Genomic DNA, 125,227 nt, shown 5'->3' with positions numbered 1-125,227 from the left:
GCCCAGCCTCCCCACCTCCCCTCACTGCTGGCCGCTGTGCCCGGACCCCAGCCCGCAGAGAGCCGCCCGCCGGGGGGGTGGGGGACCCAGAGGCCCTCACGCTTCAGCCAGAAGACCCCGCCCCCCGTGGAGGTATGGACCAGGCTGGGGCGCAAACACGCAGCCGGCAGGGAGGATGGACGCCGACCACAGACCGCGGGTCCGAACCCCACCGGCCCGCGGGCAGGCGCACACCAGTTAGGCAAGGGCAACGCACGAGCCGTTGACTTGCATGACCACGGCTAGCCTTGCTCGGCCGTGGCTGTGCGACCCTTAGACTTTCGCTCTGGGCATTGGATCCACTCTCCTGTATCAGGGGTAACAGGGCCAGTCCCCGCTGAGCCGCCTGCCCAGGCCGCCGCGTGCGGGCACACGCTCCACCCGCACGCGCCCCTTTGGGAAGGGGGGCACGACCACGGGATCCTGGAGCCTCGGGGGCCTTGGGGGCCCCTGGGGCCGGTCCGGACTGAGCGCCCACCCCGGGCCTGAGGGATCTCCGTGCAGTGGCAGCAGCAACGGGCTCTTCAGCCTCTGCTCCTGGTGACAGTGACGGCCCGAGGCAGCCAGGCACCCGGTTCCTCTCCCGGAGATCAGCCTTCGATACCTTCCTACCCTCCCCTGCCGGGCTCATGCGGCCGGGCCTGCGCTGGCTGCGTGAACACTGCCGAGGTTTGGATGGACGCGCTTCTCAGGGCCGGGGGCACGCACCTCGCCCAGACCCATGGCCCCCTCTCCTGTGAAGAGACCCTGGTGCGGCCCAGGCAGGTGGCACGTGCCCTTTCCTCTGAGGGGCCCCCAGGCAGGGGAGGGATGAGGGATCGTTATCTGCAGCGCAGACCTTCCCGCAGACCCTTATCTCCCAAGGGTGGGACCGGTCGCTGCCTCGCCCAAAACCTGCACCCTCGCTTATCTCAACGGAAAATTCCAGCAGGGATTCCTGAGCTTAAGTGAGATTCCTCCGCTCCGCCGTCAGCTTGGGGCTTGGCTGCCGGCCCGGCTGGGCGGAGGGGGGCAGAGCCAGGTCCGGCCCCGGGGCACCCAGGCTGGCTGCAACAGGACAGAGCCCGCACGGAGGTGGCCGCCCCGGGTCACACAGGGTGACGCTAAGGAGCAGAGGGCACCCGCGGAAGGGGAAGGGTCAGGGCTCCTCCTCCCAGGGAGAAATGCGGACAGACAGGCAGGTGGAGGAGAAGCTTTCTGAGCCCAGCGTCAGCGTGAGGGCCGTGTGCGGGCCTGGCGCGTGGCACCGGGGGGCCCTGTGGGGCTCTGTCACCGAGTGTGGCGTCCGGGGCAGGTGGCCGGAGGGGTGAGGGTGGGAGGCTAGGGGTGAGGGTGAAGACTAGGAGCCACCTTGTACTGAGCACCTACTGTGTGCCGGGCACTGTGTAAGTCCTGGACTAGGAGCATCTAACTTCGCCCCTGCCCTCCCAGCCAGGCCCCCCGCCGCTGGCCCTCTCCCAGCCGCACCCCTTCCTGTGGGCCTGGCCTCCAGGCCCCACCCCCGTTTCCCCACCGGCTCCTGGGACCCCCAGGGCACGTGCGTTCCCCACAGGCCGGGCCTCCGCCCGTCTGCGTCTTCCTGCCGGGTGTGCGTCCCTGCAAATGGCGCACGGAGCTGAGCCTGGCTTTCATCCCGGCTGACCGTCCCGCCCCCAGGTCGGGGCGTCCGGTCCGCTTGCCTTCAGGGCAGGTACCGACGGGTTCTGCCCGGGTCTCCCATCCCCCGCACTGGGTCCGCCTGCTCCCTCTGCCCCTCCTTCCCGTCCCCCTCCCTTCTCCTCTGCGTTCCCTTCCCCCACCTTCCCTGCGGAACTGCCACCGTGTGGGCGCCGGTGCCTCACGCCCCTCGTCTGCAGACCCCACGGTCCGTGCGGGGCTCCGAGTCCTCTGACGGGCCGTGTCGTGGTTTCCCTGACCACGGGCCACGTGGCCCTGCCCCCCCTTCTGTCTGGGGACAGTCCTCGAAGAGTGAATTCTGTGCTTGACGTCGTGGCAAAGGCGCACGGCACCCACAGTTGGGCGAGAGAGGGGGCTCGCCGGCCGAAACCGCTGCTAAGCGAGCAGACCACACGTCTCTGGGGGGCAAGCTGGGACCGAGTGTCCGTGGGCTCGGGGACACGGCCACCTTCGACTCCGCTGTGGCCCCACAAGCAGGACACCTGGGGCCGGAGGGCGGAGCCAGGGAAGGGGCTCCCGTGTGTGGCTTGTCGGCCGCGGTTAGGCACTCTCGGCGCTGACGGTGAAGTCACTCGCCCTCGCGCCCGGCTGGCCGCACCAGGAGCTCTGGCGGGAGGTCAAGGCGGACAGTGGCGGGGGCGGGGGCGGGGAGTGCTGCGGGGTTCAGCTCTGGGCATACAAATACCCGAGGTCTGACCGACAGGCTGTGTCTCGGGGTCATCCGGCCTCCTGGCTGCGGGGTTCCCTCTCTTTTCCCTGTTCCGGCCCAGCCCTCCCTGGATTTCCGGACCCACCAGCCTCCCCGGGAAAGGGGCTCCGGAGCAGAACCCACCCCCCTCCCACCCCCAGCAGCACCCAGCACCCAGCTGCCACCCAACCCTCCCAAGCCCCCAGGCCCCCAGTGGGACCCCCTACACTCGCTGCACGGGAGCAGCGAGGGACCGACTCACCCCCCACGCCCCGTCCCCCCACCCCACGGCGGGATGAAGGCCGGCTGGGAGGTCGGGCACCTGCAGACACGCGCCGGGTCTGCCTCCTGTCTCCCCCCACCCTTCCTCTCCGGCCCCTCCCTCCCGCGGCCCGAGGAGCTGGCTCCCCCGCCCCCGGAACGAGCAGGGAGCAGAGACCCTCCCCCGCAGCAGAGCGGCGGGGGGGGGGCGGCGGGAAGCCGAGGCTCCTCCCTGCGGGAACGGGCACCCTCCGTGGGAGAGCCCGGGGCCCAGCAGGTGCGCCAGGAGAGGCTCCTGGTCTCCGCGGAGGGAGGGCCCCATCGCCTGGTTCTCAGAGGGCGCCCGGTGACTCTGTCCCGCCAACTGGCACGTGGGCCAGGGAATGGTGGCCACTGAGAGGGACAGAGACAGAACGTCGCCCCCTCGCCCCCCCGCCAAAGCACAGCCAAGCACAGCATGACACGGCCACCCGGGGAATGAATGGGTCCAGGCCCGGAAATAACTGGAATACCCTGCACTTTGGGGGGGGTCTCCCCCGACAATCCAGCATCGAACCCCCAGAGAGGCGAAAGCAAGTTCCCGCCCAGACCGGGGAGCGGGAGGTTCACGGCGGATCCCACACACGCGTGCGCGCCAGACACACGGACACGATCGCTCACAGCCGTCCCCTGCGACCGGCCGCTGGCCTCGTCGCGTCCCCGCGCTCCTCTCTCTCAGCCAGGCGCCCACGCGTCCTTGTCCCCTTACCTGGGCCTGTCAGGCAGGGCCGTCCCTCCTTCCTGGCACCAACCCCGGCCCGGCCCTCAGCCCCGGCCCTTCCGCCCCACCCCCACCCCGCTCCCCAAGGCCACAGGCCCTCCTCCGTCTTTGGAGGGGCGTCTCGCCTCGTCCCCAGCAGGGCCGCCAGGGGCTTCGGCCAGCAGCTCACCTCTGGTGCCGCACAAGGACCCGGTCCTTCTCTAAGAGATGGGGCCGGAGCCCGTGGTGGTCGCAGGGAGAGAACAGGATTGCCCCCCTCCCCTCCCTAGCCCCCTTATAAAGGACAGAGTGATGAGGGAGAGAGACCCCGAAGTTTATTAACGCGTATACCTCGTGCGCACCTGGGAGACGCTGAGGGGACCTGAGCCCCTCCCCCGGCGGCCCGAACCCCCCGCTAAAATCCCACCCTCAGCTAAAGACGCCGGACGGCAAGAGCCCAGGCGAAGAGGGGGTGGCAGGGAGAGCCCAGGCGGCGGGCAGCGCCGTCTGAGGACTTGTGTGCCTTCTCTGCGGAGGGTGGCTGGGCAGCTCAGCCGTCTCCCTCCTCCCCACCCCACCCCGGGCTCAGAGTGGGGACGCCTTCCCGCGCGGAGACACCCTGTGTTCCCGGGCACTGCCCGCAGGAAAGGGCGCCCTCTGCTGTCCCCTGAGCTCCTCCCGCGCTTGCTGTTTCCCAGAACCGTCAGCTCAGACTCGTTTCCCAGGGGCCCGCCCGGGTCTGACGCTCGCCCCGCAGGCCGCAGGCCGTGAGGTCCAGGCCCCAGGCCACGTGTGGCGGGCGGACAGCGCCGCTTCCTCCGCTGCGTTTGTAAAGCGCGCGTTTCCTCCTGACCGTCCCGGCGAGATGCGCGGTCACTGTGCACCCGACGCACCGCTCCGCCTGCCGCCTGGAGACCCCCCCGAAGGCAGGGGCCGCGCCTCGCTCCGCCCCTCCTCCCCGGACTGTCCCCCCGCCGGCCGGCTGCCGGGGGCTGCGGTCTCCTGCGGTCCCTCCAACGCTCCCGTCCAGCCTCGGGATTGCATTCTACTGTGGGAAAAATGCTTCATGGGGAGAAAACCATATAATTTTTGTTCCGCTTGAGGCGAAGCTGAGTTTTATGAACTGCCTGTAGCAAACTTTTATAAGCTGCTCTGTGTCTGGGGGTGTGGAGCACAGGAAGCGAGCGAGGAAGCAGCCAACGATTTTGCTGTTATGCTCCTAAAATAGGTCGCAGGCTGGCAGGGACCCCCGAGCCCGGGGCGGCTGGGGGCAAGGCCAGGCCAAGCTGAGACGCCACTTCCAACGGTTTTAGGTTCTGTCTTCACGTGGAGGAAGAAACTCCCAGATCTTCTTCTTCTCCCGAGAAGTCTTCACAGCATCGTTCAGCGTAACAAAAACCTGGTGAAATGTTTCTCCTGCTTAAAAATTGCCAAGTCGAGGACACGGAGCACCCTTAAAAGTCACCGCCCCAGACGGGGCAAGCGCCTTGCCGTGAAATACGGAGAAGACCTGAACCGCCCGGGCCACGTCTGCGCTGGGGCGGGCTGCGGCTGAGCCACCCCTGAGGGCAGCAGTGGGCCCGTCGGGGAGGTGGTCCCTCGGGGGGAGAAGCCACCTCCGCTCACAGGTGCCCGCGGGTAGCAGGGAGCGCGGCGACTGTCCCCTCCTGCACCTCCCCAGCTGCGTGCCCCACGTCTGCAAACGTCTGGCCGCAAGGGGACCTGCTCGCGACCACGACCACCTGTGCGCCACCCATGCGGACAGGCAAATCCCAGCACAGCCCAGGGGACCCGGGCGGCGTGCTCGGGGCTGCAGACACCCAAGGGCCAGGGGCACGGAGAGGCGGGCAGGGAGAGAGGGCCGCAGGGGGTGAGGGGAAGTGGCGGGGGGGTGGGGGGGAGTGTCAGGAGACGTGAGCCTCACCGCCCCTGTCACAGCCGGCACCGGGAGCCCACCCAGACTGGGGGCCGGGCACCTCTCCAGCTTCGGGTCCTCACGTCCCCCGGGGTCCTCTTGCAGGCAGCAAGCACGCAGTGGTGACCCAGCAGACATGTGCCCGACTTGCTGGCCCCCGAATGCCCCTCCGGCATCTGTTTGCCTGGAGCCCCCACGTCCAGGAAGCAGTGGTGTGTGTGTGTGTGTGGTCGGTGTGTGTGAGGAGGTCCCGGGGGTCGTGGTCCTCCCAAAGCCATCCAGGTGAAACCCGGAGTTTGCTGGGGCGCCAGAAGGGGAGTGCCCACTTGTTCTCACTGGTTTGCCTGTTTTCCATTATTTTAAATTTTTTATTTATTGATTTTTTTAGAGAAACCTCAATTTGTTGTTCCACTCATTTATGTGTTCATGAGTGGGTTCTTGCATGTGCCCTGACCGGAGATCGAACCCACAACCTTGGTGTAACAGCACAGCACTCTAACTCACTGAGCTGCTTGGCCAGGGCCGTTCTTTTTAAAAACACTCTTTTTTATTGACATGTGATTTACACATTACCAGACGCACAGATTTAAGTGTGTGTGGACATGTGCGTGCAGGCAGACACACACGCCAGACTTCCACGAGTGCTGGCGGACGGGCGCATGCACGTACCACAGGGCGACCAGTGGGCCCAGCTTTCCTGGACCTGTCCCTGGTCTGAAACCGAAAGCCCCCCCGTCTCAGGAAGCCCCTCGTCCCCCGGTCGGCCTGGACAGCTGGCCACCCGACACGGCAACCCCCTCACGGAGGACAAAGAAGGTCCCCGTCCCCCTCCCTTCGGAGTCCATCCGCCCGCCCTCCCAGGCAGCCCGGCTCTGACTCTGACACCATCGCCGGGTGCGGCCTGCTCTCGGGTGTCACGTTAGTGGGACCGTTCCACGCTGGGTCCCGCGTCTGGCTTCCCACACAGATTCATGCTTTGGCGACCCACCCACATGGTCGCCTGTCTCCGGGAGATGATGGTCTTCACTGCTGAGTGGGGTTACGTCTACAAGCAGAGGGCATGAGTTCTTCACCCCAGCACACCCTGGGGACGGGACACTGTCCCCTGGGCAAGGACACACCCTCGTGCAGAGGCCGAGTCTGCTCCAGGCTGATCCGCCTTTGATGACTCGCCTGAGCCCGTGGGCACACGGTTACTTTTGTACCTTATTTGATGTTTATGATTGTACTGGCCGGAAGGTTACTTTGACATGAGTTTCACTTCCGTTGCTAGGAGCTACAAGTCCTCTGTCCCCTCTTTTTAAAAACAATGTGATTGCTGGTGGGTGACACCCAGGCTAGGGGAAACATCAGTCCCAGACCCCGTGCTGGTCTGCAAGCACCGTGGAGTTTCCCTTCCGTAGGTAAAAGGAGCCTGGACTTCACGCCCTGTCCCATCGGGCGCTGCCTGGAAGGGCTCCGTTCCGGTGGGCCACGCACAGTTCCCAGGCACCCGTGGGCCCGTCGCCCTGAACGGGACTCTCTGAGGGAAGAGAAGACCACCTTGGTCCTGACCTCAGGAACGCTACTCTGGGGGCCTGGCTGAGGAGCTGGTGCGCAGGAGGACAGCCCCCCCCCCCGAAGCCTTCGTTCCCAGGGACACGTGTGGCATGGGGTCACCCTGAGGGCACCGGGGCACCGCATCGGTGCGAGCCTCCTGCTATGGGGCGGCACTCGGGAAGGATGGGATCATCCGGGCAACCACAGACAGCAGGTGATCTCGCACGCCTCAGCATTTTAACCGTCCCCTGTCACACATGACTAGGGGCACGTCCCCCGCCTGCCGGGGCTCCCGGGACTGCGGCGGTGGCACCGTGGAGCCGCTCTGTCGTCCGGAGTGGGCACGTGACCGCGTGTGTTTGGAAGGCCATCCCGGCCTCGGGAGGTAAAGGGTCGAACGGGGACAGTTCGGATGGACTCAGCGGCCCCGGCTGGACTCCAAGCCTGTAAAACCGCACTCCAATGTCCTGCCCGCGGGCCCTGTGTTTTCCTGGGGCGGGGGGAGCCCCGCTTTCCCCAGACCCTCAAAGACATTCATTCAGAGATCCCTGCAAACGGAAGCGTCGCTGGTCTAGAACCCAGGCTCTCTCTTTACACCACGGGCCCTCACCACGTGTCCTCCAGCAGCCCTAGGGTTTACAAGTCAGGAACGAGTGGGCTGCGGCGGCGGCGGCGGCGGCTACTGCACCCCGATGCAGCGCACCCGCGGAGACGGGGTTAACAGTTAATGACAGGCGCACGGCTCCGGTGCTTCCCAGGAAGGCTCACCACTCCCCTACCTAACGCCCGGGTCCCTGGAGGCCAACCCAGGGCTCCTCCGCGAGGAAGAGGCCCCGCCCACCGTCCGGTCTGTGACCCGGGGGAAGAGCTGCTGGAGAATCTTTTCAGTCCTTTGCAGCCACGTCTCCACTCTTTTGAGTTTTCGCTGAAAGTGGGTTATGTTTTCCGCAAGCCCTTTAACCCGGCTCACATACATCGGAATGTTCTGGGGGCGCTGCCGTGGGAGCGCGGCCTCTGCCGCCCGCAGGGGGCCGCTGCGCATCGCCGCGCATCCCCGCGCATCACCGCGCGGTGGCGGGCAGCCCCCTGATAAAGAGAGGCTCTACCTGAACCCTTGGTATTTGCTGTATAACGTTCTTATTTTTAACTTAAAATACCTATTCATGGAAGTTCTAGTGTGTTCTTCCTCTACCCCCGGCGGACAGGAAGGCGATGGCTTTGTAAACCGCGCCGGCCTCTCGGCTTATCTTCAAATCCACCTTCGGAGGTAAACCGGGCAAATTCATTCGCTTTCCGACAACTGTTTGTTGAGCGCAGCTGCTGTGTCGGGCCTTTTCCCAGAAGCTGGGGGCGCGGGCGCGGAGTGACGAGTCGCGCAGGGCAGGGGCCGCCAGCAGTAGCTGTATGCATCAACGCGCTGGTCATGACCCCGCCTGAGGCCCCGGGGCTGGCCAAGGTCACGGGGCGTGGAAGCTGCAGACCCGGCCGCCGCCGTCCGGCTCGACCCGCTGTCACCGGGTCTGAGCCACTCGGTCCGCACTCAGCACTCAGACTCGGACTCCGAGTGCCCCGCTCTGAGCCGCGCGCCCGCGCCCCGCGCCCCCCGCCCCCGCCCCAGCCGCGCAAACCCCCCTCGGCCATCCGGTCCCGGAGAGTCCTCCACGCTCCGCGGAGGTCCCCTCTCCGCCCACATCCACGGCCCTGGGGTGGCGGCTCCCGTGGGGGTCCACCGGCCCCGGCGCCCTGGGCATCCAGCGGCCCCGCGCCCTCGCGCCTCCCACCGCCAGCCTCCCAAACCTCCCTGCGTCTCCGAGCTCACGGTCCCCGACCCGCGGGTCCCGGCGCCCAGCGCCGTCCCCCGCGTCCCCCGCGTCCCCGGCGTCCCCAGCCTGCGCCCGCTGACGCCATGACGCCGCGGCGGAGGGAGGGGCGGGGCGGACCCGGGCGGAGGGGCCGCGAGCGGCGGGAGCAGCGGGCCCCGCGGCAGCAGCGGCGGCGTGGCCGATGGACATGGGCACCCAGGGCGCGGGGCGCAAGCGGCTCCCCAACCGGGAGCGGCTGTCGGCGGAGGACGATGCGCTGAACCAGATCGCCCGCGAGGTGAGCGCCGGCGGCCGGTTCTGCGGGGGCGGGGGCGCGCGCAGCTGTCAGGCGGCTGTCCGTGGGTCCGTCAGTCTGCGGGGGCTGCGGCGCCGGCCCGGCAAGGGTCTCGGCGGGCGGGGCGCCGGCCCAGCGGCCTGGGGGCCGGGCGGCCGACACTGACCCCTCCCCCGCCCCCCTTCAGCTGCTGCCCGCTGGGCGCGCGGAGCTGGGGCGCCGCCCCTGGCGCAAGGTGGCCCCGGCCCGCGGGTCGGGGACAAGCACCCCGCTTTGTTGTGCCGCATCACGGGGGTGCTGCAGGCCAGACCCTGGAGGCCTGTGGACGTCCGCGGAGGCCACGTGGCCCTGAGGAAATGGCCCGGCCGCTGCCGCTGACCATTTGTCGCGGTTTGTCACACAGGGCGCAGCATGGGCAGGGACGTGCGGTCACTGTGGCTCCTGAGTCCGCACCGAGCCTGACGCCGGGTCCAGGCTCCCCGAGGTTCCCTCGAAGTTTCCTGGGCAGCCTTTGCCCTGACGGGGTGGGCGATGCCCTTCCCAGCGCGAAGGCGCCCGGGTGTGTAGATCCGCCGCACACCTGCCTCCTCTCCCGCCAGGGCTCCACCGGCAAGCCAGACCATCCCGGGACCCGGGGAGGATGCCCCGCCCCCCAGCAGACGGGGCTGGGGTGGGCCGCGGGGCTCCCGTTTTCGGAGTACCCCCTTCTGTGCCTTCTCAGCGCGCGCCAAGTGTCTGTGCGCACAGACACGCTCCGATCAAGAAAGCGCACACCGACGCATGCGACCCTGCGACCCTCTTCCAAGCGCTGGGGCGCGAGGGGCCGCCAGTCCCCAGAGCATTGTCCTCGGGTGGAGAAACTCCCCGGGATGAGGCTGCGGTGTCGGGTGGCACCGGTCAGCTGCTGAGTCCACTCAGTGACCAGTTCTTGGGTGTTTTCAGCTTAAACCTGGCTGTTGTGGATACACGGCGGCCCTGGGCTGTTTGTTGAACACTGAGCGAATGTGGGCTTTTGTTTCTCTCTGCACGGAGAAGGGCAAGGGCTCCCCAGGCAAACTCCTCTTCACCCCTCAAAGCCCCGGGTGGGCTTGGTCCTTGTTCACCAGTCCGTCCCCCTGCAGAAGGCGACAGCCAGCCAGGCAGGCAGCGTGGCGCGGCTGCACCCGCAGAGCTCCACACACAGGCAGGCAGGGCCTGAGGCTCCTCAGCGCCTGGTGCACTCGCAAAGTAGGAAAAAGAGCTGCAAGGCGCTTCCAGTGCACTTGGCTAAATATAGCCCTTTGCTAAGCGCCGCGGCCTGAATACAACCCCCCCCCCACCCCGCCCCGGTCACAGACAGGCATTCGCATAGGAGTCTGACCGTGAGACCAAACAGGTTTGGCCAGGTGGCCGGTGGGGGCCCTTGGTCACGGCCGAGTCCGTCGGTCGGTGGTTTGGGGACGGGGACGGGAAGAATGAGTGTTCCCAGAGTCTGCCTCGTAGCTGCCAGTTTGTGACAAAGCAGCTGGAGGGGAAAAGCCCCGGGCTGGTGTCCCGAGGTTCTGGGTGACAGGGCGCCCGGAGTCCTGTCCCCCAGCCGGGGGCCCCAGGGGGCGGCAGCCCGGTCGCTTCAAAGAGGCACACGGCTCCGCATGGACTGGGCCTCTCCGGGCAAGTGAGGCCCCCCACCCTTGTTTCTGAGTGGGGAGAGCGAACCCCTCGGCCGTGGGGAGCAAAGCTGGCGAGCACCGCCGTGAGGCCGGTGAGCCTGGGGGGCGGGGGCCGGCTCGCCGGTGGGGTCACGGGGAGCCGCGCCCCCCCCCGCGCCCACCCTCGAGGCGGAACCAGCCGGAGAGCCGGGGGCACGAGCGCCCGCTGGGGGGGTGGGCGCGCCAGGGTGTGTTGCACTGCAAGCTGGGTACTGTCTCTCCGCGGCGGAAGTTAGAATCCCTGGTCGAGGGGGGGGTCTTCCCCGTCGAGTCCTCGAGAGTTCTTGTAAAAGGTATCAGGGTGGTCTTAAGTTCAGCACTGTATTTGCCCAGGGATGGAGGATGCCCGTGGGCCCCCCACACCCAGTCTGCGTCCCCGGGAGAGGGGCGGTCCTGAGGAGCCCTGGGTCCGAGGGGGGAGCTGGGCCGGGGCGGGGGAGGTCGGGCCTGGAGACGAACAGCAGGAAGACATGTGACGTGGAGACAGCGGGCTCTTCTGTCCCAGGGGTTTGCAAATGGGAGTCAGCACCTGCTGACGGGACGAGGAGCGGCAATCAGGGGTGACATCCTGGAGGAAGTGGCATTTTGAGTTCTTCTCTCTTTTTAAGATACTATGTATTTATTTTAGACAGAGGAGAAGGGGGGGAGAAAGAAAAGGAAAGAAAGTGTGTGGTTGCACCCCCCACCGGGGACCTGGCCTGGTCTACAACCCAGCAGACACGTGCCCTGACTGGGAATCGAACCAGCGACCCTTTGGTTTGCAGGCCGGCACTCAGTCCACTGAGCCGCACCAGCCAGGGTCATTTTGAGTTCCTCTCGAAGGGACAGAAGTCCTAACGCAGACGGGCTGCCCCACGGCTGCAGATTCCCCACCAGCCTCACCAAAGACGCTGGCGTCTCTGTCCTCACCACCCCTGCAGCCGGCTGCACTGGGCTGTCCCCTGGGGCTGGCCTTGTCCTCGGGGCCACTTGCTTCCAGGAGGCTGGCCGCTGTGTTCCCAGGCTGCCCCCGTGAGCCCACCCCCGTCTCTCCTGAGAGTGCGCAGCAGGTCTCAAGCCCTCTTTCCCCGGCTGCTGCTGACCAGCAGCTCCCCCCACCCCCAGCAGTGCCTGTGGCCGGGGGGTGGGCCGGTGTCCTGCCCTGTAACCAGCGGCAGGGGCCACTGGGGCCTGGCGTCCAGAAGCATGCCCTGGGCGCTCAGCGCAGAACCCCAGGCGGAGGCGGTCGCCGGGCAGGGAGGCAGGTCCCGGGTCCGCCGGAGCCCGGCTCCGAGACTCCCCGGCGCGAGAGACGTGACGTCTCTGCAGCTACATGCGGCTCACGCAGGACGCTGGGAGGAAGTGGAGTTGCGACTTTCGGTCACTGCAGGCGTGTTTGCAGGAGAGGCTCGCGTCTCACTGCCCGTCTGAGGCGGCGTTTGGGCGCGACGCCATAGGGACGGAGGCCCGGGAGGCACGGTGAGAGGCGTCCCCGCCGGAGGCCAGGGCGGTGGGGCTGTGTGGGGAGCGGGCGCACCTTTCTCCGGTTCACGGCATCCCCCACCTGGAGAGTGGAGAGCGCCTTTCCCCACGCCCACGGTGAGCGCCGTCCCGGCCAGCTTCTCCTCCCCTCTGCGGCCACACGAGCCCCGGTCCCCTCAGCCTCCTCACCCACAGTGTCGTTCCCTCCTGCAGGACCGGTCCCGCCGCCTCCTCTCCGAGGCTGTCCCACCGCCACTGTGTCCTCTGAACACAGGACGCTGCAGGGAGGCAGCTGGTGGCCGCCCGGAGCCCCGATTGGCAGGGGCTCCTTTCCCGGCCTGTGAGTGCTGGCTGTCGGGGTTCACAGCCGCCCCCTTCACTGGAGATGCTCCATGGCCCCCAGGAGTCACTTTGGGGGGAGGACCGTGATGCCCCAGCCCTGGGGCCTCCTGTACCTACTGCCTGGGGAGGTGAGGGCTCAAACAGGCTCCCCCCCCCGCCCGGGGGAAAACTGCTCCGGTGCGCATCCGGGCTCCGGAGCCCCGTGGGACAGTGGGCCTGGGCGAGGGATGGGTCCAGCTGAGACCACCTCCGCCCCCAGCCCCCACTGCTCCCCTCCCCCCTCTGCTGGCTCCACCCGTCCCAAGTCCCTGCCTCTGCTTCTGGGGACCCCCCAACTCAGGGCAACCCCCATGCCTCGTTCTGGGGAGCCCCATAAATACAGGACACTCTCACCCTAAGCCCCTGTGTCCTTCCCAGACAGCCCGCACGGGTCAGCCTGTCGGAGGGACCCAGGGCCCTCCTTTCCTCCAGGCCATCTGAGGGCCCGGCTGGGAGGCTGGCCCAGTGCAGGACCCCGCACCCCCCGTGCCGCCACCACACCCCTGCACCTCCAGGCTCCTGAGGGAGCCCTGGCCACAGGGTGCCTCCTGGTGCCCTGTCTGGGGAGGGGACGCAGGCTGGCATCTGCCTGGAGGCAGTCGGGTGGCGGTCCCCCGCTCGGGCCCTTCTTCTGAATAAACCTGCTTTTCTGAGGTGGCCAGCAGACAGAGCTGCTGAAAAGTGATTGGATGGTGTGTCCCTCAGTGTCGCCCCCAGTCTGTGACCGGGGGAGGGGAGGCGGTCTGCCCCCGGCCCTCAGACTCCCCTCACAGGCCCCGCTGGCCTGCCCGCCCCCCAGCACAGCCCCCAGGGAGCCTGGGCCCCGGCTGGTCTTCCTCGGACAGACATGTGGCCTGGGGCATCACCCGCAGGCACCAGGAATGTGACAGCACAGGCATTCCAGGCGGACTTTTGTCACCCTCTGGGCTGTCAGGGGAATTGCAGACACAGCGCCCTTGACCTTGGGCTGCCTCGGCGAGCCCCAGAAAGATGGCCTGGCTGGAGGTGGAGGCAGAGCCGAAGCTGTGGGCAGGCCCACCCACGGCTGTGTCTGTCGGACAGCCAGCTGTCCGCTGCCCCTGTCCTGGTGAACCTTCAGTGACTGGCCAGTGTCGAGGTCGGGGCTGTGACTTGCACACAGGTGACCCCGTGAAGAGGGTCCCCGGGGGCGTGGAAGGCAGGGGCCCTGGACCCCAGTCCAGCCTGCCCCCGTGAGCCTGGCCAGGGTGCGGGACGGGAAAGTGGGGAGCGGGCCACTGGGGTTGCTTCGGGGGTTGCTTCGGAGGTCGCGGGTGCCCCAGGTGCCCCCGGAAGCTGCGCGCCCAGAGGTACAGTGAGTCCAGGTTGGAGCTGGGAAGGGACTCGCCCGAGGTCACCGTACAACTAACTAAGAGGTTCGGTCCCTCATCCCGGCCACGTCCTGGGTCAGCGCTTGGCTCCGTCCCCCGCCCTGTCCCCGGCTGTGCCCGGCAGGCCAGCTGGCCCGCGTCCCGTCTCCGGGACTGTTGTCCCCAGGTCCCCTCTGAGCCGTCAGGCAGGACAGCCCACGGGGAGCCCCAGCGCCCTCTCCGCCTGCCCCATGTCCCTCGTCGTCTTTTCGTCCCCGCAGCTCGGCAAAGCTCGTTTTTCCTTCCTTCAAGTGAGGCGTGCTCGGCCCCTCGCCCCGCACTCCCGGCCTTCCCCCACCCACCGGCGGCGGGGCAGGCTTCCACCGCGTGTCACTCCCGTCCCTTCCCTGCCCGGAACTCGCCGGCAGCTCCTCCGCCGCTCCGCGGAAGCCGGGTCCGCAGCGGCCTCACCGGACCCTCACTGCCACCCCCCCGCCGGGTGCTGAGGGTTTGCTGCGGCTGTCGGCCCCCCCCCCCTGCCCCGTCCTGGGAGTTCCCTTTGCCCCTTTCCTGCCGTTGTCGTCGTAACTTTAGTTGCTGGATTCTGGATACATTGTCTTCTTCCTTGGATTCCTGTCTCCTTTCGCGGGAACACCTCCTTCGGTATCTTTCGGAGACAGGACGCCGTTCTACATGTTTGCGTATCTGAAAACGCCTTATGCTACCCTCGTACGTGATGGGCAGTTTGGCTGAGCGCTACCGTTCTGGGTTAAAAATAGCTTTCCGAGAGACGGCAAAAAGATTCCTGTGTGTTCCTTGAAATGATGTCCAGCGTGTCTGGTTCACAGAAAAAGCCAGAAAGTGAGACCAGCCCTCAGTCCGTCTGGGAGAAAGCTGTGGTTTGCGTGAACCCCGGCTGAGCCCCGAGAAAGACATGGGGGTGCGGGTGAGTGTCACCAATGTGACTGTTCACACTGTTGACGTCTGAGCCAAGTGACTGACAGGTTGGACACAATAAACTAATAAACATCAGAAGCGTAAAATTAAAACTATTTTCTACCATAATTTTAGGGCATCTCTCCATTTCATTCCAGCTCTCAGGGGGGCTTGGAGAATTCTGATGTCTCTCGTGCATTTTCAGCGTCTTTTGTAATACGTGGTTTTCACTCTCCAGAGTTCTCTTGGTCCTCGGTGTCGTGGATTTTTTCTTTCTTTCTTTTCGTCTCTGCCCCTTTCTGAAGGTTCACTGGGTTCGTTCAGCCTGGAAACGTGTGCTCTAAAATTTGGGGAACTTCCTGCATCCTCCCCTACCCACCAGTGTCTCGTTTTCAGGGGCGCCTGCTGTGGAGGGTGACCCCCCTGCTCCCCGTCGGTGGGTCTCTGTCTCTCTCGGGTGCTCCATGGGTGGCCGCCCCGCCGTCCGCCGCCGCCCCTGCCGGCCGGACGCCTCTGCTCTGCGTCTCCTTCCTCGGCCGCTTGTGTTCTCGTTCTTGGCTCCCTTCCCAGCGTTCTTCCCGGACTCGCTCATAACTCAGCGCTTCATCCTGAGGGTGTCCTTTCCCCCTGGACTTCTCTTCTGCCCTGTGGTCCGTTTTGGCCCCTGGCACCGCGGAGGCTCCCCCAGACGTCTGGTGGCCCGTGGCTGTCTGTTCGGATACCGGGTGCAGTGCTTAAACCCCTGAGCGCGATCTGAGCAGAGGGATGAGGGTGGAGAGGGGGCCGAGGGGCCCCAAGGCTGCAGCCAGCCGCCCCCAGGGGGTACGAAGTTGCGTCTGCGGCGTCGGCTCAGGCGGGGAGCAGTGCCGGGGGGCACGGGCGCCAGCCGGGATCCGAGCCGCGTCCCCGTCACCAAGGCCGCCGCCTGTACCCGTGGCGTCGCGTTCAAGAAAGTGCTGCTGGACGCCGACGAGCCGCCTGCTCCGATTTGGTGCCTGTGGGCGGGGGGTGGGGGGGTCTGTTTTCTGATTGGGGGGGGAAGGGGCTGGGAAGAAAGTGGGAGACGGACCTGACCCGTACGCCAGGGACGCAGAGCTGGTTTCCAGCGCCCAAACAGCACGCACACGGGGGCGGGCGGGCCGGCCTGCGGCTCCTGCCCTGCGAGGGGAGTGAAACGTCAAACCAGGTGAGCCAGCGAAAGGGAGCGATGAAAACACGATTTCCGTAGCTTCGGGCATCCAGGATGACCTGCTTGTTTGCTTGTTTGTTTGTTTGTTTGTTCGGAAAGTCCTCGGGGAGCTGAGGCACACTTTCCGGGAACCAGGCGCGGGACGGCTGGGGCGTCTGGCTCGGCGGAATGCGATACGGCCCTGGCAGCGGGCGAGTGCGGTCAGCAGGCCGCGGGGCGGGTCGGCCTGCCGGGTCCCTACCGCTGCTGGGCCTGGGAGCGAGGGAAACGTCACACGCACGGGAACCCGCAGCGGTCACGTGGCCTGTTGTGCGTCGGACCTCCGCCCCGTAACTGCGTCCCCCTCTGCACCCTCACCCCTGCCTCCTTTTATCTTGTTGTTTGTTCACCTTCTCGTCTGGGGTCCCCGGGCACGCGGCCTTTTCCAGGGGGACACTCAGAGATGGGGCTTCCCTGCTGACCGAACAGCTGGCGTGACTCCGGCCTGGATACCCGGAGATGTCGCTTTCCGTGACCCCGGCCCCTGCAAAGCCACCAGAGGCGGTGCTGGCTGGTCGGGCTTCCTGGGGGGACAGAAATGCTGTCCCTGAGCCCTGCCTTAGGGCGGCACTAGCCCTGGGCGTCCGGGACGTGGCTGGTGCCGCTGGGAACGGACCGCATTTCGGGTTTCTCTCCACATTCGTGCGTTTGCCTTGCAAGGGCCGCCTGTGGGGAGGGCGCCAGCGCCCGGCACTGGGTGGGCGGGCTCAGCCGCAGCCCCGGGGCCGCCGCTCTGTCTCACACAGGTGCGCACTCAGTGTGAGAACCTGTGGACAGGCTTCCCACCTGTCACTGAGCACCGGGACGGAAAGGACCCTCTGTCCTCAGAGCAATTTCTGCCGCTTGGCCCTGAGTGGAGGACTCGGCCGTGAGATGCCGTCGGGGCTTTCCAGCTGCTTCGTGGTCAGAAGCACCCCCTGCCCCCCTCCACCCCCGGGGCACCAAGCCTGCAGCCAGCTTCCTGGAGGTCCCCACGGGCCGCCCCCAGGCCCTGCCCGGTTTGTCTCTGGGCCCAGCTGCCCTCCCAGGAGCAACTCCATGCCCTGCCTGGGTTTAGCCCGGCCTGCAGCCCGCTGCGGAGGAGGCGGCCACGAGGGCTGCTCTGGCCCCCTCTGCCCGTGGGTCGAGCAGCCGCAGGGTCGGCGTCTGAGCCAGTGGGTGGCCACGTCCCCACGCCGCTCGTGGGCTCTGCCTGGCCCCTGCAGCCTTCCCGGCAGGGCATTGGCAGGAGACTGGGGAGGGGACCGTGTGGTCAGGCGCTGCCCGGACACGGAGCTGGGTGTTTCTGCCTGCACCCCCCCTCTCCCTGTGACCCTGGGGCGGCGTTGCCACAGGGCCCACAGGCCGGGAAAGGGCGGGCATGAGGCTTCTGTCCGTCTGAAAACCCCTGGAGGGCAGGGCACCGCCACCGTCCAGTAGGGGCTCACCTGCCCGCATCACCCGCCACTGGGAAGGACAGGGAAGACCCCCCACCTTCAGCCTCTCTGCCGGGGGGCAGGGCTGGTGGCCATTAATTTTTTTAGTCCTCACCCAGGGATATGTTTATTGATTTGAGAGAGAGGGAGAGAGACGTTGATTAGTCACCTCCCACCCGCGCCCTGACCAGGGCTCGAACCCGCAGCTTCGTGGCACCCAGGACGGTGCTCCCACCAACTGGACCCCCGGCCAGGGCAGCGGCTGCCTGCCCGTCCACGCTCCAGACTCCCCGCCCCACCCCGGGAGGCCCACCCCCCGGATCCGAGGGCCCAGCTGAGGGACGACAAGAAGACCAGCGACAGCACATTTGCACGGGATTAGCAGTGTCCCCGTGGCTCCCGCGAGGCACGCCGCCGCCGCGCCTGCCACTTGCAGCTGAGCTTCCTAAAATAGCCCCGCGGAGCCCGAGGCCACCGCGCTGCAGAGGGTGGCCTCTCTCCAGTCCTCCCGTCCCGGCGACGGAGCCCGAAGACCACGTGTCCCAGGGCTCACTGTGCGCCCCCCGGCCCCTGTCCCCGGGCTGCAGGGACGAGACAGGAAGCCACTCTCCCCCAGTTGGTGCCCCGCGCTGGGTCCCGCCCCCCGGGGGTGCAGACAGCTGGCTTCCCTCCGTGGGTACAACCTGTGACTCGAAAAGCAGGGTGTCCCTCTCGTCAGCCGAAAATGCAGCCTCAGGATCCTCTTGGTGGGACCCCCCCTTTTCCTCGGGCGTTTGGCTTTGGTGACTGTCACAGTTTCCACGTGTTTTCCCTTCGAGAGGCCTCTGCCATCTCTGAGCACAGCAGGGCCACGTGGAGCCCGGGCCGCAGTGGGGGGCTCTTGTTTGGGGGGAGTCCACGTGGGAAGTGGAGCAGGTGGGAAGCACGAGAAGCAGTCTGCACCAGACAGCATGGATCCCGCTCACACGGTTTTGTGTGCGGCGGCGTTTAAACACTTTGGATGATCGGAGGATCGCCCGGCCCCTGAAGGCCCTCCCAGGCTCCCTCCCCCAGGCCCTCGGCGGGCGCTCTCGAGGGTGACTCATTTCTCCAGGAGACACTCGGGGTGGGCGCAGGTGGGCCCACGGTGCCGCCGGGCCGGCCCGGAACCAGAACCTGCAAGTCCTGCCCCACGGGAGCAGCTGTGAGCCTCCTGCACCTCCACCCGCCCCGCCCCCGGCCAGCAGGCCCGCTCCGCCACCAACTGGGTCAGGGCCAGGGTCCTCCGCTGTCTCAAAGCTTGGGGTCTAGCCCTGGCTGGCGTAGCTCAGTGGATTGAGCTCGGGCTGCGAACCAAAGCATCGCAGGTTCGATTCCCAGCCAGGGCACATGCCTGGGTTGCAGGCCACGGCCCCAGCAACCGCACATGGATGTTTCTCTCTCTCTTTCTCCCTCCCTTCCCTCTCTAAAAATAAATAAATAAAATCTTTTTTAAAAATTATTTACAATTTAAAAAAAAAGTTCGGGGTCTGCTCGGGGCTGTGCCCGTCGCTGGCCGGAGACTGTGTCTTCGCCGAGACCAAGTAACGTTCTCCTCTGCGCCCGCGTGGGCGTGTCCCCGGGATGTCGGCTGTTCCCGAGGTGGCAGCCGCCTCTGCTGTCGTGGGTGATCTCGGGGCCTGGGGGTCACTGCGCTTCCTCTTTTCCCTGACGTTCCGAGGGGGCCCAGACAGACTCTGTGGGCCCTTGTCCCCGAGTCCCCGGCCTCGCTGTGCCGTCCGTGTCTGGGGTCTAACGCCACATTCGTCGGTCCCCCCATCCGTCACCGTTCTGTGGGGCTGACTCACTGCTGCTCCGTGCACCGTGGGCGGAGGCGGCCGGGGCCCGACCCAGCCTCGCACCCTCCCTCCCTGGGGCCCCGGCTGCAGGAACCGGGAGGCCAGAAATAGCCGCGACTGCCCGCCGCGTCTTCCCGGCATCGGCCGCCCTCTCCTGCCCCCGGTCCCCTCTGTGTCCCTATTTGGAGATCGTCCTCTTCTGAGACCCTGGGCCCGCACGGCCGAGGCCTGTCCTGTTCCCAGCGTCCCGCGGGTCCGTCTCAGTCCCGTGCCATCGACGCCCGGCGTCAACAGGACCCACGGTTCCGTCGGGCCTCTGGGACGTTTGTTTTGTGAACCTGGGCTGACTCCCCTTGGCGTCTCTTGCCTTTGGGCGGTGAGCAGCTGGCACCCTTTCTCCTAGAACCCCCGCACCCCCGTGTCCCCGGCCCGAGCGGCCTAGACGGGGTGAGGGGCCGGAGTCTCAGGGGCCAGAGAAGGTCCCTCAGAGCAGGGTGCGGTCGGGGCTGCGCAGGAAAAAGGAACAGTTCTGAAGTCAAGCAGTTTATTGCCTCTTACCCCCGTTTCTCACATTCCCAAAAGACTCACATCTTTTCAGGATTTTCTCCCTTTCTCCCTTCCGGGGTGTATAATGCAGTGAGATGTGCCGGTTCCAGCTGCCCACCGGTGACTCTCGGAGCAGACATGGTGACAACCGAGAGGTGGCCTTTGCCACCACCCCCCCCCCCACACACACTCACCTGCACGGTCAGCGTGGCGGCCGCAGGCTCGCCGGCCTCTGCAGGGGCAGGGGACAGAGCCAGGGTCGGGGCGAGCTGGGGGTGCCCTGACCCCAGCTATGGACATAGGGACAGCCGGGCCGGTCACTCCCTCCCCACCCCGGGAACAAGTGCTGTTTAATTAGCTATTAAACAGCTAATGACGGGTCATTAGACGCCATTACGGGTCAGGCCGAGGGCATTCTCGGTGTATTTTTAGACTTCGCTTTCCAACACGGAGACGGTGTTCTGCAGGCTGCTGACCACAGCAGACCGTGAGGGACGGACCCAGGCGTGTTTTCAGTTTCTAGTTTTTATTCTATCCCCCGAGTCCTGGCTTTCCCTCCTGCCCCACCGTTGCAAACAGCCGTGGGGGCTCCTCCCCCCAGCACACTGTCCACGCCGGGGCCTGTGACACGGTTTCCTTCTTCTCTGAGGCCGCAGGCCACCCCCACCCTGTGCGTGGATGGGCCACCTCTCGCTCACCCACTCCTTGGCCCGAGGGCACCCGCATCCTCCGCCTCCTGGCCCCTGTCCTCGCGCTGTGACAGCCGCTGCGCAAGCACGGCGCGAGCACGGCGCACCGACCTCTGCTCCAGACTCGGGTCTCGGGTCTCCTGGGGACGTGCCCACAGGTGGGACACCGTGCCGCCCCGCCCGGTGGTCTCCCCTCACCTGTGGGGGTGCACGTCCCAGGACCCCCAGGGGGGCCTGAGACTGCGGGGGGGGGGCAGACCCCCCGTCTCATGTCCTTGTACGTGCGTGCGTGCCCATAATAACGCTGGATTGATAAGGCGAGTGTAGAAAGAGGGCGACCCCAAGTCGCGAGGTGGCCCAGTGCCTCGCGGTGAAGCTGTGTGGACCCGGTCTCTCGTCCGGTCTCAGACGATGAAAAGGCTCCGGAGTGGACCGTGACGGTGGCCGTACAACAGCATGAAGGTGCTTAATGGCTGAAAGGTTCACTTTTACGTGACGTGTATCTTACCACGAAAAGTGGGGCGCGGGGTGGGAGGGGAATCAGGAAGTGGAGGCGGGGCTGCCGCGGGCCAGGCGCGGGGGCGGGGCGAGCGCTGTGTGGGAGGCGGGGTCAGAGCTGCGCAGGGGGCGGGGTGGGGGGCAGGGGGCGGGGCCTGGCCGTGTGGGGACCCAGGGCAGAGCATAAACAATGTTGCAAAGTGAAGGCAGGAAGCCTTCCCGGTTGCTTCTCCGTGGCCACCTGGACGCAACAAAAAAAATCCCCTGACCTCTTGCTACAGGGTAACTTTTAGGCGGGTCGGAGTGCCGGCCCAGGGCACTGACCCCCGACCGCACCAAACCGGACCGAAGGCGGACGGACACCCCTGGGGCGAGCGCCCCGCTCTGCAGCCGCGGTGAGCGCCGCGCCTCTCTGTCCGTTCCCTGACCACCCTTGAGTTGTGCGCGTGAGGAGGAGGGAGGTTGGGTGTGTAAAGGGCACAATCGTGCTTCTCGGGACCCCGAGTGTGTCCCTCACAGAGAGGCCCTGCCCGCTGCCCCCATTTCCCCAGGCACGGAACGTGGTCGCGGGCCGTGGGCTGCGCCTCCCGCGGCTGCCCTGTGTCCGGGCCCCTCACTGGAAAGCGCTCCGGTCTGCACGTGGTGACCTCATCGGAGGCGAATGCCTAAGTGGGCCAGCGAGACTCAGCCCGGCTCCTGGGCACCCACCAGTCCCCCTCCCTGCCACCAGGGGCCATCGAAACGGCTCCAGCAGGTGGCGGCTGTCCCGGCTGCCAGCCCCGTTTGCTGGCCGTGGGCCTGGGCAGCGCTTGAGGAGACCTGGAGGGTGGGCCCCCGGCGTCCCCACACCCTCCTGTCCCTCAGGGACAGGCTCACCCCGTCCCCCCTCGGCGTCCGTCCAAGAAGCAACAGCCAGGCCAGCAGACAGCAGCCCGGAGGCTGCGGTCCTGCAAACGGCTCTGAGCCCCGCCTTTGTTTCAGAGCCATGCGTCACCTCGTGCCTGTCCTCTGTCACCGGGTCCCGGTGCCATGAGGACATGCGGCCGGGGGTGCTCACTGCGGGGGCGGGGCGGGGAGCGCGCCAGCTGGCCGCCGGGTCGGGGGAGAGCAGCTGCCGCGCCCGGCGCAGGGCCCATAAAAGGGGTGCGCTGAGCGGCCTCGCGCAGCCCGGACGGGGACAGCTGCTGAGCGTCTCCGCTGCGAGTGGCAGGACACCAAGCGGCCGGCGCGAGGCAGGACTGGGAGGAGCGTGAGCGACCAGCTGCACCCCGTTTCCTTCGCCTGGAGGTGCAGGTCGGGGTGCCCAGAGACACCCACCCGCGGAGCGTGCGGGCAGACGCGGGCTCCAGGCCACGCCTCCCAGCAGCGCCCCCGGCAGCGCCCCCTCCGTCCTCGTCGCCGTATCGGCCCGGCGCCCCGGGCACTGTTTTCAAGAGCTTTGGGGAGCGCGCTCTGGCCTTCCCGGGGTTCTTCTGAGTCGGGGGCCTGCCCGTCCCACCCAGCCAAGAGGCCGCCTTCCGCGCTCGGGGTCAGAGCGGCCCGCGTTGCCGGGAGACCCGCAGTGGCTGCGGCCGGAAGGGCAGCCGCGTCCCGTGGGAAGGACATCGACTGCGGGGGGACTGCGGGGGGCCAGCAGGCGCGCGGGGCGTCGGCCACTTCGTGTCAGAGTCTCTCAGGTGTCCAGTGGGTTCCCGTGTTCCCTCCCAAGTGTCTGTTGTAAGTGTCGGGGCAGGCACACGCAGAACACTCTTAAACGTTAGCTTTTATTTCACGATGGGAGTCGCTCCTCCGAAAAGCGGCCCCAGGGGGCCGCCCTCTTGGGGGGGTCACTCAGTCTGGGCGGCTCGGGGCCCTGGGTGCAGCTCAGGGACTGAAAACGTGTGTTTATGCGCAAACCCGCCCGGGGCCTGCGGCTGGGGGGAGCATGCATGGCTGTGGCCCTCCGGCCGGCCCTGCCCTCCCCGCCGGCCCCTCCGGCAGAGGCAGGGGAGCGAAGGTCCCCGTGGCCCGTCACCACCGGTGGAACTTAGAGGGAAGCCAACACCTTGTCGTGGAGACGTCCGAGTTCACGGGCAGGTTCCCTCCAGCAGGAAGGCTGGGTCCCAGGGGCAACTGACTCCACAGTGGCGAGCACAGGCCCGTGCGCCGTGCCCGGGGACAGCTCCAGAAAGACAGGTGGCGGCGTTTCTCCGTGTCCTCGGTCCGACACCCACACCTGCGGGGCCGGGCCGTCCCAGCCCAGCCCCCTGTACTGTACGTCCCCAGGAGAGGAGTCACCGGGGTCCCTTGCACACAGTGGAAACTCTGGCTGAAGACAGTGTACCGAGGGCCGACCTGGGACGGCAGGTTTGCGCTGGGCTCCGGGGCTGCCGGAGTGAGTCTCCAGCGGCCAGGTGGCCTCAGAGCAGACCTGTGTTCTCTCCCCGCTCTGGGGGCTGGACGCCCGAAGTGCAGGGGCCCCCAGGGGCCCCCAGGGCCGGCTCCTTCGGGAGGAGCCGGGGAGGCCGTTCCCGGCCTCTCTCCGCGCCCAGGGGGTCGCCCAAGACCTCTGGCGTCTTCACGTGGCATCCCCCGTGTCTCTGCCACGTTCCTGTCCTCCCACCAGGACACCGGCCCTCAGAGGGCAGCCCCTCCCGGTCCCGGGTGGCCTCGCCTCGGCCGGGTCGCAGCTGCAGGGCCCCCTTCCCAGTTGGGTCCCTCGGCCGGTGGGGGTGGAGGGGACTCCTTGCCGGGGACGTTCCAGGCCTCGGGGGGCGTGGACTCACCCTTCAGGTGCGACGGGCGGCCCGCGGCAGGCGCCCCGAGCCCTTCTCCTGGGTGCGACTCCTGCTCGCGTGTGCTCCCCGGGGCGCCTGGCCCTGGAAGGCGCCCGGCGGCTCGTCCCGAGCTGACCTGAAATACCTGCTTGTTCCGCAGCAAAGCCCATTAGTAGCACCTCACCACTGGGGCAGCTTACGCTTCCGTTCGCAGTCTGGCTATTTATAGGGAAACCTATTTCTCTCTGGGTTAACGTGCACTGGTTAACATCAACGCAGAAACGGGTTTAACAGAAATGACGAGAATTGGTGGCTTTAAGAAACGATAAAGATCGCGGCCCTTCTGCGGGACAAGGAACGGGCCCGCCTGCCAGTCTCCCTGTGACGACGGGACTCGGGGAGACCCTGCAATGTCCTGGTGCCCCCTGTGGGGCCTGGGGCGCGGGTGGGTGAGGGAAGGGGTGGGGGGTGGTGGAACGAGGGACGAGTTCATGCTCACTCTGGCAGTGCTGCCGAGGGCGGGGGAGTCCCAGGCCGGGCAGGGAGGTCAGCAGGGTCGCAGCAGCGGAAGACCCAAAAGGATGTAAGCAGAGAATGTCGCTGGGACCGTGGGGACGGGGGTCCCCGGTGGCCTCAGCCCCAGTGGCTGCAGTGACGTCGTGGAGGTTGGAGGGATGGCGTGGACCACCGCTAGAGTGGGCTGGGAGCGGGGCCCAGGTCGGTGCCAAGCTCGCGGCGGAGGCCCGTGGCTTCCCCCCCCCCCTCCCCGCCACGTGGGTCCGTCCACACCGGTACCTGCGGGCCAGCTGCCCCCGGCTCCCGCCCCATGGCTGCCGTTTGTTCCGGTCTTGACTTCCAGGGGCGGGTGCACTTGTTCCTCACCTTGGTCTCCAGCCTGCTTGCTGCTTCGGGCGGCACCTCGGGGACCCCCTGCTGGACACCTTGGCCTCCGTCACGACAAGGTGGCTTCGAGACGTGAGGGCTGCTCTGGGAGCCAAGCCCTCGGGGAAACCCTGCCTGGCCCCCTCTGAGTGCCGGCCTCGCACCAGGCAACAGTGTCTGGGGCGCAGGTGGTCGGGGAGGAGCCAGCGGACGCGGAGGCCACTGGCTGGGAAGCGGCGGAGACGGCCGTGGATGCCCGAACCCGGGCGCCAGGGTTGGACACGCTCCCAGGCGGCCCTCCGGCAGGGGCCGCCGTCCAGGGCGCAGGGGCCGCCGTCCAGGGTGCAGGGGCGGGGCAGGGGCCCAGTGTCCTGAGGCTCGGACGCCACCTCCGGAAGAAGCAAGCGGTGTTCCGCATCAAGGCCACAGCTCCAGGGAGGGAGGGCTTTACGCCGCATGAAAAGGAACTTTCCAGAAAAGCAGCGCTGCTCAGAAATGGACTTCCTCTTGCAGGTGTGAGCGTCTGGGCTCAGGAAGTGTGGTTTTGCTGCCTCCTTTGACATTTTGTGTTTGAATTTTAAAATTTGGAGCAAATGTCCTTCCCCAGTGGCAGCCCAGTCAGTACTCCGTCCGTGGGGACCATGCGAGCACCGTGGCTGCCGTGGGGGTGGGATCTCGGGGCCCGGGGGGCCGTGAGCCTCTGCGCAGACGACCTCGGGGCCCGCTGGACACCCTGGCTCCGTGACTCGGCCTCCTGCCAAGTTGCAGGGTTTCCCGACAGCCCCGGTTGGCACTGGCAGAGTCGCGTGTGGGGTTTGCTCTGGAAGCCAGGGAGTGACTTCAGGCCCGTCGTCCGCCCAGGGCGCCGCGCCGACTCTGGCGTTCAAGGTGCCCACGCGTGATAAGGAGTAGTTACTGTTTCAGGGATTCGAGAAGCATTTACATCAGCTCCTTCCTCGCTGGTAAACGGAGCGGCATCTCTTACTGAGAAATAAGCTGCTGGCTTCTGCTTCTTGAAGCGGGCAACACTAACGTCGGAGAGTTTCGTGTTAGTGTTGAGGTGAAACATAATAGGAATTTCTCTCTTAAAAAGAAAAATCCAAGCCCTGGCCGGTATAGCTCAGTGGATAGAGTGCGGGCTGCAAACCAAAGCATCGCAGGTTCGGTTCCCAGTCAAGGCACATGCCTGGGTTGCAGGCCATGACCCCCAGCAACCGCACATTGATGTTTCTCTCTCTCTCTCTCCACCTCCCTCCCTTCCCTCTCTAAAAATAAATAAATAAAATCTTTAAAAAAAAAATGTTCAGTCTTTAAAAAAAAAAGAAAAAGAAAAATCCACTGATTTTCTTACTTACTGGAGTAAAATTGTTTTCCTGATGTTTCAATATCTTAAAACAACTTTTTTCATAGCCTGGGATTTTGAACAAAACGTACAATGAAGGAACATGTGAGCTTCCACAGAGAGGGGCCCAGGCTCTTCTCGCAGGCCAGGGCTGGGACCCACGCTTCTCAGAAGGGTGAGGGGCTCCCAGATGTCGCCGGAATATCTTTCTCTGTGACCAGCACAACATTTAAAGTCGGGGTGTTGTTCTGAGTAACGCATCGCAGGCCCCGGAGCTCCCCAAAGCTCCCGCAACAGCAGACCAAGGGCACGCTCTCTGCGAATGTGACCCACCTGAAGGTTGGAGGCTGTGTCAGGGCGTCTCGGTGTGTTTGCGGAGCGGGTGTCAGAGCGGGTGTCGGATGCTCTCCAGCTGCACGGGCCTGGCTCTCGGAGCCCCGCAGCCCGGGCAGGTGGCGGGGCCCTGTGCGGAGCCTGGGGCCTCTCCCCGCTGTGCGGAAGGCGCTCAGACTGCGGTCAGCACCAGCCCCTTGGGGCAGGGCCTCCCTTGCAGGGTCCATCTGCAGGGCCGGCTCTGACAGTCTGGGTGGAAATGCCAGCAGTTTCCACGGTAACGCAGTCCGGCCCCAGGGACCCCTCACCCCCACTGCCTTCGGTTCAAAATGCCCAGGACCCCGCAGTGTCCCGCGGAGGGTCCCCAGGTCCCAGCCTCACCGCCGAGGTCGCCACACCTCGGGGCAGGTTGTTTTGCCATCTGGTGCCTCAGTGTCCTTACTTGAAAAATGAGAGAGCCCAGGCCGGGCGCTGGGGGCGGAGCCTGGCGCAGGATTGCCTGCCCCTCCGTCCCCAAGCGTGCACTGCGGGTCCCGCGGGGGCGGGGCAATCCCGGGAGCGGCGGGTCACGCATCGGCAGTCCCGGCTGCTTGGTGCCTTGTTCTTCCCGGCCCGCTTCTCAGCACCCGGACTTTTACCTCCTCCTGCAGACGGGGTGGGGGGGGGGTCCCCGAGAGGGGGCACGGGCAGGGGAGGGGCGGGGCAGGCGGGGGCCAGCCCTGGGTCACGCTGTGGCAGGGGCCACAGGAGGCAGAGCTGTTCAGACGGCCTCGTTGTCACTCCGCCTTCCATTGTGTGGCATCCACTTAGAGGTGACCTAACCAGGTGACCCAAGACTGGTGACCAGCGCCCCCACCTGGCTTCCCAGCACCATCCCTGCGTTCCTGGTCCCCGGCTGCCGGTCCCTGCCGGTCCCTGCCGGTCCCTGCCGACCGCTCCCTTCCACGGTGTCCCCTGCTCTCTGGCTCCCTCCACCTTGGCTCCCTTCACTAAGGGAGACGAATGGCGCTGTGGAAGTCCTCCCGGGTCTCGGGATCCCACGGAGGCGCCCAGCAAGCCACCTCGGTCTCGGGGCCCGAGGTCCCTGGGGGACCCCTGCATGGAGGACGGGCCAGCGCACTCCGCTCCTGGTTCTGTTCGTTACTTTCAGAGCCAGCAGACGGCCCCCCAGAGCTTCTGGAAACAGGGCTGGGAAGTGTGATTCGTGTGCAAGGGAGTCAGACTTCTGTGTTCACGGAGACCTTAATACTTGAAAATAAAACTGAGTGTGTATAAAAGACTCAGACGTTCTTGGCTAACCCTTATGCCCATACTGCTTGTTCAAAGTAGAGCGCAGAGAGTTCTCTGCACCCCCTGAGCACAAAATTTATCTTGCCCTTAGAAAACGCTGACCTGAGTTTAGTTTGTTTCACCGTTGGTTTATTAAGAGAATAACCACTTTGTCATATGTTGAAATAACATCGCACCAATATCCAAAAATGGATGGTATGTGTTTGTAAGCGTCTCCTGCAGCGTGATGCTCAAAGCAGAACCGCTCCCTGGGATTCGCCTCGTGTCGCCAGTACAGCTGCGGAGAAGCCACGAGAAGCCACAGGGCTGACTGCCGGTGTCTCCAGTGAACAGTTGCCGCTTTCCTCCCTTGATGGAACGCTGAGAATTCGAATTCGCCTGGTTAAGGAGTAACTGTTGCGTGCGTGTTCACCCCGGGAGACGAGCGGTCTTGTTTCCGCATTAAGTGAAACTGGGACAGAGACCAGGTGTTCACCAAGTTCTTCCGCTGATTAAGTGTTTCACCGATAGTCGTTTCTAAGTTTGAGTGAAACAGACGGGGAATTCACTCTGAAAGTCCCAAAGTCACCACCAGGCGGCGCAATGGGCTCTGCAGCCCCCCCCGCGGGAATCAGCTGCGGGAGGGGGGGTGGGGGGGTGGCTGGTGGCGGGAAGCGGGGGCCTGGTGTGGAAGAGCAGGTCGGCACTCCGGGGGACCCTCTGCCCCCCAACCCGGAGGGACGTCTTGAGGGGTTCGCACGGAGGCCTCCCTTCTCCCCCCCTGCCACTCCTCCCGTCCGCAGGAGGCACAGAGCTGTGTTTCCTGTCTGCGCTCCCCTCGCCGGGCGCCCCGCGGGGACAGTTACAATCAATTACTCGCTGTGCAGGCACGTCACACCGGCCTCGCTCGGGAAGGTCTGCGCGCCCCTCGTGCGTGGTGCCCTCGGCTGGGGGCAGGGGGCAGCCCCAACCCGTGTCTGTGGACAGAAAGAGTGTGTGAGTGCGTGAGTGAGTCAGAGAGACCACACCAGCAGCAACAGGGGGGGCGGCCCCGTGGGGAGCATCCCGTCCTCCCGAGCAGCCGTGAGGCCTGACAGGAGGCGGCGGCTGGGGGCGCGCCGGGCGGGCACGAAGAGAGGACGGCGAGTGGATGCTGCGCCGAAGGTGAGGGGCGGAGGGACACCGGCTGAGACGAGGGCCGGGCACTGGCCGCTGGCCGCAGTCAGGGCAGGGTCATCTCACTGAGTCCTTGGAAAGCCCCCCCCCAGGTCCTCACCAGGACGGTCCCCGACAGGCGGCAGAGCAGAGGCGCAGACGTGGAATAAGCCTCAGGGGCCGTGCAGGAGGAAGACTCCGGGGGGGCAGGGGTCTGTCTGGACACGTGAGGTCGGAGACGCCTTTGGGGGTTCCGGGCAGAGAAGCCCGGCCGGCCAGTGGGCTGAGGCTCGGAGAGGTCAGGACTGGGAATGCAGCCCTGGTGCCCGGGGACACGCAGGTCACAGTCACGGTGGTGGGGCTGTCAGGCTGCAGGGAGCTCTCACCGCCACCCTGGGGTCCGAGTATGGCCCCCAGGCCCCCCCCACACACACACCACGAGTGTGGGGCGGGTGTGAGGGCAGCGGTGCGTGCTCCCTGTTTTCCGAGGTGTCACAGTGGGTCCGACACGGCCCGTGAAACGCAGCAGGGCCTCCCGTGTCGGTTAGATGGGAGGTGTGGGCAGAGGCAGGGCTTTGGGTACATCTCAAGAGCTCCCTGAACTTGGACAGAAAAAAAAAAAAAAACCAGCATTATCACCAGTCAGGAATGTGGGCCAAACACTGCCATGGTGTCAGTGTGTGTCACTCTGTCACCGACGGGAATCCCGGGAACTCTCACGGCACTTTGCAGTGGTTGCTGACCGCTGGGGATGCCACTGTCGGTGTTGCTAATGCGGGCAAAGAGACCCATGCGTGCGCTGGCTGTGAGCCGGTGCCTCTCGGGACCCTCCCTTCTGAGCGGCCCCGAGGTGCCGGCTGGGCCGGGCACACCGCCCCTCGCCTGGGCTCCGCCAAGGAAGGAGCCTGCCCCTCCCTGCCTGCTTCCTGTTTCTGGGCGCTGTGACCCAGCCAGGCTCTGCACCCCGGGCAGCTGCTGCCGCTTCTGTTTCTAGCGCTTTCCACTTGCTCAGAAACCACCGGCATCGCGGAGCCTGTCAGAGCTTCTGAACGCCCAGCCCCGCCCAGCCCCGCCCTGCCAGGGGCACGACAGCCCAGCCCTAGCTGTTCCTGAACTTGCCCCCCCCAGTCTCTGAGTCCCCGAGTCCCCATCACCTTCTCAGTCGTCCAGCCCCTGTTTAGTGGGCCCCCGTAGTCAGCTACTTCCGTTAACTGTAACCGGTGCAGCGTCTTTTTTTCCTGCTCTGACTGATACGCGTATCACGGTGTAAAATGTATTTTGATCCTGTATTTCAGAATGACCCATTTCCTTTGTAACCTTCTATACTTTGTCCTTCGCGCTTAACCACACTGTTCTGAGACTGGCCACGGGCTCCCCCAGGCTGCCGAGGACACCCCCCGGCCTGCAGAAGTCGGGCATGGCTCGCAGGGGTCGCCCGCCCAGCTGCACCCCCTCGGCCAGCTTTCCAAGCCTCCGGGGGTGCACCGCACAGAGGGCACAGTCCTCTGCTCCGTCTCCCTTTCTGGTCAAATACATGGGGGGAGGGGGACCGGGCTATGCGTTATTTCCCTCTGTGAAAGTCGTGCACGCTTGTCGAGAAAATGCTGGAGAACAGAAAGAAAAATGGCTTTTTCTGTCACCTCGCTGTGACGGGAAGCCAAGCACGGCTCTGTTCTGGTGGGTCCCCTTAGAACCCTGGCTGTCAGTACTGTTGGGGCGGGCGGGAGGCGGGGCGGGGGGACGAATACTCACATACACTCAGCATCGTCCTCAGCGCCTGCGTTCTCTCGTGCCCTCGTTTAAGTGCCACCTTCACAGCGGGGCGGGGTGCCGGGAAGTCGGCATCCCAGGGTTAACCTGGCCACTTCCTTCTGATGCAAGACTTTAAAATCACTCATTTCCAGATCGTGGTAAAACAGACACAAGGTGAAGGCTGCCATGTGGCTGTTTCCGGGCGCACATTGGTGCGTCCCCACTGTTGTGCGGCCGCCATTGTCCACCCCGAGAACGGCTCCATCTTCGCCCATCGGAACTCCGTCCCCAGCGAACAGCAGGTCTCCAGTCCCGGCCCTGAGCCCCCGCCCTGCCCCCGCCCTGCCCCCGCCATTCTACTTCGCGGCTCCGTGAATCTGGCTACCGCACATTTTCCCGATGGGTGCTGCTTTTCTGATGGGAGTTCACCGTGGAGTGACTCAGATGTCCGTCCTGTGTGCGCGCCGTGTGCGCCCGATGCCCGCCCGCCTGTCCTTCCCTCTTTTCTAAAACGTGACCTCGGCCACTGCCCGCGGGGGCCACCCTCTCGCCAGCCTCCCGGTGCCGGTTTTCCCGAGGGTCTCCGAGAAGTCCCGGAGGAGGCCGAGCCGGCTCCAGGGGGCTGCTCCTGGGAGTCTCCGGCACAGCAGGGAGCCGGGTCTGAGCGGAGCTGCGCTCTGGGCCGGCCGGATTCTCTGGAGATTTCTCCCCGCCTCGATCCTCCCACCCCGTCGTGGGGCCGGTTTCACGCGGGGACTGTGGGAGCTCCCGCCGCCTCACTTCTGTTTTCTGGGGAAAACGGCGTGGCTTGCCTCTTCCTCCTTCTGTGGTCTTGCATAACGAAAGAGTCAAGTTTTTTTTTTTTAATTGTGGTAAAATGCACATAACAAAGTTGGCCATCTTGCCCTCTTTTGAATAAACGCGCACTTCGTGGCATTAAGGACGTTCACGGGGTTGCACAACCGTCCCCACCGGCCACGTCCGTAGTTCTGTCCGTCTTTCCAACCCGGGACCCTGCTAACACTCACTGCCCTCACCCCGCCCCTGGCCCCGCCCTCTGCCTCTCCGATCGCCAGGGTCCTGGGTGCCCATGTGCGTGGGACCGTGCCGCCTGGGTCCTCCTGCGTCTGGCTGCTTTCGCTTCCTCTTTCCCACTGCCCGTGTGTCGAGGCCTCTCCCACGTTGTGTCCGAGCTCCCTGCCTTGGTCAGGGCCCCGAACGGCCCCCCACCCCGGGGTGGAGGGTCCACAGTGGGCTCACGCGTCCCTCTGCCCATGGACAACGCCTGGGCCGCTTCCTCTTAGAAAAGACGAAACTGGTTCTTGTATTTAATAGTAGTTATTAGCGACGTCCGTGGGGATTAACGTGCCAAAACCGGCGCTAACGCCCCTGTTCATCCTCGTGTGCTGGGAAGCCAGCAGGAGGCCCCTGGCTCTGGGCCCCTGGGAAACTCCGGCGGTGGCCAGCAGGGGGCAGCCGCTGGCGTGGGGGCCCCCCCCCACCACATAAACGTTCCCTCTGAGTCCTCCTGTCTGTCTCTCTCTGTCTGCACCCCTTTGCTCTCTCCAGAGATAAAGACGCTAAAAGGCAGAGTTGCTTCTACTATACTTTATTCTAAGTGTAGGGCATTTTAAATAATCATGGAATATTGGCGCTCAAAGCGTTGAATATTTTGGTCTTTTCGATAGTGTCTTAGTTGCTTCACTGTGGGCAGAAAATTTCTTCTTTTGCAAAAACCCATGCCCTAGGAGAGTCCCTTCACCCCAGAGGGGAAGTTCACGCGCCCCCCTTGCCCAACGCCTGCCGGCCTGGCTGGAGAAGTTCAAGTGCAGCCAATCTAGATGGTAGCTCGGCCAGGAAGTGGCCGGGGGCCTGGGAGAGGGCCGGTGTCACAGAGTTCGGGCCTCTCGTGCCAGAGGAGCCCGAGGTCCCTCCTAGCGGAGCCCCGTGACTTGGAACTCGGACCATGGTGGGGGCGTCGGTCGTGTGTCCGCACCAGGGTGCACAGGGCTGGCGGCGGGTTCTGGGCTGTGGGTTCTGGGCTGCGGAGGGAGATGGCCGGCCACAAGCGGGGCCGGAAGGCAGAGAGGGAGGGGCCCGCTGCTCTGGGACGACAGCTAACGCCCACGTGGCTTCGTAAACGACGTCTGGACACATTAGACTTAACACTGAGTGCTCCTCGACCTGTTTCGTAGGAACGTGCGGCACGCGGACCCAGCACCTCAGTCAGGGTTTTACTCGCGGAAACACGACCACCAATAACCGCTCACTTAACCCTTATGACCCCTGTGAGCGAAGTGCCCTCATCACTCCTGCTTTCAGAGCAGGGAACCGAGGCAGAGGAGAGCGTGTGTAGCTTGTTCAAGTTTCCAACAGCCAGTTTCAGGCGGGCAGGGCGGGCCCGGACCCGAGCTGGGGTGCCGTCTGCAGAGCCCCTCCCTGCAGGAAGCGGTCGGCTGTAGCGGCCCAACTCCCCACGTGGGTGCTCTCCCTCCCGGGGCCTCCCTGCCTGTGTGCCTGCTGCCGGCCAAAGAGCCTCTTGTTCTGGGACCCATCACTGGCTTCCTCCCAGGTGCGAGCCAGGTGACCAACAATGGATCCCCCTGCAGGCGGTTTGACTAAGGGCGAGCCCCATCCTGCCCAGTGTGACCGTGCAAACACCCACTCACAGGGCTGCTGTGTCTCTGTGGGTTCCCTAGGGGCAGGGCGTCCCGCTGAGGAAGAGACTGCCGGCCGGGCCCCCGGTGACGTTGCAACAATGGGGGTCCTGGAGCTCAGCCGGGACTGGGAACCGGCGCTGGCTGCCACGGAGGGGCAGGTAAACCGTGTCACTGCTCAGATCCTGTCTCTACTCTAACCCGACACGCAGACCGAGGTCACCGAAAGGGTTTGCAGTGACATCAGCAAACCCTGGAGTATCCCCATGTCCACAGTGATGGTTTTTTAAAAAAAAATAACGGCAAAATGGTAAGATCCCATCCAAAGCAGAATTTAGGAATAAAGAAATGGGCAGCACCCTCCTGAAAGTAATACAATATTGTGTGTCAACTGTAACTGAAAAATAAAACATTTAAAAATATGAAATATTTTCTTACATTAAAATAAAAAGAAGAAATAAGCAGGATCTACATAAAGAAAAGTACAACAGCCCTGGCTGGTGTGGCCCCGTGGATGGAGCAGTGGCCTGTGATCCAAAGTCACCTGTTCAGTTCCCAGGCGGGGCACATGCCTGGGCCCCCAGTAGGGGGCGCGCGGGGGGCAACCACACACTGACGTTTCTCTCCCCCTCTTCCTCCCTCCCTCCCCCTCTCTCTAAAAATAAATAAACACATCCTTTAAAAAAGTATAGAAAACGTGTAACAATGTTACGGAAGGACACATCAGATTTAACAGTGGAGACAGAGCTACCTTGTGTCTGAACGAGAAGCCTCCCCGCCGAAAAGACGTTAACTAATCCCCAAATTATGTATAAATACAACGTCGTCCCTCAAATAAAACCCCAGCTCAGGGGAGAAGGTCGGTTTGCAGCTCACCGAGTAAACCCTGAAGTTCACCCGGGAGAACAAACGGTGCGACCTCCCGGGGAGGTTTCGGGAGGGGATCGTGAGGACGATTCTCAGCCTTCCCTGCCTGGAGCCTCCCCTCCCTGTTCAGATGCTTCCGGGGGGCCCCTTGCCGCTTCCCGAGTCAAGTTCAAGCTCCTTCCCCTGAGCATCCTGTGTTGGTTGGTTGGTCTTTAAACGTCTGACGAGACCCACGGGAGTCCTGGAAGGCGGCGAGGCTCCCCGGGGCCCCCTCGCACACAGGGCAGCCCCTGTCTGGCCTGGAAGCAGGGGTTCCCGCGATCGCAGGCGGGACGCCGCTGCCGCTGCCGAGCACACGCACACCGCAAGCTTGGCTTGGGGAGCAGCAAGGCGACAAAGCCGCAATTATGGGCTTGGCGGTAGGCAGCCGCCCGGGCGAGGGCGCAGCTCGTGAGGCTCCGAAATGCTGATGGAAGCTGGAAACCTCGCCCAGGCCAATTACATGACGCCAGGCTGCCCCCGGCCGCCCCAGACCTGCGTGCGGGCGAACCCCAGGGCCCTCTGCCTCGCAGGGAAAGTCCCCCACGGCGTCTTCGTGCTGGACGGGGCTCCCCCCACCGTCCCCTGCCGTCCTGCCTGGTGGCTGTGTCTGCCCCATCTCGCACAGGCAGCTGCAAGAGGGCCCCTGAGGGCCCGGAACCGCTGGAAGGACTTCTGTCCGGTCCCCACCTTCTCCGTGGGGGCCACGCAGATGGCCTCCCGCCATCAGGTCTCCGACGTCACGGCTTATGGCGTTCTTCCTTCCAGCCCACCTGCGCCATCCCCCCACCCTTGGCCTTGGCGTGGTTGTGCGGGCCCTGAGCCTCAGCTCCCTTCCCACCCTGGGGCCCCCTCCTGTCCCTGAGGGTGGGACGCCCTGCCTGACAACAGGTGTTCTTACGGGACGAAAAAGGGGGCCGCTGAGGTCAGGTCTCGAGTGGGAGTGCGGGTCCCACCTTGGCCACGAGCCCCGTGCAGGTCCAGCTGCGGTTCGCGTGCCTTACCTGCACCAGCTGGTCAGCCAACCTCCCTCCCTGGGTGCAAGGTGGGCGCCCAGGACGAAGGCCAGTGCCATCCGAGCAGCTGAGGTGGGACCCCGGCTCCGGAGAAGCCTTGGGAAAGCCGGCCCGGCTCGGGGCCACGCCCCACACCCATCAAAGGCGGGAAAGCTGCCCCGAGAGGCGAGGGCGGCGACACCGCGCCTTTAATTGACCTTCTGCTGGTCCTCCGAGATGACGTGGTCAGGAGCGGCTATTTGATCTCCAGTTATTCCAGAATTTCTGCTCGCGGGCCAGACACGTCCCTCCACACGGCTGTTCCTCGCCCGCCCTCACACGTCCCTGGACGGCCGTCCAGAACCGCCGTCTCCCGAAGGTGAGGGCTCTGCGTCCTGGGTCGGCGTCGTCTGCAAAGGCATCGGTTTGTTCAGGCAAACCGGTGGTGGGGAAGGGGCTGGGGACCTGGACTGTGGTGGCGGGCGGCTGTTCTGTGAACCCTGTTTTGGGGCCGAGCGCAGAGGGGGACCCTGAGACACAGGTGTGGAAGCGTGTTTCCGGCGCCGTGCCGAAGGGGCCGCAGTCTCTCTTCCCGCAGAGGATGCCTTCTCTCGGAAAGGCCACTGACAGCGACACTGCTCTAGGGCATCTGCGCCCTCGGAGGGGGGTGGCCCCCTCCCGCTGTCTTTGTCCCGAAGGCGGCTGAGCTCGCGCTGCCCAGTGAGACCCCCGGATTCACCCTGAGTGCCTTTCCCTTTCCCTGCTGGCTGTGGGTGCTGTTGAAGTTCAGATAATAAAGTCCTGTGCCCCCCCCACTTCCTTCCTTTTTCTTTGAAGTCCTCACGCAAGGATATAGATTGATTGATTGATTCCAGAGAGTGAGGAAGAGAATGGGACAGACAGACAGATGGACTCTGATTGGTTGCCTCCTGTGTACACACCCTCACCAGGGACCAAACCTGGAACCTGGGCTTGGGCTCTGACTGGGAATCGAACCCACGGCCTTTGGGTTTATGGGACGATGCTCCAACCCACCGAGCCCCCCCCCACCCCGCAGCCAGGTCCCCCACTTCCTTGCTGGGAGTGACCTTTGTCAGTCACGTCAGCAGCCCGGCGTGCGTCTGGGCCTGCCCGGCAGTCAGGGAAGTGGGATTCGTGGGTCCGACTGTCAGGGGCCTGGGTGCTTCCTGCAGCGTCACCCCCATCGGGGGCAGGACCACCGAGGCCACAGCGCAGTGAGAGGGCGAAGGTCGGGGGGAGACGGCGCTTTCACTTCTCACCCGCTGTGTTCCACGCCCGTCCGTCTCCTGTCGGGTGGGGGGGGCCCTCGGCTGGCCGGTGCCGGTGCCGTTGCCGAGAGCAGGGCTCCTTTCCCGGGTCACCGTTTGCATCGAGGTGTTTTGAACGGGCTGTTCCGGCAGCACGGCGAGTTCTTCTCTGAACTCGGGCTGACTCGGGGCACTCTCTGAGTGTCCCCTAGGCCGGGAAGTGCTAGATGGGTTGTGCGTCGCAGCCGTTTTGTTCTCCGAAGTTCCGGAAAGTGACCGGTGCACACTCACAGTGTGTTGCGTTCGTGAAAAGTGGAACAGGTTTTCCCGGGGACGCCATTCCTGGGTGACCCGAGGCAGGGGGCGTCCCTGTGCTCGCCCTGATCCGGCCTCAAGGCCCCGCCGGTGCTGGGGGGCGGGGGGACGGCCGGGGGAGGGTGCCTCTGATCTCCAGGACTGTTGTGGGCTCGCTCCTGGACACCTTGGAGGTGAACCTGATTCCGGAGGAGAACGCATGAGAATCCGCTCTGGGCGTGGGTCCGATCTCACCCCGTGGCGGCGGGACCGGGCTTCTCCTGCAACTCCGCAGCCGGGCTCTGCTCCGAACCGGAGCGCAGGGGCACCCACGCCGGCCGGGTCCGGCGGCCCTGTGGCCGGTCCTTCCCTTTCCGTCCCGAGGTCCCTGCTGCAGTCTGTGCTTCTCCTCACCTGTCCTCTCCCGGCCACTGGGCTTTCTCTCGCCGGTTAGCTCAGCACCCCGAAAGTCCACTCACGCCGCGCCTGCCCCTGCCCTGCCCTGGTCAGGGGTCTCTCTCAGGCCCCTCCCCACCTCACTTCCTTCTCTTCTTTGACCCCTGTCTCTCAGCTTCCACACTGCTGGGCTCAGCAGGGTCTCCCCACCCTCACAAACAGACGGACCGATGAGCTCATGCCCATGCACCGCATGCCCTCCCCGGGCCCTGCCTCCCTCCAGGCTGCCATTGGCAATGCTCACAGGTGCCCGCACCACCGAGCACATTTGTTTCACTGTGGCATTTGAACACGGAGTGCAGTGCTCACACCAGCCTGCAGGGGGCGCCAGGGAGCCCTGGCTGCCAGGAGATGCCTCTGGTTTCTGTGGCGTCACCACCCATCTGCCTCGGCTGGTCCCCAGCACCCTTCCAACCCCCTCGCTGTGCGCATCCGGGGCTGCCCCTCCTCCAGGCTGGCTGCCCGCCGTCCCCATCGCCACCACACGGCAGGTCGTGCTCCCGGGGCTGAAGTGCCCAGGGCCCCTCACCCAGTTCCCGCCCCCACCCCAGACTCAGTGTGGACCAGACTCCCCCTCCACCCCTGCCTTGGAAAATCCAAGGGGACTTTTTTTAAACTCCAGGAGACGAAAAAGGAGTTGGTGAATTGCTGGGTGCTGGGTAGTTATGCAAAACTAATAACACTAATTCCTAAAGATGTGCCCCTTTTAAAGATGTTATTTAGTTATTTTTTTTAGAGAAGGGAAGAGAAGGAGAGACACATCAGTGTGTAGTTCCCTCTCGTGTGCCCCCAACTGGGGACCTGGCCCGCAACCCAGACACATGCCCTGACTGGGAATTGAACCCATGACCCTTTGGTTCACAGGCCAGCACTCAGTCCACTGAGCCACACCCACCAGGGTGATGTACTGCTTTTAAAAGAGAGTTTCCATTCTAAGTTGCTACAGAATATGAAACATCCGAGATCAATGAGGATCTGTGATGACCTGTCAAAGTCCTCATTTTATCAGGAGAATCATCCCTCCATCAGCATTTCTGGGGAGGTAAGAACCCGCCCCCACCCCGGAAGAGCCCCCTCGCCGTCTGGGAGGAGGGCCGAGGGCGCATGGGCGTCGCCGCCCCCGGCACCGGGCGTGCCCAGGGAGCAGGTGCTGTTTCATGCCGGGCGTGAGCTCACTGTTGCTTCGCAGCATCTCGCTCCGGGATACTCTGTCCACTGGAGGCGGCCAGGATCCTGACCCAAGGGTCAAGTTCACTGTGGCCCTGAGCCGGGCCGGCTGGCCGTGGGGTACAGCCTTCTCTGCCGACGGCAGGCAGGGGCTGGTTCCCCCAGCTGGTGCCCCCGTCAGTGGCCCAAGACGACCTGGGCGTGTGCACTGCTTCGCCAGCAGCCCCGGTCCAGGCTGAGCCCAGGCAGACGGCTAAGGACGCCCCAGAGCCCGCCTGTCGGCTGTCAGTTCCCAGTGAGGACCCCTGGCTGGCTGGGCCGGGGGAGGGACAACTCGGTCAGGCCGTGCCCCGGATGCTGAGCACTTAGGACTTTTCGTGGGGGTTTCGGTTGAAACCTGGCTTTGCTCTCCGACACCCAGCCTGTCTGCGCAGACAAGGTACACAACCCCTGCGGGCACCGCCGTGTGTGTGAGATACTTCGTGGGCCGAAAGGCGCTGCGCCGTGCTGGGCGATTGTGCCACAGACACCTTTACAATGGGAAGGGTTTGTGCTGTCAGCCGAAAGGACCCACAGAAAGTCATTATAGCCCTTCTGTTTGCAGAAGGAGCACAGAGAAGTTTATTCTGCTCTCATCGACACGGCCAGTGACTCATGGAAAACACTTCACGGCTGTGACCGAGAGGAGTGGTTTCGTGTCACTTGTCTGAGTGATGGGGTGGCCGGCCGGGAGCCTCGCGGCCCGCCCCGGCTGCCTGCTGCTCTGAGCGAGGGCTTCCGGAAGGGCTTGTCTCTGCGGCGGCGGCGGCGGCAGCGCGGGGAGCCAGACCGCAGCAGGACGCGAAGCGGGTGAACCTAGCAACCCGGCAACCCGACGGGGACCGGCAGCCGGGCTTGGGTGTGGCCCTGCAGTGGTGACTCGCTCTGGCGTTGGCTGGTTGGCTGTGACTCTCATGTTCCTAAAACAAAATTAGGCCATTCTACTTACCTCTTGCTCTTTTCCTGAGAAAGAAATTGGGTTTCTGCACATAGCCATATTGTACGTCAGGGAGGTGATTTTTATTTTAAATTGGGATATTGCACTTTTGTTGAGAGGCACAGCATGAAGGCGTTTAGGGGTGCCCAGGAGAGTTGGCTCTCCCCAAAACTCAGGCCCCGCTTGGCGCCGAGTTCTGGGTTTCAGCAGCGACTGCACATTCACGGCTCACTCACCGCCCGGCAGCCTGGAAGGGGCTGGGAATTCAGAGTCAGCCCATCAGAAGTGGCTTCCCGCCCAAAAGGACCTGTGTCATGGACCTCCGGGGTTCTTGCCTATGCCCTATACACGTTTATATGAGGACCCTGGGCCCTGGCTGGCGCAGTCCAGGCAGATGGTCACCTGCTCCCTGGGCCCCTGTCCCCCCCACCCATGCTGCTCTGACCAGGCGACAGAGCCCCAGGCCCTTTCTGCTGACCTTCCTGAGGATGGAAATGGGGGGCTCTCTCATCCGTTTGCTTCTCACCAGACACTCTCAGGTCGCTCTCGTTGTGTCTCCTTCAAGGTGGAGGGTGCACGTTATTCCGCCCAGCCGCCTGGGAGCTGGGCGCGCTGAGATGGACATCTTGTGCCCCCCCCCCGCCCCCGTGTCCCAGTCTGTTCACACAGCCACACCCCGAACTTTGGCTTCTTAGCGGACCTCCCGCAGACCGGGCGTGTGGGTTCCACCAGCCACCCAGTAGTCATCACCACGGTGGCCTTGCCCTCGCTGAGAAAAGTAGCAGGTGTCCTCAGCAGGAGGCTTCCACGCGGGACCCTTTTCCTGAGAGAGCTGGACATAACTAAGTGGGCGGGAGGCAGCCCACGGGCCTCCACGCTCTGCCCTCGGGCCCGGGGGCTGCAGCACAGCACCAAGCAGCGCCGACTCGGTGCTCCCCACACCCAGCAGCCGGCCCTCCGCCCTCGGGCTGACTCGGCCACGGCCCTGGGGCGGCTGGGCTGACACGCGTCGGAACATAGCGGCCTCCCGTCCACGAGAGTGATTTCCCACTGGCGTTCCGCAGGAATTTCTAACGCATGCCACCCCCGACTATTCAGTCAGGGGCGCTGACCTTTTCCCCTTGGTTCGTCAAATGAGAAAATGGCAACAGCCAACACAACAGTAGCAGCCCGGTGTGAATGAATCAAAACGATAGCTATTTTTTTGGTCAGATCGGCAAAACATATATATTTTTGATGGGCCACAGAATTTCGGTAACTCGTTTGTGTGCACCTCGAGATGAGAAGGCTGGACACCGCTGGCCGGGGAGCGGGTTGGACGGAGCAGCAGTGTCCGCGGACAGGCCACCGCTCAGCGGCGGGACGCGGACTCTCCGGTGCCCCCGCGGGTATCGCGCTGCGGGGACCTCTCCCTCGCTCCCGGCACAGAACTCACGCGGCGGCTTCTCCCTCTGCACCCTTGGCTTCTGCAGCTGTGTGCCCCCCCCCCCCAGCTTTCATGGGGGCTCTGGGTTTGCTCTCCTTCCTGGGCTGCCCCCTCGGTCCAGGCCCGCCCATTGTAACCATTGTTGCCAGCGTCCTGCCTGCCCCCAGCAGGAAGGCCCGGGTGCGTGGGGTGGGGCCCCTCTGCGAGCAGAGGGAAGGGTACGAGCTCAGGGCGGCGAGGCAGGTGTCGGTTTGAGGACCCACGGGGCGAGCGGGACTGCCTGCCCATGGCGTGTCTTCGTGTTTCCGCCCTCCGTGCCCGGGGACACTCCCGCCGCTGGCAGGTCCCGGGGAGACCCCATACGCGGACAGGGCCGTTCGTCCCCCTGGATGGGAATATTTGAACCGAAGTCTCTGAGACTTCGGCGGCTGCTCTGCCCATTGGCCGTCACTCCCACCTGGGAAGCTGGTGCCGCTGCGAAAGTTACAGCCGCTTTCCGTGGTAAACTCCCTGAGTCCTGCGTTTGGTCCCGTAGAACGGTTTCCAATTATTTTCTGCAGTTCACTTAGTTTCGTAAAACCAAGAACTGTAATTCACAAACAGGTTCAAGAAGTGCCGCAGCAAGAAGACGAGGCGTCGGAAGGAAGGCATTACGATCCCCGACACCGATTTCCCTGGGCCCCGGGTGCCGCCACAGCTTGGCGCTCGGCTCGCCTGAAGCGTGGGGGAAACCTGGCCAGTTTCTCACTCTTCTCACAGCGCCCACGCAGACCCTTTACCCTGCCTCTTTTCTGTCGCCCCCACCCCTTTTCTCGCCTTCTGTCTCCTGGGTCCAACCCTGGGTCCCCCAGAGCCTCCTCTGCTCTGGGCCCTGCCTTCCCCAGCCCACACCCCACAGCCCCTGCGGAAGGGCGTGCTGTCGCAGTGGGCAGGCCAAGGCTCACAGGTTACTGAGAATTAGGTTAGGGGGGCAGGGAGGGGGAAATTGGGGGGCGGCGACATTTAAAACATTCACGTGTGAATTTGTGGTCTCCCTTGGGAGCAGCCTTTGCAAAGAAGTAGGCCCGGTGGCTCCACTGCGAGTGCCCCTTTGGAGGCAGGGAGGTGGTCGCTCGGAAACGAGCCTCCAAAAACGTGTCCCCCGCGGGCAGGGGTTGAAAGGGGTCGACTTGACCGCCCGGCCCGGCCGGAACAGGCTGATATTCTGATGAGGGCCACGGTGTCATCTGTGGCTTCTGCCCGGCCCTGGCGAGGTCAGCCCGCAGGACTTTTAAAGCCCGAAGCGGCGCGCGTCCTGTGGCTGGAAGAGGCGCGCGCGGGGAGGTTGGGTCCCTTTCCCCGCGCTGGAACGGAACGACTCCATCCCGCGCCGGGCCTGCCCGGCCCGTGCCCCGCACGCCCTCCCGGCCGGAGCCTGGATGGTGCGGCCCGGCTGTGAGCCACCGGATCCGCGCCGCACGGGTGGCAGCCGCCGGGGCTGATGCGTGGGAACACTGATGGGGAGGCGGCCGGGGCGCACCCCGGCCTCGGACGCCGGTTCTCGCCGCCTGGGCCACGCGCTCGTGCCCTCCTGGAGGCCGGCCCCTTCTCGGGGTGACGCGTCCACGGGCCGGGAGGTGCTGCCGGGCTCGGCTGAGACTGCCAGGTCGGCCCGAGCCCAATTTGGCCCCAGTTTCGAGGAGGCTGCTGGACCGTGGCGGCCGGAGCCGGCGGTGCGGCGGCCGCGGCGGGAGCCGGGGCGGGAGCCGGGGCGGTGGGGGAGGGGAATGGAGAAGGCGCTCGCCCCGCCCCCACGCAGGCCCCGCCCCGACAAGCCACACCCCCCAGCCTCCGGTTCCCGCCCGCGCCTCTGGGCGGGGTCGGCTGGGGTCTGCTTTCCCACCGCTCTCCAGGGGGACCCGAGGGAGGTGGGCGGTGACTGATAACCGGGGAGATGGGGCACGCACCTCTGGGCGCGGGGCGCGGAGCGCAGGCTGGGGGCGGGCCCCTGGGGAGGGGCGGGGCGGGGCCCGGGTGGGCGGGGCGGGCCCTAGGGGAGGGGCGGGGCGGGGCCCGGGGGCGGGGCCGGTGGGCGGGGCGGGCCCTAGGGGAGGGGCGGGGAGGGGCCCGGGTGGGCGGGGCGGGGGCCCGGGTGGGCGGGGCGGGGCGGGGCCCGGGTGGGCGGGGCGGGGGCCCGGGTGGGCGGGGCGGGGCGGGGCGAGAGGGGTGGAGGCGCTCCTCTGCAGGCCGGGGGCCCCCTCCTTGCTGGGAGGCCCGGGGCCACCTGCGCCACGCCCCTGGGCCGCGCCCGAGCCGGGAAGGGGGGAGCGCGCCTCGCTTGGGGAAGGGCGAGTCCTGTGCCGCCGCGGGCCTGTCCCTGAGCCGGAATCCGCCGCGTTGGGCATGTGGCTGTGCTGAGAGCCTGAGCCCGCCGACCGAGAGCCCGGCGCCCCCCGAGTTTCTGGCCTGGCCGTGCGAGGAGGTGGACGGGCAGCCGGGCACCATGACCAACCCCGCGACCGCGCAGAACAAGGAAATAGACTGCCTGAGTCCAGAAGCCCAGAGAGTGGTAAGAGGAGAACGCAGGAACTTGGGTGCTGGCGCGAACGTTTGGTCCTTGTTGGTGTTCCAAGGTCCAGGGCAGTGGTCACCTTCGGCCGCAGGCGTCCGTGCCTGGCGCGGCGTGGGGCGGGCTCCACCTGGCCAGGCGCCCCTCCTGAGTGAACTTCCCCACGCGAGGATGTGCGGGTGGGAGGGGACCTGCCCTCCGTTCAGTTCGCCGCTGCGTGCGCGCTGACCCCCTGGGCAGAGGGTAGGTTTCTCCGGACGCAGTTCCTGCCAGGACGAAAAGGACGGGGGCCGCTCCCTGGTGCCTGTGAGCGGCTCTGCCCCAGCCCGGCGACGGGGCCTCTGAGGCCTGAGACCTGCGCGTGGTCTAGAGTCTTGGAGGGGGCTGTTCGCCGGGTGTTTTACAAAGCACAGTGCCCCGGAGGAGCCGCGCCGGCAGCCAGGCCCTCTGCCCGAGACCGGCGGCATGTGGTGGGGGAGGGGGTTGTGTTTCAGGGCACGGCCCCTGTACTGCACCTTCTGACCTCTGGGGACTGAGCCGGCTGCTCCACCTCCCCCAGCACCCCAGCCTCCAGAGAGACTGGCTAGTCTCCTGGGGCCCTCTGGGCCTGGACAGGGTCCCGCAGGGTGTCACAGTTATCCGGCTTAAGGCCCTTGGGCGTGGGGTAGTCTGGTTAAAACTGGGCTGGCGGGGGAGTGCTCTGTCATTCCCCGTTGTCATGGGGCTTGTGATTGGTCGATGGGAATGTTTTAGGCAAAACGGTGCGCCTGGGAAAGGAAACGTTTTGTGAAGTGACTCCTGCAGAGACCCCAACTTCCCCTTCCCCGGGCCCCTGTGGGAAGTCGATGAACGAGGGGTCCCCAAACTCTCCCTCCTGCACCAGGTGGGCATCAGTGATCACCAGCGGGGCGTCTGGGGGGGTCCAGATGAGGAGACCGCCTGACCTCGGAGGCCCTGAGCAGTGGGCAAGCGCTGGAGAGGGAGAGAAGTGGGCTGGGATGCACGCCCCCTGGAGAGCCGCCTCCTGGGGTCGTGGGGCGGGATTTCCACGTACACGCTGGTGGGCCGCCTGGGAGACCGGCCTCCCGCCGACCCCGTGGCCTCCGTGGTTCCCAGGGGCCCGGGAGCCTGCAGAGAGGGAGAGACCCCGGTTCACCACCAGGGGCGGGCGGGCCCTGGGAGGGGTGCGGTCTGCACTCCCAGGCGGAGCCGTGGAAGGCCAGAGCTGGGCACGCTAACCCCGGGCTGGACGGAGCTCCGCGGAAGGAACTCTGGGCGGGGACTTTCTGAAGAAGGAAAACCTTCGCCAGGAGGACAGGGACGTGAGGAAGGGGGGGAACTGTCCGTCCCAGGGAAGGGTAGAAATAACGGTGGCTCCCGGGGCAAGGGTCTCCTTAACCCTTCGCTTAGCCCTTGGGTTGTTGGGTCTGGCGGACGGGCGTGCTTCACAGAATTAGGGGAGGGGCCGTCTGGACCGGGTTCTGGCTGAGGGGTGTGCCGTCAGCCCCGGTCCCCCCCCCCCCCGCCCCCAGTCCAGAATTTCCACCCGAGCGCTGCAAGAATTCCCACAGCGTGTGACGCCTGACCGCTGGGTCGGGGCGCTGGCCCCCTGTTCCCTTAGATCATCAACTAAAAAAGTGACATCAGCCAACACAGCAGTAGCTGCCTGGTGCGAGTGCATCAAAACTATACTTACTTCTTTGTCAGCCCAAAGTGCAATGTCTGTTTCAGGTGTGCCGCAGGGTTTCAGTGGTTCGTCTGTGTGTGCCCCGAGGTGAAAAAGGTTCAAAATTGCTGCCCTGCTGTTTCCAGGGCCCAGGAAGCTCTCAACACCAAAAGTTGTTGCCGTATGTGGTGTGTGTGTGTGGTGTGTGTGTGTGTGTGTGTGTGGAAGAATTCATGGGACAGTGGGACCTGCCCCGACAGGCGAGGCTGCTTCCCCCGGTGTACTCCCTCATGCCCTCCCCCGCCCCCCGCAGCCATGCTCGGGCTCCAAGGGGGGGGTGCATGGTGGGTTGGTGGTGGGTGCACCTGAGCACCTTTCTGAAATAGGAAGCTGTTGAATTCCGAAATGTACCAGCTCCCAGATTCGTGAACTTGTAGGAAGCTTTTTTTTTTTTTACTAAATAATAGCAAAACCTCTTTTGGAGTGAGAGCAGGGCGGGCAGACGCTAAGCCGGCCCCCGTTTCCTGAGGGGAGTGGTGTCCTTGGAGGGGAGCACGCGCAGTGGCCAGCTGGGGGCACAGACGGCGGTGGGGTGCCTTGGAAGGGCGTCACCCCGTGGCCACCCTGGGCATTTCACGCTGGTCTGTGCCACTTGGGTTCTGCATGAGGCGACCCCGTTGCCCTGGACGCAGGTGTCTCCCATGGGGACGGCAGGTGGGGGCGGGGGGGGGGGCACAGCAGTGCGGGAGGAGAGCCGGGACTAGCCCTGCCTGGACAGGAGGGGCGCGGGGTCAGAGCAGGAGCCCAGGCTCCTCCCAGGACCCTCAGCAGCAGCCCCGGAGCTGTCCCGGAGGACAGTGTAGAAACCACACACTTATCTCACTGTTGTAACTTCCCGTGTGAGACACGGGTTGTGTCACCTGTGGTTGCTTTCCACACGCTGACTGGCACAAACGGACAGACACCCGTCCTGTCCGTCCGAGAGGCGGTCCCCGCAGCGCTGGGTCCGGCCTCCGGCTCCCCCCACGGGTGTGTCCCCGGGCCAAGGTCCCGGGTCTCTGCCGCCGCTGCCGCCGGCAAAGGTGTGGACGTAGGTGGGGCTCAGGCGGCCGGCCCTGCCCGCGGGACGCTCAGCCGGAGGTTCTGAGCCCTGGTCACATGGTCTGTTTCGGATCAGGCGTTTCCTCCAGCGGTGGAGACACAGAAACACCGAGTGAGGTGTTTTCTCACCGCGCGGAGAGCGTCCCGCCAGGGCAGAGAAGGCTGCGTTTCCCTTTTTCTTGACGCGTTAGTTTCTGTTCGGCCTGAGCTAATGCCACGGGGCGGAAGCCTCCTTGGCAGAAAGTTTTTCAAGCCCCCGCAGTCTAAACCGCCACTGACGCCCAGCACAGGAAATCGAGCTATTTATAAGTGCAGAGCTCTCTTCTCTCGAAGTTGATTGGAGTTTTTATTACCTACGCGAGCGAGGCCTTATCTCGTTTCTGCAGAGCCGCGAGGCGTGGCGTGGGTGCCCCGCGTCTGCGCCTCAAAAGGCAGTGTTCGGGAGGCATGCCCTATCCCGGAGAAATCGGGCCGGGTGACTCAGCGGAGGGAGCGGATGACTCGTCGGTTACTCATGTGCCAGTGCTTCCGAAATCTCCATCCGTGTCTCAGAGTCGGCGGCCCCGAGCCCAGAAGGTGGGGGGTCCCTGACCCGTTAAGGAGAGGAGCCTGGTGCAGCCAGGGACACGAGGGGTGGGCGGGAGAGCCCACCCTTTTATCACCCCACTGTTCTAACCCCGAGCCTCCCAAAGTGCAGTTGGCTCTTTTGAATAAACAAGCTTATTTTCATGGACTGAATTTACCCAGACTTTCATTATTCAAACTATCCGGATAAACCTAAGTGCAGTGAAATTTTCTCCTAAGTGAAAGCTTTGTTTTGGCTACCCCCGCCCCCAGCCGAACTGCAGCACGAAGGAACCAGAAGCCAACAAACAGGAGCTGCACGGCCCGGCTGTGTGCTGAGCTGTTCCTGCACTGGGGGGTGCGGGGGGGGGGCGGAGCTTCACCTGGTTTCCTCCTTAACCCAGTAACTCGGTAACTTGAAAGCAGTTTCGCTTTGAGTACAAAGAACAAGTACTTTGTAGCAAAGGCGTGAGTTATCTTCAGTTACTGTGATGAGCATTTCCTTTTAATTTTAGCCAGAATGTTTCATTCACAGGCTTGTGTGATAGGACCAGTGAACGCAGCTTCGGCCTAAAAAAGGCACTTGGGCCTGTGGGGTGGGGGGGGGAGGGATGAGGAGTGGGCCGTCCCCCTCCCCCGCCCCACCCTCCCCTCCCCCGCCCCGCCCTCCCCCTGCAGGTCCGGAGCTGAGCCCACATTGCTGCAGCACTGGTGACAACGGGCAGCATTTCCCGTCACCCCGCGCCCCACCCCGTGTCAGCCTGTTCCGAGTTTCCTGTGGGCGTCGTCCCCAGCACTGGCGGTAGCCCCATCTCGTGAGAGGGCTCGGTCACCTCCGCTGACAGATAAAGAGGAAACTGAGGCTCGGAAGGGCCGGGGACTTCCCCCAGTGCACACAGCTAGCAGGCCCGTGAGCTGGGGCGGACAGCTGTCCCCACAGTGGCAGCGCCCCGGGGCAGGAAGCTGCTGTCGGAAGCTCCTCTCCTTGCAGCCCCGGGGCCTCACCGCCCGGGGCCTCACCGCCCGGGGCGGTGGCCAGGGTTTCGTTCCACTGGGGCAGCCCCTTCAGACGCGAGGCCTCGCCCTTGAGCGCCTCTCCAGAAGTGTTCATTGTGTAAATGTTTCACGTCTATTTCTGGTAGTTTTCAAAACTTTTCAGAAGGAAAGAACACGCAGTGGACTCAAGTTTTCTAAATAAGGAAGAGAGCACCAGAAAGGGGGCGGGGGGGGGGTGGCGCGGGAACGCTGTAGACGTTTCTCTCTCTCTCCCATTCCGAGTACCTGCTTAATGAGTCCTGCCAGTCAGTGCCAGGTGACATGGGGACCCGGGGCAGCCGAGCCTTGTCCCCTGTGCTGTGGAGCCCCTGCCCTACGCCACCCGGACAGACCGGCCCCTGGAGGGGAGAGCAGGTGGCGTTCGAGTCTCCCCCAGCCAGTTGCAGGGCTGTCCCGTGGACACAGGACACGGGGAAGGTCGTCAGCGGCCGGGTCCTTCCCGACACGGGTCGCGTGGTGCTGCTGCAGGGCCTGCCTGACTCCGAGAAGGAGCCACAGCGATGCCGTGGCACCTGGAAGGGGCGGGGCCCACGGGGGAGACCCTGAGTGGAGACGGGAGGCGGCGGAAGGGGGCGGAGCGCAGGTGCATTGGCTGCCGGGGACACGTCCCCCGGAGAGCCGCCCAGGTGAGCCGGGCTGCCGTCACCTGCCGGCCACACGCACGGTGACAGGTGGCCGTCACGCTTTCCTCGGTCGTTCCAGCGTGTTGAGACTGCTGGAGGAATGTGGGCATTCGCTCCTCTCAGAAGGAAACTTAAGGTGTAGGGGCAGCCAGAGGAGGAGTTTATTTGCGCGGAGACTCGCTTCCTCAGCGGCGGGACTGCGCTGTGACGTTGGAGCCGGTGAACGTTCCAGGTCACTGCGCTCGGTGAGGTGACGTGCGTCCTCTTGTCCCTGGGTAACGTCGGTGGGTCGTGTGGGTGTGCCGGGCACTTTGAAGGTGTGTATTGTTCTGAAAACGGCGTCAGGAGAAAGGCTCAGCACGCGGGTCCCCGCCGCCCAGTGTGGACACAGCGTGTCGGGCCCTGGCGGTCCCGGGCCTGGCGCCTGCCCCCTGTGATCAGGGCTGACACTCAGGGGGGATGCGGTTTGCCCACGCTCACGTCACGGTCAGTGGGAGGGCCAAGGCTGGGGGCCAGGCCTGGAGACCCGCTGTGGGCAGTTCCCTCTGCGGAAACTGAGGGCCAGGCCGGGAGGACGTGGCCCAGACAGAGGTGGTACCCTCGGCTTCTTGGGCTGCTCCGTGAGGCCCCCCAGGAGCGGAGGGCCGGGCGCCGAAGGCTCAGTCACGGCCAGCCTGGCGAGCGGAAGGCTTTTCTGAAGGCTGCTGTCTTATCGCAGGATTCCACGGTAATTTCAATCATCTGAGTTGATTTCGGGGGAAACGTAGCATTTTTTTAAAAATAACTAACATTTCTTTAAAGGTTTTATTTATTTATTTTTTTAGAGAGAGAAGGGAGGGAGATAAAGAGAGAGAAACATCAATGTGGGGTTGCTGGGCGTTATGGCCTGCAACCCAGGCATGTACCCTGGCTGGGAATCGAACCTGCAACACTTTGGTTCCCAGCCCACACTCAATCCACTGAGCTACGCCAGCCAGGGCAAAACATAGCATTTTAAATAACCAGCTAAACTCCAGTCTTTGACACTGCGTCCTCCAGGCCTCCCAGTAACATTGATGAGCGGTGGCTTGTTTGTTTTTTGGCAACACAAGTTTAACGTCTTCGCTATGAACCTGACATGAAATCCATAGGCCCCCACATCTACCTGCGAACATAGTATCAGGTCGATAGAACGTTTAGCTGTACATAGTATCGGTTCCATAGAACGTTTAACTGTAACGCTGAGAATAAACAAAAGGAAGGTGCATTGCAACACCGGAGCGTGAATTTCGCTACCTGCATGGTGCTCCTGAGGACAGTCGTCAGTGGTCAGACATCTGTGCGAACCCGGGCCCGGCACCGTCGCCGCAGGACGCAGCCTGAGGCACAGACGCACCGTGCTGTCCTCACACCCAGACAGCACGCGTGTGCAGCCACCGGTGACGTGACACCCGCGATCGGGAGGGGCTCTCAGGGAAGCTCTGAGCCAGCCGGGCGCACTGTCCCCTCGCTTGCCCACTGGTGCTCGTGGAGACCGTGCGGGACGTGTCCTGAGTTCCTGCGGGAGCCGGAAGCGGCTCGCCCGCCTGGAAACGACCGGGTGGTTTTCTGTCTCCTCGAGGGGCCGTGGGAAAGCGCCTTCTTGTGCGGGCCCGTCTCCATGCAGGATGGTCGGCAGGCCGCCCCTCGCCCCTGAGTGCCATCAGTGCCCCCTCCAGTCCCTGCCACCTCCCAACACGCCCCCACCCCCACAGCACTTCCAAAATGCTCTCCTAGAGCTGCCACTCCCCCCGCTGACACTGACAGCTGTCGTCCCCATGGCGACCGTATGACAGTCTCGGTCCCAAGGAGAGGCCTCCTCGTCGGGGTGGGACTTACTGTGTGCTCAAGCGAGGGTTGTGGGCAGGTGAGACTTAGGGACGGTGGTCAAATGCACGGTGGCAGCCGAGGGACCCGGGGGTGGCAGGCGCACCGCACAGAGGCCAGCACGGGCCACCGCCGGGCGCCGCCAGCCCGCCAGCACCCGCTCATGGGGTCATCGCAGGCTGCTGCCCGGCCGGGCCAGCCCGCCGGGCCTCTTGGAATGGCGGGCTATTTTTAGACTCATCTGCATGTGAGGGGCTGGGGTTTGCACAGAAAACAAAAGCTGGTGGCTGTTTCCACCTCCCGTAGCAAAGGCGGCTCCGGAAAGGGACTCTGGCCCAGCCACACGGTCGCCTGCTCCGGGCAGGGCGCATGCCTGCATCACCAGCCACGGCACAGGGATCGCGTGTGTGTTCTTGGGGTGTCAGGCCGCCCCCTCGGGCGCTGTGCTCCTTCGTCACCGCGGCAGAGACCCACGTGTGGACAGAGATCCCTGCGTGTTTCTCCGTGGCCACACCAGGCTTCAGCTGGGTAACCGCCCTCGGACGGGAGTGGGCTCTGAGGCCCCCCCAGCTGCTCCCAGGAGGCGGTGCCCTACACTTGTGTCACGTGGCCTGACAAAAACTCCGCTCGGTCTTTCCACCTGGAGGCCGCGCGCACAGTCAGCACCGGGACTTCCTCCCGTCCCGCCCTGTCCCGTCCCGTGCAGCCGCCAGATGCTCGTGTCCCCGGACAGCGCCACGGGGCGCCCCGTCCACTGGGCCTCTGAGGCAGCACCCCAGGGGGGCGGCCGTCCCCAGGGTCCCTCCTGGGCATCCAAGGCCTCCTCGCCTCTCCGTGGCCCCAGCTGGTGTTTGTTTGTGCCGTGCGCCGACAGTCCCCTCCCTAACGACACCAAGAGTGCCAGCGCCCAGCGCTGCAGGCGGTCATTCGCACGCTGGCCACGGGCTGTGGGTGTCCCCGGGGCCCTGCAGGGCGGGGAGCTGGCTTCCTGAGCTGTCATCCTGGTGCCTTCCCAGACCCCAGGGCTTTCTCTGGGCTGGAGCCGGGGAGTGGACGTGACCAAAGCCTGTCTCAGTCCATTTCTGAAGAGCAGCGGGGGCGGGGGCGGGGGGGAGGGCTGTGTGCCGCCCCCCGCCCCCGCCCCGTGCCCCCGGTAGAACTCAGAAGCCCCTGGGTGCAGCTGCGGTGTCAGCACAGCAGAGAAAGAACCTGTTCTCAGACTTCAGGGTAGGGGGCCGCGGGGTGCGGAATTCCACACTGTGCCCGATCCCAGGGAAGCCCCGAATCTCAGGACGAGTACGAGCAGAGCGGGGAACCCCTGGAGCGTGCGGGGTGCTCAGAGACGCAGGTGCGTCTGCTGCCCGCCACACCCCTGTCCTCTGCAAGCAGCTGGGACCCGGGCCCCCGGCTCCCCTCACGGTTCTGTTCTCTGAGGCGGCGCACCACGTGGGCCCCCCGGGTGAATGCGTAGGAACTGCAAGGAGGACCCAGACCTCAGTGGAATTGGGGTGCAGGGTGCTGGGGACGGCGTGTGGCCACCCCACCCTGGGGGGCATCTCCTGCTGCGCAGCCGCCCACCGCAGGAGGGAAGGCGGGTCTGGGGACAGCCATGCGCAGCCCGGCCGGCGGGCTGGGTTTCTCCCGGCGCCCCGGTCTCTTTCTAGTTCTGCTCGGCCTGAGTCCTCAGCCGGAGCGGCTGTCCCAGTTCCGGACCCCGAGGAAAGCCGCGGCCCTTATCTTTGGCGGAAGCTGTTATCTTCGGAATTCCTGGCGCGCAGGGCGGGCCGGTCGGGTGCCTGGTGGGACCGGCCCGCATCTGACCCCTTAGCCCGAAGCCCTTGCGTCCTGCCCCTGAGAGAGCCACGTCCCCTCTGTGGTGGGTCCAGAACTGCCGGTCACCGGCCCTCTGCACTGCCCAGGGACCCGTCACCGCAGTGACCGCTGCTGTGGCCGAGGCTTCTCCGCACAGCCCCGTGGTCTGTGTCCAGACTGGCCCGGGGCTGTGCTGCCCCAAGAGGCCCAGTCGAGGGGGGAGCAGGGCCCCAGCAGTGGTCTGTCTCCCTGGCTGGCCCGTGCGCCCCGTGGCCGGCCTCTGTGCCTGTAGCCTGGACTCGGCCGGCCACTGTGGGGTCAGGAGACCCTGGGGCTGGGACCGGGGCTTCCGTGTGTGTTCGGCCTCCGTCCCGTCCCCCCTCGCGTGTGGGAGCGCTGCCCTCTCAGTCTGCCATCAAACACGAGGCAGCAGTGCAGCTGTGGAGGCGGGGGCAGCTGTTTAGAATTATAATGAGACAACTTCGTGCCCAGTGTGGTCCCCGCCTCCCCACCGTGCTGCCCAGGACCCTAAGGCCCTGTGTGCCGGATTCGGGCCAGGACCGGAGGGCCCTGAGGGGAGGGCCAGGCCCTGTCCCGGGAGGGTGGGGCGCCTCCCCTGTAAGGGGCGTTCCCCTCCGACGTGGGGGGCGGTCCTGAGAAAACCGAGGAGCCTGGATCTCATCCGTGTCCGAGGGGCCCTCAGCGGTCAGCACCTCCCTGGACTCCAGCTGACCCTGCAGGCGGCATCAGAAGGGGGTGTTGGCAGGGGAGGGGACCACACTGCAGCCGTCTGAGCTGCAGAGCCCTGGCCGCCTTGAGCATGGTCACCCTCATTTCCTCCCTCCCCTCCCCTGTCTCCCTCCGCCCTCTGTCACCCTTCCCCCTCTGTCACCCTCCCCCCTTCCTTCCTTCAGAAAAGTTTGCAGTTTATTTGAAAACTGTCAAACAACCCAGACGCAGATGGGATGACAGAAAGCAGAGGCCCCCACACTCGAGAGGTGCCAGCCCCCCTCCCCCCAGGGGCGTGGGCCTGCTGAAGCCCCGAGGGCTGCCCCTCCCCCAGGCGCTGACTGGGGGTGTCTGCTGGAGGCTGCAGCTTCTGCGCCTCCGACAGGCCCCGGGTGAGGGATGCGCCTCTGCCGGGAAGGACCCTGTGACACCTTCAGCGCAGCGAGCCCCGCGTCCCACCCGCAGCTCCAACAGCCCTCGGCCCACAGCCCGGCGCCCCCATCCCCTCCCCACTCAGGTCCTGTCTCAGCCAATCTGGGCGCCCGGCGGAGCTGTGCCCTGGGACCTGTGCCCTGGGACCGGAGGCCGAGACCCGAGAGCGGGCTGGGGGCGCCGTTAGCCCCAGGGCTGCCTGCGCGCTGGCGGCGGGGGTGGGGGGGGCGGGGGCCAGGGCACTCCAGCCGATTCGCAGAGGCCGGCCGGGGCGTGTCCGTGGTCTTGTTTCTCAAGTTTTTTCCGAAGCCCTGAGCCGTGTGTACAATACTTGGTCCCCCGAACTCCCTGAATCCGTCTACGTCCCTCTGTCTGTCCTCATCTCCCGGGAGGCCCGGGGAGGGGAACGCGGAGGCGGTGCTCCAGGGTCTAGGTGGCGGCCGGGGGGCGGGGCTTCTGCTCCGAGGTCGGCTCCTGGGACCCGGGTGCCTGACCCCCTGCAGCGGCCTAGCCTCAGCCGTGCGTCATCCTCGGCGGCGGCCCCGCCGGCCCCGCCCACTCAGGTTCCCGGCTCTCCCACTGGGATGCAGCCGCCTGGCCCTGGCTGGACTTCCCGCCGCCTCCCCACCTGTCCCAGCGCCGCTGGCATGCGGGCCAGAGGTCAGAAGGCAGAGGGCAGGCCCCGCTGTGTCCCTGCTGAAAACCCTCCCGCGGTTCCGCGTGCCTTTAAGATAAGGGTCCAGATACCGGAGCTGAGTGCTGCGCCTGGACCTCAGCCCTCGGGACTTCCTGTCGGGCCGTGCGCCTCGCCCCTGCCCCCTGGCCTGGCTGTCCTCGCAGCTGCTGGGGCTTTGGCCTTGGGCTCCTCTCCCCCTGGAAGCCCTCCTGACACCAGAACTGGGTTAAGTTCCCCTCTACCCCCCACCCCGATGTCACTTGCCACTTGTACGCGGTCACCAACTGCTTTGCCTGCACCCCAAGACTGGGGACCCAGGCTGCACTGTGGAAGTCCTTCCCAGCTGCCTGGGGCAATTGTGCGCGTTTGTGTGGCCGGGCTGGTGGCCGGGCCGGTGGCAGCCGGTGAGGGGTGGTCCCCCGCAAACTCAGTCCAGAAAGTGAAAGTAAGCATTTGGGAACCCTTAGCCCCGCTGACACAGCTGTGACCCCAAGCATGCAGGTTCCAGTTTCACACCCGTGTCGGCGGCGGTGGGCCTGCCCCAGCCCACAGAGGCGCTGGCCGGAGGGCCCCTGGCGCGGAGGGTAGGGCAGGGCCTCCCATGGCGTGTTGGCGGAGATGAGCTCGTGTTTGCGTGTTGCCGTCCGGGGCCGTTGCTATTTTGTATCTTCTGTTCATTCGACCACTTGATTGTATCAGATACAGTCTGGGCCCCTGCCGAGCTCACGCCCGCCCGGAGTAAGCTGTCCCGTGATTCGCTCAGGGTCTGCCAATGAGGGGCCGTCTCCATCTGCCACAGACCGCAGCCCAGTCACGGGAGGGGCACCCGTCATGCTGTGGGGCCCACACTCGAGGGGAGCAGATCGTGGGGAGCGAGGGGCCACCCTGGAGCCCCCTGCCGTCCCCTACATCCCCCTCCGGCAGCGCCTGCCTCTCTCTCACATTCCCGCTCCCCTTCCTCTTCCCCCGTGCCCCCTTCCCTCGCCCCAGCCCCCGCCCCGTCGGCCCCGCCCCAGCCCACGGGCTGCGGCCACAGGCCTGTGCCGGCAGGGACACAGGGCCAGCACCTGCCGGGAGGCCGCTGCCCTCGGTGTGACCATCGTCCTCTCGCTGGCCCACCCGTGGGGCTAGAGGAGGTCCCTGTGGCCGCTGTGGGTCTGAGGAACCTTCCCCTGCCCTCCCCTCCAGCTTGACCCCTCACACAGTGTCCAGAACTTTGGAAATGGCCACGGAGAGTCCAAGTTCTCACGTAGGCATGACTTTGACGCCTTGCATTGAAGGGCCTGGGCTTAGTTGTTGAAGGAACCACAGGAACAAACCATAAAGTGAATTCCTTCTGAGCACACAGCCGGCCAACCGCGGACAGGTCAGCTGGGGTCAGTTTCCACTTCGACGAGAATGTAGAAAGCAGACGAATATGTCATTCAGTGCAAGTGTGGGGCAGGGGTGACGGATGTCCCCGACACCAGGGTCTGCTGTCCTGACCTCGGCCTGCAGTGCAGGAGGCCCGGCTGCTGGTGGGGGGACACCTCCAAGCACCTCACTGCGCGCTGGCCCGCTGGCCACGCCGAAGCCTGCCAGCTGTCTCCCATGGCCCCGTTTCAGGATCATCTAGGGAACCCGGAGACATCTGAACAATGTCTGCAGAACTGGTGGAAGAATTACGGGTGTATCCCTGAGAAAATTAAGTGGAAAGAAGGTGGCATTTGACCCCAGAAAACCTGAACGCCGACGCACTTGCACGCTCCCCTCCCTGAAATAGCGACTGAGGGGGTGGTGGGCGCAGCGAGATGCAGCGTCCAGGAGCCAGGTTCAAGGACAGGGTAGGCATTTTAAATGCTCTCAAGCGGAATGTGGGAAACAGCCAAGCTGGCAGATAGTAAACAGAGGCAGATGTATATTTATATTTATGTTTGCTGTAAGGCTTCTAACAGCTCTGGTCTTGGTTTGGAGAAGAGAAAGGCTTCCCGGCGCTGCGGGTGTGGGGAGGAAGCCGAGGGCAGCAGGGGGCAGCAGGGGGGACTGGACAGGGGCTCTGGAAACCGGGGTCAGAGTCTCAGGCCTGTGCCCTCGGACGTATCTGGCAGCCTACCCCCGTCCACCTCCCTTCCTGCTCTGTAACGGGAGGGGCGGGGCCTGTGGCCCTGCCCTGCCTGAATGCCTTGCTTCGTGCACTAGTCTGTGGTAGCGCCAGAGGAAGGCAGACTGCCCAGCCTGGCCACTCACGGGCTGTGTGACCTTGGGCAAGTTACTTACCCTCTCTGTGCCTTAGTTCCATGTGTATAACCCGGGGATGGTAACAGTATCTACTTAATAGCACCATTTGGTAACAGTAGCCACCTAATAGAGCTGTGTGGTAACTGTATCCACTTACTAGCATGGCTGTGGCATACGGTACCTGAAGCCCGTGGAACAGTGCCCACGGCCTTCCGTGGCTCCGTGGACGGCAGCAACCGTCAGGACTTGTAGCTGCCGCTACCGTTGGCCCCTTGACCCCTCCGAGCCTGCGCCGCGCCCCCGTGTGTGTGTGTGTGTGTGTGTGTGTGTGTGTGTGAGCCTCCGAACAGGGTTTTCCTTAAACAGCGTCCTTGTTAGCAACCACATGCCCGAGAGGGGCCGCTGGCCCGTCCTCTAACGCTGTCTCCGTGTGTGTTTCAGGCGGAGGCCAGGCTGGCGGCGAAGCGCGCGGCCCGCGCCGAGGCCCGCGAGATCAGGATGAAGGAGCTGGAGCGGCAGCAGAAGGAGGTAATGCGGGCTTCTCCCCCGGCCCCCTCCGGCCATTTCCGTCTCAGGGCGCGCGTGCGGGGGTGGGGACGGGGGCACCGTCCGTCCGTCCGTGTGACGTCCGTGCCTCAGGATCAGAATGCACTGGCCTGGGACTGCTGTTCCAGGTCAGGCCGGGAGGGTGCATAGCTCGGATGCCAGGCGTGCCTGCCCCAGGCAGACCGCGTGGGTCTCCCCGGCCCGGCCCTCCTCCGGCTCTGACCCTCAGGGCCTCCCTGCCGAGTGAGAATCCAGACGCCCTGGATTAAAAGCGTGGAAGGAGAACAGACGATTATGTTTTTAAACTAACTGAATGGTTCTGTTTAAAAACACGTCTCCTGAGGTTCTGCGCTTTGTAACAGGTCTCGTGGGGCCTGAAGCCCAGAGCTCACACCGTGGGTGAGCTAGCCAGGGGAGAGTGTGCGCAGCGAGGTGTTTACACACCTGTTGAAGGTGTTCGCTGCTTATTTGCATGACCTTGAACTGGAGCCAGAGTCCTGTAGACAGCGAGAGCCTTTTAACTGGCAGTTACAGCTGTGAGCTTCCCCGTGACCTTGGCGTCCCTGGGGAACAAAGGAGTCCCCGCCCAGGGGACCCTGTTCTCCTGCGAGCCACACCCTTGGAGACACCCGCCCAGGCCCCGCCCAGGGCCCTGCTGGTTCGGAGGTTTTGAGTTGAGTGTGTCGGAGAGCGCCCGACAGCTCCTAAAACTGCTGCAGATTCCGCCACTTCCCTCCGGGGTGGGGCCCTGGGGCCAGCCGCTTGGGGTCACCCTCGGCCTGAAGGGTGTGTCACCACCCCCCCCACCCCCGCACTGCAGAGGCGTGCCCGTGGGGCCGGGAAACACTTCCTCGAGCTCTGAAGAAGAATAGGTTGGCGGTCATTAGCAGTGACTCAAGCCCAGAGCGATAGCCAGAGGAGTCCCACCACGGCCCCAATGACAGGAGGGCAGGGGCCGCTAGGCGGCCCCATGGCGCTGGGGGCTGGGGACCCAGGGGGTCCTGCCGCTGAGGGAGAGCCACACCGCCCTCCAGCCATGGTCGGGAAGTGGCCACATGGGAGGTGTTGCTCGTCCCGTGTCCCCGGGAGCACAGGCCCCACGGGCGTTTGAGGGCAGGTCCGCGAGTCCCCCGCCTGGCTGGAAACGCGAATGGGTCGTGAGCACATCCTGGGGCTGGTGGAATCGGCCCCTGGAGTGCGTCCAGTGCTCTCCCTGTTGGCTCTTTTTCCTCTCAACCTACCCCAAGAAGCACGGGTTTGGCATTTCCTCGAGGCGCCCTGCCCCCAGCACCGCATTTCCCACTCTGAAATTGGAGGCAGATGCTGCCGAATTTTCACGTGAACGGTTTGGACGTTGGCCCTCCTCCCGCGGCCCGGCGACCGGCCGGCAGCTCCTCGCCTGCCCGGGGTCTCGGTCCAGGGCGAGGAGGGGAACCTGGCCGACACCCGGCCGCACACTCGGGGCAGGACCGGGAGTGACCGTCGAGGGTCACCCCGAGAAGCGTTTTCAGGCACGAAGACGGGTGTTGGAGCCCGGACGTGGGGACAGGAGCAGGTCTTGTTTGGGAGACCTCTGTCCCCTACCTGGGTCACCTGGGCTGTGGGCGCCGCCCGGGCACCAGGCCGCTTCTGCACCCTCGGCCTCCGCTGGAAATCAGAGTCGTTGGGGGCCAATAGTTCCTTTGGCCTGAACTTGTTCTCAGTAATCGGCACTTTAAGTGACAGAGTGCTTGTTCAAGCTGCCTGGTGCTGGTGGCTTTTCAAATGTTTCTGTTCATTGGGTAGATGCCCACGAGCCCACTGGGAGCCCCTCCCCCCTGCTCTGGAGCTCAGAACCTCCGTGGGGAGGGCACCAGGACGCGGACTCAGTGGGCAGCAGGGTCGGGGGCCAGTGGGCAGCGGCCCGTCTCCCAGGGCACATCACCGTTCGAGGAAGCAGCAGCTTCCGTCTCCAGCACTGGGCCCCCCCACCCTGCCTGAGGCTCAGGGTTTTCATGGGCTCCCCCCCCCAACTGTTCCCAGGTCTTGAAAGAGCTGTGGGAAGAATTTTATGTTAAGTTCTGGAAAGAGCTGTGGGAAGAATTCCCCCTTGTTTCTGTCGCCATGCCAGCTTTGCCACGCCCGGTTGAATTTCAGCACTGGCCCTCCCCCTCCCCCCCCCCCGTAAGCATGTCCGGTGGCCTGGGACTGTCCCCAAGCTCGGTCCTCGGCCGAGCCACAGACTCAGGAAAGCGGGCAGTGAGTCTGGGAGGGGAGCCTTGCCTTTAGTGTCCTCGGTGGCCTTAGCCATCGCTTTAGCCTCCGGCTCACATTTAGGAGAAAGTGGCTTTCACCAGCCGCATTCATTCACACAAGCGGAGCATTCCTGCAGAGCCCCGGTGAGCGCGAACTACAGTGTGTGTGTGCGTGCACGGCTGTCTTCCTATTGTACCTTTGGGGGAAACACACCCGGCCCTTAACCACGGACGGCCTGGGCCAAAGTGTGCACTTGGTCACGCGGACAGGCTCCCGCGGAGCTCGGTGTGCAGAGTCCTTGATTCCGAGAGTCGAGGGGAGAGAGAGGACTTGAGGCAAGCAACCACCTGTTTGAACGGCCTCCTTTAGACAGAGGAACACAACCCGTTTCTCCGTCTGAGTCAGAGGAAGTCGTCCTGCTTCATTTCAGTTCTGCGGCCTGCCAGTGACCCCGCCTGTTAAGTCACGGCCCTGTAATTTCGGTAGTGCGAGGGGGCGTGGGGGGTGGGCTGGGGCCCCCAGGTGTGACCCTCCCGGCTGCCGGCTGGCGGCACCAGACTCCACCCCGGCCAGGGCCCGGGTGCTGAGCCGCGCGGCCGCCCTCGGGGCTTGGTGCCTGCCCGGGCTCTGGGGCTCTGCAGAGAAAACCTGATTAAAACCTGGGAGATCCGGCTAGAAAGGCCAGCACTGCCTTCCTCAGTCGCACACACAAGCGTCACTGGGCTAGTCGGTGGCCTAGGAATGTTGAAATTCTTCACCTCACGGTGCCTTTCACTTCCACGACGGGGACCCTCCAGGGGTCCGTTCACAGGGGTCAGAGGTTTCGTCCCGATTCACATCCATGGGCCGGCTCCCATGGAGGCAGGTCAGTACTTTGGGACCCTCCGGGCACCGAGCCAGCCCACGGAGAGGCTCTGAGACACAGGCCGGGGTTTCCACCCGCGGCACCAAGTGGTGCGGGGACCCGGAGGGGCGCATGGCATCACTGTCAGCAAACACCCCAGGTGACGTCCCCTTTCCACCTGTCCCTCGAAGGCTCCTTCCCTGTGGGGCACGGACTCCTACTGGGGTCGGGGTGCAGGCCTGGGGACCACCATCCCCACGCGTGTGGTCCGGGTGTGCAGCGGCCACCCGGTGTGAGCTCGGGAGGAGGCAAAGAAACAGCCTGCGGGAACACCGGGCCCCGGGAGGCCAGAGCCGGGCCAGGCGGGGTGCAGGGTGGCGGCAACGCCCCCACTCCTCCCGGGGTCGGTCCGTGGCCGTGGCCTGCGCCCGGCAGCCACGCCGGCTGACAGGGACAACGACCTCGCTGTCCTGCGTCTGGGGCCGTCGCAGTAGGAGAGCGCCACCGTCGAAAGTGCGCGTCTGCTCCTTCAAAAGCAGGATGGGAAAGGTTTTAAGTGAAACAGAGAGGTCTTTCACTACTCGTCAGAGAGACCGGGGAGGGGCAGGGACACCCTGGAGGCCTGGCCACGTGGCAGCCCTGGGCCCGGGGACGGTCACCCTGTGGGGGGCGGGGGGGGAGGGCTGCCGGGTTTCATGTACAGGGCAGAACTTCGGACCTCCCTGAGGTGGACGGTTTACCCGCAGCTAAGGGAACGGCCACGGTGTCAGGTTAGACCTGAAAAGGCTGGGAAGTTGTGGTCTTCCCCGTACCCCCTGCCAGTGCGCTCACTGGGCGGCTCAAGGCGGGGCCGGGCGGCCGGGGGGGGGGGGGCAGGGCGGGGCGAGCCACACGAGCCAAGTCCGCTTACAAGTGGAAACGAACCTTGAAAAACAAGTCTTCTCCTTGGGGCTGAACGGGAGGGGCAGAGTAATCGACACAAAGCAGAGGGGGTCTGCTGCGAGGGGGTGTGGAGAGTGCGCAGAGAGGACAGGTGACAAGGGACACGGGCGCCGAGGATTGTCGACCTGTCACCCGCCCCAGCAGGCCCCGAGGACGGGGGCCATGCACGGCTGCAGGTTGATCCCGACCTCCCCGGCCAGCCCCAGCCCCCTGTTGCAGCCCACTGCACCCCCCAGTGGGCCTGTCACCGGCGCAGACAGTGAGAACGGACCGCAGCCACTGTGCCCTGGGCTGCCTGGAAGGGCTGGGCGGGTCCATCAGGGACGCAGGCGTGTGGGCAGGCCCCGGGAAACCCCGGTGGGCCTCCCGTCTGCGAACCTGCGCGGACAGGAGCAGACTGGCCGTGCGACGGTGTGGCAGGTGGTGTGGCGACCAGGGCCCGTCTCTTCCGGGGCCCCTGACCCGATCAACAGTCTGCTGGGGGCACTGGGCCTCCCACGGCCGTCACGTCGCGTGAGCTCACCGTGAGACCAGGAATGCCGAGGTTCTCATCTTACAGCTTGGCCGAGCCGGGAACCATGGCCTGACCCGGGGAATGTTTTCTCAACTGAGAGAGGGAGGGAGGGAGGAAGCACTTCTCAGTTTAGCCTGGGGATGCCTACAACCCAGGAGGGAACGCTGAAGCGCACCACCGTCCGTGCCCGTGCGTGACAATAGGCTGTTGTGAAGTGTGCTTCCGTGCTGTCCAGCGAGCACCCCGTGCAGCCGGAGTCTTCCTGGCGTTAACCGTGTGTGCCCACCGGAGTCGGAACCGGGACCCACCTTTCTCCACCGCTCGTGGGGGTGACCAGCTGGCTTTCCCATTAAGGTTCCGCGCTTTCTCGTTACACGTTCATCGCTGCGAAAAGCAGCTCCGAGCTGGTGGTGAAGTGCTTGTTCCGGTCCCCGGGCAGCCCCCTGCTGCGCGGTGACGGCAGGGTTCCTGCAGATACTGGTGGGAGGACGCCGTGACCCCCCCACCCCCGGGGAGCCTGCGGTGAACGTGGAGTGGGCTCCGGAGCGACCGAGGCTTCTGCTGAGACCCCGGGCGTGTTCCAGCTCACGCCCGACCAGGTCTTCAGGGTTCCCCCCTCTGCGGCTTTCATTCACACCGCCGGGCGCTGGGAAAACCTTTCTCTCTGGTGCTCCCACTTGCTAACTTGGATTTCACATTTCCTTCTCTCTTTCTTTCGCCCTTGTCTGCAGATCTACCAAGTGCAAAAGGTAGGCTCTCCCGGCTTCCCTCTCTGCTGTGCATGCACTAGTGTTTTCTGGCCGCCTCTCGGAAGTAACCGCTTCCCCTGAGAAGACACAGCTCCTGCCGCTTCTCTGACCGCTGTGCTGTGGCTGGCTTCGCCGGGGCCGCCCGCACTCACTCCCAGCTGCCCCTCCGTCCCCGCGGAGAGCTCCTCGCCCCAGACACCCTTCTCGTCTGCGTCTCTCTCAGGACGTTAGAAACTGTTTCTTTGGGAAGAAAAAAAAACTAATTCTAGGACAAAATTAAATCACATATGATGAGAATTTGGGGAACCTGTGGAAGTCAGATATTTTAAAGGGAAAGATGATCCTTCCACGCAATTCTACCAGAAAAACTTTAGCATGCCAAGCACCGTATATTGAGAGATGGTGGCAGACTGTGAAGGAAATTGGAGTGAAAAAGAAAATGCCAACATAACAGTGCAGCTCCGCAGCTTCCAACAAGCCTGCCCTCTGCCGCTCGCGTGCAGAGCGCGGACGTGCCGCTGAGGCTGCGGGTCAGCGCGCCGGGCAGGCCAGATGGAGGGGACGGAGGGGCAGCACAGCGGGGGCGGCTCGGGGGACGGCCCTGGTGCGGGAAGGAGGGAGCAGGTCCCTGGGGGGTTCCAGACCGTGCCCACGGCCCTTCCCGCGCATGGACTTAACCCGTCACCTGCGGCCCCTCTCCTAGTTGCTTTTTATATGAATTCATTCAGGTTCCAGATAACGAGCGAGAGCCATGGTTTTCCTTCTAGAGCAGCTACTAATTAAGTCAGAGGCAGGCGGCCGGAGTCCAGAGGCGAGGCCCCCGCATGCACTCGCAGAGACCGCGAGGCCCTGTGCTCGACCCCCGTGACCCGCCCCAGTCCGAGTCACCCCGCCCCGTCCTGCCCGCACCCCACCTGTGTGACCGCGTCCCCCACGTCTGTGGGGAGTCGTGACGTGGGCACCGGCCCCTGTCTGTGCCTGGCTGGTGGTGTTCCCAGGGTCTAGGAATTAACTGGGGTGTGAGGTGGGCGCTCGAGCCCAGTCACACGTGCAGGGTCTCGGGAAGAAGTGAGTGGGGAGAGTCAGGTTGGGACCCTTGCTGTGACCCGAGGGACAGACGCAATTGTCCCAAATGCAGACAGGGGGCGCCATCTGGAAATCGCCCCTTGGACGGGCTCATGACTGGTCCCAGGCAGGGACGCCCAGCTAGCGCGGGGTCAGGGCGGCCGCTGGTGCACAAAGTGCGACCGGCCGTCGGCAGGAACGCAGGCGCAGGGGCGGACGGACGCCAAGGCCCGTCCCCGGTCCTGAGATTCGCGACAGGGAGGACCGGGCAGTAAGGGCTCCCCCCTAGCCCACGTGGCTGTTTCCAGGGACCGGGTCTCTCCTCTGGAATCAAGGCTGTTCCTGAAAGTCAAGCACCTCGGGCACCCTTGGGGCTCTCGCCCGCCTGCATGCCTCACCCGCGGATCCCTCCGGTTCACGTGCGCTTCTGGAGTTCGCTGGGCTGCCCTGTGAGCTCGCATCAGCACGACCCGCTCACGGCACTCACTTACTTACTGCATGTTTCTGGGGTCTCCCCCCCGCCCCCGCCCCCACGGAACAACACAGAAATGCAGTGAGAGTTCCTGCATGGCAGCTACTTGGACACCCCCCCCCCGCCCCGCCATGAGATGGAAGGTTCCAGACACTGGCTCTTACCCTTACAACGGGAAGAGCAGGAGGTCGTGCGCAGCACCTGGTGAGGACAGGCACAAAGGAGACGGGAAAACAGGGAATTCAGGGGGAAAAAATAGGGAAATTCCAGAAGAGACTTCTTTTGGGATTTCAATATGACTTTATGAATGTATATAGGACCATCTCCCATTTTTTTAAAGATTTTATTTATTTATTTTTAGAGAGGGAAGGGAGGGAGAAAGACAGAGAGAGAGAAACATCCATGTGCGGTTGCTGGAGGTCATGGCCTGCAACCCAGGCATGTGCCCTGACTGGGAATCGAACCTGCGACGCTTTGGTTCTCAGCCCGCGCTCAATCCACTGAGCTGCGCCAGCCACGGTCTGTCTCCTGTTTTAAAAGCCATCGTCTGTCTCTGTAATTCAGCCGTGAGACCAAGCAGGGTGACGCCCTCCCAGTTTGCTTGCTGGAGTCGGAGAGCCACTCGGCTGATGCCAACTGGAGGCCAAGGAGCTTTAGGCTGTGGCCTCTGACTCAGTCCGACGCTGAAACACGCCCGGGGAGTGTGGGCTATTGTTTCCGCAGTCTGTAGCCTGGAGAAAGTCACGCACAGATGAAGATTAGGCCCCTGTACGTCTGTCTGACACCACAGTTCTGTGCGGGGTGAATATTCAAAGCCTCACCCAGCCCCCCCTCCTGGTTTTCCCTCCCCCGGTCCTCTCCTCCCACCGCCTCGAAGAGGGAGGCCAGGCCGTCGCCCGGCCAGAGAGCTGACGTTGATCGGGCCGCCCCTCCAAAGAGACGGCGGCCCAGCCGGCCGCGGCAGCGGCGTGGAACAATGCCAAAGCTCCTCTTATACTTTTCACCCCACTTTTCCCTCCTGATTACAAGGCTTCACTGTGTAACGAGGAAACTCTCACCTGTGGGGTGGAGCTTTGGTTGGCTGTTCCTTCATTTTCTACCTGGAAGTTGAGGGCAAAGCGAGGAGAAAGCCAAATCCCGTCATCTGGACGCCGCCCACCCGGGCTCCTGCTGCCCGGGAATGACCGGGTTCAGGGACAGCGGGGACCGGCCGGAGTCCGTTTTCCTGGCTCCGACCAGGATGCCCCGTGGAGACAGGCGAGGCAGACACCGGGGGGGGGGAGGGGACGTGAGCTGAGGAACACGCAGGGCGGGACTGGCAGACCGGCCTTCCTCCCTGTCCTGAGGCCTCTGCCTCGTGGCCCTGAGGGCATCCAGAGTCCACCGCCTCCTGCGCCCAGCCCGGCACAGATGTCAGGCAGCGGGCACGCATGGCCAGGAAGCCAGGGGCGGTCACAGTGGCCCCTCCTTCCCACCAGGCTTTCTCATTCCTGGGTGTGGCACGGGATTGGCCGTCAGCACTGTCCCTCTGCACCGTCAGGGAGGGCTCAGGGCCAATCCCTGGTGTCCAGGGAGCCGCCCCGCCCCCAGCAGTGCTGCGCCCCTGCTCCCTGGGCCTGTGGGCGGGTGGCAGGGGGGCGGGGAGGGTGTGCCCAGGCTCCTGGTGGCACTGCCTCTGCAGAACCCGACCTGCTGTCACCGCTTTGTCTTGGCGTGTAACCCGCACCGTGTGTGGCTTGGCGGCCGCTGGGGAATGCATGTCACAACAGCTCCTTACGCAGTGACCGTTTCACTTCTTGCCTAATCGTCTCTTCCTTCCGTCTGTAGAAGTACTACGGGCTGGACACGAAGTGGGGTGACATCGAGCAGTGGATGGTAGGCCTCGAGCGCCGTGCACGGAGCTGGCGCGGCTCCCGGTGCGGTGGCTGCACCGGGTGACGGCGTCAGAGGGTCCCTGTGCCCCGTAACTCAGTACCGAGGGCTTTCCGAGGGTCCCTCCGGCGTCCGGCCTGGTGGGTGACATGTGTCCAGGCCTGGCCAGGCGTCTGGCCCCTGCAGTCTCCAGGCCGGCGCTGGTGGGGGGTCTCCGCCCTCCCCGACCTCCTGGGGCAGAGGACTGTCCACTGGGGACACTCAGGCGTTTGTCCCTGGTGTGAGAACCCCCCCGTTTCCGTCCTGCCTCCCCTGCTCTGGTCGGAACCCAGAGGTCGCGCTGCGCTCCATTTCCTTCAGTCCCCATTGCGGCCGGCGGGCGGCCGCCCTCCTCCTGCCCTTCCTCTGCCTTCCCTGTCGCCCCGCCCCCACCTCACCCGCCGGGCCCGCCGAGACCTCTGTCTCCGGTGAGAAGATCACTTTCGCTTCCCACCGTTTCCCAGAACAGCCCCTCTGTCTTCCTGTGTCCGCTGAGAGATGGCCCACCCCTCGTGACACCCTGTCCTTCCGCCCCGCCCCAGAGGACACGGCGCTGTCCACGGTCCCCAAAGGACACGGCTCCTCCTCCTCGCTGAGTCGGGCACCCAGCTGTGCCGCACCGCCCCTGTCCCCGGCCCCGGCCTCCCGGACGTTGTCACGGGCCTTCAGCCCTTGGGAGCGCACGGCCAGGATGAGAATGTCCTGCTCAGTGCCCCTTACACGTATTGACAAAATCAGGAAGCGTGAAATCACCCCCTAAGCCCCTAGATGCCGGTCCAGGTGTTACAAGGAGGGCAGTGGAGTGCTGGGGCCGTAAAGAGCACAGGCTCCCTCCGCCTGGGAAACGAGCTTCGCCCCGGCCTGCGGGCCTGTCCCGCAGGGGGGCTGTCCTGTGTGCGGGGCTGTCCCACGGGCCTGTCCCGCAGGGGGGCTGTCGGAGGCTGCTCCTGCGCGTCCCTAACCTCCCTGCCGTCTCCTCCTTTGCTCCGCCAGGAGGACAGTGAGCGCTACTCCCGCCGATCCAGACGGAACACGTCGGTCAGTACCGCACCCACGCGCTGCTCGGGCCCGTAGCTGGGAGTCGAACCCGTACTGTTAGCGGCTGAAATACACATATATGTTTACATATGACGCCTGCGTGCGTGTGCTCCTCAGTGATGTTTATGAAGGAAACTAGACCTGCTGTTGTTGCCTAAGCGAAAACTGTGACCTCAGCCCGTAGCCTTTGGACCTGGTTCGGGGGAGGGAGAGTGTTTGGGAAACCGCCGAGGATTGTTATTAACACGGGCGTGGCGGTCTCCGTGCGTGTGTGCTGCCGGGGACCCCTGAGCGCTTCACAGGGCAAACGCACATGGCAGCGTGATACTCGCAAAGACGCATTTTCCTGACGCCTTGCTGAAGCATTCGTAATTGCATGTGAAAAAAAAAAACGTGCTTTGGGAAGTGAACTGACACCAGCCGAGTCACGGCGGCGTTTGAAACAAACTCCTGTGAGGCCGGGCCGGGCTAGCCCCAGCCGCCGCCCTCGGGAAACGGAGGCGCCCCAGGGAAGCCCGAGTCCGCGAGGGCCTGCGCTCAGTGCACTGGGGGCTGAGGGGGCTGCCCAGGCGGGGCGCCCTGCCGTGGGGCGTCGGCCACCCCCGGCCCCGCCCCCCGCCCGCGCGGCATCTCTGTGCCCCGCGGCCACGTCACGCCGCTCTCGTTCTCTCTCTCACCAGGCTTCCGACGAAGACGAGCGCCTGTCCGTGGGCAGCCGCGGGAGCCTGAGGGTCAGTGCCCGGGCGACTGAGTCCGCGTGGGTGGTCAGTGTGTGTCCGCGTCCCTCGCTTGTTCCTCCCCGCGCTGGCCTTCCCTGCCCTCGGTCCCTGTCCCCTTGGCCTCAGTGTCCGACCGACCGGACGCGTGTTTAAAATCTGCTCAGGAGGTGGGCGGAGGGGGCAGGGGAAGTGGGGGGCGACTGCGATCCTGCCAACCACAGAAAACACATTTTAACGAAAACAAAATCTAGGGTAGGGGGTGGGGGGAAGCCTTCCAACAACGGTGGTTGCACAACAATAAACAAAGGAAAGAGAAAAGTCGACTGCGGTGGCGGGGTGTCCCCTCATTGCCGTGGGGGGGCCAGTCCTACGGGACAGAGGCCCAGGCCGCACCCCCGTGGCGTCTTTCTCCAGGAGTCTGTCCCTGGGACAGGGCGGCCACCCCTTTGCCAGTCGTGCCCACCCGCACGGGTCCCCCAGGCTGCATCTGCTCTCCGCCAGGGGATAGGGGGCGCCCCTTCTGTCAGCTGGATGAAACCTCTTCCTCACGGCCGCTTATCGGCTGAGAAACACGAAGACCTGTTTCCCTTAAACTTCCCGAAAGGGCTCACGGTTATGTTTGCGAACTGTGTGTGCTTCTGGAAGCGCAGGGGGGAAGCTGTGTCTTTAGGCCGGCCCACAGGTCTGCGCACGTCAGGTTAGCGCGCCCCGGGTTGCAGTCGCACCCCGCTGGGGGGTAGTAAGTAGGTCTCGGAGCAGCCCCCAGGCAGGGCGGAAGGCTTTGCTCTTAACCCCCAGGACATGACACCGGGATGTCACCCCCGGACTCCGCTGGGCACCAGGTGTGCCTGTGACTCTGCCGTCTACAGCGGCGGCGGTTGCACCGAGGTGCCCCACCCGCGGGAGCCAGGGCGGACCTCAGGGGAGGAGATGCAGTCGCTCTAACCGCTTCAGAGGCGGGGAATCGTGGCGGCATTTGCCGTGGGCACCCCAGGTCACGTCGCTGGCTTCACACGGCGTCCGTCACTCCGACGCGGCTCCCTCTGCAAACCCACGCGAGGTCCCAGGCGCCCCCAGGGAGCTGACGCTGTGTTAGCGTGTTCCGTTTTGCCCGCCCTCTGGTGTCGTCCTGTTTCACTTCGCGTTTTAATGGCTGTGGCCTCTCTTTTCTGTCCTCCCCCCTCGTCCGTCCTGCTGGACAGCCACAGCCCGACTTGGAGACCAGCGGTCCCTGCGCCTGGGTGAGACGGTTGCATGATTTGCTGTGTGACCCCGAGGGTGTCGTGTGACAGATGATAACCGGTGTCGCCCCACTAATCTCACGGGTGTTTGTCTAAAAAGCCAAGTGCATCTTTGTCCGAAAAGATACCCACGCTGTCCCCCAGTCTCCAGCTGGGGACCAAGGGCCAGAGGCAGGCACCCCGTCCAGTGCTGGGTCTTCCCCCGGGGCCCCGGGTGCGGCTCCTGCCTCCTGGTCGGGCTCCAGGCCAGACCAGCGCACCCTGTGTGAGCGCCAGCTGTGCGCCGCGCTGTGCCGGCAGCTCTGGGTCCCCGGGGGACCGGGGGGCGGGAGACCCCCTGCTCTCAGGGAACTCAAATCAGATCAAGAATTCCAGAAGCCTGTACAGTTCCTTTAAAAGGTTGAATTTACAGTCGCTTCATTTCCTGAAAAAGTCCATTGTTTCTAATCTGCATCCGTTCATATGGATGCTGGACGGGGCTGCTCCTTCGCCTGAAAGGTCCCCCCGTTCCAGCGACAAAACGAAGGTTTTCCACCCGAATCCGAAGTTGCCCCTCAGACCTGCCCCGGACAGCAGCGGTGCTCTCCGAGGCCCGTGAGCGTGCCCCGCGCGAAGGGAGGTCTCGTCTCCGCAGAAAGCGCTCTCGGCGCCAAGGCTGTGGGAGCGGCCACCCCCTTCACCCCCAGAGCTCTCCGAAAACCCTCTCCTGCCTTGTTCATTCTAGAGGATCTCAGAATTCTTTAGCAAAGTCCTGGTTTGGAAAAGCGACCTTACTTTTAAGGCGACAATCAGTAATGCCGCCGTGTGCCCCCGAGCCTCCTGGGGGCGCCGCTGAGCTCCATTGGTCCAGCCCGGCCGGTGGCTCAGTCCCCAGGACGAGGGGCCCGCCGCGGCAGCGGATGGGCAGGGACACACCGGAGCTCCAGAAAGTGCTCTCCTCCCCCGATGACACTGGCAGGCAAGGGCATTTCTGTGACCATTTTTTAGGCCGTTACGTGCGTTAGCAACAGGTTTCTGGGTGTTTAGCCCTTTTATTTCCCACTTGAGAGAGGGCCACGCTCAGGCCGGTCCCTGGTGGAGGTTAAGACCGCCGCGGGGGGCAGCGACAGCCAGGGGCAACTTCTGGGGTCCGCTTCTCCTTCCGGCTCGCACTCCGTCCTGACGGAGGGCGTCCGGCGCTGCTCGCGCACGATTGCTGTTGCTCTCTCCTCCGCTCCTCGTCTCCCATGCCCTTGTGGGCACTAACCTCACCCAGTTCGTCACACACGCTAACGAGGGGCTCCTGCGTGGCCGCGTGTGAAGTGGGTGGGCGCTCTGACCGCACTGACCCACTAACCGCGCACTGACCCACTAACCGCACACTGACCCACTAACCGCGCACTGACCCACTAACCGCACACTGACCCACTAACCGCGCACGACGCACCGTCGGGATGAGTGGTTTGGATGGGGCCGGAGTCCCCGCACCGGGTCTTTCCCCTTTTAGCAGACGCCAGTCTGCGAGGGCCTGTCCTGCTCTCGGGTGGCAGTGCTGCCCACGTCCCGTGGGCGGGACTCCCCGCAGGGCCCGTTAGAATGCAGAGTCCGGGCCTCCGGGCGATCCCCCAGGTCGGGGCCCAGGGTGCCGAGGAGCAGGCCGGGTGACGGCGATGCGGGTGGAGGGCACGGCACGGAGCGTGGGAAACACCCCGTAGGGAAAGCCGGTGGACGGCAGAGACCGCGGAGGAAGCTGGCCTGGGGTCTTTGGGCTTTCTGTCCTCGAGTTGCCGTTAATTTTCAGCTCCCCCGACCCTATCAGGGCACAGGGAGCGGGCCCACCTGCCTCCACACGGCACCCAGAGCCACCCAAGAGCAGAATTGGCGGTTTCTTCAAGGAGGTCAAAGACCTTTCCACTGTAGAGGTTCAGACCCAGTAGGTTTGGGGACAGGTCCTAGGACGGTGCTTGCTTCCCCACGACCGAACTCTGCTCCAGCACAGAGGGGCGCGCCCCCACCCCGATGCCCCTGAAGGCAGGGGCTCCCGGTGACTTCATGGAAGGCCGGGCGGGGAGGGGGGGGGAGGGTGACAAATGGGAGCAGGTGCCCCCCAGCCCCCCCGCCCTCTGCTGCGGGCTGTCGCCCCGTCGGAGGAGGAGACCAAAGGGTAGGGTTCCTCTAAAGGGGTCCCTGCTCCATCAGCGGCACTGGAGACGCAGAGTGTTTGTATGGGGCCCATTTTCACTGCTCACTGTACTTGTACTTGTGCAGTAAAGTCCAAGTTACCCAAAATGGATCGCTGTCAGCCTGCCTTGTTCTGTTTTTTCCAGAACCTAGGTTTTTTTAAAGATTTTATTTATTTATTTATTTTTAGAGTGAGGGGAAGAGAGGGAGAGAAACATCTGTGTGTGGCTGCCTCTCAAGCGCCCCCTACTGGGATCCTGGCCTGCAACCCAGGCACGGGGCCCTGACTGGGAATCGAACCGGCGACCCTTTGGTTCGCAGGCCGGCGCTCAAGCCGCTGAGCCATAGCAGCCGGGATCGGAACTAGTTTTTAAGCAGATGTCAAGAGAATAAGGCCAAGGTCTGAAGTACAGACGTCAGTGACACGCACTTCCATATCGAATAATCCTATTGGTCAAGAGAAGAAATTAGACCATTAGACGGAGTATAAAATTCCTGACAATCTCAACACTTTTTCTATTAAACTTATGTCAGAAATGCTTTAAAAGTTCTCCTAGAGTTTTCCAATTGAATGCTGAGAGATTTCCACACACTCTTCTTTAATTTAGAAACTTCAAGTTGGTGTGTTTGGGTTTTTTATGGGTTTTTTTTTTTTTTTTGAGTTGTAGCGAAAGTAAATACAGACTTTTAATCGCCCAGATCTCACGAATCTGGGTTTACACTCTGGAAGTTCGTGTATTGACTCTACACTGATGTCACGCCAGTGCCGAGCGCCGCCCTCCCCGTGTCCGTCGGGGCCGACCTCCCGGGGGCCCGGGCGAGTGCGTGGCTGTGCACATGCGTCCGGCCCGGAAGGGGCGGGGCCCAGCCGGCTAAGGAACGAGGGTCCGGAGCCGGGGCTTCCGTTTGGAACTCGGACTCCACGAGTCCACGAGCCTGGCACTCCCTTCCCTTTTCCCCCGTGGTGTGGCCTGCCCCTCCTCCTCTGCCACGAGGGCCGGTTGCGTCTTTGTCACGGGACATCTGCTCCTCAGCAGAAACCTCCTGGGGGGCAGGCTCGAGCAGCCTAGACAGCCCGGAGCGCTGGGCCGGGGGCACCTGGGGGGCATGTGCGCAGCGGGAGCTTTCTCCTATTTTTACTGGAGGACAAACTGTGAAATCGTGAAAGAAGTCCTCCGATGTCACTTTAGGGGGAAAATAAAGTAGGGAGACGGGACAGATGAAAAACTAACGTGGGGGACGTAGGGATACCACTGTTCTTCCGAGATGCGCTTTTCTATGTAGTCGTGGGCTGACCAGCAGCGGTGTCCGAACTTTCTGACCACGGCTTCCTCGTGGGCCGCGCGCGCCGAGAACGCGCCCGAGCCGAGGCCTGACAGCCGACTGGCCCCGGCTGGACCTCCACCCCACTGCCCAGCAGCCAGGCATCCCTGGAGCTGGGGTTTTCACGGCCTGGCCGAGGGGCTGGAAACGAGAAGAAACCGCCAGAAAGCAACTGCCCCCAGGCCCCAGCTTCATCCGCAGGAGATGCCCTGCAGTTGTTCACAAGGGACCCCGAGTGGACCCCCCTGAGCTGCAGAGGGGCAGGGGAGGGCAGGAGGCGTTCGGGGTGGCTGGGGGGGTGGTGCTAGGCTTGGGGTTCTCCTGGGCTGTGCTTCCCCCGCTCCACCCAGAAAGCTCGGTGTGTGCCTGGTGTGTCCCTGCTGGCCGGTGTGCTCTGTCCGCGCCCTGTCCCCTCTCGGACGCCGATGATGTCACTCTCTCTCCTTCTCTTCCTTGAAACAGACAAATGGGTATGATGGAGACTTGTATGGATCACAGTCCCTGAGCAGAAGATCTGGCAGGGTCAGTATTGTCCGTTTGCATGCCTGAAACCCGGACAGGGTGCGGCAGCGCTTTCTAAAGTGTAGCCGCTTTTTTGCTTCTGTGTTGTAACGGGCCTTCCCCCCCCCCACCCCGCCCCCATAGTGCATGCCAGAATGACAGCTAACGTTTTTCAGTCAACATCCTCAGGACGGGAGTCCTCTGACACTCTACGCGTCAGTGTAAGAGATTCACGATCGTCAGAATCTCCACGTTTAAAAGATCTGGGATCACAGATCCGCTCTTCCGTTATTGTGCCGCCCCGGGTGCGTGTGTGCGGTGTGTGGGGATCACGTTGGAATTCGGCACTGCCGGTCTCGCCTCCCCGGTCTGCGGCCTTGAAGACGGCAGAGCCCGTGTGTTCTGCACGCTCACGGGCGGGGGGGGGGGGGGGCTGGCCGAGTGGTCCTCTCCCAGGGAGAGGGGGGCTGAGCGGGAGAAAGGCACCGAAGCAGCAGGAGGCGAGCCCGGGAGGCGGGCTGCAGAGGGTTTATCCGGGAGGGCTCTGTGGATTTCAGGAGGTTCAACTGGATACATTGTTCGGTTGCGTGACCTGCCGCAGCTCTGTTCTGCGTTCAGTTCTCCAGAACCTCCCCGCCCCTGCCATTTGCTCCACCTTTCCGTAGTGGTCCATGTTACCAGCCGTGTAAAATACCGTCTCTTTAAACGCGTCTCAGTGGCGTTGAGGTATCCCATCTGTACACGTAAATGATGCGTCCAGGTTTCAAAGGGGGAGGCCAGCCCCGCTCTCGCTTCCTGAACCGGACCGATAGGCTCCCCCCTGCCCCCTGCCCCCCCCCACGGAGGATCGCGTCCACTCTGCTCCATACACACCCTCCCCGTGGGCGGCGGCTCTGTCCTCCCACCCTGCTGCTCTTTGCGGGGATGTCCCGCCGACGCCCTCCAGTCTGCTACGTGTCTCCCTGAGTCTCCCACAGAGCAGCAGCCTGTGGCGTGCAGGCCCTCGGGTCGAGAGCCGCCAGGTGCTCCGACGGCCCAGACTGCCCGCCCCTCGGGGCCGCACTGGCTGGGTGGCGACCCTCCGTCCTCCGAGCGTCCTCCTCCACAACCGGCCGCAGAGCCCCGCGGTCCGGAGTCGGGAGTCCCCACAGGACACGCTTCCGTGCAACCTGCGCCCGATGTCACGCCCTCTCTCGGACGCCCCAGACGTGGGGCTGCCGCTTCTGTGACAGATCAAGGTGTCCTCAGGCTCCAGGGTCTCCTGTAGCCACACGTGTTATTGTTGATCGCTTTTGTTTGCTTAACATTTTTATTATATTTTTCCATCACCCTTCATCCCCCTTATACCTTCCTCCATCTACAGCTCTGTGTTCATCTTTGATTCTTACGTTACACCAGTGACAGTGCGCTGTGTGGTTTATTAAGATTTAAGTCAACCTCGAGAAATACACGAGACCTCCATTGTAAAACGGTTCACCGAAGAGTCAAATTGGGCAGGAATTTGGTTTCGTAAATGATCAAGGAGTGCGATGGTGGAAGAGCCAAACCACCCACAGCTCATGCCGTGGCGTGGTGTGTGGGCAGACCCCCGAGCAGGACCCCCTGAGGATGAGTTTAGGGAGAGGCTGGCTGGGGCTGGGAAGACTGCCAGGCGCGGGGCGGGGGGGGCTGTGGGGGCAGTGACGTGCCAGACGGAAGGGGAGCGTCTGCAAACATCGCCCCCCTGCTCGAGGGGGCCGCTCGCTGGTCCGGATGCCCGCCTCACGCCCCCTCGTCTGCAGCGTCCGGCCACCTGCCCGTCCAGATTCCGGGCTGGACCTGAGCTTGTTGGAGGGTGTACCCAAGCCGCAGGGCCGTGAAGACAGCCGCAGGGCCGTCACTGTCTGTGGACAGTGGTCCCCCAGGTGGAGGGGACGGCTCGCTCAGGGCCCCTGCGTGCGTGGGGCTCAGGGCCGGGCCGCAGCCCTCAGGTCGCTGGCCTGGAGGGTGGCGATGGGAGGTGTCACCACAGACGGAGTTTTAGTTCCCTGAGAGGCGTGTGATACAGAATGCAGACTGGGAGGCGACCGTCCGTCCCTTGTACACGCGGTGACACTAGAGAAGGAAATTGTGGGAAACGGTCACAGTTCAGCCGCACGACTCACGGAGTCGCGGACACCGGACTGTGAGACGCAGCCGCAACCGCCGGCTGCTAGGAGTCCCCGCCGCGGCAGACTCGCGACCCTTCCTGTTCTGGAGGGCGGGTGCGGCGTGGCTGTGTCCTCTGTGCTCTGCGTCCGCCTTTGCCCGGGGCAGGTGGGCTTCGGGGACCGTAGGGGAGTGCACGCCACTGACAACGTCTTCTCTGGTGCCCAGAATTCCAGCTACAGCGGCGACGGCAGGTCCTCCGCCTGGTCATCGTCCAGAGAGGAGACGCTGGTTGGTTCCCCTTCCCCACCCACCCTCCGGAGGCGGCCGGTTTGCCGCATGTGGCCTTGCGTGTGTGCGTGTGGGTTCGGCTCTCGCCTCCTTTAACACCCGTGTCACGTACAAGCTTCCCCGGGAGGGGCGGCAGGGCCCGTTCCGCAGCGGTGGCGGCCGCGCTGCCTCCAATTCTGACTTGGCCCCCGGTCCTTTCGAATTCACGTCCAGCTGTTTGACAGTGGATTGTGGGATTTAGCTCGGTACCGTGAACGGAAGTATTTAGGTGGCCGTGTTGCCGTTAGAATTAATCAGAAGGAGGAAAAAAAAAATAAGAAGGCCTTGAATGTCTTTCCTTGGAAGTCCCTGCAAACTTGGGGTGCAGGCAAACCTGGGGCCAGTTTCTCAGGGAGGGACTAGAACTCGGCGTGAAAGTCAGACCCCGGTCCACACGGCTGGCTGCCCACCAGCTCCTCCCCACGGTCAAGGGCCCGCCTCCGTGCTGCAAGGCAAACATTGCTCAATTCTTTAAGCGCCCCGAGAGGTCGGGCTGGTTTGTCCCAGCTGAGGCCCACGTGCACAACAAACAGGGGAGCTCGGGTAGGAGGAAGGTCCCCCCCCGACAGCCGTGTTTCCTCCTGGCACAGAAGACGCACCTGCCCGCCAGGTGCACCTCTGCCGCAGCAAACGCACTGCAGTCCGCAGACAGGGACAAACTGGTCTTCAGCGAGTGTCCCGAGTGAGAACGTGCACTCGACCGTAAGGTTTAGGAAAAGGGCGGTGGGGGGGGGGGAGAGTATGTAGAAAGTGACTGGGCGGGGACCCACGGGGGTCTGTCTCCTCGCCTCTATCATGCCCCCCCCCGTCAGCGTGCTCAGCCCCTCCCCAGACGCCCACCGCCCCCTGTGGCCAGGAGGGACCGCACTCCAGCCTCCCCCCCGGCTCTGGCCCGTGCCCCCCCCCGCCCCCCGTGGGTGAGCTCTGAGTGAATCTAAACAAGGTCGGCTCTAAGCCACAAGACCCTGGTGGGCCTGAACACCTGGAATTCGGGGGCTGTTGTATATATTTTCCTAATTCCAGGGGAGTTTGGCTCTTGCAAAGAGCACTTTGTCCTTCAGAGCACTCCTTCCTCCTCACTTTCCACGCGGACACTGTTCTCCAGTGGAAGAGGGCGGTGGAGACCAGTGCCCGGCGGTGAAGTAGTCGCCGAAGCTCAGCACCTGAATTCATCTAAGAGAGAGAACCCACACCCAACGTGTCCGAGTCAAAACTCTCCTCGGAACTCCCCCCGGGCCACCTGTCCCCACCCCGCACAGCCGGGCACCTTTCACTGGCCGCCCCCAGAGTCCTCCCGGCCACCGCTGCCCGCTGCAGACGCCACGTCTGTCCCCGCGCGGGCACGTGGCTGGTTCACGTCCACTGAGGTCTGGTCACGGGCAGGTGTCCGTGGGGTGCACAGCAGTGATGACTTCACGGAGAGACTCCCCAGGCTTTCAGACGCCTCGGGCGCAAGCCCCGGGCTGGACCGCACCGTATCAGGGGAGGGGGCTGTGCCCGCTTTCTCCCACGCGGCCGCGCAGGCCTCCTTGCTGTCAACGCAGCCCCTGGGGCAGGCGCAGTATTCGCATTAGACACTCGGAAGCCTCTCCCTGCCCACCGCAGAATTCCACCTGCCCGCCCCTCAGGTCCTGTTGGCGTCCCTTATTCGAGGCACAGGAGGGACAGGCACAAACACGGGACCTTGAAGGGGTGGCGGAGTGTCTTAAGGTGCCATCCCGTTACCTGAAGGGAGCCGCTTCACCTTCGAGGGTGGTTCTTGGTCTTGCATGAGCAGTGGACTGCTTCCGGCACGGAAACCTGGGCCACACAGTTTATCTGGGGAAATTACTATGTTACAAGAGCAGTACTCCCCAGAAGTATCACAGAGACCCTGGGTCTCAGAGTTATAGCACTGAATTTGTCGTGTCTGCTAAGACCTGTGAGCGCCGGCTTCCTGTGACTCCCTAGGAGGCCAAGGTGAGGACCGATTCCAGGGGCACATGCTGTTGCGTCAAGTTCAGGCTGATATCTCCAAAGAGTCCCGGTTTTGAGCTTTTCCCACCAAACTTGAAAAGTCAGACCTTGAACAACAAAGACATTCAGAACCCCCACGGTCTTGCTACCGGTTGAAAAGAATGAAACCGGGTTTCGCCGGTGTGTGGATTCACGACTCCGGATTCGGTCCCCATCGCAGTTTCGTCCCTGAACGGGACCACCTGGATCTCCTCCTGATGCTGCTGCTTTCTCCTGCCCCCGCACGTGCATGCCTGTTGCCGATTTTGTTGTGAAGCGTGGTTTTGTGTGAGTTCACAACGTGATGTGCCTTTGAGATGAAACAGCCCCTGTCCCCTCCTGCCCGCGTTCTCCGGACACAGGGACTGTCCTGCTCTGACCCCGGCCTTGCCCCCACAAGCCCCAGAGCAGAAACCGGGTCTGCCTCCCCCCCCTTGCCCCGCCCCCTCCTCTTCCTTCCCCTCCCCGGGTGCCAGGGGCAGCGCTGCGCGCGTGTGCGGATGCCTCACCCTCCTCCACGGGAAGCCCGAAGAGCTGAGCGGGTCCAGGGTTTTCATTGGCTTGGCGAGCTTCCTAATTAAGACTTTGCTCAGCCTTTCAAACATGATCGAACACGACTGGAGCCCTTATATAGAAAAAAGGAACTTAGGGAAAAGGAGGCCCTCGCCGATGGGTATTCTCAAAAGCTCTGGCCCCCTGAATTGGTCTCTTGGGTCTCTCCTCCTTTTCCAGCAATTGTTCCCCATTTGGGGTTTCATTTGTTTTTTAAAAATGTTTTTCTCTCGTCAGTCAGTGTGTCCAGGAAGCAATATGGGAGGCCTTTGCGCCTCATTGGACTCCCCTGTCGGGGAGGAGGCGTGGTGAGGCCAGCCCGCCCGCCGCCTTGGCTCGCTCTCCCCTGGCTTCCTGTTTGCGCGGGCGGGGGAGCACCGCGCCTGTGCGGCTCCGGGCACCCAGTCTGGTTCTCACACCAGGAAGCCCGGGTCAGCACTCCAAGTACGGGCTTGGAGGCTGAACTGTCGTCTCCTGGCCTTGTCCTCTCCCACGCGTCGCCGAGTGATTCATCCGCCGTTGTGCGCCTTCCAAGACCGGCCCCGGGGGCCCTGCGCTGCGGGCCTTCCGTGGCCAGGGCCTGGAAATGAGTCACGCTGCTATTCATGCCCGAGCTCAGGCGCAGCCGCCCCGGCCTTTAGGTGCCCGCATGTCCCTGGGCGCGCGGGCTCCGGCCGGCCGGCCGCGGGCTGGCACCCGGATGGAAACGAGCGCGCTTGCGCCCCCTCCGCCCGCTGGCCGTTTGTGGATTCGCGCGCGCCTGGTAGCTCTGGGGCGTGCACGGTCAGCTCGTCCCCTTCCGTCCCAGCCCCTCGCCCTCCCTTCCAGGAATGCCTGGAAAGAAATGGCTAAACAAGAGTCCTGTGTCAAAGATTCCGGGGAAGGCTACTGGTTTACTGAAGTTAAAGACCCTCTCGTGTTTATCTTCCGCGTAAATCTGCACTGGCATCCATCCGCGGGGCCGAACGCATGCACTTCTCCCCCGGCTGCCTCGTTCCCTGAAAGCATGGGGATCCCCTGTCGTGATCTGTGGCTGGGTTTTTTCAAGGCTTTTAAAACCTGCCGTTTCCTTCCGTCCTGCAGCCCTCCTGTCTGTACAGCGCTGCCGGGCCGCCGTCATCGGGGAGTCACCGGGTGCGTGCGCTCCCCACCCCCTCCGCGCTCCGGTCGCCTCCGCGGCGCCCCACCATGCATGCGCACCGTGCATGCGCACCTGTGGTGCGGGGTTGACTACGCGACGTGGGGCTTACACGTGCGTGGTGCCTGTCAGTCCCCTTTGGCCAGCCAACGATGACCTTCACCCCGCTTCAGCCCGCAGGAAGACAGTGTTTGGGTAGCGTTGTTGGGCAGGGACGGAGCAAGATGTTACGTGACTCCCTGACGGAAAGAAGGGTGGTCTTGTATTGCTTTGCTCCCGCGTGAACAGGTGCTAACCCCCTGTGCTGCCTTACTGCGAAAATGCCCACTTTTACATACAAGGCATTTGTGCCGTGCAGGAAACTTAAATATTCAAAGTGGCCACGCTGGATTGTTAGTAATCTTCTGACTCTTCTTCGGACCGGGCCCTTATGAGTCCGATGTGCGAATTACTGGCGGCGCAGTCCAGCGGTGTGGGGGGCAGGGGGGAGAGGGGATGTCGGAGGGTCCTCTGGGTGGGCTGGGCACAGGCCGACCCCACTGCTCAGGGCATTGTAAACGCCTGTTCTCCCTCAGAGGTTAAGTACGTAGGATTTTGAAGCTGATCAGCTATACTGTTTTCCACTTGACGGTTGTTAAAGAGTTACAGAAATGGAACGATAATTAACGCCCTTTTTCATTCCAGAGCCACTTCTCGTTAGAGTCGTCTTCCAGACGCCAGGTATGAGGACGCCGTGACGGAGCTCAGGCTCCTGGGGCGATCCGCTCGTGTCAAACCTGAGTCACTAACACATGGTCCCTGAGCAAGGCCTCTTCTGCCGAGTAACAGACTTAGAGTGGCTTGGCCCTCACATCGCATGCGGGCGACAGCAACCACCCCGAGTGTCCCTTAGGTGTCACCCCTCCCCCCCCACACCCCCGCTGCCCGGCTCTGGGCCTGTGGAGGTGGCTGGGAGCCCCCCCCCGCCCCGCACGCCCCCCTCTCCGAGTTTTCAGGACTCGCCCCCAGCACCTGTCCGTCTTCCTTAGCTTACGCTCCCGTGTGTTCTGGGGGCCGGGGGAGGGGGGCGCCTGTCCTGACGGTCTGCTTCTGGCGCAGGCGTCGGCGTGGGACGACGGCGGTGGCCTGGGCAGGGCCCGGCGGGGGAGCGCCTGTGGCGCGCCGGCTGTAAGGCCCTGTCTGTGTCCCTGGAGTTTCTCCCGCCTGCTGCACGGCCTGGGGCCTGGGCTGGCTCGCCAGATCACTGGCCCGAGGGAGGGGCCGGGGACGACGTGACTCACGATGCCCGTGGTTGCTAGTTGAATGTCCTGCCCGTCAGCTTACATGGCCGTCGGAGCGGGAAGACTAACCTCGTCTGAGCTTCCCCACCCCCGCCCTGCAGCACGCTGGCAGCACTTACGCAGCGGAGGGGCCCCTGCTAACACAGCTCGGGGTGGGGGGGAGTATCAGACGGGCCCCAAATTGTTTGCGCCTCTGGGCGACTGAGGACGAGGAACACATTCGAAGACTCAGAACAGAACATGGTCGTTTCCTTTTTTTTTTTGGTTTTTCGTCTTCCCACCTCTTCAAAGGGTTGAAAATGGTGTGCCAGTAAAGGCTGGGTGATCGTGCAGGAAATACTTGTTGAATGAAAAAACGGAGCCAGCAGATGGTAGAAAACTAAGCAGGTAGAGACCTGGATCGGTCCACGGAAGGGAGGAAGCTGATGGATGGACCGGCCCCGAGGGCCAGGCGGAGCAGCCTGCGCCTTCCCCTGCGGCCAGTGCGCCCTCGCCTACAGCGCCCCCACAAGGCCTGACAAAACACAGCAGGACCCACGAGCCGTAGAATTGTTTGCTGAGAAATACTTGACAGTGACTTCCTCCTCACTTCGCTTTTGAAAATGATTGGCTACTTCATAAATTAGCTAAGCAATCCAGTGTCATGATTTTTAAAAATCTCTCCAGTCATCATGAATACTCAGGGACTCTGACAAAGGAACCAGTCTAACCTGCAGTTTCCTTCAGAAAGTGATTTTTATAAATATCATATCTAATAATTAATTGACATCTAATCAAACATGTATCAGTTTGATCCTGTATAACATTTCTGGTGTCGTGCAGCCTGTGGACTAAATCTTTTTCGCAGTTCTCAAATATTTTTGTAGACCGTTAAAAAGTTCGTAAACCTAATGGAGGAAATGGAGCATATTTTGCTGTGTATAGGGGCATTTTTTTTTTTGCCCAGATTTTTGAGGGAAAAGTGAGGATGCACATTATGCGGGGGCGTAACGATTCCATGCCGCCAGTGTAATGATGGGTACAGTGATCTCGTGTGTACTGTGCACAGAAATGTGGGGGCCTGTTACACACGGCAAGATGTGACGGGTAGATGCAACTAGAACTTTTCTTCGGTCAGAAGAGAGACAGCCAGCCTCCTAGTTATTTAAGAGCGTGCAGCTTCCCCAGGCACTAAGTTTTCGGGAGGCCCAGGTCAAACTTCGGATGTCTGCAGGGGCTGTGCCCCCGAGGTTCCCTCTGAACGTCCCCTCTGCAGCTGGGCCTCCCTGGGGTGGGCGGGCTCGGCCTGCGCAGCGCAGGCCCCAGCGAGGCTGACGGCTCTCGGAGCAGCCGCTGCTTCTGTGTTCCCGGCCTCCCGTGGGGCTCGCCCGGGGGGAGAGCTTTCGCAGGCCGGAGGAAATGAAAGGTCTCGTCCTGGCTGTACAGATTCCTACACTAGGGCCGCACGCCCCTGCTATCGATGAAATAAAAGAGAATAAACGGAAATTCTTTCTCCGGCTAATGGTGTGCTCCCACACAGACGGGGCTCGGCCGGCGTTTGCTGGCTTCAGCTGGGCAGCACGAGCCCTGGGGTGACACCCCTCGGAGGAGACCCGGGGGCGTCGGCACCGCCCCCAGCCCTCACGATCTCGCCCCCCATGGACCGCCAGGTGCCCCCGTTCAGCAAGGGGACTGAGGGAAGAGCGTCCCCAGGCTGTCCACCCAGCGAGTGGCTGTGGCCGCTGCTAAGTGCCCGCACCGTGGGAGCCAGTGCGGGGTCCACCCCGTCCTGAGCCCCGAGGGCTGCGACCTCAGAGCCCAGGCTGACCCCGGCCTGCATGGGACAGTCTCCATCTCGCAAGACCTTCCCGGTCTCCGTTCTCCCAGGCAGTTAGTCCCTCCCACACGATGTGTTTCCAGTTAAACGACTTCATTATAATTAAACGATTACATGAAACTGAAGGACTAGTTTTCGAAAGTAAAGCTGTTTTGCCTGGAAACCTTTCCATCCGACGCCTTCCTTGCCGTTAACTGTGAGCTGTGTGCGCGCTGCAGGAACCTCACAGCGTTCCGACGTGCAGGGAGGCGGCCGTCGCCACCCTCCGGTCGGGAGCCGCGGGGGTGTTTCTGGCAGCCAAGGGAACCACGGGGAGAGCCCCCCTCCCCTCGCGCTCCCCTGTGCGGCCCTCGGTGCCTCTGCCTCTGTGTGGTCAGGGTCCTTAATGCCATGTCACGGGGACCGGCCGAGTCACGTTTCCACGGTGTCACGGCCAATAGTAGACGGAGCCTGGACCAGAACGCAGGTGTCCCCAGCTTCCCCGAGCGCCCCGTGCGCCACGCCGACGCCCAGCCACAAGCAGCCTCCCGGGTGGGGTGTGGGCTGCAGCGGCTGGGACTGGAAGCGTCCTCTTTGGGGTCCCGTCGGGTCAGAGGATCGCAGACGGCTTCTGCCTAAGGAGCTGGGGAGACTGGGGCCGGCGATAAGCTCTGTGAGCACCCCGTCTCGTGGCCGCACCCTCACGCAGGGCGCCAGTGGCAGGGCTCGGTGGGAGGCAGGATCTGTCCCGGGAGGAAGGCTCCTCTCGTGTCGGCAAACCCGGGGGTGAAGTTCCTCCGCCTTGGAGTGCGAGCGTCGGGTGTTCTCCTTTCTCCTGCACGGGGAGGCCGCAGGACTGGGCGGCCGGGGCTGCCGGGACGTCTCTCGTGCACGCCCCACGGCCGAGCCTGCGAGTGCACATGCACCACAGACGTTCCTCAGAGGAAGGGAGGGGTGGACGTCAGTGGGGTGGGCCCGGGGGGCGTGCTCACCCTGACCAAGGCTGTTGATAGTCTACAGTGGGCGTTTTTCATTCAACAAGTGTTTTTTGAGTGCACGCTGCCTGCCAGGCCTTACCGGGTCACGAAGGACTCAGAATCCACGCAGACCTCACCCTGGGGGACTTCCACGCCGGTGGGAGCGCTGGCCGGCGAGGGGGTGGCACGCCCCGAGGCGCCGTGGCCCCCGAAATCTGCAGGAGGGGCGATGCCTGCAGGGGTCCCGGTGGGTGCCCGCTGGGACCCTGCCTCCCCCCTGCTCCCCAACCCTGCCTTGTTGGAGAGGAAAGTAAGAACTTTTTTAAAAACGAGAAAACGTGAAATGTACCTAGGACGAGGACAAACCGCAATACCAAAGTGAAAAGGTCATGGCTTCCAGATAAATCAGCCACAGCTGCTCCCCTCTCCGGAAGAGAGGTGTGAGCTGGGTGGACAGACGGACAGATGTCTGTGACAGACCGCCACGGGCGCCTGAGAAAGCCACGCCTGAGTCTTGCATGCACCCTAACCCCGAGTCTGCGTTCCCGTGGAGAGGCGGCGGCGGGGGAGCCAGCGCCTCCTTTGCCCGGCGCCGGGCTGGGAGGCGGCCCCCCGTGCGCCCCGGGGCAGTGGCGCCCGGCAGCTGTCCCCCTACTAACCCAGCGCTCTGTGTCCCTGCAGGGTGTCCGTGAGTCTGCTCTGTGCTTTGCACCTTCGCTCTCCCGGGGAGGCCCGTGCTCCGTGCTCCACTGTGTCCTCCGCAGCCGCGTGGGGCCGGCCTCCCTCCGCGGGAGCGTGGGGCGGGGCCTCCTTCCTCCTGCACCTCCGCTAACCCTGTCCCTCTGTCTCTGTCCTCCTGCCGCCCTGCGGGCTGTGCGGGCAGCCCTCCGAGCACAGCGGCCACCTCAGCTCCAGCTCCCGCGCCTCCTCCAGAGCCAGCTCTGCGCGGGCCAGCCCGGTGGTGAGTGAGCCTGCGTCTGCCGCCCCCGCTCCCCTCGCCTGCCTGTCCCCTGTCCGCCCCCGCCAGCCGGCTCGCGGGAGCAGGGAGCAGGGCTGTTCCGTCCCCTGCCAGGGCTGAGTACCAACACGGGGGGCGGTGGGGGGGGGGGACACGCCGCCTTGTTTGGAACGGCCCTGTGCCATGGTGCCCGGGTTGCCCTGCCGAGATGCTGAAGGGCCCCCCACCACCTGCAGGGGGCTCTGCCCGGGGCTGGGAGGGGGACCGTCCCGGGAGGAGGGGACTCTGACGGTGGGGGGAGTGTAGCCCCGTGGGTCGGTCTGTCGTTCATATGATTTGAAGGTGGGAAGGACTGATGGCCAGCATTTCAATGGGCGTCTTCTCTGCTGTGGGACCCCGGGTGGTTTGGAAAGCACACCTGGGCCTGTCCGAGCTGGGAGCCATGCCCTCGCCCCGCAGGCCTCGGATGCCCTCGGATGCCCAGGGCCGCGGGGCCTCACTCTGGGGGCCACGCAGCAGCGGGTGCCCATGTTCTGCTCGGGAGGAGGGGGGCCCTGCGGTGCAACCCTCACCCCGGAGCCTCCGGCGGCGTGTGGCCGGGAGTGCTGGGGCTCTCAGCTGTGTCTCCTCGTCTCTGTTGGGGGCTGCTGCAGGACCTTTGAACACGAAGGGTTTGCAGGGTGGTTTTGCCCCAGGACACCTGGGAATGGGGGGCTGGGGGACTGGAGGGGGCGTTCAGTGGGCAGGCACGGGGCTGCCCGCGTGCGTGTGCGCAGCGGAGGGTGGCCGTGCCGGCCGGCGGCGCGTCCAGGGTGAGCCCGGGGCCCAGGAAAGCAGAGCTGGGCCGTGTCGGGCTGTTGTCTCCGCACCTCGTCCTGGGGAAGCAACAACACGGGCCCGGTGGCCCGACACCGGCCAGGTGCTGGCGGCCTGGAGTGTCGGCGCTGCTTCTGGTATATTCCGGGGAGAAGCGGGGCAGCCGAACTCTCCACCCGCCGGGGGCTGGTGACTTGCTTGTCCTTTAAACTAGATACAGTGTTTCAGAGCCCTGAGGGTTCCTACCAGATGCAGATGGGGCTGCGTCTAGGGAAGGAAGCTGAGGGACCCCTGGAGGTGGGGCGCGTGTTGATGATTCCGGGCACAGCTTCGGTGCCCCCGCCTGAATCCCCGACGCCAAGGCCAAGGCCAGAAGAGCTGGTCGTGCCTGGGCTTATGCCTGTGTGTTCCTGGTGGTGGAGGAATGCTCCCCTCCCCCACCCACCCGTCCGGGTGGAGTGGGGGCAAGAAAACAGAAGGTGGGTGGGGAAGGCAGGTGCCAGAGCAGGGGAGCCCCGGCCCTTCCGCACGGGCTGCAGACGCTGCCCCTGGGTGCCGGTCACCCGCTCCTCCCCCCACACCGCGCCGTCCTGGAGAGCAGCCGGGAGGGGCCCGGGGAGCCCGGTCCTGGACGCGCTCCGCTGGGTGGCGAGTCCACCCGCAGTGCCGGGCGCTCGGCTCCCGGGAGGAAGAGTGGGACAGCCAGCCAGCTGCTGGACGTCATGTGACTTCACTTTTTAAACTCTGGGAAGCGGCCCCCCACGGACACCGTCCACGACCGGGGGGCAGCACCTGTGAGCTCGAAGTCCCGCCGGCCCCCGGCTCGGCCCGTTTCCTGAGTCTTCACGCGTCAGCTCCCCTGCGTGGGCCCTCGGAAGGGCCCCGTCTGGCTCCGGCGCAGCCGGAGTCGTGAAACCCGGGAGCGTTCGGCGTTGAGGTTTATTCTCAAGTCGGGATGAAATCACAGGACGGGACTGAAGACGTTGAAATCGGACGCACGTCGTTGTCAGAAGCTTCTAGATTTCCGACAGACGTACTCACGTAACCCGGATTTGGTTAGGAGACCGTGAACCGAGAGGGAGCGGCAGCTGTGCCCCATGTCCGGGGCCTGAGCGCGAGAGGCGGGTGGCCCCTGCCCCTGGGGGCCTGGCCAGGGCCGAGCCCCCACCCTGGGGAGCTGTGGGGGGGGGGGCGCTGCTGTCCTCCAGGTGCGGTCCGGGGAACAAAGGGAGCAGTGGGTGGGGGAGCCCCGGGCCCCCGGCAACTCCCGGTCTCCGTCTGTAACTCTGAGCTCGCAGCCGAGGGGACTTGTCACCCCCCCTCCCGCGGGCCCTCGGAGCCCAGGGCGGACAGGTGCTGGCCCAGCTGACTGGCAGTTGCTCCCAAACAGGAATCAGTTCGATCCTGTTTGTCCCCTGAGCCTGTTGCTCACTTAACAAAGGTCGACGGACGGTCGCGCTGTCAACACGCTGAGGGAGCAAAGGTCGGCGTCCTGCGGGCTGTGTGGGACGGGCGGTCCCCAGGCCCCATCCAACCCAGGCCCCATCCAAGCACCTCCCGGGTGGGGGGAGGGGGGACTCCAGACATGGGGACACCTCTGTGCGTGGCCCTTAAACCACAGAGGCACCTCCGCGCCGGGCAGGGCAGCCCCCCGGGGATGTGGTCACAGTGGCACTTGACCGTCTCGAGGGCAGGAGGCAGCGAAGTCTGGAAGACAGAGCAGAGCTGGCCCTCTGCTCCTCCAGCTCCGGAACTCGCCGCCCTCTGTTTGCTGGGTCCCGGGCGGCTGCACCGTGGGAAGGGGGTGGGTGTTGGTGTCTGGGGCGTGCTAGACCCGCGGAGAATGTCAGCGGGCGTGTTCGTCCTGTCGATTGGAAAGGAGCCAGGGCCGCCCAGGGGGGAGTGGCAGCGGGCGCGGGTGGCACCCCAGGCGAGGCCCGTGGGGCCGGTGACCCTTCCAGCCTGGCCTCGCAGAGGGACCCGGAGCAGAAAGGGAGCAGGGAGTCACCGGGGCCAGTGTCACGGCCCCCCTTCCTGGCCGGGCCCCCTGGCCAGGCACACAAACTTCCTGAGCTCCACCTGGAAAGAGCGGGTCATGAACCCTGAAGAAACAGAACAACACGGGAATCGGGCATTGGCAGGGCCGGAGGCGTGGCCGCGCGCCCCGGCTCGTGGGGCCTGACCCCTGGCCTGGTGACCCGTCAGGACTCCGAATCCAGGGGCTGAATCACGGACACAGAGTTCAAGTACGAGCCTCTCAGGGTAATAATGTCAGTATTCCTGGCTGTGAAACCGCCAACATCCACCCTGATGGTGGACGCCACGGCTGCGGCATTCGGAGGAAACCCGCCCTTGACTTGGGTGTGTTCTGCGCAGCGTTGACTGCGCCCGTCTGCTCGCTGGGAGGGACGGAGCAATGACCTCGTTTCTGTGGTCCGTTTCCCTTGTTTCTGGGTCTGGGGTTGCCGGCCGGGGGCTGGGGACGCCCTGAGGCCAAGCCCGTGTGTACCTGGCCCCTGCGCTGGGTCTTTCGGGGGGTCCGCAGACTGTGTGCGGCCGTCGGGGAGGTGGGCGGCCCGGCGGCAGCGGAGGCGGACACCCCGGGGTGTTGCCCCTCACCAGGCCAGGTCACGCGAGCCCGGAGTCCCCTCACTCCGAGGACAGGATGTTGGAAGGCTGGGGTCAACAACCCCTTCCACGCGCTCCTGTAAGCGTTTGTTTTCGGAAGGAGGAGGTGGGAAGACGGAAAATCCCACAGACGTTGTTCGGAAGCGACTCTTCCCAGAAGCGGTGGAAGCTCTCACGCCGCCTGCGCTCAGCGGGGGCTGGAATCCCGGTGCACGAGTTTCCCACCCGTCACTGCGAGGCCGGGGCGCCGACCTGGGGGTCCGGTGTCATCGCCCAGAAAACGGGAGCGATGGACGCCACAGGTCGCAGGAGGCGTGGCGTGGTCGCCCGCTCACTCGCGAGGCCACCGGTGCCCGCGGGGTCCCACGCTGGGGCGGTCCCCGCCACGGCGGTCCCCACTACGCCTCAGCACGCAGTGGCCGCCACAGCACGCGTCCGTTCGGTTTCTCTGTGTGTGCTTTTCAGAGGTAAAGGGCTGTGCCGAGCGTCAGAGGTAACACACCATCCCTCTGTTTCGGGGACAGCTGGGTGAGTGGGTGCCAGGGCCTGACGGCTGGGCACACTGCCATCTAGTGGGAGCCCCGGCCACTGCAGCGGCTTGGGGGCGCTGGGCCCCTCTCCCCCGGGCTCCGGGCGCCTGTGTCTCGGGAAGGTGGGCGGACACACCTGTGCCTCGGGATTCGGACAGAGCGCACCTGCTCCAACGAGTGGAACAGCGATCGGAAACAGCCGTTCAGCACAGACTGGCTGCCGCTTCCATCGAGAGCCTGGCTCTTCCTGCGTGGTCTCTCCTTAAAACACGTCCTACTCTTCCCATTCTGCGTCCGTCGTGTGCGTGACGCGAAGGCTCCTGAAACACTGTGTTTTAAGCTTTTTTTAAGTCCCTCCCCCCCCCGAGGATACGTCTATTGATTTTTTAGAAAGAGAGGAAGGGAGAGAGGGAGAGAGAAACATTGACGGGTTGCCTCCCGTACGCACCGCGATGGGGGATTGAACCTGCCACCGTGGGGGGCACCGGAGGACGCTGCAACCAACCGAGCCACCCGGACGGCGTTTTACAACTCGTGTCCAGAGGAAAGGGCGGGCCGTGACCTGGGTTTCTCTCCTCCCTTACGTGAGAACTCCAGGCGCCGCCCTCAGGGGACGGGGGCAAGGACTCGGCGCCACAGCTGCACGAGACCCACGCTCGCCTCTGGGGTCGGTTCTCTCTCACGGTCCTGGCAAGGAGAGCCAGCCAGAACCTGGGGTCCTTTTACAGGGACGGGCGTCGTTGTGGGTGGACGCAGGCCTCCTGGGGCTGCGTGTCCCTGCTGCGGACGGGCGGCCAGGCGGGAAAGCTGAAACGGGACTCGGCAGGCTCCTCCCGGGGACTTAATCGACGGCCCGCCCAACGGGGCCTCCTCCTCCCACCCAGAGGGACACGACCCTCTTTGTTTTCATCTTGTCGACGTTGGTTCTGCACACCAGCTCGCTCTGGGGGAGGAAGGCCGGGGGGGCCCGGGAGGTTGAAGGAGCTGACTTCCCGCAGACCAGGCGCCAGGCGGCTGGCTTTTCCGTGGTTATCTGAACTTCTCGGGAACGCTTTTGCTCCCAAGTCGAGAGGAGGCCCGCACCCGGAGGGCTAAAATTGCACAGCTCAGAACACGGGTGCAGGCGGACCACCTGGACGGACACCCCCGAGTGTCAGGTTGCGTCGATGTGGCACGCCCGCTGGAGAGAACTGGGGTTCCGGGTGTGCACCTTCACTCGGGCGGGCAGCGTGGCACGCAGCTGGAGCTCCAGCTCCCTGGGACAGGGCTCAGCCGCGCCGCCCTGGGGGGCAGGGCGCCTGCGGGCCAGGCGTCCGGGGAAGCCCCCTGGGGACACACAGGCTGCTCCAGTCCTGGGAGGACAGTGGGTGGTGGGCACGTGGGCCACAGGGTGCTCTGGGTGGGCGGAGGGAGCACTAGGACCGCAGGCCCCGCCCAAGGGGCCAATGTAGGAGTGGGGCCAGCCCACCCTTGGGTGCAGCACCCTGGCCTGAGGGACGTGATCTCCGCTCTCACTTGCTCTCCGGCTCTTGGGACACTAAGGGGACAGTCAGAGGAGAGCAGAGAGTCCTCTGAAGGCCCCAGTGTGGGCGGGCGGGTGAGACCAGCTGCTCTGGCAGCCAGAGCCCGGGTTGCACTTGAACCTGGTCGTCCTGAGCGGAGAGCTGGTCTGGGATCACCTCCTCTCGGGGAAATGGAGTATGTTGTCCGATTCTGTGACCCCTTCGGGTGGCCGACTAGCTGTCACGCTCGGCTCCCGCCCCCACCCTCCGACCAGCCTCCCCCGTCTGGCGCTCACTCTTCCCGGGACATTGGAGCCGGAGTCTCACACGACTCGGCCGCTCGTGAGAAGCAGCGGAGGTTCCGGCCGGCTCGCTGCTCTGTCCAGCTTCCCAGGCCCAGTTCAGGGGGAGTCGAAATTAGAACGCCTGCCTGCAGGGGTTGTACCTGCAGCCCCCAGGCCCCAGGGGTCCCAGCTCCCTGATCAGTCACGCAGAGGGCAGACAGGCATGGAGCGTGCCACCGCCCCCCCCGCCCCCCGCTGCGTGGGGACAACGACAGGAGTCCGCAAAGCCGACCCCTGCGCACGAGCGCACGGACCGGTCCCCCCATCGAGGGCCTTTCTCTGCCTGCGCAGTCCCGACGTCGTCCTTCCGGGGGAATCCGGGACCCGGGAAGCCACACGGGACCCTCAGCCTGGCTCCCTGAGCTGCCGAGGGCCGGCTGGGCCTGCGCCGCCCGGCAGAGGCGTGCCGGCGGGTGTCGTGGGCAAAGCGGGTTGTTTAAATCGCAGAGGACGCTCTGGTGTTCTTTCGTTGCCGCCCTCCCCCTGCGTCCCGGAGGTCCACTCAGTGCTCAGGTGTGACGTCTGTGCCCTTCCCTCCGCAGGTTGAAGAGAGACCAGACAAAGACTTCGCCGAGAAGGTGAGGAGTTTCTGCCAGCCTTCCGGTCACGTCCTTGGTGGCCTGGGTGGGTCCCGGCATGTAGGGGTGACACTGAAAAGAGATTACGTTGCTTGATCTTTGGTAAAGATCTTCACCGGCGAGCGGGCAGGGCCAGCATGCGGCCCACCAGCCAGTGCCACGACCCTGGGGAGGGCCCCGGGGGTCACTTCCACTGTGTGTGTGTTAAGCCCCCAGAACAAGGAGAGGGTTGGTCCTGGCCCAACCGTGGACCTTGAAGTGAACCCAGACAGGCCCCCCCAGCCTGCATGGCCCCCCAGTGCGACCCCCTCGGTATTGCTCTCCGCAAGCCCACGGGAGACGTTCCATCCAGGTGGGAAGCCGGGTTCAGGCAGAGGTGGCGTGACAGCAGATATGAGGGTCACGTGGGTCTTGTCTGAAACGGCGTTTGGTCCTTGTCTCGCCCTAGGGGTCCCGCACCCTGCCCAGCCTGTCCGCAGCCACCCTGGCCTCGCTGGGCGGCACCTCCGCTCGGAGGGGCAGCGGGGACACCTCCGTCTCCGCGGACACCGAGGCGTCCATGCGGGAAATCAAGGTAACGCACCTGCCCACGTGGGACCTTTGTGACAGCCTGTCTCCCAGGGGAGGAGGTCTCGTCCCCGATGTCCCCACTGTCCCAGGTCTTTCCTCTCACTTCCGTCTCCCCCACGTCCACGCACAGGTGTTCTAGTGACACCGAGGCTCGGCCCAGATACCGCCTCCCCCAGGAAGCCGTCCCCGATTGCCCGCCCCAGCAGGGCCCCCCTGTGCCCGGCCCCTGCGCCCCCACCTGCGTCCACACTCGCCAAACCGCGTGAAGGCGCCGGGCCACTCTGCCCGCCCGCCCTCTGCACCCCTCCGTCCGTGCCTTCTCTCCATCGCCCACCTCCCGTGGACCCCCGCCGCAGGTGTGAGGGGCTTCCTCTTCTCCCTCTGGACTGCGGTCCTGTGCTGTGACGTCCTCGACGCTCCCGGCCCGAGAGTGGAACGCAGCGCCGCTTGTTAAAGCGGCTGCGTCCGAGCAGGCAGCCGTGTGAAGGGGAGGGCGGTCCGGGCTCCAGGGCGTGTGCCCCCCACCCCCCGGGAGCAGAGCGGGCACCTCAGGGTCAGAGCTGCTTCATTCGCAGAAGCACTTTCTAGAGTCAAACCCGTGAGGGAGGACCAGCCTCCGCCAGGGGCCAGTTGCCCGGGGAGGCCCAAGAAGGGTTTCCCCGGGGGTGGCCTCCGACGCCTGCGCTCTGTGGGAGCGTGTTCTGGCCGTTGTCCCTAACCGGCCCCACGAGCCGTCCCCGCAGCTCTGCTCATGCCTTCCCTCCAGCGCGGCCGCGGCCACCGCAGCCCGGATTCCCCACCGCTTGTTCAACGCGAGCCTCACGGGGCGGCGCCTGGCTCCCGCGGACGCCGGGCACCAGGGATGCGGTGGTGGCGGGACTGGCAGAGCGAGGCCGGGCCGTGAGGCCAGGCCCAGCCCCGCCACATCTCTCTCCCCCGTGGCGCCTTGCCGGCACCGCGCAGGGACTCCAGGAGCGAGAGAACCTCCAACCAGGAGTGACGTTTCTTGTTCCTTTTCCGGACGCTCTTTTGCCTCTTTTGTAAAACTGCCAAAATATCATAGGAGAGAGACCTCAGTCTTACAGAAATCGTGTGAAATTATCACGAGATACACCCAACTTTTAACCTTGGTAACCTGGAAACTTCTTTTTTTTTCCTGACACTTCACAAAAGCCGAGGGGAAGCTCAGACTGTTGAGGGCGGGCTGGGGGCGGGACCGCCCGGAGCCCCGCCCCTGTCCCCCGGGGCCTGTCCCTCCCCGGCGTCACGCGCCCGTCTTACCGTCCCCCCCAGGAACTGCACGAGCTCCAGGACCAGATTCAGGACGTGGAGGGCAGATACATGCAGGGGCTGAAGGAGCTGAAGGTGCCGTGTGCTGAGTGTGGGCGCACGCGCTAACCCCGCTGACCGCAAACGCCCCCCAGAGGGGGCGGGCGCTCGGCCTGCATGCTAACCCCGCAGACGCCCCAGGCCCCACGTGGTGGGGGGGCTAGCGAGGGGTGCCCCTGCGCAGCCTTCGAACCGAGAGGAAGCCACTAGCGTGACTCCTGATGCACGTCGCGTCCTCACGCAGCCTCCCCCGCCCCAGCCCCGGCCAGAGCCGGGAGCTCCCCAGCCCTCCAGAAGGGCGTTCGGCTCCCTTGGCTGCCCGCAGCAGCCGCACGCCCTGTGTGTCCCCGAACGCCGGCTGTCTGCACTGACACAGCCCGCGTGGCCGTGCTTTGGGGCACCGCGTCGGGCGCATGCTCTAACACGGACTAACCGCAGCGGCGCCTGAGTGTGCGCGGGGTCGGGCTTGTCTGGGTGAAGACGCCCCACTCTCGGGAGGCGGGAACCGCGTTGCTGTGCCGGCCGGGACTGCTCAGCCCCCACGCCTCGGCGGCGAGGCCGGCGGTCGGGCCGCACTCCCTCCCGTCCTCCCGCGGCAGCGGCGGCCGACCACAGCCGTAGCCTGCCACCGCCCCTCGCTCCCCAGAAAGCGCCCCCCAGATAGTCTGAGGTCCTGTCCCAGGGGCACCGGAGCGGGGGACAGATCCCATGGGTCGCCACTGTCATCACTGTCAGCTCTTTTTCAAAAGGGCGGAAATGAGCGCACCGGCCTGTAACCCACAGGAGACGGGAGCCAGCGGGGCAGGCGGCAGTCACACCGCCCCCCCACACCCACCCCACCCCCCCCCGAGTCGGTGCCTGGCTCCCAAGTGCAGGCGGGACCCTGGGAAGGCTGCCCGTGGTGCCTGCAACACCCGGCCGGCGGCGCCCGCCCTTCTTCAGCTGTGGGCGGTTTGCACCCCGGGGCTCTCTGCTCTCTTCCAGAGCTGCTTCCCCAGTCTCTGTTTCTGGGACCTGAACGCCGCTGCGCTCTCCCTGTGGCCTGACCCGCAGGGGCGTGGGCCAGGCAGGGCCACGTGGACCTTGCAGGCCCCCGTCCCTGCGCTGTCCCTTCGAAGGGATGGCTGTCGTCTCCCCAGACCCCCCCCCCAGGCCTGTGCCCCTTGCGTAGTTCTCCTGGGGGTTGAGCACGTGCAGCTCCGCCTACTCCTTTCCTGGTTCCTGCGCCCAGGCCTGGCAGCTCGCTGCGGGGCCGGGTCCTCCCCGCCGTCCGGCTGGCTCCGTGCCCTGTGCTGGTCACATGCTGGGAGGGGCCCCTTCAGAAACCTGTTGTGCAGGCCGACCCACGACACCCGGCCCCCGAGTCATGGGGTCAGGGCCGGACTGCTCGTGACCAGAACCCTTCCCACCAGGCGTGTCCCTTGTCCTGGTGGCTGTTGGTTATTCTTGTCCCTCGGCACAGTGAGGAACCAGTTTTTTTGAGTGAGGAGAATTCGGTCAAATGGAAAAGGAGGAATTTCTTCGCTTTTGCAATTGCTGTGTTTTCTATTTTGATTCATTTGCACGGAGAAATAAAGTCTAAATTGAGGGCTGAGTTTTTTCGTTTTTAAGAAGACTGAACTAGCTCTGGCTGGTGTGGCTCAGTGGATGGAGCACCAGCCTGTGAACTGAAAAGTCGCCAGTTCGATTTCCAGTCAGGGCACATGCCTGGGCTATAAGCCAGGTCCCCAGATGGGGGCGTGAGAGAGGCAACAGATCGATGTTTCTCTTCCTCTTTCTCCCTCCCTTCCCCTCTCTCTAAAAATAAATAAATAAATAAAACCTTTACCAAAAAAAGAATGTTGAACTGGCCCGGGCCCGGTAGCTCAGCTGGCTAGAGCGTCATCCCAACATACCAAGGTCCTGGTTCAGTCCTGGTTCAGTCCCTCTCTCTCTCTCAAATCAAATTAAAAAAAAAGAATGCCAAACTGATCTTTCTTTGTGTTTTCTCACCATGATTTCCCAACCGCGGCCCGGTTCCCGCAGGACTCGCTGGCGGAGGTGGAGGAGAAGTACAAGAAGGCCATGGTCTCCAACGCGCAGCTGGACAACGAGAAGACGAACTACATGTACCAGGTGGACACGCTGAAGGACACGCTGCTGGAGCTCGAGGAGCAGCTGGCCGAGTCGCGGCGGCAGTACGAGGAGAAAAACAAGGTGAGCCGCGCTGCTGTGGTGGGGAGGGGTGGGAAGACTCTGCAAATGCAAAAAGATTGTGTGTGTGTGTGTGTGTGTGTGTGTGTGTGTGTGTGTGTGTGTTCCGGGTTGCGTGAAGTTATCCGCTTTTTAATTTTTTCTATTTTAAAATTATTTATTTATTTATTTATTTATTTATTTATAGAGAGGGAAGGGAGGGAGAAAGAGAGAAACATCAATGTGTGGTTGCTGGGGGCTGTGGCCTGCAACCCAGGCATGTGCCCTGACTGGAAACCGAACCTGTGACACTTTGGTTCCCAGCCCATGTTCAATCCACTGAGCTACACCAGCCAGGGCTTCAGCTTTTTAAAAAATAATTTTTCTTATTTTAGTTTTCAGTGTGTGTGCATTTAACAACGATTCTCCACTTGTCTGGGAAGCCCAGACCTCCGAGGAGCATGCTATGCTCTGCGCGGGGGGACTTCCCGTACCGATGTGCACATTTCCGTAGTGAGCTAGAGGCGATGCCCCTGGGAGAACATGCGTGTGTTGCGTGTGAGGTGAGGTCAGCACCGTGGGAAAACCGGCCTACGGAAGAAGCGGTGTGCTCAGATACGGCGCGACTGGGCGCTTCGGGGTCTTCCCCGTGCGGACACACTTGCTGGTTTTTATTTTCTTATCCCTTAACACCGCAGACAAACAGCCAGCTGCAAGTATCAAAGATGTCAAGGAAATTACATTGCTTTATTTTCTGCTGATGGGGAAACGCCCACTTACTGCGTTGAAGAACTAAATATTCCCCTTAGAAGCCCAGAGAAGGGGTGCGTCTCACTCCGGCCCCCGTGACGAAGCCCTGGAATTAGTGCGATTCACGGCCTCGGTGCGCGGCACGGGCAGGCGCTCAGGTTCACGGCAGCCGACTGGCCTGGCGACCCGCCGTCTCCACGAGCCACAGGACCAGGGGTCCTGGACTCTCACGTTTGGGGGAATTGCTTGGTTAATCGAACCCTAGAATATTGTTGGCTTTTCCAAATTTGCTGAGATAAACAGAACATTTAGTTAATGCATGTCATTATCTTGAAAACAACAACAGCCCTGGCTGGCGTAGCTCATTGGATTGAACATGGTCTGGGAACCAAAGTGTCGCAGGTTCGATTCCCAGTCAGGGCACATGCCTGGGTTGCAGGCCACGGCCCCCCGCAACCATACACTGATGTTTCTCTCTCCCTCTTTCTCTCTCCCCCTCCCTTCCCTCTCTAAAATAAATAAATAAAAAAATCTTTTTTAAAAAAAGAAAAGAAAACAACAACAACAACAAAATACCTGGCTCTACGCTGTGAATCCCAAGGGCTGAACAAACTCCAGGCCCCGCCCCCCACCCTTGGTGGCTGGGGAAGTGAGTCGGACGCTGGCGGGAGGCCCCTGACAGCCGGACTCTGGAGGAGAGGAAGGAGAAGCCTCTCGAGGCTGGAGGTCGCTGTTCTGACCCCGCCTCAGGGGGAGGGGGCCGTGAGGGGTCCTTAATACTCCTCAAGTGGCCTCATTTGGCCGTCAGGAGGGCCAGGGACCCTCCGACCTAATTCCACAGAAGTTGGGTCATCCTGGAAGGTTGTCCCCAAGAGGAGACCGAGGGCCAAGCAAAGCCCGACGGGCACACCCTTGTCACAGCTGGGGGGGGCCAGTCGCCCCAGACTTCAGAAGCGGGCGAGCGGAAGCGGGAGTCCGGCCCCTCTGACACAGCCCAGCTGGCAGGCCTGGGGCCGGCGGCCCCTGAGCTGCCGGCAGTTAGCTGCTGGGCACCACCGGACCGTCCCTGGGGGCGGCGCTGCTGGGCGGGGCTGGGGGGGGGCCAGAGAGCCGCATCGCCAGGTCTCTGGGGCAAGTCTCGTGGAGGAGGGGGCCCGACGCTGCCCCCGCCTTTTCGGTTTTGTCCCTGGAGCGCAGCGCTGGCCCGGCCACTGTCGGTGAGACAGGCTTGCCAAAGTAGACGCGTTGGCCCCTTGTGTCCCGAGGAGCGCTCCTTGTCGTGTTCCAGAACTGGGGATGGTTCTGGCCCAAGCCCTTCTCCAAGCTGCCCCGTCGCTCGGGCCGTCAGCACAGCCAGCAGACACCCTGAGGGGGGCCCTTCCCGGGGCCTCGCACCCACCCGAGAGGAGCCGGGAGCTGCCCCGGGCTCCCCCCCCCCTCCCCCGGTAGAGGACACCGCAGGGCGTCTCCTGGAACGTCCAGAGAACCAGGTTCATGGCGTCCTAAGGGCCCGGGACGCCGTGCTGGCGTGGCCGCGGGGAATGCGTTCCGAGGCAGAGGCGGGGAGTTGTGGGAACGGGGTGGGGTGACCCCGGATGATGTGTCTGAGCCCTCTGCTCTGCCCCCCCACCCCCCCGCCCCGCGCAGGAGTTCGAGCGGGAGAAGCATGCCCACGGGCTGCTGCGCTTCCAGCTGGCGGAGATGAAGGCCGCCCTGCAGCAGCGGGAGGAGATGCTCCAGGTGGGTAGCCGGGCCCGCGCCCCGGGGAGGGGGGGGGGTGCGTGTGTGTGTGTGTGCGTGTGTGTGCGTGACTTGGGGGCCTTTGGCTGGTTCGTCACTGAAGTCACGGGTTTCCTGGAAAACTGGGGGCCTAGGCTAATCGTCCCCGTGACCTTCCGTGGCAAAGGGGACCTCGTGACGGGAGATCGCCCCAGGTTTCCTGGGCGGGCCCCGTGTGCCACAGGGTCCTTACGGGGGTGGGGGGGTGGAGGCGGAGAGTCCCAGGCAGGAGGAGGGAGGTGACAGCGGGAGCAGATGTCAGAGCGCAGAGCGATGGGGGAAGGGACCGTGAGCCAGGGAGCTGGGCGCCTCTAGAAGCTACCAGAACATGCTCTGCGGGGCCCCCAGGGAAGCCCCGAGGCCTGCCCGCACCTTGACCTCCGCCCACAAGGCCCGCTGGGGACTCCGGAGCCCCGGTGCCGGGAGTACACGTCGGCGGAGTTCGGGGCCACGGAACTCGTGCTGATTTGTTTCAGTGGCAACAGGAAACGTACGGGGTTGTTTCACCCTTTTAACTGTTTCACTCCTCACCCAAGGACATGCTTATGGATTTTAGGGGGAGGGAGGGAGGGGGAGAGAGACGTCCATCAGCCGCCTCCCATACATGCCCCGCCCGGGGACTGGGGACCCGAGACCGAACCCGCAACCTTTTGGTGGACGGGACGCTGCTCCGACCACCTGAGCCACCCGACCAGGGTCCCCGGGGTGTTCAACCTTTTTAACTGGATCCGAGCTTGAGTGCCTCTCCGTGAGAATTTCACCCAGTGGGGCTTCCTCCCGGCCCTCTGGGGTGGGGGGCAGGGCCCGGAGAAAGGGCCGCCTTCAAGGGTGGGCTCTGGAGCGGGAGAGACTGTGCTCCCAGGTCCCCTGGGGCCTGCTGGCCCGCGTGGTCCACACAGGCGCTTCCTCCTGCCTAACCCTCCGTCCGCTCTCTTTCCACCTGCCCCTGCCCCTCAGGAAATCCGGCAGCTGCAGCAGAAACAGGCGGGCTATGTCAGGGAGATCTCTGACCTCCAGGAAACGATAGAGTGGAAGGACAAAAAGATAGGGGTAGGACGCTTGAGTCTCGGAGAGTCTGCTCGGGCTGCAGAGAGTCTGCAGAGGCTCTGGTCTGCTTGGATGAGTGTGCACGCGGCCCCCACCCGACGCAGACTCGATGGTGCAGGGGGTGCACGCCAGCCTTCCCAGAGTGGCGGTGGCTCTGGACAGGAAGCTGGTGTCCAGCACGGAGAGCCTCATTAGGTCAGCGTGGGCCGGGCTCTCCGATGCCCTGTGAGCTGCCTGGGGCTCACAGAGAACCGCCCCCCACCCCCGGCAACGAGGGGGGCCCTCGGGCAGCTCTGCTGTGTGGGGTTCCCTGCCCATCCTGCCTGGGCCTTTTCCCAAGGGGCTCCAGGAAGCTGCGAGGCGGCAAGGGCTGTGCCCCACGCCACCCCAGCTTGAAATCCCCCCAGAGGGTCCTCAGACCCGCTCCCTCCCGCCCCCCGGCCGGTAGGGATGAGGAGGAGGAGGAAGAAAGGGACCCCTCAGAGTCTCAGCTCTGCTTCCTGACGCTGGCTTCCGAAACGGGGCGACTCAGCACGCCACAGAGCGGAGACGCCCGAGCGCGTCCTCGGGGCGCTGACTGCACGCCGCTGCCCTTGTCCTCTCTCTCGTGTGCCCACCCGCTCACGCGGGGCCGTGCATGCGCATGCGTGTTTGCACGTGCATGTGTGTTTGCACATGCATGTGTGTTTGCTTTGGGGCCCCTTCCTGCTCGCCTGTGCGGGCCGTCTCCGGAAGCCACGCAGGAGAGCAGCCGGGATCGCTGCAACAGGCGTCTCCGGGGGTTCCTCCGCAGCGCCGCCTACTCCGTATTCACCCCGCATTCAAGCGGGGGCGGGGCGCGCAGCCCCCGTCGATGGCTGACACGGCTGCTGCGAGGCCCGGACTCAGCTAGCACGAGACGCGGGTGACACCCTCCCGGTGGCTTCGGGGGCTCATGTCTTTCGGGGCGCACGGGCAGCCGCGTTTCTGGGCTGAGCGAGGGTCTGTGTCCCTTGCGTCTCGTCTGTACCTTTGAGCATGCGCTGTCCGACGCCCGACTGGCGGCCTCCTGCCTGGAGCAGCGGCCTCCGCGGCCCGCTCCCGCAGCCACCTGCTGACCCGTGCGCCTCCTCTCCTCTCCTCTCTCTGCTCTGCTCTGCCCTGCCCCGCCGCGCGCTCAGGCCTTAGAGAGGCAGAAGGAGTTCTTTGACTCTGTCAGGAGCGAGCGAGACGACCTCAGAGAAGAAGTGGGCGTGCTGAAGGAGGAGCTGAAGGTAGGGCCCGCGGACCGCCGCGAGGGGGCGCCGTTCCGGCTCGGGGCGCGCGGACCGCCGCGAGGGGGCGCCGTCCCGGCCGCGAGGGCGCCGTCCCCGGCTCCGGGGCCCGCGGGCCGCCGCGAGGGGCGCCGTCCCGGCTGTGGTTCTGCTGACAAGGGGGCATCCAGGGTGAGGGGACACCGAGGAGACGTGCAACGTGAGCCCGGGTCCCGTGGCGTCTGCCCGTGACCTTCGGGCGTTCACAGGCCTCTCGGAGCTCGAAAGCAGCTCTGGTTTCCGAGAGTTTGTAAGTGCGTCGTCCCAAGGTTTCCGTCCTCGTCCGCGAACCGCCCGGCGGCACCCGACTCCGAGTCGGAGAGCGCGTCTGGTCCGTGGCGGGCCGGGCGGCGAGCGCTTCTCCCGCCAGACGGGGTGGGGGCGGCGCCTGCCAGTCGCACTGGGAGACCCACGGGGTTGTCGGAAAGTCACGTTCCGTCTGGGCCAGGTCTGGGGGGCTTCGGCCACTATCTGGGCACCGAGTAAAGGAACCCAGCACCCAGCCGAGGGGGTCAGAGCTCTGGGTGGGCTGTGCACCCTGGAGGAGGCAGGGCGTGGCCACGGGCAGATATGTCCTGTGTGGTCAGCAGACATGTCCGTGTGGCTGCTCATTTCCAGGGGTCAAGGCCAGAGCGGTGAGGGAAAAGGCTCAGGGCTGAGGTCCGCAGACTCTCCCCCAGGGCTGCGAGTGCAGGATCGGGGCTCCCTCCCGGCACAGGAGGGGGAGCGGGGGCGGTGGAGGGCCGAGGGGGAGCCGTCCATGGTCGAGGGGACCCTGGAGCCACGAGGTGCGGCCGTGAGGGAGAGCGTCCCAGACACCCCGACCCCTTCTCCCCTGCTCCTGCCAGAACACCCACACAGTCCTTCCTTTTCCTCGTGTCTCTTTGCAAAGATCGCGGCCCCGGCTTGCACAGGCAGGGTCGCCTCCCCGGGACGTGCTCAGGCCTCCCACCGTGGCACCTGCGGCCTCAGCCCCAGCCCCGAGGGTCCCGCCGACAGCGCCCGGTGGCCGGCACATGAGGACGGGGTGGGGGCCCTAGGAGGCATCCGCGTTCTTGCAGGACGCGCCTCGGACGCGTGGGTGCCGGTAGAACCTGCACAGGGGGGCGGCGCCTCGCTCCTCCTGACGCCGCCGGATTCTCCTCCGCTCCAGGGAAAATAGCTGCCCTTGAGGTTATTATTAATAAAAGAGAGTTCACCCCGATGTCACTCGGCGAGTGTTGCCACGAGCCTGTTCTTGTCCCCAGAAACACGGGATCGTCCTGAGTTCGGAAGTGGCTACCAATGGGGAGACTTCAGATGCTCTGGCGGGCGCCGGACCCCGCGGCCCCGCCCGGACGACGACGAAGGGAGAGCCCAACGCCCTCCAGGCGCCCGGGGACGGGCCCCTCGGTAAGTCCTCGCCTTCCTCCGGCTCCTGTCACCGTCCAGCCAGCATCCAGTCACCCCCCGCGCACTGTCACAGTCGAACTCATCCTCACCGGCCATTAACAGCCGCACCGCATGCCCCGCGCTCTGTCTCGTCACGGCCGCGCCCCGCCCCGCCCGCCCCACGGTGTGCCCGCCCACGCGTGCTGTCAGCCTGCCTCCCGCCAGGGCTCCCCGCCGACCCTGCGGGTGCCGAGTGAGACTGTAGGTGCGGCCTCCAGGTCAGGGGGCAGTTTGGGCAGTGCTGTCTGGTCCCCCCCAGACAGGTGCCGGGCGTGGCTTTTCCACGCCCTCACAGAGCTGCCGGGGGTCCGGGCAGCGGAGGGGGGCTGTGAGCTCAGTTAGCCGGCCGCCCGGCCGCCGGTGCAAGCCGACGCAGCGCCCCCTGTCGGCGCTCCGCGGGCACGAGGTGCTTGTGGACAGTGGGCGGAGGCCGGGACACAGGACGCCACGGCTGCCCTCCTCCGGGGAGCACCAGACGGGGCAGGCGGCCCTGGGCTGCCAGCGAAGGGCAGCCCCCGGTGTGGGTGCGGGCGGTGCGGAGGGAGCGAGTCACATCTTTGCTTCCGGAAGAGCACGCACTAGGGCGTCCCAGTAGGGGGCGGGAAGGCCAGAAGGACCGGCCAGCCGCTGTTTGTCGTCGCGCTTGGCCTGGGGAGGAGCCTCCAGAACCCTCTCGCTGGGCAGCCTGGAGCGGCCACCACGCCTGAGGCCTCCCCGGCCACTGGCCGCCCGTGTGCCCCGGCTTGACCGGGAGGCTGGAGTCAGGCCAGGCCGTGGGTCCTGTCCCGGCGAGGCGAGGCTGCCCATGTCCCTTCTCGTTCTTCGTGGAAACGCAGAGACCCCAGGGCTGGCTTCCCAGCCCCCCTCCCCGCAGAGGGGCACGGCTCTGCCCACGGCGTGAGCGCTGCGGAGCAAGGGCGAGCCGGCTCCCCGCCCTCGCCCCCGTGTGTCAGCTGTCGGGCAGCCGGCGTTGGCTCCGCCCGCCTCTCCGCTGTAAACACACGTAGTCGCTGTCACACAGACACTTGAAGAACCAGAAGGTCAGTTTTGTAGGCGGTCTCCGTATGGGGGTCTTCCCAATATTTACATTTATTTTTTAATTTTTTTTTAAAGATCGTATTTATTTATTTTTAGACAGAGGGGAAGGGAGGGAGAAAGAGAGGGAGAAGAACATCAATGTGTGACTGCCTCTCACATGTGCCCCGTACAATGGGGACCTGGCCCACAACCCAGGCGTGTGCCCTGACTGGGAATCGAACCGGCGACCCTTTGGTTCCCAGGCCGGCGCTCAGTCCAGTGAGCCACACCAGCCAGGGCTGTATATTTATCTTTTTAATTTATGTATATAATATTGTAATAATATAAAACGTGCATTATATAACGTGCACTTACAGACATTTGTAAAGGGCGAAGCAAAACTAACTTCCCTTGCTTTCCCCGCGGTAAGTGCACCCCCGGGGAGACCCCTGGGTCGACCCCCAGGTCCTGGCGTCACCAGCCTTTGCCCTGCAGGGGGGCACCTCCCACGCTGCGGTTTAGTTGGGCGGAAGCATCCAAACCACAGCTTCATTCCAGAGCAGTGACAGGTTTGGTCACTCGTGGTTTGTCCCTTGGTGAGTCAGTCACTCAGCATTTAGGTGAGTGGTCATCCAGATTCCAGCGCCTCCCCTGCCTCCCGCTGGGACACCCTGTTCCGTGCGGACGGGGACGGAGCGAAGGTGTTTAGGGCGCAGGCCACCTCCTCAGGGGACCGTGACCAGGTGGCGGGGGTGGGCCTCTTCCGAGGTCCTGACCCAGGTTGTAGCAGCATGTTCCTCGAGGTGGCCCGGGAGGCTGGGTCTCTCCACGCGACTCGGAAGCTGCCCTCAGGGCTGTGTGACGGGCAGCCTGACAGCCGCCGGCAGCGTGCGAGCTGTCCCCACGGCCTTTGGGAGTGAGAACGGGGACCGCGAGCCCGCGTCCCTCTGGGACCCCTCACTCTGGAGGGTCCGGCTGCCGGGCCCGGCGCGCCTGCTGCTGGCAGCCGCTTAACTGTGCACGAGGCGGCGCCGGCAGCTGCTCGCCGCGAGGTGGTGGTGGCGGTGGCTGACGGCTCTTTGCGGGTGCGGTGGCTGCTTGGTGGCACGGAGCCGGCGGAGGCTTCGTCCTGGGGACCCTCTGCTGACGCGCTGTCTCTCCCTCTCTCTCTCTCTCTGGGAGCGGGGCCGGGTGGGGATGGGAACTCGGGTTGACGTCGCAGTGTGTGTGTGTGTTGAGTGGTCACCACATCACGGGGTCCCTTGCATTTTCTCGATGGCCTTTTAGGAAAAGCCCCTGAAGCGGAGGTGCAAAGGGAGATTGTGGACGCTGTGGGGGAAAGAGAGACCTTGCAGAGTGCCGAGCGCCAGGAGGACCCCGTGGAGGACGGTGTGGACACAGAGGTCTTACCTCCTGGCGGCGGTGCGGAGGGCCAGGCGCCCCCCGGCAGCGGTGCCCTCTCCCTAGCGACAGCAGCAGGTGCTGCAGAGGAGGACCAGGTCCAAAGCCAAGTGCTGCTAGCAAACGGGTCCCTCCTTGAACACACAGAGCAGGGTGGGCCCAGTGCGGTCACGAGCACCCCGGATGCCGGGGTGGGGGCGGGGGCTTCGGGGTGTTGGAGGGAACGAGATGATGACGCGCTGCACCCCGAGGCAGATGCCTCGGGTCCCCTAAACCAAAGTGGAGAAACCAAAGAAACGCAGGAGCAAGAAAAGCAAGGTTGCGGCGCCGGGTTGGGAGAGGGGAGCCCGGAACCACGCCAGGAACCCGCTCCCTCGCAAATCTCCGAGGCCGCCGCGGTGAGCTGCAGCACCCGGGGCTCGGTGCGGGCAGGGCCGACCGGGTCAGGGGGGCCGGAGGGCACAGCGGCTTCCAGGCCTCCGAGGGGCAGCGTTGACAGCGTGAGTCAGGATGACAGATGTGTGGCCGATGTCCCCAGAGAGGTGGACGCCAGCGCAGGGTGTGGTTTAGAGACAGAGCTCACCGGCCAGGAAGCAGCAGAGCCCCCGGAGGCCCCGGTGCAGAGCACGGGACTGGGGGGGTGCGGGGATGAGGACGAGGCGGAGGGGGCGGGAGTTAGGAGTGAGAAGCCCACCCACACCGCAGCCCAGACCAGCCCCTCGTCTGCGGTGGCCACGCACCGTGCGCAGGGAGCAGCAGACCCGTGTCCAGCCGATGCCAAGAGCAAACCCCTAGACGCGGAAGAACCCGGCGAGGACAGCAAGAACCTGCAGGGCGCGGGGCTGGATTCGCCGCAGAAGAAGACAAGGAACAAGAAGAAGAAGAACAAGAAGAAGAAGTCGCCGGCAGCGGCAGAGACCAGCAAGGACGCCGAGAAAGAGCTGCCGTCCCAGAGCCCGGACCTGAGCGAGGTCAGGGAGGAAGAGCTGGCGGGACCCACTGACGAGAGGCCAGGTGCAGGGACAGCGCCCGAGGCCCCTGGCAGCCCCAGACGGAACTCGGTGGCGGGGAGCAGCGAGAACCCGGACGTTCCGGAAAGCGCTGACCTGGAGGTGGATGGAGAACGGAACCCGGGAGACGGCGGCGACGTGGCCACGGAGGCGGGGGAAGCGATCGCCGACGGAGAACCGGGGCCGCCGGAAGGCGACGCCCTTCAGGGAGCGGGTGCAGGAGGGTCAGAGGGAGGAGGAGGAGGAGGAGGAGGAGGACCCGACGGTGCCCACGTAGACAGCGGCGCCACTCCGTGCCGGCCCCCAGGGGACGAGGACGTCCCCGGCAGCGCCCCGCCCGGAGGCCAGCGTCCCTCCGAGGTCGTCGACGGTGAGAGTCAGGGAGCCAGGGAGGTTTCCGAGAGCCTCGGGCCAGAAAGGGACGGCCTGGCGCCCGCAGGGGAGTCGGGGGACTCCTGCCCAGACAGCAGGGAGGAGGCGGGGGGCCAGAGCGAGAAGGACAGAAGCAAAGAAGACTGCGCCCTGTCGTAGGCGAGGCTGGCTCGTCCGGCGGGGGGCAGGGCCGCCCACCACAGCCCCCACCCCCCCCCCACCCCAGCGGCCCTTGACGCGGTCCAGACGCACCAGCACAATCGAGCGCCACGCCAGCTGGGACTTTAAGTTGCAGACTGTTACCGGCAGATTCGTATGTTGTCAAGGCCAGCCCCCAGGCCAGAAGGAGAAACACGTGTGTCGCCGGCGTGCGCTCTAACCGGCGCGTCGGACAGTAGCACACCCTGTCTGCAGCCCGCACTCACAGTCGGTACGCCAGGCCCCGTCCGCCTCCGCTGGCCGGGCCGTGCGTGTCCGCGACCGGATGTATCGGCCTCGGACTGAAACGACCAAACAGCATCCCAAGATCCCCACATCGGGGTGGAAGCGATGTGTAAACTCCTTCGTCCCGCTCAAGTACACGTACCTTCCTGTTTGCTTTTGGTGTGTGCGTTATCCCCTGCGTGGCATTTCCTCTGAAAGGGAGACCAGCGGCCAAACAGCCTGTGGGTCGCGGGTGAGCCTTCGTCTCAGGGGTAACGCGCAGCTGGAAGCCCCGGGGGGGGGGGGTCCCCGCCCATAAAGACCGCGTCCCAGCTCCACAGGCCTGAGTCCGTGCCACGTGACTTCCCGCCGCGCCAGCCACCTACCAAAGTCATTTCACACAAAGACTCTTTGAACACTTTTTTTCTGGAAGAGAGGAATGTTGCAATTCCGTTTCCTAGAGTGTTATAGGGTGGGGAGGATCACTTCTAAAATTTATTTTTTTAAGCTTAAAATTACTTCTATGTCTGATCATTATTCCAAAGAGCAATGGAAGAGGGAGGGGCTTGTTGTTAGGCAGAGTGAGCCGCCAGTTAAACCACAGCGGGGGTCTTAACACCGGTCAGGTGCTGTTGGTGTTCCGGTACAAATATTTGCATTTGTTGTTTGTCCATTGTATTGGAAAATTCTCGTTTTGATCTTCCTGAACAAAATATGCATTGTCTACCTAAAGAAGCCTTTTTTAAAAAAATAATTGTAAAGTTAAATTTTAAAATAATTGTAACACGGTCAAAGCCCGCGGGAACGAGCGTGACGAATGCTGTTGGCACGTGGGAGAGTCTGTGGCTCACGGCGCTGGGCGGAGGCACGCCCGAGCGCAGGAGGGACCAGCACCTGGGCGGCGCCCGAGGTGCCCGTGGGGCCGCGCGGTGGCAATAAAGACGTTTCCGAGTGCTGCGAGCCTGTGGTTCCACTCTTTGGGCGGCGCGGACTCCGGCGTGGCGGCTGCGGCACCTCACCCATCCGTGCCCCCCTCCAGGGGGCCGAGTCCCCGGCGGGGCTCTGGGAGGGGCCGCACCTGACGTGCCCAGCGTCAGCGAGGACTGAAGTTCTCTCCCGGCACCCAGACCCTCTGGGTGGGGCTGGGGCTGGGGCTGGGGCTGGGGCTGGGGCTGCTGGGCCATCGGGGTGGGGCTGGGAGGGGGCCCGAGGACCAGCCCCCATGGACAACGGTGTCCGTGCCGCCTGCCGGGGCAGGGCATGCGCTCGAGAGCACGGTGACGTGACGGGTGCACGTGGCCTCCCTCTGAGAGCGTCCTGAGGAGAGGGCCACGGGGCCACCAGCCCCTGCCCACCTGGGCCACGGGAATAGAGGGCACACAGGAGGGAGGTTGGTAGGGAGTCAAGTCCAAGGGTGGAGAGGCGTTTCAGGGCTTCGGCTATGCCGCTGACCTTGGCAAAGCTGCGGGCACGCTGCAGTGCACACTGGGAAACGGTTCAGCCCTGGGCCCAGACTCACTGGAGGCTGAGGTCCTTGAACCACCGTACGGTGGTTCCGGTCTTTCCGTGCTGTTTGCCAGCACACGCGAGGACAGCATGACACACCTCGCGCCCCTCGAGTCTCACCGGGTCACTCATTCGTTCCACGGATAAACACGTGATCGCTTCCTGTATGGGAGGCCCTCTCTGCCCGTGAGGGGGCGGGTGGGACCCAGAGTCTGGCGGGGGCGGGAAAGCTGAGAATCGGGCGTGAGCACCGTGGAGAGAGAGGGTTCTGCGCAGCCCAGCCGCCTCCCGGTCCTCTCGGTCCCTCTGGTCCGGTGTGGCAGGGCGTCCTGGCCCAGCAAGTGGCCGATGTCCCTGGTGGAGCCCCTTCAACACTCCTCGCGGGACGACCGGGGCCCGTGGGGGGGAGGGAGGCACGAGGTGGGGGGTGGACCAGGCGTGCGGGAAGGTTTCAGTGTCAAGAGTCAGAATCAGACGGGAATCCAAAGGTCACCCCTCCACCACGTCCCCCGGGGAATCCGGGTCACCGAGTGTCACCGTGACGCGGAGCGGGGGAGAGGAGCAGTCACTGTACGCCCCAGAACGCTCCTTCTGCAGGCGTAGACCCGTCGGGGCCCTGTGCTCTGTCGGTGGGCTCCCGCCCTCGGAGAGCCCCCGACCCCCCTCGCCGCCCAGGCCATCGGAACAAGGGAGCAGACATCATGGCCGTCTCGGCGAGAGTCCTGCCGCACACCCAGGCTCCGGAGCAGAGGAGGGGCCGTGTGGGCGTGCGGGCATGCGTGTGTGTGCAGGCACGCGTCTGGGTGCCTATCCTGCGTGCCGACCACGAGCAGGGAAGACTTTGTCTTTGGAGAGAAAAACCCTTTCTCTCGCCCCTTCGCCCTGGTGCTCTGTCCCTCTCACCGGGGACGACATTTTTCCAGTGGTTCGGCTGAAAGGAAGGCCGCGGGGCCGGTGGGGACAGTCCCGTCAGTGCAGACAGACCCTGGGCCCTGCGAACGGGGAGACAGGTGCCCCCTGCAGCAGCCGGTCGGTGCTCGCCTTTCTCTGCAGGAGGCCGGTGCCGGCCTGGCCCGGGCGGCTGGCCCGGGGACTGACCGTGAGGCTGACCGTGCAGCCAGACTCCGTCCTGCAAGGAGGAAGTGGGAAAACCAGGCGTTAGTGGGTTTCTGGAGAGTTCTCAGCCTCCCCTTGTTACCTTGGCGAGTGTGGACAGGAGGGGACTGTCCCCTGCCAGGGGCAGAGGAGGCCCGCCCCTCCCCACCCCACCCTCCGGGCTGCCTGAAACCAGCACGGGAACGAACGCCACGCTCCTGTGGCATGTGGTCGCCCGCCAGCTCCGTGCCCTGAGAACGGGGTGGGAGCCTGCCCCTCAGAGCTGTGGAGAGGGCCAGGTCCGGGCGCAGCCCTGAAAGAGTGACCACTGATGGCGCGGCTGTCCCTGCTTGTCAGCTTGGCTGTGCCCTGGGTGCGGAGGTGGCAAGGTGAGGCCACGGGGAAGAGCAACCAGCAGACTCGGAGAATTCCAGCGCGAGCTCAGCGGCCCCACGGACCGGCCACGAACCTCAGCTGTCCGTGCTTCCTTCCACGGGCCTCTGCAAGGTGCACCGGGAGAGCTGTGCGAATTCAGTGTAAAGACGAGATTTTTTTAAAATGTGACCTTGACCAATATTGCTGAAACACCTGCCGGGCCTCCTCTCGTTAGCGTCTCACTGTTGAAGAAAACCCTGAACTTGAGACACTGTCACTCCGAGTTCTCTGACGCCTCCTCTCCGAGGCTGTGGTCACAAGGCCTTTGCACGGGTGGCGGGTGGCGAGGTTATGAACCAGGTGTTGCAGAGCAATGGTGGGCGGTGAGCACAGGGCAGGGACGGGCTCCAGATGCTCTTGTTAGGAATCACAGTGAGTTGGGGCGGGGGGCGTGGCTGGGGGAAAATACAGACAACTGTAATTGAACAACAGTAGAATAATTATTTTTTAAAAAAGCAAAAAAAAAAAAAAGATAAACAGTAAGTACATTAGTGGCCAGGTGCCAGCCAGCCAACGAATTAGAATACCAATTTTTAAAGCTCTGAAAATGTACTCCTTTTCTTCGTATCAAATAATCTTGCGCCTTTCTGGTTTCCATCGTCTTAAAACTATTACGTTTTAATCTTCTTTAATTCCGCTTTAAAATTTCTCTTCCTTAAAATTTCCACTTCTCAAAAAAAAAAATTTCCACTTCTCTCTATTTCATTTTCTCTCTATGAGACTAAAGGATAGATTATGCTTATTTTTTAAATCGTTTTCCTAGGGCTATTATTACATTTTAACATTTGGGTTTTTTTACTCACTATCCAGAGTATTTGAAGTCTCCTAATAGAAAGTAATTTAAAAAATTATCCAAAACCTGTATGAGCTTCAAGACCTCTTTCGGACGCCCTCGCGTTTCTCGTGGTGCCCGTGGTTTTGTGCCTAGGAATGTGAAATACAGAAGACCCAATAAAAAGTGATATTGAATACAAGGTCTCGGTCTCTAACTACAAAAACTTTTTCAGCGTTGCGTGCATGTAGGGAAGGGAAAGCATGAGTCACCCTAGCGTTCTGGTCTAGTTTATTTTGTCACCGTGCCTTCCAAAACAACAACTTGGGGCGTCTGGAAGAAGCAGTTTGAGCGAGCGTGTAACTTGGGTTAGGGTGTGGATACGTGACTTTTCAAGTGAAAACAAGGCCACATTTTATATGGATTGTTTCCGTTTCCCATGGCCACCCAGAAGCTGGGTGGCCCGAGGACGCAGGTTCCTCCGGAGCAGGGCCCTTGGGTGGGGTTGGGGGCGTCCAGGCCCAGCTCTGAGGTCTGAGTTCAGATCTGGAAAAGCAGTGGGGGCCTGGGGGGTGGGCCAGGCCTCCTCCGGAAAGCCGCTTAATTGTGCTGGGCCTTGGGTCTGAGGATGCCATAGTGGCGCCACCCACAGGCTCCGTGGGTGAGAGAGGGTGACGGCCGTGCCCGGCACAGACCGGGGGCCCAGCACACGCGAGCGTCGCCGTCTCCACCCTGGCTCTCCTCGAAGCTGGTGGAGGACTCGGCCCGGACCCCTCCCCCACTTCAGGCCGGGGTCTCCCCCATGCACTGAAGGTTGCATTCCTCCATAGCGCTTCAGGGAGAGGTTTGGGGAGATTGCTAGGTGCTTCTGTGGGGCGTCCTGACATATGTGGGGAGCTGGGGCAGAAGCCTACCACTGCGGTCTTCCTCCTCAAACGAGTACAAGTGTTCGCCCAGCAGGTGAGCACGGCCAACTCTGACCCGCACACGTGTAGTCAGAACCCCGGCCCCGGGGAGCCCGGGCGAGAGCCGCCTCCGGGGTGCGCCCTCGGAGGGAGGGCGGGCCACGCGGAGTGACCCCCCCCCCGCGCGTGACGCTCGGTGTGTGCGCGCGGCCCCGCTGGTGACGCGAAGCCGTGAAGCCTGTGAGATTTTGTGTTGCAGTGTGGTTTGGCCCTAGCGCCCCTGCATGCTAACCCCGGGTCGAAGACCGGCCCGTGCGCGTGCGGCCGGACCTGCCCCTGACGAGACAAGCATGTGCTGGGCGGTGGGCCGCTGCCCCCGCCCGCGGCCGACCTGGCCCCCATCCTGTGTGTGGCCTCATCCGCTGTGGTACGTGCGTAATACCTTCATCATCACTCCCACTAACCCGAGCGCTCATTCTCCCGCTCACCCGTCTGCTGGGAGGCGCGGCCGCCGGGAGCCCTGAACCTGTGTCTCTCTCGTCTTTTCAGACATTAGGTTGAGAAAGCTTGTCGACGAACGGGAATGCCTCCAGGAACAGGTAACGATCTTCGCATCCCTCCCGAGTGCTCCAGCGGGGCTCCCGCGACCAGCCACCTTCCCCCGTCCCTCCCCCTTGCTGTGTTGGGACCCCTCACGCATCATGCCCAAAAATAACGATCGCGCCAGCCCGGGCTCTTGCAATTATTTTTTTTAAAGATTTTATTTATTTATTTTTAGAGAGGGAAGGGAGGGAGAAAGAGAGACAGAGAGAAACATCAATGTGCGGTTGCTGGGGGCCGTGGCCTGCAACCCAGGCATGTGCCCTGACTGGGAATCGAACCTGCGACACTTTGGTTCGCAGCCCGCGCTCAATCCGCTGAGCTATGCCAGCCAGGGCAATTATTTTTTTTTAATCCATCTGAAGTCAGAGGACGTTTAGAGAGGAGGTCTCCGGGACCCAAGGCCGTGTACTGAATTGGATGTGTCCCACTTGAATTGCTGCCTGACCTTGATGTTTAACTGGAAGGCTCGGGTGACCCCCGAGAGGCCAGGGCAGGACTGAGCTGGCCCAGACCCGTCATGAGAGTCCGCCCCGCCCTCCCTCGCTGACCAGCGCCCCCTTCTGGCGGGCCCGTCTGTCCCCGCCGACCAAAGTCGTTTCCCCCGTGGTTCACCTTCGTCACTCTCGACGTCAAAGACAAAGAGGCTGTCCCCTCTGGTCTTTCCCGTGACGGGTGGCTGCCCAGTCATCCCACAGTCACTTTCCAGGGAAACAGGTTCCTCTCATTTCCCCTCAGGAGCCTAATCCAAGGCACCGGCCTCACTTTTTCCCGGCCCCGCTGACCATTCCTCTCCAAGTCAGGGGAGCTCTCACTGTGACGGGAGGGTCTCCTGAAGCTCCTCTGGTCTTTCAAGCACCTGTGCCCATGGCGGTTCTGTGCTTGTCTTCTTCAAGCGGCACAGACAGACGGTTTGTGTGTGCCGGGGGTCGGCCTGGGGGCTTCCTCCAAGGCCGCAGGAGTCGGACGGTAACAGGGCAAGGTCTGGCAGACCCCCCATCACACAGCAGGAAACCCTGCAGTCCTGGCTGCTCACCGCATTCCCACCCGGAGACGGCACCGTCCAGGGGGCCGCTCCCGTCGGGTGGTCCTCCTGCAACTGGGCCGGGCTCCTGGGGGGGCACCGGTTCTAGGGGGGACTCCGGTAGAGCCCTCCTGTGCCTGCGAGGCCTCCAGGTGGCCCTTCCTGGCTCCCGAGTGCGTAAAGCAGAGGTTAACACAGCCCTGAGTTGTGACTCTTAGACAAAAGGTTAAGCCATCTTATGTACCATCCCCTCCCGCACGCAAGACGAATCTCAGCCTTAGAATCACTTCTCACCAGAGGTACGAGAGAATCCGTGCCCGATGTGGGCACTGTAGCCGCATTTTCACCCGTCACGCCTAGTTTCTGAGACGTGTGCTAACTGCCAGGAGTTACTCCATTGATTTCTTTGTGTTGGTTCCCTAGTCAAAGGGGAAAGACTCCCTGTCTCCCCGGTGGGTTGCATCTTTTCCTGCATTTTTCTCGGGCTTCATTACGTAACCCCTGTCGCTCTGTGGCTTCCCAGAGACGCAGGAAGTCGTAGCTGCAAGGCCACGTCCAGTTGTACCGATGGGGCGTTTTCTCCACGGGATGGTGCCTCCCTCGCGCCAGGCTCTAAGCTCAGCGTTTTAGTCTCGTGTGCAGCAGGGAGATTGACGTCCTTTCTCGGTGGGCGTTTGCAGATTAAGAAGCTCAAAGAGCAGCTGGGGGAAAGGCAGAAGAACGGCAGGCTGGACGGGCCGCGCCCCGAGGACGGGGTCTTCGAGAACGGGACGGACGCGCACGTGATGGACCTGCAAAGTAAACAGCGGCCCTCGGGCCGGCACAAACGCCGTGGCGTGTGCGGTTGTAGCGTGTTTGTGCGGGGGGGAGAGCCCGGTGTTGCCCCCCACCCCCCGCCCCCCAGAGGTCCTTGCTTACAAAAGCACGAAGACGTTCTCCTCTGTGAGACAGGACGGGATGGGCAGGTGGGCGAGGCACAGGTGTTCTTGGGTGAGCCTGAGAAGCAGAACAGGCGCCCCCAAAGCGTGCCCGTGCAGAGGTGCCCCCGCAGGGCGCGCTGCAGGAACCACGTTTACCGCGCTGGGTGCGGCTGCCTTTTGAGCTGCGTGGAAAACTGGGAGGAATTTCTCTGCGCCAGTGAAACGGGAAGGAGGCCTGAGAGGGGGGAGCCCTGAAGCCCAGTCTCTCTGCCCCCTCTCCGCTCCCCACCCCCCACTTCTCTGTCTTCTGGGCTCCCAGGCGCCCCCTCTCTCCTGGGCACCTCCCAGCCTGGCGTGTGGGAAGAGCCCCCTCCTGTCTGGCTTGGGAGGGCTGGGGGCCACTGGCCAGGACCTGCAGATACAAGCTGGTCACAGGGGGAGGGTTCTGTTCCCAGGAACCGTGGTTCTCATGTGTTAAAAGCCCGGGAGCCTAACAGATGTCCCTTCCTTTTCACCTTCCAGGGGACGCCAACAGACAGATCAGCGACCTCAAATTTAAACTCGCCAAGTCCGAGCAGGAGATCACTGCGCTGGAACAAAATGTACGTGCACGCGGCCGGCCGGGAACGGGTAGCCGGGCTGATGACTCGCTGACGTTGTCTCTGCTAGACCTCACCCCCGGAAGGCTGGGGACAAAGAAGCAGCAGATATTTTTAGAACAAAAAGCAAACAAACAAAAAGAAAACACACAAAAACCCTCGGTGTATTCCCTGAAAAGAGGGAACGCAGGGATGAAAGGTCATTCTTGGGATTGGGGTTGTATAACGGATACTAACCCTTCGTAAAGAAAAGGATGTAGAAAGTAGCTCATGTAGTTAAGGACCTCTCCTTTTTGGGGGGGGGTGGTCTTTAAAAATGATTTTTAAAATAATCATCAAAATAATCAATAACCACTGGTGCCCCCAGCGCGCAGGGCCGGTCTGGGGCAAACCGCGTCCTCACTGGGGGACGGATGGCAGAGGTGCCCTCCCCCTGCTGCACTGTGGGTGCACGTGGGAGAACTTCCTGGCGCTTGTACAAGGACAGAGGGAGCGCAGCACGCTCGCAGACAATGAGGAATTGTCAGAAGCGGGGCCTCCCTCTCCGCTGAGCGGGAGCCTCCGGCAGGCAGGCCGTGGGAGGCCGCCCCGCAGCCTCCTGGCTCACTGCGGTCTGAGCTCCCCGCCTGTGCTCCCCCCTCTCCCGCCTCCCTGCACCCACTCCCTGGGAGAGCCTAGACTGGAGCGGAGGTCCTGGCGGAGCCTTGGCCCTCCCAGCCCGGTTCCGGCAGAATCGTCAGCCCCTAGAGGGGGAGACGGCAGCAGCGTGTGCGTGGTGTGGGAACCCCCCACTTTCGGACTCGGGCCGGAGGGGAAGTCAGTCCGGGTTGCTCAGAAACAGGAACCTACACAACAACCAGAAACGCTAGGCTGTGGTTCTCGGCGTGGCGTACTCTGCCGTTTCACGAGGTGGACACCCTCGGGCCTCCGACAGGGCAGTCGGAGGAAGACAACAGGCCACTCCACGTGTACAGGTGCTCTCCTTCCCTCCTCGCAGGTCATCAGGTTAGAGAGTCAAGTGTCTCGTTATAAATCAGCCGCTGAAAATGCAGAAAAGATAGAAGATGAACTGAAGGCTGAAAAACGGAAGCTCCAACGAGAGGTGAGTTGCTCCGGGCTGTTTCTGGGGGAGGAACGGGCACTGACACTCTAGCTGGCGCAGCCGAGGAGGCCCCGGCCCCCGGGGTGACTCCTCGTCCCATCGGCCACACCCCTGAGGGGCGCACCCGTCATCACACGGGAGTCTGGGGTTGGGCAGGAGCCCGGCGCCCCGCCCCTGAGCCCTGAGGCTCCGCCTGCAGCGCCCTCTGTGTTCACGTGGGGTCATTGTCGCTCCACGGGGGATGCGTGACGTCTCGTGGCTCTGTGAAGTCCTTTCTCTCAGTGGATTTTGGACGTTTTTAACCATGAGGTCCTCACGTCATCCCCGACCCCCGGTGTCCCCACTCCCTCCGGGACGCCAGAGGTCAAAGGTCTCCGCCGCAGCCTCCACGCGTGCCCACTGGCGGGCCGCCTTCTCCCGCTGCCATCCCCCCACCCGTCCCCCAAATAAATACACAGTCCTCGCAGCGCCCTCCCAGATGCCCCTTTGCTCCTCTGAAGAGTGTCCGTTCCCGACAGGCTCTGGAGGTGTGCTCACGCTCAGTTTCTCCCGTGTCCTCGCTCTAGTTTAAAGGCCTCTCGCACGGCCACGTGGTGCGGCATGCCCGGGGACTGACACGCGTCCGGTCTTTGGGAGCCTCACTCCGTGGGGTTCTGCTTCTGCTGGCCCCAGCGGTTGGGTGTTTCGTGAGGTTGTTTGTGCTTCACTTTTAACTTGTAGGAATCCTCCAGGCCTGGCTTGGAGTTTCCTGCAAAGAGGGCCCGCGGGCCCGTGGGGTTGAATCTGTCCCGTGACCCCGACCCCCCTCTCCGAGGGCTTTGGATCGAAATCAGAGGCGCAGACTCTGGGCCTGGCTCTGGGGCCCAGCTCCTGGGCGTCGCCAACTTGGCTCCAGGCACTCCCCCTCCCGTTTCTGCCCGAAGAAGCCGTGCCCCAGCCCGCCCGGGGCTGTGGGAGACTCCCCCTCCGCCGTCCGGGCTCAGCTCCTGGTTTTGCTCGCCTCGCTTGCCTTTCACGACTCATCACCAGGGTCCCTGAGCCCGCTCCCTGTCTGGGGCTGAGTTGTCTCAGGGAGGAAGCTGCCCATGAGGCCAGACCCCTGTGCCTTTTCAGGTTGAGAAGCACAGGCATCGCACACGTAGGTCAGTGCGTGCCCCCGGGATCTCAGGGGCCCGGGCTTTAAACTGGGGTGCTCGGTAGGGCTGAAGTCGCACGGGCCAGCTGGGTTTGGGGAAGCCGGGTCCCCAGAGCCGCCTCTCCCCCTCGTTCCAGCTCCGCTCCGCCCTGGACAAGACCGAGGAGCTGGAGGTGAGCAACGGCCACCTGGTGAAGCGCCTGGAGAAGATGAAGGCCAATCGCAGCGCGCTCCTGTCACAGCAGTAGCGCCGGCTGTGCACGGCGGTGGCGGCGTGCCGGCGAGGGAGACCTGGGGCAGGCTCTCCTGCACTCCTGCCTGGGGTGGGGGGGGAGCCGCCGCTTCCCCTGCTTCTGAGCAGCTGCCCTGTGGCCACTGAGCGGCAGGAGCCCAGCAGCCTGCGAGGCACCCGCCTGCTGCAGACCCTGACCGGGCTGGGTGCCTCCCCCGGGACTCGCGGGTCTCGCAATAAGCACACTGGGCCCGGGGGAGTCCGCACCCGCCGGTGCACCAGCCCCCTCGTGCCACTTAACGGGGGGTCATCGGAGTCAAGATTCAAGTGGGACTTGGTTTTCTGTTCACGTGTCTTGCTGAAAATAAGGGGGAATGTTACGTGCTGGGACTTCCTGTCAGGGGAGAACCCACAACTGGAGCGGTTTCAGTAGTGTCTCTTAGTCTACGCTTTTCTCACACACACACACATACACACACACACACACACACACACACACTGTGGAACCAGAAGCCATCAGCCAGCAGAGCTCTTCCGCCAGACACGGGGGGCGGCCGACGCGCCAAAGTGACCTTAGGAAGACTCTTCCCGGGCAGCGGGCGACGCTTTTCCAGCGGGTTTTTGCCTCCGTCCGATCACGACACTGTTTCCCAGGGAGTTAGGCCATAGCTTACTGAAACGGACAGAGCTCATCTGCATTATTTAATCCTTCTATTTGGAATTGAAGTTGTTAACTTCTTTTAAAGAATGTGCTATTAGAAAAATTAAAAAATGAGAAGTTAAGAAACTTTCGCTATGTGGCTTTTTTTTTCCACTGAGAAAGAAGGTCTTTAACTGTTTTATATTAATTATTATGTATACTTTGGGTCTTTTTATTTTTTTTTCCAGCGTGCGGTTTTTTTAATTTTAATTGCTGTTCAAGTATATTTTTCTGCCCTTTATCCCCATCCCAGCCCACCCCCCAGCCCTCCCCACCTCCTTCCCATCTCCACCCCCCTTGTTATTGTCCATGTGTCCTTTATACTTTTTTTTTACCTTTTAAGCGTATCAAATCAATTCATTTTTCTTTCCCTGTTTAAAAAAAAAAAAAGGGCTGTTCCTAGTGAGCGAGAGTAGTGCGCGCAGAAGAATCGGCGTTCCCAGAAATCACAGGAACCTGAGGAAGTCCCAGGCCAGAGTGGACACAGCTCCGACGCCCTCCCGGGTGGAAGTGAAGAGCGTCTGGCTACTTGCTAACTTTCAGTTACTCTCCGCGTATGCTGTGTCCCGAGTCAGGCTGGCTCAGGCAGACAGCTTTGCAGGCTGAGAGTGAGCACAAACGAGAAAGACAGGGTCACCCAAAACCGTGTCCAGTGTGACACGTGGAGAGCGCCGGGGTGGGGGTGCGAGGCGAGCACATAAAGGTAGGAAGATGCTCCCAACGTGGTGCCACAGGCCACCGGGTCGGCCCCCGGCGCGGTCTGGACCCAGCGTCCACGGGCCACACGCTGTCAGGTGGGGGAGAAGCTGTGTCCCTCGTGCCGAGGACACCTGATGCTCGGACGCTCTTCCTGAGTGCTCCGCAGACGAGGGAGCCCCGTCGCTAGTGCGCGTCAGGGGCCGCGGACCCGCCGGAGCGCTGCGTGTTCGAAGCCGACGTTTTCCCGCAGAAACCCGCCCGCGTGGCTCCCACGGCAGCCGGGCTTTACGTCCGCCCGAGGCTGGCCAGAGCGGATCTCACGGCGTTGGCTTCCAACGAGCTCTGAGTTGGAAAGTCTACGTGGTGAGCGTTGCACGCCCGAGTTCTTCCAAGAATGCGGCAGACTAGGGTCCAGCCCGACCGCGGACGCCGGGGACTGGACGTAGTTTAAACTGGGAACTGGACGTAGAGAAGGATTCGCCCGCAGTAGGGGACTGACCACTGAGGATGAAGGGGAGGTCTCCACAATGTCCGAGGCTGAGAGAGAGAGGGGACCCCAGGAAGGGACGAACCGTGACTGAGGCCTGATTGGAGGGGTAGGGACCGCTGCCCCCAGGGTGCCAGGGGCCTTGGCCAGCAGGCAGGAGCCGTGGGCCGGGACTGGCAGCAGACGCAGCCGGGAGCGGCACCACCGCCCTGCACCTCGGGTGCCAAGTGAGTCGGGAAGAAGGGGCCGTGGAGGGGGTCTCACTTCCCCCCTGCCTGCCCACCCTGGCCGGATGGCAGAGGAGAGCTGTCCCTCCGTCGTCAGGTGCTCACGGTTCCCCCCACAGCGTCGTCATGCAGACACGGGTGACCGGAAAACACCTGCACAGCTCACAGGGAAACATCCGCACAGCTCACGGGGAAACACGCGCACAGCTCACGGGGAAACACACGCACAGCTCACGGGGAAACACAGGGAAACACCCGTGTAGCTCACGGGGGAACACCCGCACAGCTCACGGGGAACACCCGCACAGCTCACGGGGGAACACCCGCACAGCGCGGTGTGGCGCTCACACGCACCTGGCCGCTACACACGCACGCAGCCTCGCTCACCGGTTTCCGGGGACGCCCCGGACGGCGACTCCCAGAGCCCGCCACCCCGTGGCGCCCATCAGACCAGGGACTGACATTCTGGGCCACTCCAAAAAATAAGGTTTTTGCCAATCTAACAAAAAAAGTAAATATGTTTGGTTTCTTTTTTCTTTTTTTCCTTTTTTTTAGTGTTGTTCAGTACAGTTGTCTCCATTTCCCCCCTCCACACCCCCCTCCCTGCCTCCCACCCTCGTGCTCGAAGCCACCCCCTTTAGCTTTGTCCACGTGTTCTTTTTTCTCTTTTTAAAAATCCTTTTATTTGTCTACTTTTAGAGAGAGGGGAAGGGAAGGACAAAGCGAGAAACATCAGTATGTGGTTGCCTCTCACATGCCCTCTACTGGGGGCGTGAATTGGCCCGCAGCCCAGGCGTGTGCCCAACTGGGGAATCGAACTGGCGACCCTTTGGTCTGTCCGTGTGTTCTTCATACATGTTCCTTGGTGGCTCTTCCCCGACGACTTTGATTTCATCCACACTGGACGGCTATGGTTCTGTTGGCTGTTATTTCTTCATTCGACAGTCTCAGGGAAAAGAAGTCATGCCCCTGACCGAACGGTAGGGTGTTGCATATTTTACACATTCTTGTGGCGAGCCGGGTGAAAATCACAGTCCCAGGAGGGAGACACTGCTATCAAATCCATCCTGCAGGTGAGGAAGCTGGAGCCCAGGGTGGCGCGCTGGCCCGGCCGGACTCCCACGGCTGCAGCCACTGCTCACGGCTGTCCGTGCCCCCAGCGCCAGGGAGACGGCCCTCCTCCCCCAAATCAGCGGCTCTGAGGACGCGTCAAAACTGCCGCCTCTACACCTCACGCCAGTCCTGACAGGTCCAGGGAGTCCGTGTTACACACCCCAAACCAGAGGGAGGCAGAGTATGACTTTTCCACTAATTTCATAACAAACCGTTTCCCGCCGCCGTAGCTACTGGAAATTCGTGGCTGGCTTCTCATCCCTGTAATCCAGCATTCCCCACCTCAGGCTGCTGACATCCCGGGCAGGGCCACTGCCCACCAGGTGCCGACGGCCCCCACCCCCCTCGCGCCCAACCCGGGTGTCTGCAGACACCGCCCCATGTCCACGGGGAGCTGGGGGCGGGGTGTGGGGGTGCCCCACTGTGAACCACCGCTCCACCCTGACTGGGAAGAGCAGGGAGAAGAGAAGTGGTTGCGAAAACCTAGCCCGGGATGCCTGTTACATGTTTTCTAACAAACTGCTTTCATTTTTAGAAATAAAAAGGCATTTAGAACGTACAGCAACCCACTCAAAAGGCATCATAAACCCATGATCAGAATTGCAACAAGATGTTATTTTCCACTGTGTTTTTAGATTTCCAGTTTCCATAGTCCAAAACGTAAAGGAAGGCATCAAAAGTTACTGCTGGTATTTTTGAATTCTCGTTATTGTTCAGCCTCCGTGGTTTCTGCCCTGTGCGTCGCTGAGCTCTTGGGGCGCACCGGGTGGGGGCCTGCTGTGGGAGCCCGCGGTTCTGAGGACCAGAGAGGCTGCGAGCGCAGCCGCACGAGGAGGCAGCGCGGAAGGCGGGGCGGGGGAGCGCCGCTCTTGGCCAGGCGGAGCCAGCCAGCTTCAAATGTCCAAACTGGGGCGCCAGCACCGGCTGTGCTTCCCCACACGGCCCCGGTGGGACGTGGCGCACACGTGCACCTGCCCAGCTGGGTACTGGAAGGTGACAGAGCTGCCGTCTGCTGACCTGCGGGGCTCCCTGCACCTGCAGCCACAGGTAGGGGACGCCTGATCCCCACCCTGCATGGAGGGCACTTGGGGGTTTAAAGGACCCCAGCTCAGTGGCCTGGGGTGCTTCCCTGTTCCCAGGAGCCTCCGGGGCTAGACTGCCACCCACCCAGCCGCCACTCTCTCAGCGACTCCACAGTCGGGTCCGAGCCCCAGGCCCATCCCAGATGCCACTGCCCACCCACTGGCTGGCGTGGGTGCCTGTGTGTGGCTGGTCTCCAACTGCCCTTGCCTGCAACCCCCCCCTCCTGCTAGCACAGCCCCCACCACCGCTCGCCGGAAGGCTCCTACCCGGTCCCCAGGGTCACCAAAGGCTCGGCAGGCCCCACTCGTGCAGAGTGGGATGCCACGGGCCGTGGGTGGGTCTGTCTCCCTTTGCCTTTGCTCATGCCCGCGGGGCTCAGGAACAGGAGCAATGCAGACCTGGGCAGAGTCCTGAACTAGAAATATCTGAATGCTGCGTTAGTACCCCGTGCATCCCAAGAGGTTCCAGGCCCGTATTTAGGATAACGAGGAAGGTGGGACCTTTGGGTCTGCATGCATCCCTCAGCGCCCGCCTTCTGGGCCCGCCTCCCCCTCGGCTCCCAGGAGCCCCGCCCCACTCCGCCTTCGGAGCGCAGCGCCCAGGCCGGGCCCTCTGCGGGTCCGGGAGTGCGGAGACCGTCCGCTGCCGGAGCTTTTCTCCCGGCGGCTGCCAGACGGCGTGGGGGCCCAGGCAAGGCCACCGTTGCTCCCTGCGTGGATCGTCGCGCGTGGACTTCCTTGCCTGCCTCAGACAGCACGGAGGCGTGTTGTGGCCGCCACGATTTTGTGAAATGTGGGGTTAAGGCACCTTTGGACATTTCCATGTTATCCAAAGCTTTTCATTCACCCTCTTAACAGTCTAGGTCTAATTTGCTCCGGATGCCACAGAGAGAACAAGACAGTTACTGCTCCCTCCCCCCACATGGGCTGTTTGGGCCATCGGGGGGTGAAAAGGGGTGTCCGGCTTCTGTGTGCCCAGCATGAAAGACCCGACCTGGAAAAGCCGCCCAGAGAACCCTGACGCGGCACTGGTGAGAGTCAGCAGAGCGGGGCCGTGTGGGAGGAGGCGAGGGCAGGCACACCAATGCTACAGCAGTGAGAGCGGGGGTGAGGACAGACGGCATGGGGCAGCCTGGCGCAGGGCAGCCAAGTCTCACCTCCGGCAGGGAGCTGCCCTGGCACCCGTGGCTCCAAACGCCGGGGCAGGAAAGGACGCCATGGCAGGAGCAGGCTGCCCGTACCCGGCGCCTCTCCCGCGCCAGAAGCAGAGGTCTGTGCTTCATTGCGACTTTGGGAGTGTGTTTATGTTCCTGTTCTTACCCCGAACACCTAGTCCGTGTGTGTGTCTGTGTGCTTCTACGATTTTATCGAGACTGACTTTGTGAGCCCTGGCTGGTGTGGCTCAGTGGGTTGAGCACTGGCCTGCAAACCAAAGGGTCACTGGTTCAATTCCCAGGCAGGACACATGCCCGGGTTGCAGGCAGGTCCCCAGTAGGGGGCGCATGAGAGACAACCACATATTGATGTTTCTGTCCCTCTCTTTCTCCCTCCCTTCCCCTCTCTCTTAAAATAAGTAAATAAATATTTTTTTTTAAAGAATGACTTTGTGAGTTTTCTGGAGGATGACCTCTCTGGAGCGTATGATAATTTGCTAAATATTGGTCAAGAACTTACCCCAGTGCTTTGGGATGCAACCATCCCATTCCAGCCAAGAATGCAGACGACAAACCTGTGAGTGGTAAGTAACGCTTCAGACCATGAACGTGATGGAGGCAGGTAACGGAACAGAGTGAGCACATGTGAGTGTGGTCAGGTGTGCATGGCTGCTGCTTGAGCTGGGTGGTCAGGGAAGGCTTCGTGGAGTAGGTGACATTTAAACTGAAACCTGAAGGATGAGAAAGTCCTGACCATTGGAATCTCTCCAGCAGCGCTGTCCAGTAGAAACATAGTATGAGCCACATAAGTAACTTAAAATTTTCTAGGAGCTACATTTTAAAAAATTAAAATAAATAAGAGAAATTCATTTTAACCATATATTGTATTTAACTCACTATATCCTAAGGACAGGGGGGAGCAAATGCAGGTTCGAAGTTGTTCGCATAGAAAATATTACAACAATTGATAAACAGTAATACGAGAATTAACTCCGTGTTTCACACACAACTGTGAATCTACTTTTGTTTGACCCTGTATTATATTGTAATGTAATAAATGTGTTGAAATTATCAGTGAGCTATTTTACATTGTTTTTTCATAGTAAGTCTTCAAATCCAGTTATATGTTATTGAAGATTTAAATCCAGTAAAATTATATATATTTGGTATTTACAGACATTCCAATCTGAAGCTATTTTCATCATAAATACCTTTTCTATATTTACATTTAATAAAATTTACTGTGGAAAAGTGGATTTACTGAGTTGCTCCAATGTACTTGAAAATTTTCTAATAATCTAATTGAATACCAGAAAAAAATCATTTTTCTTTAATAATTGCACCCACGCTGACAAAACTGCTTCATCGTTTTTGGAAGAACCAATTTGACTTTAAAGCAAAAGCACTATTGGTTTCAAAACTACATCTCCCCAAATTAAACAAATTCATCAACTCTCGTGTCGATTCAGGATTATTAATATCTAAGAGATATTGCAGAAATGGAAAAGCAATTCTAAGTTTACCAATACCAACAAAGTGTGCTTCCAAGTTTTCTTGTAGTTTTTGCAAATAGTTTACATAAGGCTATTGGTTACTGCTAAAATCTTACCTATATTGACTCATGTGTAATAATCATCATGATTAATGTGTAATTTGAAAAGTTTTCTATTAAACAAATGCTCACTATCTTTTAGGTCACGTGTAAGAATTTTCTTGGAGCTTCAAATTGAGCTCATTCATATGCAAAGTAACATCAGTGAGAAAACAAATCACATTGACAATTTTTGTTTCAATTATTGAATATTTGGCAAGGATTTTTTTTTTTCATGAAAATCTGAAGTTGAAGTTCACAGTCAGTGAGTCCTCCTAAAGCCCTTTCACAGCTTCCCCGGGGGGCCCTGGCAAAGAGCGCAGCTCCCCAAACTCACCGCCCGCTGCTCAGCAGTTCCAGACGCGGGCGATGCAGCACAGTCACTCCGGCGGAGGACCGACTTCGGCCACGGCGCCCGGGACCCTTTTTATAGGGGGCGCTCCAGAAGGCCGAGCACGGAACTTCACAAGATGCATCCGAGCCTCGGGCCTCGCACTAGGAACAGGGCGACAGGACTCCAGTCCCAGCCCCTGCTGGTGGCGCCCCCCACCGTGAGGTCAGGGGGCACGGCTCTCTGGCTCGGCACAGCGCGGGCGCGCGGGGGCTAGGAACGGCCTACTCCGCGGCACGTGAGAAACGGTAGCGCACGTCGCTTCCTCCGTGTTGTGACCGCTGCTACCGCCGTGAGCCCGAAGTTCCCCGAGTGTTTTCATGAACCACTGCTCCCGGGAGTGTCAGGAAGGGCTCCAAGCAAACACGGTTCTGTGAACAGTCTTTGGTCGCCCAGTGAACCAGTCCATGTAGGAGCGTGTGCGTGTGACTGTCCTCAGATTCCTCAAGAGGGGGGTGGGCTGGGTACCACTCCCCGGGTGACCACAGGGCCGGTTTGCTCCCAGAGCCCCCGGGACCAGGACTCTGCAGAGAGCACGCGGGGAAACCTGTGCCAGCCACGGACTGGGCACACGTGGGTGGGTTCCTCCCTGCACCCCCTGCTCCCAAGCCTGCCTCAGAGGAACCCCAGCAGCCCCCACTGCACCCCGCCCCACCCTGCTCGTCAGCATGGAGACCCCTCACAGTCCGGAGAGTGAGAGTCCACTCTCCTCCCGCTACAGAAAGCCCCGGGAGTCACGGATTTGGGTGTTCGAGGCTTGTCTCTGCTTGAGACAACTGGCCCTAAGGGGTCTTCAGGGGTTCTGCAGTGGCGGGCACCACAGGGCAAGCCCACAGCTCCGTCCATTGAACCCCGAACCCCTCACCCTCTTTTGCATCAAATAGTCCTTGTTCTGCTGTTTTCCTTTGCTCAGAGCGCCGTATGCTGCTGCCCCAGTGGTCAGTTATCCAAATGCATGAACACAGGGCATTGTCCCCCTTTCGAAGGAGAGCGACAGGACTGACCCTGAGTCTTGCATCAGTGAAAATGACGGGCCTGTCACGTTACTGACTTTGACCACAGCCTGCAGAGTGATTCCCACCAAACGCTTCAAAGTGTTTATTACAGCAGGGCAGAGCAGAAAATAGACGGTTCTCACGGTCTGCTACAGCTCATCCTTATTTTTCAATGTAAATGAAAAATCATCAGTAAATTTTAAAAGCCAGATTTTACAATCTAGTAAATAACTAATTCAACACAATGTCAGGTTTGTAGACAGCTTAATGTTAGAAAAGACAGTAGGACCTTTAAAAATATAAGAGGCTAGGCCCTGGCCGAGTAGCTGAGGTGGTTGGATATTGTTCCCATAAGCCAATGTTGAGGGTTCGATCTCCAGTCAGGGCACGTACAGGAATCAACCAACGAAGGCATGAATAAGTGGAACAACAAATCAATCTCTCTCTCTCTCTTTCTCTCTCTCCCTCTCTCTAAAATCACCTTAAAAAAAAAAAAGAAGAGGCGATATTAGGAAATCTATACATTCTGCTAAGAGATATGAAAAACTTTAGAGATGTATAGTAAGATTAAAAATCATAAAAATGCTATTTTCTCCCAAATTTATAGATCTATACATTTCTTTTTTTAAAGATTTTTTATTTTTTATTTATTTTTAGGGAGGTGAAAGGAGGGAGAAAGAGAGAAACATCAACGTGCGGTTGCTGGGGGCCGTGGCCTGCAACCCAGGCATGTGCCCTGACTGGGAATCGAACCTGCGATGCTTTGGTACGCAGCCCAAGCTCAATCTAAGCTATGCCAGCCAGGGCAGATCTATACATTTCTTAAGAAAATAAATCATTTTAACTTTGGGGGGGATCTCAGAAGATTGTTATAATAGTCATCTGGAAATTGTTTTAAAAAATCACAACTCACCTAGGCAATATTTTTAAATCTATAATAAAAAATTGGGGTGCTATTAGAGAAGCGCGCAAAGGCTTCCCGGGAAGGGCGATGATGACCTTGGGGGAACTGAGGGGAAGCCGGCGGCTCAGTCTCGTGCGTTCCCGCTCACCACCAGCACCAGGCTGTGCCCAAATGGCCCACGGGGTCTGGCATCCGGGGTTTCCATAAGAACAGCATAATAAATACATCTAGGACAAACCCCCTGTAATATTTAAGATCAAGAAACTGATTATCGGCTCCAAACACACAATTATGGCATCTAAGAGACTTGTCCTTTATGGGTTTTTAAAAAAGATTTTATTTATTTATTTTTACAGAAAGGGGAAGGGAAAGAGAAAGAGAGAGAGAGAAACGTCAATGTATGGCTACCTCTCATGTGCCCTTTGCTGGGGACCTGGTCCACAACCCAGGCATGTGCCACGACTAGGAATTGAACCAGCGATCCTTCGGTTTAGAGGCTGGCAATCAATCCACCGAGCCACACCAGCCAGGGCGAGACTTAGGCTTCGAAACCGACACCAACTTAGGAAAATCAATGAACATTTACCCAACCATAATTATAATTTTGGCATCTATATTAAGAATCACGTATTTGAGGCCACAGGTTGTCGGTGACAGCTGAGTTCCAAAATGACCACTTAAAAACTCAGACTGCAAGTCTGCAGTCTTTTCAGAACGCATGTCCTTTCTTTATACGGTCACGCCGCCTAGAGAATTGATTGCGCTGGGGGAGGGTGTCAGTGAGTCGCCTCTCCCAGGTTTCTAGGTGATCCACAGGTGCCAGGACAGATGGGTCCCCTGCGGAGCTCACACGGGTGCCCCAGCTGCGCCCGCTGCGCGACCCCGCCGCGTCCTCAGAGCCCCGGGGCGTGGCTTCCGCGCCGGCAGCGGCAGCATCTCAGCCGGCTCCACGTCCCAGCCCCAGGAACCTCGGTCTGGGGCAGCCAGACTGGGCTTTCTCGCGGGAGAACTGCCTTGAACTTGGGGCTTCGCGGCCTGCGCGACGCGGGGCAGAACCTCAGCAGCGTTTGGGGATAAAAGGCGTCCCCGGCTCCTGAACGGAACGTCCCGTCGCCCGGCCAGGGGCCGCGAGCCCGGTGGGAGGAGATACCACCCGCGCCTCCCCCCTCGCAGCCCCCCAACACCCGCAGCGAGGCTGCGCAAATACGAGCTCGGGGGATTTCTAGTTTCTTCTTTGAGCTTTTCTGCACGTTCTATCAACATGTGTGACTTCAATCACGTTAAAATATTCAACCCATCTTTACACAAAGT

At 63.2% G+C, this 125,227-nt stretch overlaps 1 protein-coding gene and 1 long non-coding RNA gene across 50 annotated transcripts; one reads left to right on the top strand and one right to left on the bottom strand.

The window, feature by feature from the left end:
• The first annotated feature begins 8,794 nt into the window (after positions 1 to 8,794).
• On the top strand, positions 8,795 to 115,360 carry LRRFIP1 (LRR binding FLII interacting protein 1). 49 transcript variants are annotated; one of them, XM_045845782.1, is made up of 26 exons: positions 8,795 to 8,958; positions 56,287 to 56,373; positions 61,658 to 61,675; positions 65,040 to 65,087; positions 66,117 to 66,161; positions 66,842 to 66,892; positions 68,083 to 68,121; positions 72,067 to 72,126; positions 74,461 to 74,523; positions 78,193 to 78,243; positions 78,932 to 78,967; positions 79,346 to 79,414; positions 83,183 to 83,260; positions 89,620 to 89,655; positions 90,104 to 90,229; positions 91,519 to 91,590; positions 93,580 to 93,750; positions 96,124 to 96,216; positions 97,213 to 97,305; positions 98,463 to 98,555; positions 99,842 to 99,986; positions 109,511 to 109,560; positions 111,266 to 111,383; positions 112,028 to 112,107; positions 113,102 to 113,206; positions 114,479 to 115,360. In XM_045845782.1, the coding sequence occupies exons 1-26, from the start codon at positions 8,863 to 8,865 to the stop codon at positions 114,587 to 114,589; spliced, it is 2,034 nt and encodes a 677-aa protein (XP_045701738.1). In that variant the 5' UTR covers positions 8,795 to 8,862; the 3' UTR covers positions 114,590 to 115,360. The 49 variants fall into 49 exon arrangements, with proteins under 49 accessions (XP_045701738.1, XP_045701741.1, XP_045701740.1 ...); XM_045845785.1 differs by lacking the exon at positions 68,083 to 68,121; XM_045845784.1 differs by lacking the exon at positions 74,461 to 74,523.
• On the bottom strand, positions 27,663 to 31,397 carry LOC123823244. The gene is made up of 4 exons (XR_006786502.1): positions 30,432 to 31,397; positions 28,801 to 29,281; positions 28,401 to 28,501; positions 27,663 to 28,061 (listed from the first exon to the last, which is right to left on the bottom strand). It is a non-coding gene; the product is annotated as an uncharacterized LOC123823244 (long non-coding RNA).
• Positions 115,361 to 125,227: the final 9,867 nt, after the last annotated feature.

The sequence above is a fragment of the Phyllostomus hastatus genome, unplaced genomic scaffold, assembly GCF_019186645.2.
Source record: "Phyllostomus hastatus isolate PE091 unplaced genomic scaffold, TTU_PhHast_1.1 phas_contig_477, whole genome shotgun sequence".
In the NCBI taxonomy this organism is placed as follows: domain Eukaryota; kingdom Metazoa; phylum Chordata; class Mammalia; order Chiroptera; family Phyllostomidae; genus Phyllostomus; species Phyllostomus hastatus.
The sequence above is the reverse complement of the archived record's forward strand: the minus strand, read 5'-3'. Positions and strand labels throughout refer to the sequence as shown.

What these genes read in the sequence shown, in the direction of transcription:
- LRRFIP1 (XM_045845737.1), top strand. Translation starts at nt 8,863, where the DNA reads ATGGACATGGGCACCCAGGGCGCGGGGCGCAAGCGGCTCCCCAACCGG. An exon ending in CCAGCGGTCCCTGCGCCTGG is followed by an intron (nt 68,122 to 72,066) that starts GTGAGACGGTTG and finishes TCCTTGAAACAG; the next exon opens with ACAAATGGGTATGATGGAGA. An exon ending in GCGCCTGTGGCGCGCCGGCT is followed by an intron (nt 79,415 to 83,182) that starts GTAAGGCCCTGT and finishes CTGTGCGGGCAG; the next exon opens with CCCTCCGAGCACAGCGGCCA.